General features: G+C 40.2%; 2 protein-coding genes and 1 long non-coding RNA gene across 4 annotated transcripts; 2 read left to right on the plus strand and 1 right to left on the minus strand.

Annotated features, from left to right (window-relative positions):
- Positions 1-16,803: 16,803 nt before the first annotated feature.
- On the plus strand, positions 16,804-23,948 carry LOC123645959. Of its 2 annotated transcripts, XR_006737745.1 has the most exons (4): positions 16,804-16,823; positions 19,407-19,551; positions 21,498-21,623; positions 23,763-23,948. It is a non-coding gene; the product is annotated as an uncharacterized LOC123645959 (long non-coding RNA). The 2 variants fall into 2 exon arrangements; XR_006737744.1 differs by lacking the exon at positions 16,804-16,823 and having other exon boundaries at positions 19,279-19,551.
- Positions 23,949-25,846: 1,898 nt separating this feature from the next.
- On the plus strand, positions 25,847-64,731 carry PUM3 (pumilio RNA binding family member 3). Its single transcript, XM_045562240.1, has 18 exons — positions 25,847-26,032; positions 31,212-31,303; positions 32,420-32,638; positions 35,247-35,382; positions 35,984-36,059; positions 37,899-37,992; positions 38,252-38,318; positions 39,322-39,496; positions 40,492-40,595; positions 41,798-41,876; positions 43,519-43,617; positions 44,345-44,398; positions 48,111-48,191; positions 55,168-55,310; positions 55,996-56,218; positions 58,819-58,906; positions 61,388-61,478; positions 64,426-64,731. Exons 2-18 carry the CDS (start codon positions 31,222-31,224, stop codon positions 64,556-64,558), a joined length of 1,944 nt encoding a protein of 647 aa, XP_045418196.1. The 5' UTR covers positions 25,847-26,032; positions 31,212-31,221; the 3' UTR covers positions 64,559-64,731.
- Positions 64,732-107,479: 42,748 nt separating this feature from the next.
- Positions 107,480-118,379, minus strand: KCNV2 (potassium voltage-gated channel modifier subfamily V member 2). The gene is made up of 2 exons (XM_045562419.1): positions 116,843-118,379; positions 107,480-108,085 (listed from the first exon to the last, which is right to left on the minus strand). The coding sequence occupies exons 1-2, from the start codon at positions 118,217-118,219 to the stop codon at positions 107,804-107,806; spliced, it is 1,659 nt and encodes a 552-aa protein (XP_045418375.1). The 5' UTR covers positions 118,220-118,379; the 3' UTR covers positions 107,480-107,803.
- Positions 118,380-144,179: the final 25,800 nt, after the last annotated feature.

The following is a 144,179-nucleotide window of genomic DNA, read 5'->3' on the forward strand; positions in this document are numbered from 1 at the left end:
GTCTTGCCTGGACTCAGCTACACACATTGGGCTTTGTGGGGTGGCTGCTATATGCAATGGGTGGCAGGAGGAAGACAGGCTGAATGTGTGCATTCGTGAGTATTACATATGTTAAAATGCAAATACAAAAGTGCTTCACTTGCATGAGGCAAATTAACAGAAAGAACCCACCCAACTATAGAAAAAATCTTGTCAGAGGTTATAAAACAGCAACATTAATTTTTTCACAGCTCCAAAAACATAGCAAATTTTAAAACTTTTTTTGAGTTAAAAAACCCTACGGATTTAAAAGTTTGTTGACAGGGCCTATGAGATTCTTTTCTGATCTGACATCTCCCTCTACTGACAGTACCTTCTCTCACTTTTCTCTTGCAACACAGCAGGGAAGTCCTTTGAAAGTGGCATTGCTATGAAATGCCTTTGAGTTCGGGCTCACAGACTGGAGATGGATCAGGTTTTGTGATGGAAGATCATAGGCTCCTTTTGGGTCTTGGGGAATTGGAGCCATCCGAGTTCAATCAGCATAGCATTCACGTGTGTGGAGCTCAGAAGTGAGACCTCAGACAAAGATGTGACAGAGTGGTCAGTAGGAGTGGATGAAAGAAAAGAGGAGGAGGAGGAAGATGCCCTGACCTTGTCAGTCTTTATACATAAGGGTCAGGTAGACGGTTAGCAGCAAAACAACATAAATTCAGACATTTGTTCCTCTCAATGCCTTTTTGCAGCATTTTCTACTGGGGGCCATCCATCTTTGACTTACAAGATCCCAGTGTTGGGAAACTCACTCCTTCATTGTTGTTTGACAATGCTTATTGTTAGAAGGCTATTAATTATGATGAAACTGGAATCTGCTTCCCCATAATTTCATCCTTTTATCTCATTTTGCTGTTCAGTGTGATAAAGATAGAATCTGTCAGCTCACCCAACAAATGCTTCCCCATGAGAACGCCATGAGACGAATATGGGTAAATTGCCCATTTCAAGACCTACCCCCTACTTGCCCCTACCCCATTATGAGCCCTTGAGAGCAAAGATTCTGTCTTATTCCCCTTTCTTCCCAGCCTCCAGGCTATCAAACACTTTAGGGAGGCTTTCTATGTAATGAGTGCTTCTTGAACATAATCTATTTAGACATCGCATCAGTTGAATGAGTGAGAAGCTATTATTATCCCCATTTACAGGTGAGAAAACTGACCTTCAGAGAGATATGTAACTTGCACCAGGCCACATAGCAACTGTGTAGCAGAGCCTGGCTTGGAAACCATGTCTCTCTGATATCAAAGCCTGGGCAGTGAAATTAAGGGGATTTTACCCCTTTTGTCCCCAGATACCATCAGGCACAGAAAAGGCCCACAGTAGTGTTCATGGGACTGAACCAAACTGTGATAATTCCATCTGGAAATTTGATAAATTGGGGTCAAGAGTTTATGGTAAAACAAGTAAGACTGTCTCTAGACCCCAGCTTCTCCCCAGTGATGCTGCTAATTCTGCCGTTTGAGCATCAGCTTCCGTAAAGCAACCTCCCCCCAGCTTGCTCCATCAGCCTGGCAGTTCTACCTGAGACTCTTCTCCCTGACTCCGTCTGTGGCACAGCCCCTCCAGCCCTCTGCACCAGGCACTCCATCCGCACAGGACTCCCGTTGTCCGAGGGGTTCTGGTTAGTACTTTCCAGCTCCCGCTATTCTAGATTCCCCCAGTGGACAACCAATTCCTACTGGTCATATTGTCCATGTGATTGACTCCCCAGTAACTAGCTCTGTAACCTCAGGTAAGTTATCATATTTAACGCCTTTGAGCCTTGAGTTTCTTGCCTTTAAATTGGGAATGAGAACTAGAACTTGATGGTATGGTGTGGATGTAACTGAAAATGTCAGTTAAATGCCCAACACAGTGCCTACCCCACTCCATATCTACTCAAAAGCAGTGGCCATGATCAGTGTGTTGATGGAAATTGCAAAATCTGTGAGTGTTTTTTCCACCTGGAGAAGATGTACAATTAGAGGAAATAGTGACAGCAAAGGGAGAAAGAGGTTACAGGAGTGAGAGCAAATGAAATGTCTTATCATGGAAGCCATAGACGGAATGTGATCCTTTGTTCCTATTTCCCAGTGAAGGGTCAAGAATCTGTCTCTTGCACTTGGCAAAGAGACACAAGGGACACTCAAGGCTTATTTCTGGAGGGAAGTGGGGATAGAGAGAGATGTCAGAGAAATAAAGACAGCATGGTCTTTATTCCTTTATTCTTAAGGAAATGAAGGCAGTTATTGACGACTATGTGTAAATTTTGGCAGGAAAAGAAAGCAGAGGGGAGGGGCAGCAATGTGAGGGCAGTGGGTTTATGTCAAGTAGGTGATCAATAAATGCTCACGGAATCAACGGCTGAGGGAGTAGCTGAGTGAGTAGATGAAGATACTTGGGGTTTGATTAAACGATTTTGATAATGTTGACATTGTTGGGTTTGTGGCATCTACTAGCCTTTTTGGTAATAATAGTGGGATAAAAATTGAGAATATTATATAATGTTTTCAGCCCCCCAAAAAGCACATCTGAGGGCCAAGAGCATAAGGTAAAAACTCTTTCATCTGCTACCATCTGTTGCTTTCTAAACTGCCAAACTTTTTCTGAGTGCCTTCTGATTGTATGAGACCAAAAATAAGGTGTTAGAGAACACCCAGGAAGACCAGCTTTGTGTTGGATCATCAGAGATTTGGAGATTTACAGTGGGTGAGTCTGAGTATTTAAATCCATTCACTAGTGTCTCCTGATATTGTTACCCACGAGTTGACTGAAGGTGGGATGAAAATCCATTTGTGTTTCCCGCAGCCTACTCCCTGCGTCCGGGCCTGCACTGCCAGGGCTACCAGGTAGGCAGAAGCGGCCTGGGCTCTGCAGGGATGGGAGGGGAAGTACCGGACTGGTCATTTAAGACAGATCAGGGCTTGTTACATTTTAACGTGCATGAGAATTGTCTGGGGATCTTGCCCAGATGCAGACTGTCCCTGACATCATCTGGGATGGGGCCTGCATGCAGTCTCCGTTTCTAGCAGGCTCCCAGGTGCTGCTGACTCTGAGACTGCCGCGTGAGTCTGACGGACCACACCTGAGTCACAGGCTGTAGCATATCTAGCCCTGTTGTGCCCACACCTCCCAGAGTCACATCTGGTGAGTACATGAGACGCTCGGCGGCAGTTCAGCTTTAGGACTGATGTCCTCCCCTTCCCCCGACTGACCCCTGCCCAGGAAAATGCGATGGAAAAAAAGTTTGTAGTAGCAGTTGACTGGAATCCTGAATTCACAGCTGAAAGGTATTTTTTTCCCTGTTTCCTTTGGTGAAAAAAAATGGTGCTTTGTTTTGTTTTGTTTTTTTCTTTTTTGGGTCCTAGAAGACTTGGTTTTTGTTTTTTTGGTTTTTTTTTTCTTTTTGACCTTCAGGGTTTGGCACAAACTCACTTTTGTTGATTTGGCATTTCTTCTGTGGATAAACTTTCTGGCTTTGGAAAAAGCCTCCGCCTTTTATGAGGCACTTTGAACCTGCAGGATCTCCATTTAGCTTAATTGGCATATTTATGTATTGAGATGGGTGCCTAGAGGGCTCGGGCCACAGCATCTTTTGTACAAATCGAAAAAAATGAAATGAGCTGTTCTCACAGTTGTGTGCCCTTCAGTCGTGGAGTGCGCTAAAAGGCTCATCATTTACAGGCTGCGAAAGCTCAGGAAGATCAATAGGCATAATGCAACCAGGAGCCATTTAGAAAAGCAAAACTCGGGGTTTTCAAAGCCCAATGACTTCAGGAGCTTGGCCATTACTAATTCCCTGTTAAATCCTCCCTGGGCCTTCAGTCCCGCTCCGTGTGAAGGAACGGCCTGCTCAACTCCTGATGAATCATCCTCCCGGGGTTCAGCCAAGAGCCTTCTCCGGAGGGTCGGACAGTGTGTCAACACGGGGGAGCTGACTGCTCTTGGACAGCCCCTCTGATCACAGCCCGGCTGCAGACTGTCACTTTGCAGGTCACTTCTGAAGCCCAGCACAGTTTGAAGGCAAGTGTGGGAATTGATTCTTATTAGTTTAATATAGCTATGGTTAATGGCTTATAGATCTTTATGTAGTCTGGTCCTGCCAGGCATGTCTATTAAGTCTCTCTTAAGGGGAATTTGGCCCCTGAGCTCAGGAATGCATGTCTCACAAGAGGCAAAGGTAGTATATCAGGGTAGCACAAATGCCCCGCTGGGATGAGTTGATGAAAACAGATACAGGTGGACCAGCTGTCCTTGGAGTTTTCAGTTTGGGACAAAATGGCCATAGTGGGTTAAATGGTAGCCCCGAAAAAGATATGCCCACCCAGAAGCTGTAAAGGTGGATTTTATTTGTGAAAAGGGCCTTTGTGGGTGCAATTAAGTTAAGGGTCTCAAGGTGAGATCATCCTGGATTATCTGGGTGGGCCATAAATCCAATGACAAATGTCCTTATAAGAAAAGAAGACACAGACATGGGAGAAAAGGAAATATGAAGACAGAGGCAGAGATCCGGGCAATGCGTATGCAAGCCAAGGAGCACCAAGGATTGCCAGGAAACACTAGGAATTAGGAAAGAGGCATGGAATGGACTCTCCCTCAGAACCTGCAGAGGGAACCCATCCTGCCAACACCCTTATTTAGACTTCTGGTCTCTAAATCTGTGAGAGAATAAAATTCTGTTATTTTAAGCCAGCCAGTTTGTGGCAATTTGTGATAGCAGCTCTAGGAAAGTAAGACAATGACTAACTATCTAGGCTGCTGGCTCCTTCCTCCAGAATCAACCCTGGCGGAATCCTAGAACTAAGAGGAAACGTGAACTCCAGAAAGTAGTGATTTTCAGAAATGCGAGGGGCCCCTGAGGAGACAAGGTTGTCTTGTTTTGTGCTGGCACAGGTGAGTGGCTGTGTCTGAGAGGGAGGGTGAACCGCAGCAACAGTGAAAAGAGAAGTCGCAGGAAAGTTTATTAAATTCTGCACGTGCCTGTCCCTTAGGTTACATGGGGCAATCACCGACTGACTCTTCGCTGCAAAAACCCCTGCAATTGCCCAGACTTCCTCTGCCAGAGTCCACAGGGTGACGTGGACGCAGGCACCAAGCCTTGCAGGAGTGGGGCATTGAATGAAAGGAGATGCAGGGCTGCGTGGTCCTGGGGTACTCACTCCTCTCCTCCTCCAATCCCAGAGCCCTTGCTGACAACCTAGGGAGGAGTTCCAATTCCCTTTCTCCCTAAATTTTAAGAGTGCAACCCTGACAGAGGAGTTGCCTGGTGAGATAGCAGCATACCACAAAGATCAACCATGGTTTTGTGGGTACCAGGCCTCCACCCTGGGGCTCATCCCTCCCCACTTCTCCAACTCACCTGAACCCGCACGGATGAGCCTTTCCTATTCCATCTGAAGCAGGATTGTGAGAATAAGAATCTAAAATGAACATGAAAGATGCTTGTGATAAGGGAAGATGTTAGATACAGAAAACAAGACCAAGAGATCAAAAAAGAACCAACTGAAAACTATATTTTAAATAGAGAACACAATAGGTGGAAGAAATAATAGGATCAATATAGCTGAAGAATGAATCACTCACTGAGTTGGAAGGTCAGTGTGTAACGAATATGGTAGACAATGGGCCCAAATCTTTAACATGTAAAGAACCCATATACATGTATAAGTTGGAAAAAAGAATCCTAACACTCCAACTTTTAAATATGCAAAGAATATGAGCAAGAATACCCAGTAGAAATGCAAAAGGCCAATAAACATTTTTTAAATACAATTTATTAGTAATAAAGTAAATATAAAGCAAGGAAATATTGGTTTTAATTCCAAATTGGAAAAGATGTAAAGCAATTACAATGATCGATTTTGGTTGTTTCTGGTGATTGTTCAAATCCACATGCCACTGGGAGAGGTATGACCTTTATTAGTGATCATATTTTAATGTAATACCTGAAGCTGGGGCTGGGTAGGAAACTTGGACAGAAGACATGTGGCACTGGGTATGCAGAGAGATGAGGCCCAGCATCACCAGGGAGGGGCAGTGAGCTGGGCTTCGAATTTTAAATTTAAATTTTAAAAGATGAGTCAAGATCCTTTTGATCTTCCAGTAGTCCAGAAATCTATACAGAGGCATGCATAAGAATTTGTGGTATCTATTGACTTCCAACCTCTGCTCTTTCAGGGGAAATCTCAATTACCTCCTCTCCTTTCCTGTTGCCCTCAAAGGCAAAGTCTCTCTGTCCTCCCATCCTGGAACTCACAGTAACTGATCACTTCATTTAGGCTTTACTAGACTGCACAAAGAGCAGTTGTCTTCTGGATGGTGGGACAGAAAGAAGAAAGATGCTTGCATTCCTGATGGCAGCAGTCACCATGCAGGCCCTCTGGATTTTTTAATTTTAAAAAAATAGCCCTATATTTTTAAGCGACTCCTATCAGGTCTCTTGTTACCATCAGTCAAATGCAGTTCAAAGCTAAAGATTTTTAATAAAGGCTTTGAACTTAGTTCTATTCACTAGCTCAGTTGCCATAAATTCTTTTTTTTTTTTTTTTTTTTTTTGAGACAGAGTCTCACTCTCTTGCCCAGGCTAGAGTGCCGTGGCGTCAGCCTAGCTCACAGCAACCTCAGACTCCTGGGCTCAAGCAGTCCTACTGCCTCAGCCTCCCGAGTAGCTGGGACTACAGGCATGCACCACCATGCCTGGCTAATTTTTTCTATTTTTAGTTGTTTGGCTAATTTCTTTCTGTTTTTAGTAGAGACGGGGTCTTGCTGTTGCTCAGGCTGGTCTCGAACTCCTGACCTCCAGTGGTCCACCCGCCTCGGCCTCCCAGAGTGCTAGGATTACAGGCGTGAGCCACCACGCCTGGCCTAAATTCTTGAATTTAGAGTCTTACGTCCATTTCCTAAAACACTATGAAACACTCATTAATGACTGAGTAATTAATTTTTTAGTTAAATTTTTCAGATCTAGTTTTGTGACAACTCTGGAGCAGATGGTTGACAATGCATGGAGAGGTCTAGTCCAACTCATACACAATAGTGAGCAGATGTGGGCTTTAACAGTTTAGCTTGGAAAGAACATCTGCAAAACATATTTTCTCCAGTTTTCCATATGTAATTAGCCTCCCACTACTGACACTTGTTGTCCTCCAAACTTATGAGAAAGAACTGTTAAAGGATGGGCTACACCAACAACTTCTGTGTTGGGTGTGGCCAACACAGAAGAGGTAAGGCAAGAGAGCCCACAGAAGTAGGATCTCTGTGGTGTGGCTCCAACAATACCAGGAAGAATCTTGCTTCCTCTAGGAGCTGGTGCCTAGGCTTCCTTCCATGAATTTTTGTCACTTTACTTAGGTCCTTGTTGGGAAGGGGCTAAAAGGAAAAGCTTCCCATTGATAAGGATACACAGGGAGAATAAGTTCATTACTAGAACCCACCATGTAGGTCTGAGGAATTTAGAAAGGACTGTACTTCTAATCAAAAAGCAGCAGCTCTGAAACTCATGGATACAAGCCTTACATGTTGCTACTGACATCATCAATATCTCATCAACCAAATCTTCCCTTTATAGTCCTCCCCACTCCTACCTTCCTGTTGTTAGGAATATTTACAGGACCAAGTTCACTAACATAATTTCTATTTAAAGTTTCTTTACCAGTGGGTCTAGTGGGATTTCTTATATTTAAGAGATTCTTTTCTTTTGCAACATTGTTCAAGAGAATAAAATGCTTATTCTCCCTATTCTTTGTATCTGTCCAGATTTCCTTGAGAATGCTCGAGTTGTATATTGATGTGTAGCATTCTTATAGGTTGGCTCATAGAATAGCACAGACTCTTCTGCAAATTGTACCCCATTTTTCCTAATGCTAAGTTATGTCAATATTCTTATATAAGGCTGCATACAAATAATATTTAGAGCTTATACAATTCTGTTGAATGTCTTTGATGATTGTTTAAATATAAATATCATTGGAAGCATTGTGGGCTCTAACAGTGATGTGGATTTTTAGTGTAATAGCTGGAGTGGGGACTTGGTAGAAAACTTAGAAGAGAAGGAATGAGGGTACTGGGTACATAGAGAAAAGAAGCCAAACGTTACCAAATCGGGGAGGAGAGTTTGGAGGAGAAGGAAGAGTTATCTGGGACCAAAAAAGAGGCTGTGATAAAGATGAAGGCATGGTGGCATTATGGCACTGTGCTGTGTTATGTCATCTTGTTTAAATTCATATGAAATGTAAAGTTACTCTGAATGACCCGTTGAGTTCATTTGTAAATGAGATGCTAAGACATTATTAAGAGAGTTATTCTCCATTCTCTTTTCCACTCTATGAGATATGTAGAAAAATTATTTTTTACTGAAATAATAGGAGAGGGCAATTTTTTTCATAATTCAAATCTTTTGAGCCTAAAAGAAAGTAACAGGAATTATATAGGCAAGTGTGTTGTTGTAGAAGAGATTTGGATAAAAAAAAACTTCCTATGAGCAAACGGTTAGGGAGAAGAACAAGGAGAGAAAGAAATGAAACTGGATAAATCTATATTTTTGTTAGTAAAGATTTGGTACAAAAGCAAAGGGCAAAAATAGACAGGACACTCCCAAAGGGGAAGAACAAGATGTGCGAATTTGCTCTATTAGGTATCAAGATAAATTATAGAGCTATAGACATTAAGACAGGGAGGTATTGGTGCAAGGATAGATGTGTAGAGCAATGAAACAAGATAGAAAACCCAGACATAAATTCATACATAAATGATCACCTAATTTATAACTAAGGAACCACTGCAAAGTCATAGGGAAAATATAGTCTTTTAAAATAAATGGGGCTGTAACAACTGAATATCCCTAAGTGGGGGAAAAAAAAACGAAGGAGAAAAGGAAGGAAGGGTGGGTAGGTCTTGATTCCTACTTTGAACGCTAAACAAAGATCAATTCTAGGGGAGTAAAGATTTAAATGTAAAAAGCAAAACAACTAATCTTTCAGAATACAATGCGGTAGAATATCTTCATTATCTTGGGATATGAAAATATTAGAACACAAAGAGCATTAATAAAGGAACAGCTTCATAAATATGTTAAAATTAAAATTTTTGTTCTTCAAAGGACACCATTAAAGAATGAAAATGCAAACTATAGAGAAAAGATATCTGCAACACATGTAACTGACAAAGGATTTTTATCCAGAATATATGAAGAATTCGTATATATAATAAGAAAACAGCTTAGTAGAAAACATGAACAAAAGACTTAGGCACTTAACAAATGAAGAAATCCAAATAAAAAATGTGCTCACCTTCATTAATACAGGGTAAAATAAAAATAAAAGCCACAATGATATGTCACTGCTAGATTGGCTACATTTTAAAAGTCTGACAATGTCAAATGTCGAAAATGTGGAGCAATAAGAACTCATATGCATTGATGGTGTTTTGTATATCCACAATGAAAAGTATTTTTCTATTATCTAGCAAAGCTTTAGATATGCATCCCTTTGATCTGGCAGTCTTGCTCCCAGATATACACCTTAGAAAATGTCTGCATAGGCACACAAGGAGACAGGTAGAGGAATATCCAGTGCAGCATACTCATAATAGCAAAAGGGGAAAATGACCATGAAAGAAACACTAACAAGTTAAGTTGTAGAAAACATATACAATGGCATTCTACACACCAACAAAACTCAATGAACAACACCTGCCACAACAAAATGGATACATCTTTTTTTTAATGTTGGGCAAAGGAAGGTAGACACAAAATTGTTCCTTATGATTTCATTTTTATAGAGGTCAAAATGGCAAAAAACAAAAGTGTAGTGTTGAAGGATACATACTTACGTGGTAAAATGAAGAAAACCAAGAAAACGATGAGCATATAAAGTAGGTTGGGTGAGGGCCATGTGATCAGGTGGGGCCATGGGTTCTTTTAGGGTGCTGAAAATGTCATATTTCCTGACATGCGTAGTAGTTGCCAGATGGCCACTTTATACTAACCCATTAATCTGCATATTTATATTTTATGCATTTTTGTATATGTCTAGTTTTTTTTTCCAAATAAGAATTAAAAGAAAAAAAATCAACTGGATGTTAAGAAAAAAGGAGAGACCCAATTCAGGCAGATGCATCTAAAGCAGGGGGGGAAATCAGCAGATTGATAAATGACCCCTTCATACTTCAAACCACATACCTTTTGGATGTTTGTTTCCTGGTTTTGTTAATAGGTTGAAAAAATTTCTATTATGGATCCCTCCTGGGCAATAATGATTGGGTCAGTGATTGTGCATGGAGAGGATATTTGATTTTCACAAAGGTTGTATTTTATATAAAATACTCAACTCACATCAATTCTTCTCTACACTGCATGAGGGGACATGAATAAGAATGCTCAGAGAGCATTATTCAAAACAGCAAAAAGCTAAAAAAGGTGTTCATCAAAGTACAATTGATAAATTGTGCTATATTCTGGCTATATTCAGCCACAAAATCAAAGCTACATTCAACAATATGGATCAATCTTTTTATTTTAAGCATTGAACAAAAGAGAACAGACACAAAAGGACATATTTTCTATGATTCTATTTTTGTGAAGTCCAAATACATGCAAAATACAAACCATAGTGTTTAGGGGTGTGCCCTTATATGGTAAAAGTGTGAAGAAAAGCCAGGAATTGATGAGCATAGAATATATGGGCAAGGAAAGGGGAACCTAATGTGTGCCAGCACCAGTCTAGGCCAACTGGGAAGATAAATATAAGAGAATCTCATTCCTTAAGGATGCTGAATAATTTTTTTAAAGTCATAGCATCTCAGAATTGGAAGGAGCCTTAAAGATCACTAAGATAAGTAGTCCTTTAGTTTTTTTTAAATTTCACTTTTTATTATTTTAAGAAAAATTAGAGAGTTTAAGAGAGGATTGCCAAAGTTTTTTTTTTTTTTTGCCAGGTAAGGTATATTTTAAAACCAACTACAATCTGTCATCCACAATTATTTCATAAGAAGAAAAGGCTTGGTTTTGAAAGATTCCCCCCAAATAAGAAAAGGCACATAACCCTCACCAAGTAAGAATAAATTATATCAGAATAAATGATAGCCCTTGAAATTGAATAAATGTAGATTTATGAACCATGCTGCCTGTACCTTTCCAGAGACTTAGTAAACATTTCGCTAGACTAGTGTATGTAAACTTCTACCTGGTCTACGGCTCATCTAATACTTGAATCTTCTTCCTCAAATTTGTAAAAAGTGATACTAGGACCTGTCTGTGCTTGAACGCTTCTGGTGAATGAGAACTACCTCCTAATAAAATCTCTTTATCTTAGAACAACTGACTAAATATCTTTCTGTTGCTGAACCTATTTGCAAGCATTTCCTCTTCACTTATTGGTCCGAGGTGAGCGACTCTACATGCTGTCCAGACTGCCCAGTCTTCCTGTCAGCTTCAAGATTTGAGCAACACACTTTATCCCCCTCCCCACCATGAACCCTGCTCCTCCTCAAGTTGAAACATCTGAGGTCTTTTGCACGTATTTCCTATACACATCATAAGTTTTCAGCATCCTTGCCACTCTGTCTGAAGTAGTCCAGATTTGTATTTACTTTAAAAATGTGACTTTCCATACAGACTACAACTTTCCAGGTGGTCTGTCTCACCCAGAGGAGAGTAAACCCATCATCTTTTATTCTAGACATTATATTTCATTCAATGTAGCCTAGAATTGCCCAAATCAACCCTCCCATTCTTACTAACCCATCTGACGAAACAAGTTCATATGCCAGCAGAGTCCAGGAGACCGGTCGCTCCTAGAAAGAAGACACAGAGGATGGCATATCTTACAAGTTGATAAGATATGAGAATGGCCAGTTATTTATTTCTTTAAATGCTCTGAATTCACCTAACTCGTGCTTAGCCCTCATCTGTCCACTGATCAGAAAGTATACCATTAGCATGGTCCTCAAACACCTTTAGCAGGACTCATACTTGGTCTTAATATGCCAGTCCCGTCTAGTAAGCTCCAGAAACAAACGTGGAAGTGACTTTGCTGGGATTTGTCCTTGGAGACTGCTTGCTGGCGCCACCTACTGGCATCAGTGTCCCTTAACAGTTTCTCCTGGGTGGCACACTCAGGAACTGAGACTGAGCTCCCCAATCTGCAGTTTGTAGTTTGTAGAATTTATTTTCCTCCCTTCTTAGAAAACTAAAATGATGTGACTTTCCCACTTACAGTCTTCTGATAGCTGTGAGGTTACAATAGTCCTACCAGCAGCAGTTCAGTGATCTCATTTGCATGTTCTCTCAGTAAATTACACTTTGATTTGCCAGGGCCATAAGGCACCAAGGTAAAAGGATTAATATCCTTACCCATCTTGTGCATGATGAGAAAGTAACACAATTTACAAGGAAATTAAATTATTAATCATAAAAGTACTAACTTTCATTGGTACTGTTGAAAGTTAAAGTATCTATTTCTCTCCTCCATATATTTTTTATATATGTTGTTTACCCCAGCCTCCAGTATTTTGCCACATATATATACATTATATATATATATTCTATTTCATATGTAATAGAATTCACTCATGACCCACAAGAAGTATTTTGTAGAGAGAGAGCATAAAGCACAGAGGGTTTTTTAAATAATTCAAAAAAAGTTCTCTGTAATTAACTCATTTCTTCTTTAACTTGAGCCTGGCCAGCTTGAGTGAGGCTTTACTTCCTTCAGTTGGCAAAACCTGTGATGTGCTCATTAAAAAGGCATTGAGGATTATTAACCTAGGGTCTTCCAATATTCAAGAGGTCCATGGACAGAAATCAAGAGGTTCATGAATTGGAACAGTTTTTAAAAATCTTTTTTAAAGGAACAAAAGAAAGGCTGGGAGAAGGGAAAAGAAAATACACTTTCGTTCTCATTAACCTTTAACTAAAATTAAGCAGTTTATCAAATATAATTGTAGGCCACAGACATCACATTATAGTTGCTGCAGATATCTTGAAATATCACTTTTGTTCATTGCTCATTTCAAAATTACAATGGATGGGGGGCTGCCTCTGTATCTGATTATGTACTGCATGAATAAAGCAGCACATATATTACTATATTTCATATTTTCTTAAATATTCTGATAACTACATTTCAATGTAATTGGCTTCCTTTGCAATCCTATGCATTCTATTTTACGCACTTAAAAACACAATACTGAGAATGAGTTCGGAAGCCTCACCAGACTGCCACAAGGGCTAAAAGCACCTATATTAAGCTCTGTTGAGAGCTTGCCTGGGAAAATCAATCCTTCAAGTCATTCTGTGCCAGGGGAGCCTGAAAAATGGCCTCCAAACAGACACAACCACATTCACCCCTTGCCTCTGAGGTTCTAGGCACCTGACTTTAGAGGAGATCTTAATAATAATTACAACTCTCCTTTCTAGCCTGCCAAGAGTGCTGGGGAGCACCCCACCTGGGGTTCAGTAGCATCAGACATTTCAGGGGAAATAGTGCCATCTGGTGGCTGATGTTCCTCCTCCACTGCACACTTCTGTTTGTCTTGGCGTTAAGAACGTTCACATGAAGCAAATCACAGTGGCATTTAGAAGGATCAGTGCACAGCTCTTCCCCGTGTCTGTCCACTATGTGTGCTCAGTCTTGTCAATTCCCAGATCTCACAAATTTAGTGCATGACAATGGTCATCCAGGGTTCTGCAGAATCACATTTTTGTCTCCTTTTTAGACCGTGATTGGCAGTATTTAAATTCCAATTCTCACAAGGCTTCCACAATGGAGAAGGTCCCAATCCCCTCAAAATAGCATTTTTATTTGAGATAGTGCCTGGATCATTTCAAATACAGGGTGTACAAAAAGATTTTAGGGCTGCCGGGGGTGGAGGGAGCACCCATCTCTCTGTCTATCTGCAGGCTTCATGTAGTGTTGATCTTACTGGATTCTCAGGTTTGTGATGCACTGACCCTGGATTTTCTTTCACATTTTGGCCAACTTGCCCTTGATGCGGCACTTGTGATGCCAACTCTTCACTTGGGCCCCCCTGCTTCCCCCCTCCTCCTTGACCACTTTTCACAACTTCCACTGCTTGCTTCTTGGTCCAAGCCACCGGCCTCTCTTCCCAGATTGTTGCAACAGCCTCCTCTGGTCTCCCTTCCTCACCTTTCGCCCCCTCTGTTCATTCTCCACATGGCAGCCAGAATGATCTTGTAAAAAACACCAGTCAGATCATACCCATCCATTCCTCTGCTCACAATCCTTTTCCCTCAGAGAAAAAAATAGAAGTCTTTTTTCATGGTTTTCTTTTTTTTTTTTTTTTTTTCATTTCAGAATATTACAGGGATACAAACGCTTTGGCTGCATATATTGCCTTTGCACCACCCAAGTCAGAAGTACAAGCATGCCCATCCCCCAGACAATGTGCACCGCACCCATTAGGTGTGAATATACCCATCCCCTCCCCCACCACCTGCTCAACCCAATGAATGTTACGTCCATATGTGCACATAAATGTTGATCAATTAGTAGCAGTTTAATGGTGAGCACATGTGATGCTTGTCTTTTCATTCTTGGGATACTTCACTTAGAAGAATGGACTGCAGCTCCATCCAGGATAATACAAGAGGTGCTAGATCACCATTGTTTTTTATGGCTGAGTAGAACTCCATGGTATACATATACCACATTTTATTAATCCACTCATGTATTGATGGGCACTTGGGTTGTTTCCACATGTTTGCAATTGTGAATTGTGCTGCTATGAACCTTCAAGTGCCAATGTCTTTTTTATAGAATGTCTTTTTTTCCTTTGGGTAAATACCCAGTAGTGGGATTGCTGGATCAAATGGTAGTTCTACTTTTAATTCTCTGAGCTATCTCCATATTACTTTCCATAGACGTTGTACTAGTTTGCAGTCCCACCAGCAGTGTATGAGTGTTCCTATCTCTCCACATCCACACCAGCATTTGTTGTTTTGGGACTTTTTGATAAAAGCTATTCTCACTGGAGTTAAGTGATAGCTCATTGTGGTTTTGATTTGCATTTCCCTGATGATTAGAGATGTTGAGCTTTTTTTCATATGTTTGTTGGCCGTTTGTCTGTCTTCTTCTGAAAAGTTTCTGTTCATATGTCATAATATCCTACAAGACAGTGTAATCAGGCTTGCAGATAACTCTCTAATTCCATCTTGTACTACACTTACCCTCACCAGCAATACTGGCCTTCTTGTTGTTCTTCAAACAAACCAGGCATGCCTCTGCCTCAGGACATTTGCACTTGCTGTTCCCTCTGCTTAAAATACTGTTCCTTTAGGTACCAACAAGGCTCATCCTCTCACTTCTTTCACAGGCCCAGAGACTCTGTCGCCCTTCCATATTTTATTTTTCTCCACAGTACTTATCACCATCTAAAATTTTGTTTCACGTATTAATTTTTTGTCTTCTTCCCCTTGCTAGAACATAATCTCCATGAGTATAGAGATTGTTGTCTCTTCAGCTTAATATAGTATCCCTAGTGTCTAAAAACGTGCCAGTCATGGAGCAAACTATCAACTATTTGCTGAATGAAAGTCCCATATTTCCTGCTCTCATGAGTTCCTGATCTACTTGTTGGATGGAATTTATTTTACTGTGCCAGCAGTGAGACCTGTCCCAGCTGAATTCTCCTGGCCTCTGAGGGTCATTGGATGATTCTCAAGTATGTTCTGAGCTATGGCAAGTGTTCTGTTGCTACTCATTGCATCAAAGCAAGACCTCCAAAAAGAGTAGTGGCCCAAATCTATTTCTTATGTCAAATTTGAACCTCTTGGGACACAAGCATCAACAAATTGCTAATTTTTACTGTGATTATTTTGGGGAAAGAAATAATATACAAATTGACAATGTTTGTATAGAATCACTACACTTTAGTATCTCCTTGGAAGGTTTTTTAAAAATACCAATGCTTAGGCCCCTCTAATAAGGAATTCTGACCTCATTAGTCTGAGCTGGGGGCTAAGGCATCAGTATTCTTTAAAAGCTACCAGGTGGTTTTATGTACAGCCAGGGCTGAGAAGCACTAATTCAGTACTTTACAACTGACAAAGCACTTCCATGCATGACTGCATTTGCTTCTCACAGTTCTACGTGATGGGTAGATGACAGATATTTTTGTCCCTATTTTACAAGAGATCCAAGGGGATAACTGACTTGTTTGCCCAGGAAGGAAGTCTAAGAGCTGGGACTTGAATCTAGTTCTGGCCCTAAATCCAGGGCTCTTCCCAATCAGAGTATAATAAAAGTCATCTGTAAACATCCATACATAACAATCTCTATTTCTTCTTGATAACATATTTCTAGTTGCATTTTATCATCTGTTTTATCCCATTAGACCATTGATTGCAAAACGTAAGAGCAGAAACCAGGTTTCCTTATTCATTCAGAGCCTAGCACATTCTAGGCTCTTTACAAGTTATTTATTGAGAGAATGAAAATGAATGAATGAACTAAAAAGTGCAGCCATTGTATCGCTGGCCCATTTGCTCTCCTGTTCTCAGCAAATTTGTTGTCAGTTTGGTTGTTCTTGTCCAGCTCTGGTGACTGCACTATCCAATGAAAGTTACACTCAAATGCTGGTTTTTACATCTGGGTAAGGTGAGGTCACAATTTACCCAGGTCAGAGTGACTATCAGGAACAACCTTCTTTGCTTTCCTTTTTTCCAGAATATTTATGCAGCTGAAAGTTGACTGGAGCAGTGGAATGAAGAAATTAAATTTATGTTTGCTGAGAAGTTCCCAAAAAATCAGGCTTGTCATAAGTAGATCCCAATGGAATAACTCTCTTTCTCAGTAAGTCGAAGTGGCAAGGGAAGGGAAGAATGATCTTCATTAAGATATTTTCACCAATCAGTTTCTTTCCAGATGAATCTAATGGCTCCCCACAAACCAGAAAAGTCCCATCACCTACAGTCAGCAATGGTGTATTCACATTGCTTAGCCTGTGACTAGAGCTTGTGGACCAGGGTTTCTCAACCTTGTCACTATTGACATTGGGGTTAGATAATTCTTTGTTGATGGGGGCTCCCCTGTGCATTATAGGATTTTAGTGGCATCCCTGGCCTCTACCCCTTAGATGCCAGTAGCACTCACCCATCCTGTGATGGTTAATCGTATGTGTCAACTTGGCTGGGCCACATTGCTCAGATATGTGGTCAAACACTACTCTGGCTGTCTCTCTGAGTGTGCTTTTGGATGAGATTAGTGGACTTTGAGTAAAGCAGATTGCCCTCCATAAAGTAGGTAGACTTCATCTGATCAACTGAAGTCCTGGATAGAACAAAAGACTGACCTCCTCTGAGAAAGAGGGAATTCTGCCAGAAGGTGGCCTGTAGACTTGAACAGCAGCCTCAACTCTTCCAAGGTCTGCAGCCTGATGGCCTTCACACTTGAACCTCAGATTTTGGACTTGTCAGACTCCACGATCACAAGAGTCAGTTCCTTAAAATAAATCTTTCTCTCCCTCTCCCTCTCTCCCTCTCTCTCTCTCTCTCTCTCTGTCTCTCTCTCTCTCTCTCTCTGTCTCTCTCTCTCTCTCTCTCTCTCTATATATATATATATATATACACATATCTTTTATATATCTACATCTTATCAGTTCTGTTTCTCTGGAGAATCCTGACAGATACACCTCTGTAGTAACAACCTTAAATGTCTCCAGGCTTTGTCAAATGACTCAAGGGGGAATAAAAGCAGCCTCATTTGAAAACCACTACTGTGGACACATGAAGCTGGCATTGTCTCAGGCATAGTTCCCAGAGAGGCTGACCAGGGAATAGTCCAGAATCTAGTGGAAGTTAATATATCTCCTGGAAGATGTGCTCTATGTATAATTCATTGGAATTTATCACAAGTTTGACCTGACAGCAGGGTTATCAAGGAATCTACAGAATATTTTAGGGCTAATCAGCCCTAGCTTTGAGTCATAAAATTATCTCATTTAGAAAAATTGTATAATATATGCCTGAATTGTTCTTCAAAGAAAAAGCAAGGCATATCACCTTTAAGTCTTGTCCTTACAAAGCTCATTTATAGGGCGCGCTCGCTCGCTCTCTCTCTCTCAATTATTGTATGTTAAAAAATAAAGAATTGCTTGGACAAGAAGAGCATAAACTTGCTCAATCAGTGCTGATTTTGGATGCTGACAGAGGGCAACTGAGAGTATCAATTGACAGAAAAAGAGACAAAGACATATAATGCAGTTATTATTCCTGAGTTGTAAACTTTAATGTTTAAGTCCTGTCTGAAAACAGCATTGGGTGACTCAAAAAGTGGCTCTATTGACAACAAAGATACTTCCATCAAAAATGAGTATGCAGAGTTTATTAAACGAAATATGAAAATAAGGATAAGTAATATTTATAGATTCATATATTATTTTAAAAATGGTTTTAATTATGTACCTGTCACTAAATAAATATTATAAGGGGACATTTGGTTAGTTCACTTATATCTATAAAAGTTTATTTAACCAAGTTGGCCCAAAGGCACGCTGGGGGCTTCTCTCACTGACAGAAAGGAAGAACCCTGCGTATTCAAGCATATTTAGTATTTGGTTAAGCAAAAAGATTGGAGGTTTTACAAGCCTCTCTTCTTTCTCCCTCTTCCTCCTCTTCCTTTCTACTCTACCTTTTTCTCCACTTCCCTTCTCCATTCTTCCCCCCATCCTCCTCTTCTGCTTTCTCTGCTTGGTCTTTTTGCTTTGCTTCCTCTCCATCCTTTCTCCGTATTTTTTCAAATATGTACCTGGGAAAGACCTCTATTCTCTTTGGCCGTATGTACCCATTCTTGTTCACATATCAAATTCTGATGGAGAGAAAAGAATTTAGAAGAGGTGGAAAAAATCAATTCTTTTTAGGGTTAAATCTCAGGGACATATTGGGTCTGAGGGGGGAGAAGAGAGATTACACCCCAAGGGGCCTGCAAGAATTGCCCATAGCATGTCCTGTCAAGAGTGGAGGTAAATGCCAAAGTCATTAAAAGGCCAAAATCACTTGTTCTACATGACAAAGGTGCATAAGAACAATCCTCATGAATATTCCTTTATAAAAGCTTTGAAAATCTACCCAGGTGCTGGATTATGAGAGGGTTTGACCAAGGGCTGGAAGATAAAAATGAACAATCAAGAATACATGACTTGGGGTCACTTTTTCAGGACATAGGTTTTAGAATCCCAGAGAGGTCCCCAAGAGAAGGGACAAACACATTGCTATGTGGCTTTCCAAGGCCTGGGTAAAGCAGTGCCCAATTGCTGAGCAAAGGTGAAATGCCTGAGTTGCCATAGCAGATGGTAAAAGAGGATGGAAAAAAATAGATGGAAAATAGGATCAGAAACAGTTCACTTTCCTTGGAATGAACAACAATATTCATTTACAGTTTTGCACCAGGACTATGTTAGCTCGCCCACCCTCTGTCTTAATATAGTCCGAAGAGATCTGGACCATCTGGACAAGCTGCAGAATATCCCATTGATCCATTACATCAATATAATGAAGACGTGGCTGTTATGCTGGGGACCTGGGTAAGAAACATGTGCTCCAGAGGGCAGAAGATAAACCCTAGAAAGATTCAGGGACAGGCCACTTCAGTAAAGCTTCCAGAAGTCATATGAGAGTGGACACAAAGTATGAACATTTTCACATGCTAATACCCATCAAAAAGCATTCCACTATCCACTAAGGAAGAGACATGGAACAAGCAAGTAGACAAAGCGACTTAGCCAGATGACATTAGTCTTCAGCATTGGGCACAATATGCACATTAATGGAGTGACCACATGGCAGAGGTGGGACCACGCATACGCCCAACAGCATAAACTTTTACTTACCAAGGCCAGTCTCACTGCCTTGTGAGAGACTTCCAGCAACAAAAACCAATGTGGAGTCCCTGATATGGCCTTATTTCCCAAAAGGACCAACAGGTCACCTGGTGGCAAGTTAATGACATTGGGCTCCTTTTATTCTGGAAGGGTCAGCAGTTTCTCCTCACTGGGACAGAGTCTTATTCCAAGTATGGGTTTGCCTTTCCCACCCACAAAGACTAAGCCAGCATCAGTGTTCAGAAGCTTATGAAGCGCCTAATCCATAAGCATGTAATCCTACATAACATAGCATCCAAACAGGGGACACACCTCATAGCAAAGGAGGCACAGGAGTGGGCCCATGGTCACACAATCCACAGGTCATATCACATACCGCACCATCCAGAGGCAGCCAACCTGATAGAGCCTGTTGAAGGCACAGCTTACAGGTAACAGTCTACAAAAATCAGGTGCTATCCTCCAGAATGCAGAATAAATAAATCTAAATCAGAGAGTGCTATCCTCCAGAATGCAGAATAAATAAATCTAAATCAGAGAGCTCTCTATAGTGCTATGTCCCTAATAATAATACATGGGTCTAGGAACCAAGGGGTAGAAGCAAAAATCATCATTTTCACCATCATTCGCAATGGCCCTCTGGGGAAATTTGTGTTTCCTGTCCCCACAACTCTGGACTCTGCAGGGTTAGAAGTCCTTGTCCCCAAAGGGGACACACTCTTGCCAGGGGACAGAGCAAGAGTTTCATTGAACTGTGGACACCACCTGGACACTTTGGACTCACTGTGTCTGGGACCAACAGGTGAGGAGTCTCCATCCTGGCAAGTGTGATGAATTCTGCTCAGCAGGAGGAGGTAGGGCTGCTTTTATTCAGCAGGAACATGGAGGAATATATGTAGAAACCAGGTGATCCACCTGGGTGCCTCCTTAGCCCCCACTGTAACTGTAAATGGAGACGTATAGCAACCCTTGCCTTAGAAGGGTTCAGACCCCGCAGGAGTGATGGTTTAAATCACACCACCAGGTAAGCCGTCAAGACCTGCCAAGTTAACAGCTGAGGGTGAGGTGAAGTTGGAATGGATCATGATGGAGTGAGATGATGAGGACCTGCTGAAGCCCCCAGGAGACTAGAGCTTGTCCCACTGGTCTCCCTCTTCTTTCTCCTCAGGAGGAGAGGGCCACAGGGATGGTGGAGGAGCTGCTCCCCCAACATGGATGGAGACATAGATCTGTGCCATGTGAGGGGTGGACTCTGGCAGCCACGGAGTGAACTACCCCCATCTCCTTTCAAGAGAGAACCTGCTGTGAGGGGTATAATTAGCTGACGCCTCCAGCTGCTGCGGGTTAAGGACCCACCATGCCATTCATGCTGTGGCCATGCTGGCCTTGGCCTGCTCCCAGCCAGGGACTGAGCATGGCAGGGGCACTGGGACTGGGCCAGTCCTACTCAATTTGGGTATCCTTTAAGGAGAAATCTTTGCTGTGGAGTTCCATGTTGGTCTAGCCAAGACATTCTCAGAGCTTTACTTCAATCTGAAGACTTCCTGCCACACCCTCCTTCCTTCTGTCTCTCCACACGTGTCAGATCTGGATCAGGGTCCGAGGCTCTCCCCACTTACTCCTATTTCCTCTTCCCTCGTCCTTCGCAGGTTTTTCTCAAAATAAGTCTCTTGGCCTCCTAATTCTATCTTGGCATCTGCTCCCCGGAGAATTCAAACTGACATAATGGATTTGGGCAAGTCCACTAATTTTTTTCTTCATCTTCAAAGGAAGAGGTAGGTTGGGTAAGTAGGTAGAGCTAGATCATCATCTTAAGTCTCAATTTAAAATTTCTGTAGTTTTTAAAAGTAAAATGGGAGGGATAACTAGAAAATTATTGATTATTCTTTCTTCATATTTGAAACAAACAAGTTTCTTATTTGTTTACCTAATAAAATATATGCTTGGTTATCAAGTCTTTTTTGCTCATAAATTAAGCTCACAAGGTAAAACCAACTGCTACTTTCCAAAGGAAATACCTTTTATCAAGCCCGAAAGCAAAATTTAAACTAAAACTTAAACCACAAACATGTTAATTGTTCTCATCCTAGCCAAAAACTGGAGCTGGTACGTGTTGCTTGAGGAGTTTTGTTTTACAAAACCATAGTTCATTATAAATGCCCTGTGTGTAAGTGATAATTTTGGGACTTTAAGTAATATTAATCACTTTTTATTTTATTTCTCTGTCATGTACTGACACAATCTTTCATTAAGGTGAGACTTTATACTACAATCAGATTAAACTTTCATCTTGGTCATATAATTTTTCTGCTGCTCCAAAGCATGTCACTAAAGAAAGCAAATTAGGACAAGGTTAATCCCATGTTTACTAGACAGCAACCAGAACATTATGAATGCTCAATTGATGTTTAGATCATATTAATGCACTTTTTAGCAAATTTATGGTATTGAAAAAAATAATGCACCCTATTCAGAAGCAGTTCTTTTTTACTAAAGAAAAATGTGTTGGCAACTGCTTCGTTTCCATGGATTTATAATTCTAATAGGTCCTGAAAATAAACCCAATCTTTGCCAAAATCTCACTTATGCTTTATATCAGTAACATGCCCTTTATTCCTGCTTATGCATTTGGGAAATAGAAAAAACAGCCCAATTAGTTAAAAATCCACTAATTAGAACTCTAAAGAACTGATTTTGGGGAGGGGAGCTGTGTGGGGGCTGACACCTAACGTACTTTATTTTTATGAAATAGAGAAAATTTCATGAAATTATGTGAAATGGAAAAAAGAAGCATTTTCTAGAATATGTTTGGAAGTATATAGTTCAAATGTAAGCCATTTTGAATATCTAATGTTGTTAAATCACTATAGATCTCAATCCACAAGGAAGATACAATTATGTCCAAGACTTATTCTACCTAAAGAAACAAGTTTATTATACATTTAATTTTTTAATTCTGGTGAATGCAGTAAAAGGAGGGACCAGGAGATTTAACCTGCAGTTAACTAGAAAATCAAATCAACAACTTGAATCCCATTCCTTAAACAAGTGGGTTTTAACCTTAGCTGTATGTTCACATGACCTGGAGAGTTTTGCAAATTCTCATTGTCCAGGTCCTACTCCAGACCAATTAAATCAGAATTACTGGGTTTTTAGGTCTTTTTTTTTTTTATTAACTCCACAGGTGATTCTTATGTGCTGCCAAGACTGTGATCCACAGCCTTGGAAACTATAGTTATTTTAAGTTTTAAACCAGATTATGTTAAGTTGCAAATTAAGTCTCTACTGCTGGATGAAAGCATATTTGCTGAGTGACCTTTAATTTTACAAGAGTACTGGAAAAAGAATGAAATCCAAATGCCTGGCTAACATATTTGCTGTTCTTTCTATCCTGGGAGTGGCCATGTAACCCAATTCTAGGTACTGAAATAAAAGGAGACCCCCTGCTGGATCTTTTCCTTCTGGGATAAAAGAGCAGAGCCTGTTGGGGTGGAGGGAAAATGGATTTCATTCCTTTCTGTAATATAAATCCAAACTGTAATATAAATCCTGAAACTGAGTACATCTTGCAATCAGAAAACAAGTGTAAGAATAAAAAGTCAACAAGTTGAGGATGGCAGTGGAATGTAGAAACAGAAAGAGCTTGGGTCTTTGTTGACATGGTTGAGTCATTGGACTACAGCCACCAACTACCTTCAGAATTTTTGTTGTGTAAAGAAAAGTATTGGTTAAGCCACTATTAGCTGAAATTTCCATTACTTGCAGCCAAAAATATTTCTAATGAATACACCTTGATTCCCTCTCAAGCTATGAATCAGTCAACATTTACTATTGGCTAAGAACTTTATAGATATTATCACTTTTGAGCCATACAGCAATACCCCAAAATAAGTGTTGTTATTTCCATTTTACAGGTGCAGAAACTGAGGCCCATACAAGTCAACTACCTTGTCCATGGCCATACAGAACTTAGATTTTAAGCCAGATTCATTTGATTCTAATGCCAATGCTCTTAATTGCATTGCTATAGTGCTGTTGTTAACCTCTTGGATATGTGCTTATCAAGCTTCTCTGATTAAATTGTATGATATGTCATGCAAAAAGAGTATCTTATGCTTCTAGGAGTACATATAGTGGTCTACATTTAGATCATTATATATTTAAAGGATTAATGGCCCTACTTGGTTAAAAGCAAAATTACAGCATAAAATTTTAGGGGCTGTTCTGCAAAACTTCTAGATACTTTCAACACACTCCAAAAAAAAAAAAAAAAAAAAAAAAACCACTCAATCCACTTTCACAGGAGACTTCATAAAAATATTATTAATAATAATCCAGGGCTTTGGTACATGATAATATTTTCCTTCTCCCTGGTGAAAAGGCAAATGAATTGTAGGATTTTGTTGTATGGGTTTAAGGCAACTACCTGGATATGTCTTCAAGGATATTTAACGCTATTGTGGAGCTGGAAACACAAATGTATCCCTTCCCAGGACTGTGTGGTAGGGTGTTTGTGACTTTGTTTCCTTTGGGGCCAGTCTTTACTTGTCAGGTGTTTCAAGGTGTCTAATATCCCCACTACGATACTATTTGCCCAGAAAGCATTGCTGATGGGCCTCCTACAATTCTTGTTCCATATTCTCTTCTCTTAGCATTTACTGGAGAATGAATGGATTCGAGAAGGCAGTACAGGGACAGCCATGTTGAGTCTAGAGTCAGGCTCACTGGACCAGAGCTACAGTATTTTCCCCCTTTCTCCATAAAATGGGGAGAAAAGACTTACTTCAAAACTGTTCTTATGGGACTTAAATGAACTGAAATTTAAACATACTTGTAACAGTTAAGGCAGGCAAGTATTTATCAAATATCTATCTGCTGAGTAGTGAGATAGGTACCTGGAAAGTACTGATGGATCCTGTTCTCAACAAGTATACTAGTAAATTGCTAGTCTCAAGCCTAAGGCCTTTAAAGGGCAGAAAACAGAGTAAGTTGGAAGATAGTAAAAAAAAAAAAAAAAAAAAAAAAATCTGAAGTTTGACACACCTGAAATCAAGTCCTAATTCCTCAACTTTCCAGCTGTAGTAGGTTTGAATGGTCTGCAAAAGATATGTCCACGTCCTAACTCCCAGAACCTGTGAAAGTGACCTTATTTGAAAAAGGTGTCTTTGCAGATGTAACTAAGGACCTCCATCTGAGATGATTTGGGATTACCCTAGTGGGCCCTAAATCCAATATTAAGCATCCCTAAAACAGACAAAAGACACAGACACAGAAGAAAATGACGTTAGAAGGCAGAGGCAGAGATTGGAGTTGTGCAACCAGAAGCTGGAAGCAGCAAAGGGGTCTCCCCTAGAGCCTTCAGAAGGTAGGCGGCTCTACCAATAGCTTGACGTTGGCGTTCTATCCCGTCAGAGAATAAAGTTCTGTTATTTGACAGGATCAAATTTGTGGTGTTTCTTCATTTGTAAATTGGGGATAATATCCTAACCACAGTTTTATTTCCTGAAGTGGGAAATGGGATACTTGCGATACCCAGGAACAGGCAAACATTAAAAATGACATTTATTGGGAGCTTTTCATGATCATTCCACTGTGCTAAGTGCTTTGCATGTGTTACTTAACTATTTCTATGTTATGGATCAGGAAACCAAAGCTCAGAGAAGCTTAGTAATTTGCCCAGAGCCACACAGCTAGCTCCCGAGATATCCTTTTTATCCTTCATGCTAGCTTGCTTGGAAAGGATGCAAATTAGCACACTCTAAAACTTTAGCTATTTTAATATTAGTTCAGACTACAGGATTAACCGCCTCTCGTTAACCGCACCAGCCAGGTCACTCCTTCAGCAACCCATCGACCCTCGCGAGAAGCCTCAGTTACTCCCTTGGCACGGAAGCGACAGAGTTAATGACATTACTTCCGGGAGCCGCTGACGTAATCGCGGCCCGACGGATCCTTGCAAGGGCCAAAACTCGCGTGAGGCGCAGCCCCGGCGCCTCTAGATGAAGTAAACAGCAGCGGACCAATAGAAACGCCGAACTTCCGAGTTTGGGGTCAGCTCCACCCCTTGGCCCCAGCTCTGCCGCGGTAGATTGGAAAAATTGGACCCGGGGGCGGAGCAAGGCGAGGAAGCGGAAGCGGCTTTCCGGGATCTGCTCCCCGACCTGGCTTGGGCCCCACGTGTGCGGTGAGTGTGGCGGGCTCAGCGATCGCTCCTGGGAGGGCTTCACACTCTGCCGCAGGCTAGTCAGGAGGGTCTCTCGGGTTCGTTGCCTACTGGCAGTCCACTGGGGCATTTTTTTAGGCTGGGAGTTTGGGGATTGACGCGAGCCCGGCTAGGAGGGCGGGGCTACGACCCCTCTTCCCACCGGGTCGCCTGCGTGCTGGGTTAGACAGAGCTAGCTTCCCTCTCCAGCCCCGGCCCCTGCTAGTTCTGATCAGCCCATCCGTCCTGTTTTGACAGCCATTCACGCCGCGTCTAGGTGCTGCGTTTACGGCCCGACTGTACTGTTGCAGGTTGTCCTGAATGTCAAGTTGCAGGTTGTAAGCGCTAGACAGGAAACCAACTGGTTGCTAAGATAGAAGATGGGAGGTCAAAAGAAGTGATCAAATTTTATGGGAAATCTAAAGCACGCCGGGAGGCAACCCTGAGATCTGGACTGCTTTAAGCAGAGGCAATAACGGGCTAAGTCCTGAGGTGGGGGCTGAGAGTACCGTGATAAAAGATAGAGGGATGGAGTGAGGCAAGGTTCTGTAGGGCCTTGAAGGCCATGGTGGGGAATTTTTTTATTTCTATGCAGTGGGAAAACATTACCATGCCTTCATAAACACTGAAGGTTTATAAGTGAGGGAGAAACATAAGCCTTGGTTCTCTTTATAAAATGCATTTAATTTGGAAGTCTAGTGAGAAGACTATTGATGGTTTGCATTAGGGTGGTGGTAGTAGAGATAGAAGGTGGATGGTTAGAGGCATTAATAAGGGGAATTCAAGAAATTTAATGTTACAGACAAGAGATAAAAATGTCAAGGGTAATTCTCAGGTTTCTTGCTTGAGCGGTAGAGTAGATGATGTGTCATTGGCCGAAATGGGGAACGATAGGGCAGAGAAAAATAGATGGGATATTGTTTGGGGGTGGTTTGCAGTGGAAATATAGAGAACTATATTTTGGACATATTAAATGTAAGGTGCCTGTTAGACACATAATCAGAGATGTCAGGTAAGCTGTTAGATACACAGGTCTGGAGCCCAAGGAGAAATTCATAATGGTAAAATAATTTGGGCATACTCAGCATAGAAGAAATCCAGGAGGTTGAATGACATCACCTAGGGAGAAGTGTGGTGAGAGAAGGGAAGTTCACTAGGACAAAGACTTGAGGAATGTCAGCATTTAGAGATTGAGTATTGAATATTTACTGCTTTCATAGCACAATGCTAAGCTTGCTGAGGGAGATAAAGAAGGCTCAATCACATGTCCCTCCACCTCTGGTAAATCTTTGATATTTCCCTCCATAAGGGAGAATTCGGCTCTCAGCTACTGGCTCCCTTAACATTTTGTATAAACTTCTAACACTTAATTACGTTGTGTTTTAATTTTCCGCTTGCCTGTCTCTATTAGAGCACACCTTTATTTTTTTTCCATATTTTTCAACCCATTAGCTTTCTAGCACATAGTTTGTAGATATTAAATAAATTTCTGTAGGAGAGAGGTGGAGCCATCATGAATAACTTTAATATAAATCCCAAAGTGTTATATTTTAAGAAGGATATAAAAATGTGTCATTAGAATAAAGAGAATCATTTGGGAAAGAACAGAAGACATATGGGGGAGAAATTGTAAGAAAATTTCACTTAAGCTGGAGTTGAAGGATGTGTAGGAATTATGTTGCTAGAATGGCTTTAAAGTTTGGAGCGTGAAAAAGAATTTTAAGAAAGTAAAATTGGCTCCTCTGTGGTGTGTTTGAGAGGGCTGATTAGGGCCAAATTTTGAACAGCTATGAATGCCAATCTGAGTTTGAACCTTTCCTGTAGTGGGAAAGTTTTGAAACTATTGGAGCATGGAAATGGCATGAAATAGGTGTGGTAGTGGAAGGTTAACCAGGCCACAGAGTGTGGATTGCAGCAGATTGGATCTAAAGGCAAAACAATCTGAGCAAGGGGTAACAAGAGCATGAATGGGATAATAGAGGGAAGGGGAAAAAATGGGAACAATTCTGAAAGACACTTTGGAATGTAATGATTGGCTATGAAGGGACAGGCGTGGTCCCCAAGCAAAGTGCATTTTGCTTAGTGAAAAAGAAGCAAGACCCAAAAGGTTATATATTGTGTGATTCCATTTATATGATCTTCTGGAAAAGGCAAAACCAGAATGAAAAACAAATCAGTGCCAACCAGGGAAAGGGGGGAGGGGTTGATTTACAGAGGGGTTGCACAGAGGACATTTTAGAGTTATGAAACTTTTCTGTAAGATACTGTGGCAGTGGACACATGACCCTATCCATTTGTCAAAATCCATAGAAGTGTACACCAAAAAGAGGGAACTTGACTATATGCAGGTTTAACAAATCAACCAGCATCTCTGCGGATAGAATGCAGACTGACAAATGAATCAAACTGTACTGTAAACGTAGAACTCCACTGAAGAGGGTATGGGAGTGGGGGAGAAAGGAGTTGACCTAAGTAACTTTGGAAAACAGTGTTTTGAATGTATACTGTGAGGCTAAATAAAAAGGACTGTACAGAAACACTACTATAATTGGTAAATTTTTTTCTCAGGGGTGAATAGTAGGGTTGAACAAATATATAAATAAATTGTAGATAGTGGGAAGAGTTTCTCACTGTCAGAGAAAAAAGTTACAAATGAGCAAGAGGGATGACTAGAACAAAACCTGTGGTGCTTGATTAGAGTTAGAGACATTAATATGAACTTAATGTTATTTTAATAGCTATAGAAGTAAATATAGGTGTGAGTGTGTGCATGGGTTAATATACTTACGTGTATTACCTAGATCTGTCTGCTGAAAGGACCTAGAAACAGTGACACCTCAGTGACAACAAGCACACCTAGCATTTAGATCTTGGTTTTTAAATGCCATTCTCAATTAAAGGAATCAGTGTTCCTTGGAGAAAATTCAAGAGGAACCTGGAGCAAGTGCCAGGAAATAAAAAGGAAGGTGCGGGTCATGTCAAGAGGACACAGAAGCAACCTGAAAAACTTCCTACTGTCCAAAGCTAGAACTATTTGAACAACAAAATAAAGATGGTATTAGGTTATAACCCAAGGAGTAAAATAAATATTTGAGACCATACTGATACAAATAAATAAATAGTTGGAAAAGATGGAACAAATCTTCCCTACAGAAAAATTCAGAATAATAAAGGTAAAAGTAATATGGGAAATAGAAAATCACCAAACACCACAGTAATTGCTACATGCAAGATCCACTGAAGAATGCTAGAATTAGCTGGCTAAACTTTAGGAAGGCACAGGTTATTTGCAGTCTCAAAATATCTTGTCTAAAATGTTTCTTAATTGCTGTGATCTGAATGCTTTGGTACTACTCCCTCTGGAAAGTGGAGCTTAATTTTCCTCTTTTTGGGTTTGGGCTGGACTTAGTGCTTGCTTCTAATAGAATATGAAAAGTGAAAATGGTAACTTTACAGTGGAGAAACCTGGCAAACACTGCTTTGACCAAGTGATCAAGGTAAACATCACCAGTAATAAATCATGTTGATGTCCTGTACCTCCTGAAATGATGCTATGAGAAGAGTACTTCACCTCTGGTACTCTTCCAAAAACATCTCATAACCCCAGTCTAATCATGAGAAAACATCAGGCAAACCCCAAATGAGGCATATTTTACAAAATGCAGCAGAGACATGATCGCTGAATTCAGTATATCCTCAAATAGAAAGAGGACATTAGTGGAAAAACTGGCAAAATACAAATAAACCCTGTAACTTAGTTAATAGTATTGTATGTTAACATTAGGGGAAGCTGGGCAAAGGGTATATGGGAACTCACTGCATATCTTTTCAACTCTTCTGTAAAACTATTTCAAAATAAAAATTGAAACAAATATATATAGAAAACATGTAAATGAATGAATTTTTAGAAAACTACATGCAGTAGGAGAACTAAAGCGATGGTGATAGGGTTATGGTGGCTATAACCAAGTGATAAAGTGACCCTACAGTCAGTCCTGAATACTCTGAGGAAGCTGAGTGATTCAGAGCCCATTCCTTTTTTTCAGGATCATATTAGTAAAGTCTGAATTAGAACAGCATTTTCCAGAATGTTTCTTGGAACTCCACCGTTCCCTTGAGATGTTTCAGGAAAAAGTGGCTCAACTAAGGTTGGAAAATCCTGCATACTTTCGCCTTTGCTTGGCAATTGATAGTTGTATTAGCAAATCAAAGAATTCAAAAAAATCTTTCCTTATAGGCTGATTTAACTTACTGTTTCCCAAATACATTTTATCACAGAACCCTTCTTTTATATCTATTAATATCCTGGCAAATTAGTTTGAATGGAAAATTCTAATCTAGAAGTATCTGCTAGTGTCTAGGGATCCCTAACATCTACTCTTTAGAGTCAACTTTAGAAATAAATTGACCGTACAATTTTGGAAAGTGGAAAAATGAGCCAAATGACTTTGCTCTTTATCTGCTTCTTTCACAGGGGCCTTGGGAAGTTGAGGGGTTATCTCTTGTTTGTCCTCTGCACTATGGGATCTCAGTACCCTAGGAGTGACCTGTTGGGCAGATTGTATAAATGGAATATTAAATATTTCAACATAATCTTGTTTTAGCATTTACTGCAAGCTACTTGGCTGCCTATAAAACAATCACAAGTTAAACATTGGATAGTAATGTTTGTTTTAGCTGTGTTGAGTTACATGGGGATCTTTCAGATAATCCTTTATTTTCTTTCATTAAATTTGAATATGTGGTAAGTACAGCCTATTGTTTGTTCCTAGTTTTTAAGGATAGAGACCAATCAATCAAATAGTGATATTGTCAGTTACTCATCACCAAGTCTTTCCACTTTACAAAATGGAAACACTGATGCTTATACTTAATGTCAATAATGGTCTATTTTTAACCATTGCTGAAGTGCTGCCTCCAGAAATATTAGGGACTAGCCAGCATGTGTGCATATTCTTAGGTTTTGTATTGGTATCTTGTTCATTTTCAGTTTTAAAATCTTAGGGACAGTGATTGTATAATTGCTGGACTTGTGTGGGTACTGTACCCAGGTAGTTTGTGCTCCATCTATGAACTCAAGGACTAAATGTGACAATGACTACTTAATGACTCTTACTTGATGAGCAATTCATTCTCTTTGGTTTGGATTTTTGTTTTCCAGAGTTGCTGCAATGGAAGTCAAAGGGAAAAAAAAATTCACAGAAAAGAGTGCAAAGGCATCACAAGAAAAAAACAGATTTCATAAAAACAATGGTAAGATAGCCATGCCAAAACATGTTTGCCATGTGGTTGGTTGGCCATTGTCCTTGGGGGGTAGGAGGGTATGTAGCATATTTTAATCTGTATTCATGAGCTACGATTAGGATTAAAATAGTAGGAAGAAATAGGTGTTATTGTGTATGAGTTAATGTGGTCCTCATGAAATTTAGACATTTAAGATATTGCCAGAATAATTGAGGAATGCTTTACTCATGAAAGGCCCTTTATTTCAGCCATTGATGCTGTTGCCTCATTTATTTACACTAATTCACCATACGTTTTAATGCTTAATAAATTGGGGCTGGTTAATACATACGGCTGATAAACCAAATACTTACAGCTTCAGCATTTATAATGGTGACGTCTTTATTACTCCATCAGGTGTCAGTATTGCAAAATAAAAAAGTCAGGTACTATATAAATTACTAAATGTTTTCGTAAGCAACCTTTTTTTTTTTTCTGTCAGTAGTCTTACGACATAGCTGTTGCTGTTTTCATCTCATTGTTAGTTTGCAAGCTTTGTTGACCAAAGAAGGTTTTTATCAAAGAATTTTATTATAGGCTTTAAAAAATTTTTTCTCAAAACTAGAAACTTTGAAAGTAAACATTTTTAGTTTTTCTTTATGATATACTTTCTAAATTTCAGAAGTGTTCAATTTATTGTTAGACTTCTATTATGTTAAAGAACCATTGAAGATTATGTATAAGGACTAATGATATGGAATCATTAAAGCAGAATAGAAAGGTATATAATAAGTAATCTCTCATCTCTACTATATGCTTACAACTAGAGAAATATACCAAACCAACAGCAGTGGTTATCTCTAGGTGGTAGAATTGTGGAAAGATTCTATTATACATTTCTCCAGTTTCTAGGTTTTGTATCATGAATGTTTATTAAAGTTTTACAATCAGGGAAAGAGTTTTTAAATTTTGTTTTGAGTGTTTAAATCCTACTCTATTCAAAAGGATAAATGTTGCATATTTGAGAATAAAACAAAGTATGTCTCATTAAAAGTATCTAATTTTCTGTAATGAATGTAATCCAGTGGATAAAAGAGATCTGGGTCCAAAATCAATGAAGCTACAATTATTTATTTTTGTCACTAGCTTCTGGTTCTTCAAAGCCATTCCCAAGAAAAGTTGCTAAGGAGGGTGGATCTAAAATTACATCTAAGAACTTTGAGAAAAGTACCACAAAACCTGGGAAAAAGGGTGTGAAGCAGTTCAAGAATAAGCAACAGGGAGACAAAGCACCGAAGAACAAATTCCAGCAGGCAAATAAATTCAACAAGAAGAGAAAATTCCAGCCAGATGGTAAAAGTGCTGGTAAGTTCTGATTTCTTGAGCATAGTCTCTGCAGAGGCCTTGCCCTGCCTGAGCTAGTCCCTATACCATTGTGCACAGGGACTCTGGAAATGAATTAGAGACCTCCCATTCTTGTTCTTTGACAGGGAACATTTTGGGACAAGAGGAGGGAAAGGCATATTATTAATAGATAGGCTTAAATAAACAACATAGTATCTTTCCTGGTCAAAATCTCCCTCTAGTGTTTAGAGTTCCTTATTTCTTAGACCCTTTCTGAATTACCATAGCCATGGAGTTAAGCTAAATTGTAACGCTTCATACAGGGGAGCATCAATAAAACGTTCCTTTTTGTAGGCTAAAATTAATTTATTAATTCATTGTTCAGCAAAGATTTGAGTTTTCTATGCATTTTCCTCAAGATGGGGGGAAAAAATAGTAATCACTAAGGATATAGGCCCCAATTAATCATCACAGAAGCCAACCTTAAAAGAGCCATTGTGTCCCAGGTAGGTGTCAACCTTGGCTAAGGATATCTTAATAAATAAGAGTCTTATTTAGACCCTGCCCTCGCAGAGCTTAGGCCAGTCTAATATAATCAACCCACAGAGCACTCAGATCCAGTAGCAGTTCCAGAGAAGGTATAGTGCACACATGGCAGATTTGATTTTAATTGGTTCAGGACAAGTTGCTCCCTGCTTGGCAGTGTTGTCAAGGTTCCTTTTGTCTATTGAAACAAACTGCTGATCTCTTCACCACGATGTTTGATGGGTCATTTCTCACCCAGAGCTCTGCTGTGTGTTGTGCAGCACGCCCCTGTTACGCATTGTTCCACACTGGGCTCAACCAAGCCATTTCCAGGTGCCATGTACTGACATACATTTACCTTCTCTGCAACATCCTGAGAATTTCTCTGGTTCTTTCATTCTCCTTTTCTCCAACACAGCATGTCCTAATACTACTCCTTGCTGCCAACAGTCCACTGCCATGGGGCCTTCTCAGTCCCATCCCCTAGTCCTGGTTCTTGCTCCTCACTCTGCCTGAGGGCTCACTAGAGGGGCAGCAGCCTTAGGACAGGGAGATGGGGAGAGAGGAAGGATCTCTTTAGGCCTGCAGGACCCTTTCATGCTCCAGTCCCCATCTTTTCTCTTAATTTTCTTTTCCTCCCTCATCTCCCCACCCCATAGTTTCTCTTCCAGCTTTTCTTTCCTACTCTCTCTAATAGATACCAAATCTTGCTTTCCCTACTAGAGTTCTTGACCACTGCATTTTAAACACATATACATTCATTCTCACATTCAGATCCTGTCATGCGATAGCCCTGATATTTTTTGCTATGGAAGATGTATTCTTAATATTTTGCTATGGGAGATACTTCCCTAACATTTCAAAATGGAACTCTTGATTTTATTTTCTCTCTCTCTCTCTTCTGTATAGTAGAGGATGCCCTAATATTAATGGTAAATATGTCCTCCATTGCCTATAATCCTCTGTATTACCAGGCAGAGACTAAGCAAGGAAACAATAAGAGGAATAATTAAATGCGTTGTAGTAGTGTAGTATATGTTGTATATTTTGTAGCCATTAAAAATTATGTTCTTAAAGAACATTTAATTTCATGAGCAAACAAAATATAATGTTAAGATACAGATCCTGAATTTTTAAAGATGCAGGGGGAAAGGGCAAGAATTAAATAATCAGTGATTATGGCTAGGTTTTGATTTTATAGGAGAAATTTTTTCTTTTCTTTTTTTGCATTTTTTCCAAGTTTTTATAATCAGAGAAAGGGAGATATTTAGAAATAACTAATTTGCCAAAATGTTTCCTGCAGGATACTCATGTAAATAAAATCCATTTTATTAAGTTTATTCTTTGTTTGGCCTCATTGGCTTAATTGGTAAATTACTTGGATTTTGAGGACAAAAAAATAGTAATAGAAAGATACTTGATTTTTGTAGTTTCACTCTGCAGAAAACTTGGAAATTTTGGTTGTGCACTGTCCTGAGTAAGAGACGGCAAAGGGTCATTTCTAGATTTGAATCTTAAATCCTGGCTCTACCACAACTGGTAGTGTGGACTCGGACAAAGACTTAACTGCTTGGTGCCTTTGTTTCCCCAGTGCGAAAGGGGAGATGATAATAGGATCCACTTCATAGGGTTGTTGTAAGAATTAAATGACTTAATACACAGCAGCACTCAGAACAGTGAACTTTTGAAATTGTTTTTCTTGTTTTAATTTGGACTAATTTTTTTTCATTGAAAACTGATTATACCTAAAATTCAATAATCTTAATGTTCTAAAGTAGAATTTTATTTTACAATTCAAAAAAATACTTAAAGTGTTTCAGTAGCTTTTATAATCCTTTTAATGTCCTTAATTTCTTGATAGGTATTCTGCTAAGACTTAATAACGAGCAGTTAAATGAATGATTAGTTTTAACCAAATTTGAAACGTACAAACTGCTCAGAAAATGAAGTAAAATGGAAGTCTATAGGGAATGATATTGTCTTCCTGCTAACTTCCACAATGAGTATTGATGCTGGTTGGTGATTGCCTTTGGTATCTAATTTGTATTTGTTTATGGCACTCAGAATGTTAAATGTAATTGAAAATAATTTCTGTAATAACTAGAATCAGCAGCCAAGAAACCCAAGTGGGATGACTTCAAAAAGAAGAAGAAGGAACTGAAGCAGAGCAGGCAGCTGAGTGATAAAACCAACTATGATGTCGTTGTTCGAGCAAAACAGATTTGGGAGATTTTAAGAAGGTAATACTACCTAATAATGTTTTTATTAGTCCCTTTGGGACAATGGAAAAGTAACAGTGTACCTTGTAAGTAGTGAAATGTCCTAAAATAAATGACATAGCACTTGGGTTATTTAGGTAGTACTCATAACACCCTGGTATGGGCATCAGTACTTGGATATCTGCCCATTGCAGAAATGTGTGGAATCATTAGGATGGCGTCAGATAGGCTTATGAAAATGTATGAGGTTAAAGTACATTTGACATTCTTCCTGAGAGATTTCTGAGAAAATGAAGGGCAATTTCTTATCAGCTAGGTTTTGAGATACTTAAGTATTTGGTATCTTAGACTTGTTTTATTATTTTCTTTACTTCTGAAGTTTCTGGCTGTTAAGCTTTGGATTGATGCATAAAATTATACCTTGTGAGATGAGTTTCTGCCTTTGAGAAAATTACTTTTGTCTGGCTGCTCTGGAATAGTAATTTTAATGGCAGGGGTTTACTGCCTTCAAAAAGAAAATCATGCCGAACCAGGTGAACATATACTGGTAGGGTTTTTAGTTCTGTGTGTTTAAAATAACTTCTTCAACTGTGTTGTTGCCTCCCTCCTTTCTCATTTGTAGAAAAGACTGTGACAAAGAGAAAAGAGTAAAGTTAATGAGTGACTTGCAGAAGTTGATTCAAGGGAAAATTAAAACCGTAAGTAGGGCACACTCATTGTTGCAACTTTAAACAATTCGAAATTGCCTCACTCTCAGGGAAGGGTAGGTGACCATTCATGACAGGTGAACTTGTTATTGTTTCCAGTGTATTTGGCCAAAAACTTCAAAAAATCTTTCATAACACTAACTAAATAGACATTTAATAGTGAGGGGCCTTATTGCTGTGCAAAGACTATCGGTTAGCTGTGTCATTTTTTAATAATTTACTTCAAATAAGTAAGTCAGTATTCTCTTAAGGTTATCTTGGAGAATTTATTAGTTCAGTAGTATCTGTTTAATGTCTTGCTCTGAACTCCACATGATTTACTATGTTCTAAATTGCCAGTAACAGATTCCAGTTTCAGGGCCCCTGCAGGGCAGCCTTTGCCAAAGCATATGCATAGGATGAACCAGATGCTCTGTTACAGTTTGAAGGAATGTCTTGAAATAGCAAGTCCTCAACTGTTTCTTTCTTATAAATTCAGTAAGATCTTTTTGGGCTAGAATTGCCCTTTTGGGCTAGAACTGCTATCAGCTCTGTTTTTAATTTGTAAATGTTTCACACTCAAGAGTCTTCCCTGACTAGCCTTAAGTCACTGCATACCCATGGACTTGGGAATTAGTTTGATGTTCACATTCTGAATCTGCACCTTAAAATATTTGTGCTTTTTGACAATGACAATAACCTATTTGTTGATTATTTATTGTGTGTTTGGAATTGTGCTAACCGATGCATATGTTGTCTGATTTAACTGATGTCATCATCCCTATTGTACATTTGATGTATCTGGGGCTTGGAGAAGTTAAGTTTTTCCTCAGTGTCTCAGGGGTAGCTAGTTGCTTCTCATAACCTTACTTTTCTCATCTGAAAGTAGGAATAATAACAGCTCATTCTTATGGTCGCTTTGAGTTCTAAATAAGAAAAATATATTTAAAGCATGTATATTGGTTATGTAGTAGGTACTCAGTATATGCACAAAAACAGCCTTATTTTTTAAAAAGGTTTATCAAACCTGTCTTAAAGTCTCCCTTAAATTCTTCTGAAATCCACGACTTTGATGGAGGCGTACTGTCACCTTCTGATTTGTTGGAATTAAACAATTTTAAAGACACTAAGCAATGAATAATCGCTCTTGAAGTAGACTGGTAATAAAAATAATTTTGCATGACAGGATTTGTGGGTGTTGCTCTAGAAAATTGATCGGTGGGTCCTTCCAGTAGTGAGGGAGATGGGTTGGAAGATCAGATTTGAAATACAACAGCTCTTCCAGAAATATAACTGGATATATGTACAGGGGTTATAATGAAAATATTAGAAATGGATGATTGCCACTGTGTATGTATATAGTTATATTTGTGTAGCAAGACTTTTAGATCTCGTATCTATACCTTTAGTTACCAAAGCCAAATATTCTTAGATCACTTATATAAAAATCATAGAGTAATAGACTTTTTAAACTAGAATACTTCTCTTTTAGGAAAGGTAACTTCTAGAGAAATGAGAAGTATGGTCCATATGTTCATTAGATGGTTTTGGATTGGTTTGGCTTTAATTACAAAGATAGGAATCTTGCAAAATAGTTAAATCTGTCCCTGCCTCAATGTCATTATTAATTGTACCTATCAAATATGGTAGGCAGTAAAACCAAAGAGTGATGTTCTGTACAATTAAAACAAGTATTTCTACTCTCAAGTAGTCTAGGTTTGATTTTATTCGTGAAGAGTCTACCATTTTTCTAATGAGGAATTCTAAAAGAGGTTGCAATGAAACATAAATAATAAGAAGCATGACTCTTCAGAAGAGAATTAGTCTCACGGCTCACACTTTTTCCTTTAGATTGCATTTGCACATGATTCAACTCGTGTGATCCAGTGTTACATTCAGTACGGTAACGAAGAACAGAAAAAACAGGCTTTTGAAGAATTGCGAGGTATCTGTTATATATCGAAGATTAATTGTTATTTGTAGTAAATCACTTATTTTCTCGTTACCCAAGACTGTCCTAGAAAATTTAGTTGAGATGTGTCTTCTGCAGGATGTTTTTTGTTTTTATTTGTTCTTTACCTGGGACAAATAAAGAGTTAATTTGTGTTTCTAGAATTGTGCCTTTGTTTAGTTCTTTCTTCCCTTTGTTTCCAGAGAACTGACATGAGGATATTAAATCATTGTACTATGTTTTCGTTTTTCAGATGATTTGGTCGAATTAAGTAAAGCCAAATATTCCAGAAATATTGTTAAGAAATTTCTCATGTATGGGTAAGTTGTTTTATTTATATTATGAAATACATTTTTTCTTCCTTTTTTGAAGGCATAGATTCTGACTGTGCTCAAAAATCTGTGGTCCTAGTAATAGCCCTCAGCAGATGTTTGTGATGTTTCTGGGGAAGTAGCACCTTAAAAACAATTTATTGAAATTAGTGTAAAATTATGGTACTGCCTTCACCATTCTTATGGCCATATTTTTATATCTTGAAGCTCTGGTAGAAGAGAAAGGGAATAATTAACGTGTAATTAGTTACCACTATTTAAAGGGTAGAGGGTTAGGAGGGGCAAGTAAGTAGACTGAGGTAGGGTCAACATGGAATGATTTCCTAAATGAGGTAGAATTGGTTCTTGACCAATCTTTTAGAGTATAATAATGTGCCTGAATATGATAACCAGCAACAAAAAAGAGTAACATGCAGTTGATCAATTTTTTTTTAATATATTCCTGGCTATACTTATCAGCTGCTTGATTATTTTAGAATATAGTATAAATACTTTTGAGTAAGTCCTGTTTTCGAAGAGAATCCTAGAATATAATTTCTTATTTGCCTGCATCTTTTCTTTTCTTTTCTCTTTTCTCCTACCCTACCTTTTTTCAAGCTGAACAGTTTAATAGGAATGGAAATTTGGGGGGCACCTACTATTTGCTGGTCACAGTTCTTGGTGCATCTTAGCTCATTCAGTCCTCACATCAACCTTGGTTTTATTTTATAAATGAAGAAGCTAGGCACAGAGATTAAGTAAATTGCTCACGGTCTTTTCAGCGTGTAAGCAGAGCCAAGTTTTGAACATGGGCAGGCTGGCTTCTGAGTCACTGAAAGCTTGAGGTAGAAACACAAGGCAATTCGATTTTCCTACTCATAAGCATTTCTCTGTGAGAACCACCCCCCCAAACATATTGATGAGTTGGCCTTAGGAGAAGTAAGTTATTTTTTATCGTCACCCAGCTTTCTCTCTCCATCATTTATTTTTTCCATGACCTTGTTGGATTTAGGAGTAAACCACAGATTGCGGAGATAATCGGAAGTTTTAAAGGCCACGTGAGGAAGTTGCTGCGGCATTCAGAAGCCTCAGCCATCGTGGAGTACGCATACAATGACAAAGCCATTTTAGAGCAGAGGAACCTGCTGACAGAGGAGCTCTACGGGAACACATTTCAGCTGTACAAGGTGACATTTCCGGAAGTTTTTTTCTGTATGCTTTTCCTTAACTTCCAGCGTCCTGTTTTTAGAATGTTTACTTTGGCTTTTAAGACCATCTTACACCCTTTATTCTCTCAGATGATTTTGTCTCTGATGTAGTGAGCAAGTGGTCATACTTATGTTCCTCATTCTCACAGAGCATGGGTTTAAATCCCATTCAAATTGAACTACTTTTGCTACTCCCTCCCACTTTCTCTGTGTGTAATGTTTCAGTACTTCTATTTCTACAATCAGGCTGAGGGAGAAGACTCCTGGTAGTTAGCAAAGCTTTGTCGCCACCCCCTAGCTAGCTCTGGATGAAGTGCATTGTGCTTTCTGTTGCTACTTTCTCCTGTATTTCTTCGTGTGTGTGTGTGTGTGTGTGTGTGTGTGTGTGTGTGTGTGTCCCTTCTCCAGATTGCATCCAAAGAGGAAGGAGGGTAGAGAGACCTAGCCTTGGATAGAATACAGGGATTGAATCTGAAAGGGCCAGTAATGGAATGAGGACAGTTAAAGGATTTATTTCAAATCCTGGGGCATAAGTGCACACATTTGTCTGAGGGTATATGGATTGATTCCTGGGTTGCCTCCATTTGTCAGGTTCAATTCCTGAGTTGAACTTGTTGCTGTACTTCTTTTGTTAACAGTTCACCATAGAAATATCCAGTTAATTACAAAACACATGGTAGCAAGAATTTCTGAACTTGATCTTATGGTTAGACGCATGCTAGGTACTTGGCAAGTACCTTTTGGCTGGTTGACTTGGTTGTTGTTTAGCCTGGCTCTTTAGATACATCGGTAAATGTATAGGCTGAGAATCAGATAATTAAGAATTATTTCATGAGTGCATAGACAGTGGGCTTTGTTATGTAAATATGGGAAATCTTAAATTCGTTGAAGCTTGTTGAAAATGGCTATGATTGCTTTTCTTCTGACGTGAAGAGATTGATTAAATTTAGAGGGGTTTGATTTTTCTTTTGCAGACAGCAGATCACCCAACTCTGGACAAAGTGTTAGAGGTGCAGCCAGAAAAATTGGAGCTTATTATGGATGAAATGAAACAGATTTTAACTCCAATGGCCCAAAAGTAAGAAAGAAGTTTTTGTTTTTTCTTAACAAATGGCATTTGAAGGAGGAAAGTTTTACATAACCCTTGCCTAGAAAAGATGGTTATTTTCACCTTACTGTTACTAATCTGTTCTAACTAAGAGTGTAAAATTTTTTACTTGAAACCATTCTTGGTGCCAAAGGATCTCTTGTTTCTAATGTTGTATCCTGTAAAGTGATAACATACAGTAGTGGTTTACAAACTTTTTATAAGCAATGAAACATTCTTTCCCCAAATAAAATGTTGTGTTGAATCCATGTATATTAAATGGTTTCACCAATATAATCTGTTATTTAAATTGGAGTGTAAGACTTAGAAGTCTGTGCATGTGGCCTTCTTGGCATTTGTACCATAGGGAAATGGTTGGGACCAGAATGGCTGGGTGTGACTCCTTGTGCCTCTTTCTCAGTTACTTACTGTGTAACCTTTGACAGCTTAACCTCTCTGTGCTGCAGTTTCCATGTCTATAAAATTGGGTTAATAATGGTACAAACTTTATAAGGTTTTATGAAGATTAAATGGGTTAATAGTTCCAAAACACTCAGGACAGTGCTTTGCCCATAAATTTTGCCCATTAGTTTTGACTGTCTACTTGGATACCCCATGTGAACTGTAGTTCTTTGATGCCTGACCGTCAGCTCGCACTGTACACCTGGGTTCACCAAGTTCCTCTAGGCACTAGAGAGCTTAGATTAAGTTGGTATCATTGCAATTGCTGACACTGTTTTGGTCCATCCAGATTTTAATTCTGCTAAAATTATTCTATGAATGTGATGTATTGTGAAGGGTGCTTGACAGAAGGAAAAGAGCTATACAAAGAACAGGTCCACATGTGGATTTCCAATCATGTGTTCAGTGCTGGAGAAAAAAAATATAGATGTCCTTATTTAAGAGAGAGGAGCACATTTTGAATGATAACTTCATCTTTGCTGGTTAGATACTAGAAATTAGTATTCTGGTCTTGGTTGTAGATGGCACTAAATCACTTTTATAGCCTAATTTTTTTTTTAAATCTTAGTATTGCTGAAAGATACAATCTATCTTATGACAAATGATATTCAGTAGAACTGTTTCACTTGTTTAGATTATTTTAGAACCTCTGAGATTACCTGTCACTGTATGACTATAGTGCCAGATCTGATGTGATTTTTTTGTTGTTGTTTTTGTTGTTTGTTTTTCAGGGAAGCTGTGATTAAGCACTCATTGGTGCATAAAGTATTCTTGGACTTTTTTACCTATGCACCCCCTAAACTCAGATCAGTAAGTTCTTGGTTTTTGTTTTTAAACCAAAACATGGAGGAAAAGCAGTGTAGAAATTTAAAACAACTGCTTTGTACATTGTCTTTCGGAAATTTTAAAGAGTTGCTTTCTTATTTAGAAAGGTAATTCACTGAACTTCCTTTGAACAAGTCTGGTAATCTCACTTAGGTTTTTTCCAGAAAATAATAGAATTGACCCTAGTTTTACTGATTACAGTTTTTAATATATTTTAATTATAATCCAGAGAGTATCCTCTAGCTAACCTAATCTGAAAGTTAACTAACATGCAGGAATATGCATGTGACTTTAAATTTAACCATGCCAATACAAAAAAAAAAAATTGCTGGCGTTAAAGGATTAGGAGAGGATACTTATGTAAAATTAAATGGACCATGAAAACCTGGACTTCATGTGATAGAAGGAGAAGGAACAGAGACTGAAGGTAAATTGCACTGCCCTTCAAGTCAATGATAGGAATACAAATGAGCACTCATCGTTTAGTTCCCTGAACTTTGCTTGTCTCATGATACAATGAGCTCATTGGCGTTTGTTCTCATTGTCTAATAGCAAGGGATAACTAAAGTAATGAGACTGCCTTCTTTGAATAAATATGCTAGATTATACATTCATTGGAATTTTGACCCTCTTAAAATTGGCGTACAATATAATATCCCAGGAGTAGCCACCCACCTAAACTTAGGGTTCGGTGACCATAACAGTATCTTCTCTTATGGGGATTTCTCTCTCTATTTCCCGCAAAACACAGTACCCCCACAGTTCTGGATTTAACTGAGGCAGGACTATATGTTCAGAAGTGATAAAATGATCATTTGAATATATTCAGTGGTAGAAAGTATCTTTTTAGTGTTGAATGTTTTAGTAACAGCAAAAAATCATTTGGAACTTAGTGTGAATGTAAAGTAATGAGACATTATCTTTTCTGGCACTGGGGGCGTTTTCAAAAGAGAGACTTAAGAAAAACCTTTGGGGATAATGAAAGCATAATGGGAATATCTGCATAACTCTCCAACTGGATAGCTTTGAAGGGATTCGTAAATTCAGGGATGTTGGTTGCAAGCTGTGTTCTTCAGATTCAGCTTGGGAAAGGATTGTCCGATACTTGAGGGTGATGTTGCTTGTGCCTTATTAATGAAATTGGCACCTAAGCGGCACCTGCCTTTTTTCCTGGTATGGGGCTTCTTTGCATTTATTTATTTAATATAAATTTTTGAATTGGGAATAGACTAAAATGGGGCCCTGCAGCTGTTTGCTTCCAGAACTCATTTATATCCTATGTACATAGGCTTTGAAAATGTAAATAAGAAATTATATACATTGAAAATGAACACTAAAGGTTAAATTAATCTAAACTACCTTGTAATAAATTAAATTATTTTTTACTAAAAGTCAGATATTGTGTTTAATAGAAATTGCCTGCCAGCAGTACTTACTGCTCTTGATGGAAAAGAATGTTTCTAGAAAGAGGTTGTGTATCTGTTTGTCTACAAAATTAAAAATTAAATTGTTTGCTACCTGCCCTCTCTTCTTTGATTCTCTGTGTATAACTCCCCGCCTGTAGACAGACAGATATAATAGCAGCAGAAGAAAATAAAGCAAAACCCTGACAGCATTTGTTCCCTAGGAAATGATTGAAGCCATCCGGGAAGCGGTGGTGTACCTGGCACACACACACGATGGCGCCAGAGTGGCCATGCACTGCCTGTGGCATGGCACGCCCAAGGTAAGTGTGGCAGCCCTGGCCCGTAAATGCTGCCATTCTGCCATTGGGGCCACGCCTTATTTGCAGGCTTGACTGCCTGTTCTTAGACCTTTAGTCTTCTTTGGTCTTTGCCCTATTGTGCATAAACAACATTATCTTCTCAAAGTTGTGCCTCAGGGCCTCACAGGAATTAGCCATCTTCTAAAGGCCTAGTGTATATTTGCTCCTGTGGGTGTTAAGTACTTTGAGGAAAAGAGTAAAGAACCATATTAATCACAGAGGTCAGCAGAAATGATCATTTCCTTGATCAGCATAATTCTGCCTTCAAAAGGTGGTTGTATTATATCTACTTTTTGATTAATGCAAATTGTATTGAACAAATACATATGCATAGTCACTGTATGGTTGACTCTATGCATTTTGAAGACAGTTCAGACCTTGGAAGAAGGATCCCTCAGATCTCGTTGTATAAGGTGGTTTCTCTGGATTTGCCTTCTGACCTACAATTTTATGGCTCCATATTTATGTTTGAGTGGACTGTCACATACAAGTCTAAGATTGTAATAGCTCTGAGAGGACTTCTCATGAGTATATTGCAGTTTTTTTTAATTCTGCCTGCATAATTATTATTTTCACTAATGAAAAGTATACCACTCAAATGAAAAATTAATATTATATAAAACTTTTAACTATGAAATACCCTTAATCTATAATTTAAAGTTCATTGAGACACATTTTTCTTTTTTAGGACAGGAAAGTGATCGTGAAAACAATGAAGACTTATGTTGAAAAAATAGCTAATGTAAGTATAATAAAACTACATTATTTCTTTTAATTACTTTTAATATTAAAATGAATTTGTGTCCATTATGGAAATTTTGGAAAATTCAGACAGTTACCAGGAAGAAAATTTATTGTTTTATTATAATCTTTTTCTAGGCATATGTCATGTATATTTTTATATATTATTTACACAAAATGGGTGACATACCACATGTATTCTTTTCTCCTTTTTAAATTTAATATTGTACTGTGGCAGTTCTCCATTTTTATTAGATATTCTTTGAAGACCTGATATTTACTAGCTTCCTTAATGAATTTGTCCAGTCATGTTAATTAAATGTGGGAGTTACTGCCTGGTTAAGGTATATACATATTTTAGGCTATAGGTAAGTAATGCCAGATTATACTTCAGAGACTTGATACCAGTTTTCACTACCACCAAAACCGTAGCAGAAACTGAAATGTATCTCCCTTTTTCTTAGCATAAATTTACAGTGTGGTCATAGAAAATTCAAGTTGTTAAATTTTATAGTTCTTTGGAATCCTTTGGCAATGCAAAAAGCTTTCCTAATGAAATTAGTGGATACAAGAAGTTTTTTCTGTGGGATTAATTGCCACCAAAATAGTGTTTGTATGTATTTAGATACTAAATAGTTTTCCATAGTATTATTATGAAATACTATAACTAGAATATACATAGTAATAAATATAATTTTAATTTTTTTTACCCCAACCCCCCTATAATTTTAATTTTTTAATTATATCTTATATTCGACTGATAGGTCGTCAGTAAATTTCCAATTTATTGATAAATTAAAATTATTTAGTGATGAACTACTTTGTCCTCTGAAAAATCCAATGAGAACTACTAGCGTCTAGTGAATACTTATAGGAAATGTTAATTCAAACAAAGATAAAATTGATGCTATGTGATTGTATATTTACCTCTTGTCTTCCATAGGACTGAGATTAGAAGAGTTAATATAAAACTTCAGAAGGTAGCTAACTTTCCTGTAACAGTGAAATATGGGATTCTCTAATGAGTTGTTTCCAGAGCATGAGATTATTTTATGATTCATAATTCATCATTAAGTACATTTTTATGCATGACATTTTAATTTGAATACTTTACTTAGAAACAGTCTCCACTCTGTTGCCCAGGCTACAGTGCCATGCCATCAGCCTAGCTCACAGCAACCTCAAACTGCTGGGCTCAAGATATCCTCCTGCCTCAGCCTCCAGGGTAGCTGGGACTACTGCACTCGCCACCATGCTTGGGGCTAATTTTTCTATTTTTAGTAGAGATGGGAGGGGGGTGGGTCTCACTTTTGCTCAGGCTGGTCTCGAACTCCTGACCTCACGCGACTCTCCCTCCTTGGCCTCCCAGAGTGCTAGGATTACAGGCGTGAGGCACTGCGCCCGGCCTTGAATACTTCAAATTAAAAATGAGTAAAAATAGAATGTTAATAGAAAATTTGAAAATATATTAATAGTAAAACATTTTTAAATAATAAAATTAGATTGTTTTAATTTTGCAGTTTAGTTATTTCAAGTAATTCAACAGTAAGTTTTTTGAGACCCTAATCCCGGCATGGCATTGTGATGGTAACAGAAATTAACAATACAATATCCTTTTTAATCTCTAAGAGTTACCTCTAAAGGGGGGAGATAAACTTAGCCCATGGATTTGATCCATAGATTATTTAGAAGTGTTGTTTAATTTCCAAATATTGAGAGTTTCTTGATATACTCTGCATAATTTCAGTCTTTTTAAATTTACTGAGACTTGTTTTAAGGCCCAACATGTGGTCTATCTTAGTATCTTGAAAAGAATATATTGTGAAGTTGTTAGGTGTGTTATTCTATTAAATATAAATGTCAGTTAGATCAAAGTGGTTGATAGTGTTGCTCAGATCTTCAATGTTTTTACTGATTTACTTATTATTTTCTAGTTCTATCAGTTGCTGAGAGAAACATGTTAAAATTTCCAACTACACTTGTGGAATTGTCTATTTGTTGCTTAAATTCAGTTCTGTATCAGCTTCTGTTTAATTCATCCAGAGATGTTTTGCACTTGATTATGCTTGTGTATGACTTAAGAGAACTGAAACCAATGGTTTTGTACGGTGCACGTTGTTCTCTATTTTGTTCCCTTCACTTAATTCATCTTACGGGTCATTTTATTTCAATATATATACACCTGTCTACCTCACTCTCCTTAATGACTTCAGAATATTTCATTGTATGACGGTACCAAAATTCACTTAACCAGTCCCTACTGTTGGACACTTCGGTAGTTTCTAGGTTTTTTTTATTACAATTAGTACTTCACTGGATATCCTTATGCTTAAGTCTTTGTGCTTATTTGAAAGCATGTTTGTGGGATAAATCTCTAGAACTAGAGTTGCTGGATCAGATCATACATGCATTTTAAATTTTTATAGATGTTGTCAATTGCTCTTCAAAGAAGTTGAATGACTTTACAGTCTCGCCTACATAAAAGTGTGCCTGCTTTTCCGTCTATTGTCAAAGGCTTTCACCATTGCCTATAGGATAGGTGGAAAATGGTATTTTTTTGTTTTAATTATTGTCTCTAATTATTTCATACAGAATTATTTCATGCATTTAAAGCCATTTATATTCTCTTTTCTGTGAACTGACTTTTCATGTTCTTTGCCTATTTTAGTTGATTTTTCTTCTTTATAAAATAAGGATGTTAGGCCTTTGTTGTTTTTCTTCAGTTTATCTTTTTGACCTTAAATTAGCATTTATTACTTGTTGTATTTATCAGACCTGACTCTGAATGAGTCTGGGCTGTTAGCAAATATCAAACTCCCTTCAAAACTTAAAAACAAGCATTTACATCATCATCTAGGATACTAAAAAAAAATGCCACAAGCTCTGAAAGCAAGTTTTTGTTTTTAACATAAAGTAGGGGTTCTTTAACTGTTTGTAATAGTATCAGCATCATGGGAATAATTTTATTATTTCAAGGGGTGACTGCTGTGAAAACCACATTGTGTATTTGTAAGATCTTGTGTTGCCATGCTCTTTTAAAACAATGGTTATCTTATTCTCATACTCAGTTTACAATTATACTCTTCTAGTTTATTTTTGGGGGATTTGTATTCTAATTATGTAGGATCATCTTAAAGAAATTGAGCAATTACAAAAGAAAATGAAAAATCATTCGTAATCCTTTAACCCAGAGATGACTATTACAGTGTTTTGCCTTCCAGGATTTTCTATATATATGTATTTTGTATATGTATTGTGTGTGTGTGTGTGTGTGTGTGTGTTTATAAAATTGTATCTGAGTTTATATATTTTCTTCTTCATGATTGGAATTTTTATATATGAATATATATATAAAAAATATGTATGGGGGGTTTCCATTTAATCCTATCACTTCAACTTTCTTGCTATTCATTAATAGAATATCTGTTTAAACAGGTATTATTTCCTGGTTAGTCTTGGGCTATTTGGTAGTGAAGAATGTGCTTTTCTGTTTCTTTCCTCTTTTTTTTTTAAATCAACCTTACCGCTAGAATATAATTAACTAGGTCCTGATAAGAGAGGAAGTTCGTTTGAATAGCTTTCATTCATCTTGTTTATATTATGTTGGACAAGTTGTCAGTGTTGGTAACTTCTGTAAAGGGACAGCGTGGGTGAAATAAGAGTGAAAGTCTATGCATTTTTTTTTAACCTTTACTGGCTTCCAATTCTTGCAGGGCCAATACTCCCACTTGGTTTTACTGGCAGCATTTGATTGCATTGATGATACTAAGCTCGTGAAGCAGATAATCATATCAGTAAGTAATTCTGATGGTCTTGAATTTAAGTCACATTGATAGACCAATTGTGTGCTTTCACACATGTATGTGTAAAGACTTTCATCTGTGCTTTCTACCAATATTTTCTGTTATTTTTTAGTTATCAGTTAAGTGTTATTTTGGAGGTTTGCTTATTTCCTATATAAATCATAACCTTGTAACTTGATACTAATGCTGTTTTAATTATTTAAAAAACTGTGGTTAAATTAAGACAATACTTTCATTTTGGATTAGGGTAAAGTGGCTGTTTAGACCATATATAATTCTAAAATACAAAATATTAGCAAAGTAATATTTAGATATGATCAGAAATTAGTTTACATAGTAATTCCTCAGTTATTCCAGAACTCAGGTATAGGCAGAGGGTATCCATGACATTTTTAACTCTTTCTCCATATGGAAAAACCACCTCTGTACAATTACCCAGTTTATCAATATATCTGTGCTGAGTTGAGCTGATGGAGAAGAAAAACTCATAAAACTGACTTGTGATGCTTCTTAGAGCTTTTGTAGAGTCAGATTCAAAGTTACTATAATACTTAAATTAAAATACTAGCTTCCTTTTTACATTTCAGGCTACAGTTCCCTCAAGCCCAGTGGTAATATTTAAATAGTCTATTTATTCTTAAACTTGCCTTCAGAAAAACTGAGCTGTCCTCTTAGGGAAACTACTCCGTAGCAAAAATTACATTGTAAAGTATTTATTTTTTCTACCTTCTGCAATGACAGCCTGTTCTGATTCTGTGGTCCTTTTCTCTTCCCTTCCTTTATTTTTAGTGTGCAGGGGGTAGAGGTTACAGGAATGGGGATAAGAAAATGCAACATTGGTAGCAGTGACCATACTTGGAAATGTTTTAAAAACCACATAATCTGGTAGACCTAAGTTATTCATCTGAAAATTACACAGACCTTTCTGTTTGACACACATGGGGCCCTTGGAGAAATCTTAGTGACAAATGGTACCTTCATGCCACGCCAGGGAGGAAGGATGTGGATGATTCAAAAAGTAATTTACCTGTTGTCAGGTGGTGGTGCTGTAGCCTCTCTGGACCAGTAGAGCTGGGTGTTAATAGAAATAGCGTATCAGCTCGTGGAGGGGAAGATTTGTTTTCTTAGATGCCAGCTGTAGGTCCCACTGTATGAATTTCTCATGCCCTTGCTGTCATTTTCCAACTTTACCCTTGACTATTTTAAGATTGTGATGACTTTCTTTGGGATAGGATTGTGGGAAGAAACAAGTTGGCAGGACTTTCATGTCACAAACTGAGTATGTTGACATGTTCCTTGTGACTTTATTACCCTTTTGACTCCAATCAATAATGATTGTTTTTCATTCCTGTGACAGAGATGTGAGGCCATAGAATTGGCTAATGAATAAAATTGTTTCACTAAAATGGAAACAGGCTGGGATATTGAAAGTTTGCTTTTGTTTAATATTTTCATGACAACTAACATTTGCATAACTGTTCCAAATAGATTTCAAGAGAAACCAAACTGCCTTCAGGATTTGCCAGAATTGTCTATTAGATTAATTTTTTTCCAAAAATTTATCCCACTTAGTGTTGCTGTTGAAACAGTTTTAATTCCTTGTGCTTATCAGCTTGATTCCCACAACTATTTAACCCACATTCCTAATGACTTTCTTGTACTCAGGGCAGCTTTCTCTGAAAGGCCTGATTAGCTGATCTCCTGCCTCTAACTGACAAATGCTCTACAGGTTCTGTGTATCATTAAACTATGTATTAATAGCTAGTGATAAAATTCTGGAATGCTAATTGCTCTTGCGTTTTTCCCACCCATCCACCACAAAACCTGTTGCGGTATGCATGTTTTTTAAAAATAACCAAGAAAGCTTAGTGTTGCTAAGTATCCTGTTCAGGGCACCCAGACTTCCCGAAATGTCAGGTTGAAATTACAGTGTGATCAGCTGAGCCCTTCACCTTTCAAAATGGATACAAACTCTCTCACCTACTTTACTTTCCAAAATAAACATCCTTATAAAATCTGATCCGGTTTACCTTAAAGTCATCGGTATGGTGCAGCTGGTTTGACAGCGGTGTTCATGGGAAAGGAAATAAGTACACTAGCCAATTGCTGTTTGAGGGTGAATAAATATTGATGCATGTTTTTATATGTATTTAAAATATATAGGGAAGTATAAATAATTACAGTGAACACTCAGCCTCCCACCATCTGATAAAAAGGATTAAAACTCGACCAATGCAGTTCAAGTTTAAGCCCTTTGTGTACTCATCCCTACCCTCTACCTACTATGATGAATTTGCTGTTATTCATATGTATTTCCTATCCTTTCACTATATGTAGTTGTATATCACTTTATTTTACATTTATAAATTCTCCATATGCGGTGTCTTGTGTGTATTCTTTAGCAACTTGCTGTTTTCTTTTGTCATTGAGTCCATGGGGGTCAGCAAGCCTTTTTTGTAAGGGACCAGAAAGTAATTACTCAGCCTTCGAAGGCCATATATGTTCTCTGCCACATATTCTTGTTTGTTTTGTTTTGTTTTTTAGCAACCTTTGAGATGTAAAAGCCATTCACAGCTTGTAGGATGTACAAAAACAGGCTACAGGCTGGATTTGATGCATGGGCCATAGTTTGCCCACCCTGTTCTTCTGAATCATTTATTTTTCAATGCCAAATAGCATTCTACTACATGTGAATACACTGCAATTTATTTTTCCATTTTCCTGGTGGTAGATATTTAGGTTGTTTATAATTTTAAAAACTATTTTTAATTCTTATTAATTTTTGCTATTTCACATAATTCCATGAACATTCTCGTATATGTCTCTTTGGACACACATTAAGTTTCTCTAATGTAGCAGAATTTAGTTTCAATTACGTAGTAGAATTGCTGGGTTGTCAAATATGCTGCACATATGTTTATATAGAGTCATGTGACCATATTTCCCACCCAGCCACTACAAAACCTATTGCATTATACGGTGCTTTTAAAAATAGCCAGGAAAGCTTAGTGTTGCTAAGCATTCTGTTCAGAGTAACTGGATTTCCTGAAATGTCAAGTTGAAATCATAGCCTGATAATTACTCCTCTTGCTTTAAAATCAGATAGTGTTCTCTGATCTCCCAGCCAGATCTGGTCTCCCTGTGCTTTCAACTACTATAGTGTTTGTCTTTCCTTTAGCAGTTAATTATGATCTGCCCCAGGGCTCACAAACTTACAAACCTTCATTGACCAGACAGGTAAATGAGTGACCAGGCCAGGTGAGACCAGGAGGTTTAGTGGGGACTATGGGGACTAGAGAGAGACACACCCTGTCCAGGGTGGTGGCCACCTGTGGGCTCCAGCCTACGGCAGTGTCATCTCCAGGGCGGTAGACCTTCCAATTTTTGTCTTTTTAATTGGACTATAAAATACACATAATTTACCATCTTAACCATTTTTAGATATACAGTTAAGTAGTATTAAGTGTATTCATTGTTGTGCAAATAATCTCCAGGACTTTATTATCTTGCATATCTGAAACACTATACCCATTAAACTTGACCTTTGCATTTTCTGAGTGCAGCCAAAAAGGTAGACTTTTGTATAAAATCACCCTATTTTCAGAATAGAACTCTCAAGAGGCCACCTGGTAATCTAACCTTCCCTCTACACTTCTGTTACTCATTATTATTTTTGTTTTTAACTTTTCGTTAATTCTGCTGCCTCTTCCACTAGATTTTAGTTCCTATAGTTAAAGCAGTCTGCATTTCTTTTTTTTCCCCACAACAGACTACCAAAGAGTGTGTTCACCATAGGCTCAGTTCTTAGTAACGTGTTGATTTTTGCATTTCTATCCTGCACCAAAAATGCACTTCCTGTGTGCACCCTTTATTTTGACCTTTACCCCTCCTCTTTGGGTTGGCAAAAACGAGAGTACCAAGGAATCTGGCAGGAGTTCAACGTGAGGTCAGAACTAGCCAAACATGTCTTCAGAAGGGAGGTCTTTTGTTCCTATGTTTTCTTCTGTTCACATGCCTACTTTAGAGCTTAAGAAGAAAAAATGACAACAAATGGGCTTTATGATTTTCTCTGAGTTAATTCTTGCAAGGGGTATGCTAAGCCAAAACCTTTATTGCTGATCATTGTTGATATTTTTGCTCTTTTGAGGATGGAAACTCATGACCCTACCAGCTTTATTTAATCTCCATAATTAAGGATGCTGTATATTGAGAGGTGTTTTTTATATGAAATAATTACTGTTTAGAGATTTTCAGTTTGACTGTCTGATTTGCTCCTGGTAATAGCCCATGAGTTGGGCTGGTATATTGTTTCCTTTTACAGATAATGCAGAGAGGTTTTTAAAAGATTTTCCCAAAGCTGTCTATACAGCTTGAACTCAAGACCCCAGAGACTAAATTCTGCACAATATCCACTATGCTATAGCTGTCTCTTACCTATATATACATGCTACTGGAATTGTTAGTACTCTCCAGGCAATAAGCTAGAATTTTCTCCCATGTTTCTGTATAACCCAAGCTAAAGAGAAATGGATTAGTACCCATAATATAGGAGCGCTTATATACTGTTTCCCTTTATTTTTTCAAAGATGTATGTCTTTTGGCAATAGGAGAAAGTTGGAATAAGGGTGAGATGGGGAAGAATTAAATATTACATTTTTAAGTAAACAATTTTTAGTTTCATAACATTGTTAGTTTATAAGCATTACACTCTTTTAAAAGCCTTAATTAAACATGAATTCAGATTCTAAATTCTTTCTTTACAAACCGAAAGGAAGTAAAGTTCAGTGCATTTGGGAACTAATCCTTTGAGTGGTATTTATGCCCAGATTTTACGTGTATCTTGAAGTCTCACTTTCTTGTGTTATAAAACCATTTCTGCCCAAGCCATAAGTGTTAGATTAGGCCTTAAGCATGGAACCCATGGAGAAAGTTCAGTTCATTGAGGAATACATTGCCGGCTTCATGCCTCCGTCTTTCCTCTATATCAAGAAAAAAAATGTTGGTTAAAAGTAAAGAGTAGCCATTATAGTTGTTCACTGCATACTCCCCAATTTTTTTTCTCATAAAAACAGGTGTTTTAAAAGTATTATTCCAGTCATTTTTTTTAAAGACAACAAAGGTTTGTTGGTTTTGTTTTTGTAAGACTATGGAAACTGGCCCAGATTATTCAAAAACGTAAGGCACGTTTGTCCTCTTTTATGAGTTGGTTAAAGCAGATACCTAAAGGTACACTGCAGGCACACTAAAGGTACTCCATATTGGGGTCACCAAACACTTCATTATCAAAAACACGTATTGATTCCACTTCGGAGCTTGTTGACCTTGACAAAAATTCTTCCTACTCTGATAAGTTCTGTACATTTTTTCTATGTGTGTTACCTTTTATTACTGAAATTTTAAGTTTCCCTGGGTGATTGAGATTATGTATCCATTTTGAGGTGGTTATATTCTCTGAAAACATGTTTTGTGTGGAAATCTTTATACTGTGACTTTAAACTTCTTCAGAATTAGTTAGGAGAGCACAGTGCGGATTGGAGTCATAGAATCAGGACATGGAGGTTTGAAGATTATTTGGGATGATAGATGTGCAGCTCTCAGCAGTATCTGACTCCTAGGAAGCACTTAAGAAGTATTAGCTACTGTTACTAATTATCAGAAGCACAGTATACTTTTGTGCAGAAGATGAGGGAAGCTTAGAATTTTAAAAAGAAAAGTGTGGTATGTAGAATGTGGAGTTGCTTCATCAACCGTGGGATGATGAATTTCGCTGTATCACAGTCCCATGGTTGATGACTGACTTAATTTTTAGGTTGATTCCTTGCACTAAAATTACTAATCTTTTTATAATAAATAGGCACTTTGAAGAAGAGCAGATCTAAATATATATCCGTGAGAATTCCTTTCCTTAAGAGGAGGTTGTACATTTTCTTTGAAAGTCACTTGATTTGGAGTCAGAGGACCAGGACTGAGCCAGCCCTGCCACTGCCACTGTCACTGTGTGTCCTCTGGCAGATCACTTCTCCCTTGCCTTGAGCCTGGCAAGTGGGACTGAATTCTTTCTGAGGCCCCAGCCAGTTCTAAAGAATCTGTAGTACTCAAACATGCATTTGAATATTTATAAAGTTTGTTACAAGAAATGGGAATGTTAGAGGGGGGAAGAAACAAACTGATGATTTTTTCCATTACATATCCTCCATTGAAAATAAAGGAATTTTTTAAACAGTGACTTTTCTCTCTTTGAAAACTTCAGCAAATTTACCCTGGAACTCAGGGTGGGGAGGACATTGCTTTTGTCACATAACTAGAAAAGGAGGTTACAGTTCTTGGGCGTGTTGATTGAAATGTCATACAGTGTAATTTGTAACTGCTCAGTGGAATCTTTCTGAATTTGTTTTTCCTTCCCCCTCTATTTTTGTTTTTCCTTACAATAGTTAAAAAGCTTTCATTTGCCATGAATAAGCAACCTAACTTTGAAAGTCTTTATCTACTTGTTCTATTTAACAGAGTTTTCTTTATCTCCTTTCACATACATCTCAGCAGGGAAATTCTAATAGGAATGTTCTTCCTCCTTGCTGATGCTACATTTAAGTGCAACTGCAAATTAACTGTGTCTACTCAGTGACCTCAGCAAGCAATGTCCCTTGTAATAGTGGCCTAAGAAATGTTGGTAGTAATGAATAAAGATAACTCTTTTAAATAGTTTTTAAGTCTTTGGGCTTGATTAGCTAATATAAATGGATTGTTCAGTAATGCTAGTCACAGTAGAGAATCGATCCTGTGTTCTAAGTGTAAATCTGTTCGTGCTTTAATGAGACAACTTCAGAACTAGCTCCACATTTCCCATTAAGTCTGCTGGAGAAAATAGTAGAGAAAATAGTTAAGTGCGTATTCTTCTTTACCATTCAAATCCCAATCATACTTTAAGAATGTAGGTATCAATTCACTGTTTTTGTTTATAATTTTATAGGAAATTATCAGTTCCTTGCCTAACATAGTAAATGATAAATATGGAAAGAAGGTCCTGTTGTATCTACTAAGCCCCAGAGATCCTGCACATACAGTACGAGAAATCATTGAAGTTCTGCAAAAAGGAGATGGAAATGCACACAGGTAAAAGCAAGTAGAATGGCTTTGCCTCCTTTTATTCCTCTGCTCTGAATGTTCACTACTAGCCAGTAGCACATGTTCCAGAAATGCACTCACACATCCGTGCCAAGTTTTTGAGAGCTAAAACTTCTCAAAAGGCAAATTCTGTTTTTAAGCCTATCTTTTGATAGATTCTTAAAGTTTTTATCTTGAAAAGGAAATATTTAATAAAAGAGTCAGGCCAAAAGAACACCTGAGCATCTGCCGTATAGTAGGCACTTAGGTATGGGGTTTAGTTTTTGTTTGTTTTATTTATTTTTAAACCTACTAGTACCATGTATTTGAGTACCCTAGAGAGTAGAGTCCATACAGAAGTATAAATGTGTTGTCTTGTGGGATATTTTTTTGCTTGGTTTTTGGATTGATGTGTTTCTTTGGTTTTGTTTCTTGTGTTGCATAAGCCAAGCTTCATTTGGTGAGTGCTTGTTCTGCACCAGGCACTATTCAGATCCTGGTGACTCAGAGATGAAAAACAGATCAAAGATACCTTCAAGTCACTCATTGTCTACATGCTCAACAGAAAGAGACAATTATAAGAGAGTGTGACACAGATTGTGATAAGCTCTTAGAGGTTTTTGTGATAATAAGGTCACCATATTTCCTTTGCTGTGTATCTTACCTTAACACCTTATTCAACATATTCCAACAGTAAGAAAGATACAGAGATCCGCAGACGCGAGCTCTTAGAATCCATTTCTCCAGCTTTGCTGAGCTACCTGCAAGGGCATGCCCAGGAGGTGGTGCTAGATAAGTCCGCGTGTGTGTTGGTTGCTGACATTCTGGGATCTGCAACCGGAGACGTTCAGCCTGCCATGAGTGCCATCGCCAGCTTGGCAGCAGCAGAACTGCATCCTGGTGGCAAGGATGGAGAGGTAATGTGCTGTTATAAGACAGACAGGAAAGCTGCAGAGGCAGCAAAAACTCCAGTAACTGTAAAGAGATTTAAATGATGATTATCTCAACTCATATACCAACAGTAGATTTGGAAATTGTGAATTCACCATGCAATGCCGTTACCACCCTTGTCTGTTTCAGAAACCTGCTCCATAGTACTTCCAGAGTAAAAGCAAAATCCTCTTACTGTGGCTCTCTGTTGTCCGTGGTTGGCCCCAGACTGCCTTTTCAGCATATTCTATGCTCATATTTTGATTTCAAGTATGCTGTGGGTGCTTCTTCCCCCAGCCTAGCATGCCATCCTATTTCTCTATTTCCCTGTGCCTTACTCATCCATGGTCCCCTGAACGCTTCTCCGTGAAGTCTTTCCTATTGCCCCTCATTAGAAAACACTTGCTCTTTCTGATAGTTCCTGCCTGTGTTGCCTTGCATCATCGGTTCACTGATTCACGCACCTCTGCTAGACAGTGGCCAACACTGCCCTCCCAAAGCGTACCACTCTGGGGAACACAATATTTAAATAAATACTTTCACAAGTAATTATTTCAGTATTGAGATTAGAGCTATGAAAGAAAACTACAAGTTTCATGGGAGTGTGTAAGAGCCAGCCTCCCCCCAGGAAGGCTTCCCGGTGGCAGTGAAAGCTCAGCTGAGACCTGAAGGGTGAGTAGCTCTGTGAAGATGGTAAAAGATTCTAGGAAGGAACAGGTTGTGCAGCAGCCCTAAGGAAGAAAGGACCTAGGCACATCTGGGAACAGAAGGGTCGAGGCAGGGATGGGGCAGGGGGTGGAAATCAGTGAGCAAAGGGAAGGGGAACACGAGAGGCCAGATCACACAGGGCCTTTGTCCTACACTGGTTTGTGAGCTCCTGACAAACAGACATTTGTGGGGAACTTGCTGTTTTCTGAAGCAGTGACCTCTGCTTTCACTTAATTCTCACAGCACCCTTTCATTATTGTCCTCAGTATTATAGTTTGAGGATATGTAGTAACTTATTCAAGTTCCATGCCTTTCATTCATTAATCAAAAATGCAATAAATCCATACTGAATGCTTACGGAGGCATTCAAAGATGAAATGACAGGGTCCCTGCCAAAGAGCTTGAGATCATTGTAGAGACACATACAAGCAAGGCCTTACAATACCTAGTAGCTGTAACAGTGACTTACGTTCAGGATGCAGTGGGAACTGAATGATAACATCTGAATTTAGTCCAAATCTAAGAACTTCTCACTAGTGCCATCAGTAGTTGTTTTGCTACAGATAATAGAATGCCTCACTCTAGCAGTTAGATGGTTAATTACCGTAGTAAGAAAAACAATGGTACACAGCTCCAGGTGTGGTACAGCAACCCAGCCATGTCACCTCCCAGGCTCACTGTCTTGCGGCTCTTGGTGCCTTATGGTCACAAGTTGGCTTTCACAGCCTCGGCCCATGTCCTCCTGTCAGGGTCCCGAGCAGGAAGGAAAAAGCAAGAAGGGTTGTCCTCCTGGCACTGGGAAGTAAACCTCCAAACAGGCTTCCCTGGCATTTTACTGGGGAGAACTAAGTCGCATATCCACTTCTGGATTGGATCACTAGGATGGGTTAAGACCAGGCAGAATGTGTCCCCTGAGATTGAGAAGGGACTTTTAGAAGATGTGGGTGGAGGTGGTGGGGTATCAGCAGGGAAGAAAGGTGGAGAGAGAGATGCCTGTTGAATGAACTACTAAGAGCCTTTTCCACAGCAGCAATTACATTGTATTCATCTTTAATTCTCTAACCATCTGGGTCAAAGCCTGGCACTTGGAAATGTTTTGTACAGACATGTATTTGGTCGTGAATGAAATTGATGGTAAGGTGCTTCTGACACATGGGATTGGGCCGTATGTCTGACACACTGAGAAGTAGGCCAGGGTGGGTCTTGGAGAGCCCCGGCCCCTGCCCTCATCGAGCAGATCATATTGACAAATGGGAGAAATGAAGGTGCCTATAGTGAAAGTTTTCTCCATAAGGAGATTGAGCCCTTTGTCTCCCATACTAGGTAAGGAGAGGCCCTAGGTACCGTGGGAGCAATTGGTGTGGCCCTTGAAAACGAGTAAGTTTGAGCTGCAGAGATTCTCTCTTGGCCTGCTCATTAGACAATTCCCCTCAAGTAGTCACCTGTATTTGAACATCATTCAGCATTGGGTCTCAGTGTTTCTGCTGTAGCGTTTTGTCCTGTAGATTTATTTGTACCTTAAGACTGCACATTACAATCTAAAATGCAGTTAACATGATTTTAAGGTGAGCACTGTGTCAGTGCTGTTCAGAGTGGAACTCACGAAGCTCCGTCGGAGCTGCTTTGCAGTGGCTGTGTGATCTGGCCTTGACCGGCTTCCTTTCAGTCTGGGCATTGGGGTAGATCTCAGTCCCTCCTTGTATGGTAGTCAGTCATTCTAGATAAAGACTTTTTAAGCCAGGTGGAACTTTAAACATGGCTGAATCCTTATCTGTGTGTGGTGGTTGGTATCCAATGAATTGTGTGTATTCGTTCAAATGTATTGTGTTTGCATGGATGAAAAAGCTTTTGAAATGAACGTGTTCTTGACCCTTCATAGCTTCACATTGCAGAACATCCCGCAGGACATCTAGTTCTGAAGTGGTTAATAGAGCAAGATAAAAAGATGAAGGAAAATGGAAGAGAAGGTAGGCTGTGAAACTTGACCTTTTCTTATATCTTATGTGGAATTCCAGTAATTCTTGGCATCCCTGAACTTTACACTGACCATTTAAATGCAAATGAACGTTTGTCAAGTGTTTAGAAATGATGTCTGTGAATAAGAAATGATTTAGTGGTTGCAAATAATGCTTTTTCCCCTAGAAATTTGTGTCCAAGAATCCTTTAATTTTCTTTCTCTTTCCCACCCATCCTCACTGTCTGTCTTCCCTCCTCTGCTACTTCAGACTTCTGCCCGGACTTGGTCAATGCCCAGAAATGCCATTCTATATCTAGAGGATGGTGAGAGGGAGGGGGTATGAGATCCCAATTGTGAGTATCATTACCCCAATTGAAAGGCATGACATTTATCTCTAGTTTTGAGGAAAGAGTAAGCAGAAGGAAATTATCCTCATAAGAGAATTTTGGGCGGGTGCCTATGAATTTGGCATTAAAATACATGTGACCAAAGAGCAAGTCCTTGGCACTTCTGGTTTTTCATAAGCCTTACAGCTGCTCTGGAGACTCAGCTCTCAAGAGGAGGACAGTATTAAAAGTTAACATGCCATTCCTCTCTTAGTCCTGTCTCTCACCGGACCTTCACTTACAAAATCCAAACTCCATCTGGTATTTAAGCCACTAAAGAGATTCCCACCCCCCGCTCCCACCCATCCCCACTGAGTTGAAACTGTTTGGGCTTTCTATTACAGTGTCTGAAAAAAGTGACAGACAGATCATGAATCTATGTCTTGAGGCCACTTGCAGTTCTGATGGCTGGTGAGACAATCGGTATAGCAGTAGAGCTGTCACTTCTCACTTTATCTTGAAGAATAGGGACTTAGGGCTATTTTTCACTGTAAATTTTTTTGTAAAAGAGCTTGTAATAATATTAAAGAAAAATAACATATTGAATCATCTTTTTCATTATTCAAAAAAGTTGATGTGTAACTGAGTTAAAGTTTATGCCAGAAAAGTTATCTGACTTACTCTTAAAGTCCAAGGAGTTTTCTAGTGGCTTTTCTCCCTCTTAATTAAAAGGCACTGGCAGCCCTAAAATATGCCTATTTGGGCCTGATATGTTTGTCATTTTTATGAAGCACCAAATGAGTGTGTCTCGCTTTGTGTCTGGCTGTTTTGATTATCTGTTGCTGTGTAATAAGCCACCTCAAAACTTAGTAGTTTTCAAGACAGTTATTTGATCAGGGTTCGGGGAAGCTTGGCTCTGCTCTGCTCAGAATCAGTATGGGGTTGGAGTGTCCACGTTTACAATAGCTCACTTACATGGCTGGCAGGTTAGTACTGTTAGTTGGTACATTGGTTTCTCTTCCTAGGCTGCTTGGGCTTCCTCACAAGATGATGGTTGATTTTTAAGAGTAAGCATCCCAAGAGAACAAAGTAAATGCATGGTACTTTCATGATTTATCCTCAGAATTAATTTAATGTCACTCCCACCATACTTTCTTGATCAAGTCAATCCCAGAGGCTAACCCAGATTCAAAAGGAGAAGACATGGATTCCACCTCTAGGTGATAGAATGGCAGTATTCTAGAAGAACACTATACAGGACAGGAGATGCTATTGTGGTTATCTTTGGAAAACACAGTTTGCCTCACTGGATGATCTCTGTCCCTCCTTAGCAGGTGCCATGAAAGGATCAATAACCATACGCCTCTTGGCTTTTAAAGAGTCCTTACATTTGGGTACCTTTGAATGAATACACAGCACATGCTACTTAACCAAGATGTTTGCCTTCAAGATAGGCCGTCCTTACCTCCATCTGCACCAAATCCTAGCCATCAGAATTTCTCCTTTGTCCAAGAATTAGTCGCACTTAAGTGGCACAGTGAATAAGATAATACCAAGACCTTGGGAATCAGAAGTATTAGAATAACATAAGATGAATGGTGTTTTTGATGTGTGGATATGTGGATATTTAAGCATTGTAGAGAGAAATTGCCAGGTGTAAACTAGAACAGTTTTTCTTCAACTATTATTGAAGAATGAACGTTCTTCAATTACTTTTGAACGCATGAGCATAGTGTTGTGTTCATGGCACCTTCTGGGTGAGCATTCCTCCGTAAGGGAAAACTTTCATTTCAACCAAACACCAGGTGCTACCATCAAACATTTACTTCCTGAATATCTTTCAGGTCAAAGTTAAATCATTACATATTACAAAGAAATGCAAACATAACCAAGTGAGCATTTTATAAGTGTTCATTGTTTTTCTTGAGTAATTACTGCTAAACATAGCTTAGGTTTTGGATCAGAGTTAAAAGAAATTGCTGTTTAAAAATGCATTGTATAAACCTGTGCAGAATTTTTAGTGTTAAGAGAGATTGGGTGAGAACTCTTTTTATTAGCTTTTTTATTAAAACATATTTGCAGGTTTAAGGGCAGTAGAGAAGGGGATTGGGACTTTAAATCTTGGTAGATGATGTTTGCTAAGTTTCAGTATATTTATGTTACAGGTTGTTTTGCAAAAACACTTGTAGAGCATGTTGGTATGAAGAATCTGAAGTCCTGGGCTAGTGTAAATCGAGGTGCCATTATTCTTTCTAGGTATGTGTAATGTGTGTGTTTCTTTTTGCAGGGCATGGTCATGCAAAAGTTATTTCCTTCACATTTATTTCTCGGTCCTAATATTTGTTCCCAGTAGTCTGATATTACTGTCACTCATGGTCTAGGCAACTATACCAAATATTATTTTAAAGAATAGAAAGCAAATGTAGCTCTTTTGGCCAGTTCTTAGAATTTTTTATTTTAACTGCTATCTTTTTGATGTCAAAGATTATAAAATTATGACATTGACAAGGTGTCATGATGGCTTCACCACATTTACGGTTTTGACCAAAATGTAATTGTATCTTTTTTAATGAATAAGTTGTGTCCTTGTGAAAACTGTGACATTTTTTAAGTTGTGCCTGACTTTATATGTAATTTTCTTTCATTGTTTTCAAAGATGCTAAAAGTATTAGAAAGACATTTGCTGCGGAAGTCTGTGGGCTAATTGTTTATTTCTAACTTAAAATGAGAGAAAATTGATGATGTATGAAACCATCTTATATAGATTTAGTTATGTTGAGTTTATAATTTACAGGTCATAGAAATTTCCATATATTCTATGCCCAGATGAAACTTTTCTGTTAAGAGCATTCATTTTAAAGAAGATTTATGTGTTGCTTTGAAATAATCACTGTTGATTTTTTTCCCTGCTGTGTTAGCAAGGTTTGAGAAAACAGATACCAAGCCTAGTTTGAATTTCCTACAATATTTCATTTGCAACAGGCTGTGCAATTTAATCTATATTGTTTGAAAATGTTATGTTAAATGTTTCCTCAGTATATACTTTGATCTAGTACAAATATACTTACAAACACACACGCAAGAGCATGCATTTTTTCAGGTATATCAGTATTTCCAAATACGTGGGTGTTACAGATCATTTTGTTCATTTGTCATTAAAATTAATTTTCCAGTTGATGTTAAACAGTCAGAATCCATTAGCTGAAACATGAACTTTTTTGTTATGAGTCTTTACCAGGCATTTGGAGTGTTAACACTGACACATTCTTTCATTAGACTCAATTAACTAGAAATTTCAGCAATGCCATGAAATTAATTTATAAAGGTTGCTCATCAATCAGAGCTCCTGTTGGGTGGATTTCAAACATTAGAAGAATAGTATAGGTATATTATGAATTCTTAGAATTGGAACAGGAACACATGAAATACTTGTGGTTCTAAATGGAAGTTGAACTTTATATACCTTAATAATTAATATAATAATCATTTTTGTTTGGTTTTCGAATATTGTAATGTGCTTGACTTGTTTGGCAAAATTCTCTTCTTGTTTATATTTTACTTAAAACTTTTGGAGTTTTTGTTTTTGTTTTTTAATTTTAATTTTTTGCTATACATGTTAGCACTAAGTGAAAAAGCATTTTGGGTGAAAAGAGAAAGTCGGCCTTGTACATCAGCTGAAGAATAACTCAGGGAAGCAGAATTCTCTAGCAGTTAAGAACATTGACTTTAGACAGACTGCCTGGGTTTCCAGTCCCAGCTTACTTACTGCGTAGCCTTGGGAAAATTATTCAGCTTTTCTGAGCCTTAATTTTCTTGGTTATAAAACACGATTAATAATAACCCTAAGGTTGTTAGGAAAACTAGATTGGACGGTGCATATAAAATGCCTAGCATTGTATCTAATATTTGGAATATGATCAATAAACATTAACTTGTATTACTATTATGCATTATGTGACTGTATTTAGCCAAGGTGTATAAAATAAAAACATCTAGTGAGTCACAGATCCATTAAAAGGGTACTTTACTTTTCAACTTTTTAAACTTTGCGGGTGGCAAGCTGTACTTGTTTCTTGTCTCCCACAAGCAGTAGAATGCTGCTCAGTGCTGATAGCTTATCCCCCTCTTTGTTGACATGATGGAAGTTCCTGGGGCCAGGGACTTTGGAAAATGCCAAGTAGTTTCTTTCTAGAATGTGTTTCAGAGGTCAGCATTTACACGTGGCCCTGAAGAAGTGAGAGGCAAACAGGAAGTCCAGGCCTGGTTCTCTGTGGTCAGTGCCGATCACCCAGCCCCTGTTTCTAGAGAAATGGGCCTACTGTTACCTGCCCCCAGGGCTCCCCTCACTCGTGGAGTTAGAGCACTCCGGCAAGGTTTCAGAAACTAGAGACCAGAGTTATTTTGTTTACCGACTAACATTTATTGAGTGCTTACTAGGTATCAGGCTCAGGAGAGGTACTTTAGATACGGGATAATTTAAGCCTCAAAAAACAGCCCTGTGAGGCAGAAAGTGGGTTCTATTTTTAATCCCATCCTATAGATCAGGAAACCGAGTCTTAGAGAATTGAAATAGCCTGATCTTGGTTGTATGGTTACTGAATGGCACAGGCAGGTTTCACGCTCAAGGGGTGAAGCTCCACAGGAAAGCTCTTCGCCCCTCCACGAAGTGCTGCAGAGTTCCAGGAGGAGGCCCAGTGACTCTGACCCCTCGTGCCTCCACCTGACCTCTCTGTGCTCCCATTCACACGTGTTATTTCAGCCACTTGGTGAGCATTTCTTGGCCATGTACTCTATGCAAGTAGTACCATGAGATAAAGAAATAAAACACACAAACTGTCCTCGTGAGCTGATAATCTAGATGGGGAAGGGAAGATAGAATACATGAATAATTTTTCAGGCAGGATGTAAGTAAGTCCTAAGATAACGTGAAGATAGGACCAACTCTGTATGGAATGTTGTCCTACAAATGTCTTTGCTTGAGTTAATCCACCAGTAAGATTCTAAAACATTTTTTTCTGTGGTTTTAGAACATGGGCTACTGGCTCCCATATCTGGTGAACGAAAAAAAAATGTGTATATAGTTATAAGATTTGTGTCATGGTTAATGAATTCTATTATACTGTGGGTATAGATAGTATTTGCAGATGATCTAGAGGTTTTTATGAAATTTAAATTTTATTAATTTTTTTTCCTCTGTCTTCAGCCTTCTCCAGAGTTCTGACCAAGAAGTTTCAAACAAAGTCAAAGCTGGACTAAAAAGCCTGATTCCCACATTGGAAAAAAACAAAAACATGAGCAAAGGAATAGAAACTCTACTTGAAAAGCTGAGCGCTTAGGTGGCAAGAGTTAAGCACAAGATGGAATACTTTTTCCCGTTCTCTGTTCTGCTTTCCCAGTGCAGAAGAGAAGGACTGGGGTTCACCTGGCTAGTAATTTGGGTGCTCTGTACATGTGTTTCTTCTTTTATAAGTATCTATTTATAAAATTGTTTCTAAAAATGGTCTTTTTTTTTTAATCCGAGCTATCTCCTTTGTCATATTAAGTAGTAAGTACATCAGAACATGAAGCGGTAATGTGGAAGGTTTAGCAATCATATATGGTGGGACCAATATATGTAAAGTGTAGTTGAGTGAGTTGATTCAGGGAGAAGACAGCTTCAGTGAACAGTAGTCTGAGAAGGCTTCCTGGAGGAGGTAGGACCTGAGAGGACTATCCTGCCAAAGGAAGGTAGGATGTAGAAAAGAGCCAACGGGAGTCTTTGGTGGGAGCAGCAAGGTGGAAATTAATGGTTTTGAACTGAACTTCAGGAAGCCTTAAGGCTTTGGTGGGTACAGGGAGGGGATACCCTGCAACCAGAGCATTCCTGACTGTCTTAGGGATTAACTTCCATGTTGGACTTTGTTTGAAAGCCACTCAGGAAAGTTAAGCTCCTGAGGGAAATGTGCTAAATGAATTAGGGATCACAGTGGATTGCAGTGTTAAGGTCAAGATCTGTCTCTTTTTGGACCTTCCAAGTAAATAGCTCCTTATGATGAGACTTTTCTTCTCGGGACTGTCCCTAAAATAGTCAAAGCCTACAGGGTTTGCGTAAGATGGAAGAAGGTGCAAATTTGTTATAGTGCAGAAGTTTGAATTTTAGTGCAGGTAGGATGTTTGAATTTTAAATCTGTGGTTGGCGTTTAGCAACAAAGCTTAGGAGGCTTGGTAGCTCAGTCAGGCTCATATAGCCATGCTTATGAATATCTGGCAGCTTTCAGTATAGAGCCTTGGTCCTTTCTCTAAATAGTCTGATGTAACAGGACACCCACTTAGGTCTGTCACTGCAGTTACACCCACTGGAGAATTGGCTGTGCCTTTCCTGTCCAGACTATGGAGTCCCAGGACTGCTCCCAACCTACCAGCTACCAGGACTCCCCCTGCCATGGTGTAGTGATCCCTTCCCCAAAGAACAAAAGAGCTGATGCCTGTAGTTGACTCTTTGAGCATGGATTCTCCTCCCCACTGTCACCCAACTGAGGGTAGAGTGTGGGTAGGACAGCTGGGGACCTGGGATGGGGTGAGAAGGTGGAATGGGGAAAAGGCAACACTAGTGCTTGCTTTTGTTTGACTAATAATTGTGATTTGTGTTCCCATATAAAGGGTCCATTCAGGGAGAGGGGAGTTGCTATTTGTTCCATCTTTGAAACTCAAACAATAAAATGACATTTACAGAATTTGGAGAGGACTTGTATAAAGCTTATAACAGAAGCAGCAGTCCTTCCTCTGCCCCACTCCTGCACCCCTGGCTCACTTCTCCAGAATTACTTCCATTTATTCTTAGCTGTGCTAAATTGCTAAATATACTATTTTTATAGTGTATTTTTTTAAAATCTACCAGTTTTAGGTATTGTCTTTTGACTTCCTATTACAGAAAGTACAGATTAAAAACTTCTGCCATCACTGTTCCCCTTTCTCTTCCCAGTAGAATTGTATCATTTTATTTTTTTTGGAATTAGTTGTTTCTTTGTTTATTTTCATTTGCTTAGTTTCTACATTTCTGTTGTTAATTTTTCCTAAACTTTTCATCAGAATTGCTTAAACTCTTCTCTCACAGGCACCATTAGTGACTACCCAACAGCCATTTTCCTCTTTCTTCAGTCTGCCGAGGCTCCTGTGTTATTCTGGTGTCTGCTCCTTCCCAGGTGGCTCAGATATCCTGGCTGGTATAATTAATTCACTGTTTCCCAACCAGTGTGTCTTTTTTTTTTTTTTGAGACAGAGTCTCGCTCTGTTCCCCGGGCTAGAGTGAGTGCCGTGGCATCAGTCTAGCTCACAGCAACCTCAGACTCCTGGGCTCAATCAACCTCCTGAATAGCTGGGACTACAGGCATGCACCACCATGCCCGGCTAATTTTTCTATATATATTTTTAGTTGTCCATATAATTTCTTTCTATTTTTAGTAGAGATGGGGTCTCACTCTTGCTCAGGCTGGTCTCGAACTCCTGAGCTCAAACGATCCACCCGCCTCGGCCTCCCAGAGTCCTAGAATTAGGCGTGAGCCATGGCACCTGGCCTCAATATTGTCTTTAGCCTGCAAAGTTGCAGTGGAAGTCCAATGCAATCTTTATTCTCAGTCTTTGTATGTGGCCCTTTGTGGGGGGGAGGGACTTTGCTGCAAATTGACAACATTTTTTTTTAATTCCTGGCCTCTCATATTTCAGGATCACCTGCACTGGTATGTGTCATCTATGTCTGCTTTTCACTCTTTGTGCTGAGAGTTGAGGAACCATTTTAGTCAGAAAAGCCAAGCCCTTCCATTCTGGGAGATGTTTTTGTACTTTTTCTCTGATTTTTTTTACAGACTCCTCCCTCCTATTTTCTCTATTCTTTTTGGAACTTCTGTTAGTCAGATTTTGAGTGCTAGTTTAATCCTCTAATCTTTCTCTTCTATTTCCATTTCTTTGGCTTTTTGCTTAGCTTTCTGGCTGAGACATTTTCTCCACTTTTTCTGCCAGGCTTTCCGTTGAAGTGTCCTTTTCTTATCTCTTAGATGCAATATCTCTTACGTCTCTGGGAATGTTGTATTTTATGCTTGGTTGTTCATTTTGTTTTACTTTGCTTTGTTTCTTCTTTGTCTGCTGTTTCTGTCTTTTCTGGTCTCTGTGTTTGAGGTCTCCTGGAGAGTCTTTGGTTCTCTTGTATATTTAAGGCACTTAAAAACCAATGAGAAAGGGGGCAGTCTTTTCCTGTCCCGTCTCGTTGACTCTGTTTAATGTATGGACCATTAGGCGTGGGTCCTGCTGTTTCTTGGGGTTCTCCAGATGTCAGTATCTGTAGGCCTTTCATCTAAGAAATCCACCTGTGGCCAGTGTTTGCTTACTCAACACACAGTGTGCATATTTTGATTAACCCACCTGCTCTCAGTACAGTGCCTCTCCTTCATGGCCCCTCTTATCTGGGGCCCCCTGGTCTTGAAAAATTGAACCAGCATAAGTCCACAAAATATATCCTCAGCCTCCTGCTGGGGTGGGGAGTAGTATAATCAAGCAGTTTGGGTCAGTCCCCTGTTTCCCATCCCAGGGCTTACCCCAGCCTTCCACAGTGACTGGCACTTCTAGTTGCAGGGATTTTCTGGTGTATCATGGTGAGAATTGACTTGCTTCTCTGCATGCGCTAGCTATTTAGCTTTCTCCATCTTGCTGCTCTCTCCACAGCTTCCTTTTCTTCCAGACATTTGTTGCTGTCACTACCCACTGATAGCTTCTCTCCTGTTTACATTGTTCCTGTGAGTTTACACCATTCTTATTCTTCTAGTTTGATATTCCTTTTTCTGGAAGGAATGGAGATAAACTCAACAGCATACCATTTTTTAAGCAGAGACCCACAAATGGCTTTAAAGAAACTTAAAATAACCTATTTGGCTTCATGGAGGGTTTACTTTCCCTGGAAGAGCCTACTGGATTTAAGAGAGTCCTAACTTTGGAAATTCAGCTTTATTGTAGTTTTCGGTTTGCGTCAACCCCATGCCTTTCCCAGGGATCAGATGTTGTCTAGAAGGAAGGAGAACTCCGTTTTCCTTGTAAGTCTGGTTTAATAAGCATTTGCATAATGGAATAAGGACCTTTTAGAGGAAATGGCTTCCTGCATGGCTGAGCTCAAAGGATTGGCTCTTTAAAATATGAGATGGCACTTCTGTTTCTATTTTCAGTGAGATTTTGAAAAGGTTAGATCTTAATTATAGCAGATTAATGACTTTTAAGAGAAGTCTTGGAAAGATTAGGATGTGTGTATTTAGAATACGCACAAAAGAACACAAGATCTCAACAGCAGCAGTTAATGTATATATTTCTAGACCAAAACTAATGAACTAAACAAACAAAAATTTGCCCCTTGAGCTCTTTTCTCACCTCTAATATTGCTTAACCTAAGGAAAGTACATTTATTATCATCTTTATCTCTTCTAAATTTAAAAACACCACTGCCGAAGTGCCCTAAATCCCCCTTTTCTCGGGTGAATTATTAAGATTTTTCAAATGAACAGCCTTAACCTGGAGATACAGTATGCTCTTTGAATTGTGTGTCTTTTATGAACAGTAACTAAATGACTGCTGTGCATTCCAGAGTGTGCAAACAGACACTTATTGCTGTGTATGTGCTTCTACTCAAAACAGAGCCTTGGAAGATAACTGTAGATGCTTTTACTCCCATCCCTATAATGGATGTTGTTTGGAATCTTGCACCAAAATGTTTTATCCAGTTTTTAAACATGGACTCATGCCCATTCCTGAATGTAAGTGGACAAATAAAGCAGCAAAAACATAGGAATGAGAAATTTTGCTCCATGCTCTCTTGTTCTTAGGGAGGTAATTGTATCTGGGGAGGAAATGATGAGCTCTTAGTTGTGCCTGATATGTAATGACTACTTGAAGGGAAGGTGAGGGGAGTCTGGTAAGGTCATGAGAATCATCTGACTTTGAGCCCCTGATAACTATAATTAAGCATAATGAGTAATTTAGATATTTTAAATGACTTCCAGATGTTTAAAAACAGACTTTCCTTTTAGATCGAAATCCTCTTGCATTTTAAACTTGTTCTTACTAATACACCTTCCAGTAAAGACGTCCTGACTTGGTGATACTACACTGAGCAGTAAGCAGTGATAGAAGCGTGGATCTTAAAAGCCCTGTGTAACAGCAGGAAAGCGCTTTCAAGGAAACAAGATGTAGGTTTTGTTTTCTCTTACTATGTCGACTATTTGACCCCATTTGTATTGTTCAATAGCTGTTCGATATCTAGGTCTAAATCTGTTGGAAATGATAACCTGGTGGATGTGCTTTTGGCCTGGCTGGCACCTCTCTGGGGCTGCCCCCGCCTTTCACAACTCACTGTCATCTCACTATGGTGGGTGCAATCCTCCTGATCTGCCTCAACCAGGGGTGCACAAATCCGTCTCCCAAATCACAATAAATTCCATTCCGTTGGCCATGGTGATTAGTTAATGGATGAAGTACTGATGCTCCTCAACTTACCATGGGGCTGGCTACATGACAGTGTTGTAGCCTCATGGTAAGTTGTGTGCTCAATGTGTATCGCTTTTGCATCGTCATTGCACCTTTCGCAACATGAAAATCCAAAGTCGAACCACGGTAAGTCAGAAAGTGTCTGTACTCTATTAGTAAGTAGCATCAAATCAGGATCTGGCATAAGATCAGAACTAGAACAATTAGAGTTCTGGTGCTTATGTGAGAAAAATCGTGAGAGATGTTCTCCCTTTCCTTGAGATCTCACACTATGTAGACCATAGCCTGGAGCTGCCTGCCTGGATGTTACTATATTTCATCATGTGCATTTTTTTCACATTTTAACAAGTCTTTCACTTTGTACCTTATCGTCGATGGCATATTAGCATGAATGCTGTTTAATAGGCAGGTTTTTTTTTTTTAGTGATAGATAAAATAATGGTAGGTCTTAGAGTCAAATGTATTACAGTTGGTAAAATGCAGTTCTTTCCCTGTCTTAAATGCTTCCCAGTCTCTACAAAAGCCTGGTTTGCTTCTCTATAGCAGCTTTTCCTCCCACTTAAAAGTTTTCTTTACTGCTGGGCCCTCCCTAGAGGTGAGCAGGGTTAGGATGAGATATCTTCTGCTACATATTTGCACCCAAATCACACCCCTTTGGAAAATGAAGACCGGAAACAATACAGGATAGTGGCTGGAAGCACAGGCCTGGAACCACGTTGTGATTTGAAGCCTGGCTCTGTAGCTGGATGATCTTGGGTAAGTTACATAACTTCTCTGCTTTAGTTTCCTCATTTATAAAATGAAGGTAATCACACTTCACTGGGTCTGGGTCTCTGTCAGGATTAAGTTTCCGTCCTTGAGATTTTTCCCATGGAACATTTCAGCCGCCTGTGCCCCTACACGCAGTTATAGTTGTACTTATAGACATTTATTGGCTAAGAAGTCACATAGAAACATCCATAAATTATATACCACTTTTAAATATATCATTTAAACATCAGCTATGTACGTTTGAAAAGTAGTCAAATAGGAGCCTTCATACCCTTGGCAGCTATAGGTATTTTAGCCTGGGCTAAGATTGGGTTTGCCAAAGGTGCAATCACTTCTGCCCACAGGTTAGTTAGGAAGCAAAAGGTGAAAGCACTTGAGCCAAAATGAGTGCCTTTTAAAATGTAAGTAACCCTGGTAGGAATAGCACCTTTAGCTGTTGCCTGTCATTAACACCTTCCTGTGAAGTCTGTCGACTTGCTTAGGTTAGATGGCTGAGAGCTAGACAGGGTAGCAAGGGAGTTTTTTTTTTTTTTCCTGGGGCAGGAGAAGGGTGAATTGAGCTCACTTATTGCCCTGATAGGCATAGGTACAGCAGAGAAGTGGGGGCTTCAAATGGTATAGTGGTCTTGGCATCCACAGTTGGAGGTTGGGTTGGTGCCAGGAGACCAAGTGGGCTAACTCCAGGTGAATGTTTGGTAGACAAAATGGCCTTGGACTTGTTTGGGGAACAAGTTGGACACTATCTGGGTTCTGCCACTTGCCAGACAGGTGATCTGGGTCCTCAGCGTCCACATCTATAAAACAAAGCCACCTGCCTCATGTTCCCTCAATTTACTAAAGGTTTTTTAAGCCACAAGATTCCTTACAATGTGAGGGGCTGTTGGAAGAAGCATCACAGTGCAAAACACCTGGAGTTTGTTTTCGGGAGAATCTGGCTTTGCAGGTAGGCCCTGGTTCTGACCAGGAATGTGGGCAAGTCACAATCTTTAGGAACCTCCATTTTCTTATTTATGAAAATAGGGACAGTACCTGAAAATCTCAGTGAGGTTGAGTCAGAATCAATAAGACTGTGTACGTGAAGGCGCCTGCACCGTAAAACTTTGTAGGTGTTTTTGATTCCCCAGATGGATCAGATATTTCTTGCATTGTTTGGTTCCCAAGTCACAGGGTTATTATAGTTTACAGATGGAAAAGAAAAAATAACACACACACCAAAAAAAAAAAAAAAAACCAACTTATAGTACTGTTAAGTAAAATTATCCAAAACCTAGAAATTAGACAAAAAGATTTGCCCCATTCAAAGAGACACTAAAGCATTGTCTGCGAAACCACAGGGCTATTTGTCTTTCTAGAGGGGCTATAACTATGTTTGATATACTATTCTATTAATCAAGGCCCACACTCTGGAAAGGTGGATAATGTGTGGAATATCAGAAAATTGCAGGTGATTTCTGTCTAATCATAGAGACAACTCCAAAGATTAGTTTTATTGCCCTATAGAATATTACCTGGTATTAATCTAACTTTGCAATCTTATTCCAGTAGTCTTTTCATTGAAAAAGTGTGTATATTTTTATGTGAATATCATTACATATCATCATTTACTATCCTGTTTTCCCATTAGTGAGTTACACAAATCTTTGACACATTGTATATTTCTATGAGAATCATGTTTTTAATGTTCTAAAAATAATAGTTTTGACTTTTTGTTGTTTCGATATTACTTTAGATGTAATTTATCTGCTATTTTGCAACCTATTAGAACAAAACCTAGGAGATTTAGTCACTCCTTCTAAAAGTTAACAGCCAGTCAATGCTTGTTTCCCAAATAGGAGAACCAAACTGTTTCCAGTTACCATTTGTTGTCAACTGCAGTCATCATGTGACTATTCTGTGGAAAGCTATTCTGTTAAATTAAGATTGCATTGTAGGTTTACATTTTTCTTAAAGAAAGCTGTAGAGATTTACAATTTTAGTTACTGAATAACTTTAAGGTTTCTTACCAGCTTGAGATTTTTAAGTGAAATTTTATAATTAAGGAAAGCAAGAGACTGATAGAACTTCTTTTTAATTACAAGACCTAAAATCAGGTAATTTTGCCTATACACACACAACTTGAGAATTGTTCAAATCAAGAAAAGCCGTGAAAGAAAAAGCAGATGACACGATGGGAAAGTTTATTAGAAGACTTAGGTAGGCAAAAAGTAAAGTGATACTAAAATGAAAATGAGCAAGTTAAAGTCTCTCTCTGGAGAAGTTTCTTCAGGCAAAGTTCTGCCAAGACCAGAAGCCTAGTCAGAAAAAGACTTGAAATTCCAGCAAGTGGGGAGGATTAAGTTTGCAGCACATATTTAAGTCAGCAATAAAAATTAAAGATAGAAAAGAAAATAGCTATGTACCTTCATGTAATATTTCTTTAAATCTGTTTTCTTTTTTTATACAATAAGATAGCTTCTCTCTGTACATAACTTTTAAATATATTTCATGACCCCAAGGAATCTTGCTCTTTTCCCTTCAAGGGTACAAATGCTGCCCACTGGTTCCAGTCTCTGCCTCTTTCCATCCCCTGGGTGTGCCCGGGACGTGGCCAGTGTGTGGACCAGCAGTTCAGGGAATGACCTCCAGTGACCTAAGGCGAGGAGCACACACCCCTTCTCTACCAGGTCTGCAGTAGGAAAGAGATTTTTTTACATTTTCCGTAGAAATGGGTAATATCTTGTGGTTTGATTCTGTCGTACTACAAATACTTTTGGAATAAGGTGAGAGACAGCTTGATAAAAGGCTTTTGAAGGCTGGCCTAGAAATGAAAGATTACGGTATAGTGAGAAGACCTGTGGATAGGTAAGGGTTGCAGGCCCCACCCTGCCAATAACCAGGTGGTCACCCAGGCTCAGCTATTTAACCTTGCTAAGTCTTTGTTCTCTCCTCCGTAAGAAGTGAGGCTTAGAATAGATCTGGTGGCTTTCAGATGGGTTCCCCAAAGCCCCAGAGTGCCTCAAGATGCCTCTGGAGCAGCACTGGGCAGGAGCAGGTGGGGCTATCGACCTACGGCCCAGCCTCCAACCAGAGCAGCCCCACGTACATCTGTTTAACATAACATACTCAGATTCCGAGTAAAATTTCCTTTTGTTTGTTTGCTGTTAAAACAGAGAAAGAAAACCAGTGATGAATGCCATCTCCAGGGTTCCTTCTAAACGAAACAGTTCGTGATTTTGTGATTTCAGGACCTGCATAGCGTCCTTGGTGCTGTGGACAGCTGTGTGAGGAAAGGAGGATTGGGCTGGAGGCAGATCTCCTGTGAGGCCAGTGAAGCTTGAGCATCAGGGCCGGCCCCTACCCTGCTGGATAGTCCAAAGTCCACTGCCTAATTTTGCATCTGTAATTTAATAATTTTTTTTCTTAAGGGGGATCCTAAATTGTAAAAGCGTCAGGCCCTACAAACCCTGGATTCTCCCCAGCATTAGCTCCATGGTTCTTAATGTGCAGATACCACCACGGACCTCCCCTAAGTGATCTGAAAATGCAATCTTGCAACAAATTGACCATTTGGAGTGGGGTGGGGTTGCTTTGCAAGCTCAACCTTATTAAGTGGTGGCAAAACCCAAGTTATATTATTCCTGTTAATGAGGAATGCATATAAAGTATCAATTATTACTCATCATTTTTCATTTTCTCCACCAATACTTTTATCAGAGCAGCATAACTTGGAGGCTAAAAATGCATGCTGTGCAGGTAAACTGTCTGCGTTGGAATTCTGCTCTAGCACTTCCCAGCTATGTGACATTGGGCACATTAACCAACCTCTTCAAGCCCTAGTTTTCTCATTTATAAAATGAGAACAATTCCCCATAGAATTGGAAAGGTTAAACAAGATACTATCGCACAATGAATCTAACACAGTGCCTGGACAGAGAAAACACTCATAAGTTTTAGTTCTCTTTATTTCCATTGTTGAATGACTTGTTAAGGCAGAAACAACTAGTTTACTATCTCAATACCTCAGAATCTTGATTTTTAGTTGCGTTGCTGTGTATCCAGCTAACACAATATTTTCCAGCTTTCTTCACAGAAAAGTTTTTGTTTTCAATGAGATGTGAGAAGATGTGTTGTGCTTAGATAGGAAATCATGTTAAAGGAGACTGAATGCCCTTCTCTGGGCTTTTCTCTGTCCTACTCCTTTGAACTTGGTTGTGATGGCTGGAGTTCCAGCAGCCATATTGGATCATGTAGACAATGTTCTCTAGGGGTGAAGGAGTGGTAAGCAAAGGGAAGTTCATGTCCCTGACAAATTCATGGAATTGCTGTACTAGTCTTGCACTGTCTAGCTGTCAAATTCGTTCATGGCAGTGGTTCTTGAATCTGGAGGGCTTGTTAAAACAGAGTTTTGTGCCACAATCCCAAAGTTTCTATTTTAGTAGGTCTGGTTTGGAGCCCAAGAGTTTACATTTCTAACAACTTCTTCTAACTATCGATGGTGCTGTTTCCAGGACCATATTTTGAATGCCAAAATTATATGTGTTAGAGAAATAAATTATCTTGTTTAAGCCACTACTATTTGGGGCTATTCTGTTATTGAAGATGAATCTAATACATTATTTACATTTTTTAACTCACTCTCCTTGTTCTGGTAAGTGATAAAGAGCAGCAAAATGGTTTAAATGCCTGTCACAATGAAGCAGAAAGAGAGGGTGAATTGCAAATTGAGTTGTTGGCCTCTGCACCATTCATTTATCAAGTGACTACGGAGCACCTAGTATGTGCTAGGAATATCCAAAAATAACCGAGACATGGACCATGGTTTAACAGCCGTTACCACCTAGCTGATAGATGGAATTCACCTGAGTCAGACTCATTATAATCAGTGTCTGCAAAGGAGGGGTGAAGTAAGCCATTGGTTTCCCACCACTCAGTTCATCTGGAAATGGGGAGGAGCACAGGGTCACAGGGCTGGAGGAATCCTTAGGGACCGTCCAATGCAGTAGTCACCAGTAACATCTGCACATTGAAATCACCTGAGGAGATTTGAAATACTCATGTCAGAACCCATCTCCAAGGATTCTTACCTAATTGGTCTGGGGTGGGGAATCCAAATTGTTACAAGTTCCCTTGGTGATTCTAATGTGCATCAAGGTTGAAAACCACTGATCTAACCCAACCCATAGAGGTGAGGTGACTGCCCCAAGGAACTGACAGAGAGGGTCAGAGGCAGGTCTGCTGTCCAGTCGAGTGCTCTTCAGATGCCTGGCTGGCTGGCAAAACCTGCCCGAGGCTGGGTGCGCTGCCAGGTTAATCCTCCCCACCCGTAATTGTCAACGGTGTAGGGTGTGTGGCGTAAACAGGCATCTGCTCCCAGCTGGGTAACAGAGCTCGCTGCACCTCATCAGTTTCCCTAACAAGATTTTCCTTGGTGACAGCAAAACAGATCATTTTAATTAGCATTAGATAATGAATTTAAATGGCATTGCAGTAGTTCTAAAATCTCCCTTAACTGCCCTAAATAACATCATGCCACTAGGTACTCTAGTGGGATTTATTGTTGAGACGTATCTGCGATAAAGAACACAGCTGAGAAGTCTCCTTATGTGAGATTATTTTCCTTGGTTTTTCTTTGAACCTACAGTCAGGTTAGGACCAGACTGTCAGAACTGCAGGGACCTGGATGTCATCTGGTGTCCTTATCCCTTAGCTTTGTGCATATCTGCTCATCCACTTATCCCCGGGATATGGCTGTGGCCCTCAGCTTAGACCCTGCTGTTAACAGAGTGTTTGTTCTCTATCTCCTGAGAAGCCTCCTCCACTCAGAAAGTCCTTCCTTACAGTCAGCTGAGAAGGTCCCCCTGTAACTTCCACCTTTGTTCCCAGTTCTGCTCTCCGGGAATTCCCTTCTGTGCCAAGGGAGCAGGGCAGCATCTCTGGGGGCATCATGAGGGATGTGAATAGATGTTGTGTTTGGGATGAATACTGCTGCTGTTAGGCCTCCGACTGAAGGGACTGGGAAAATAATGCATTGTCCTCCTGGCCCTGAAAGACCTTGCAAGTAGATTTCCCCTCCCCCTACATTTCTGTGAAATTGGCAGTGGGTATTTTTGATTCACATTTCTCTGAAAAAAAAAAAAAAAGAAAAGAAAAAGAAAAATCCTGGCAACCTTTAAGCCATTAGGCCGTAGGCATGCTCCTCTTGTTATTGTGCTGTTAGTGTCTCCCAGGCCGTACTCTGATTTAGAAAGAGGGACTTGGCCTTCGTTTGTAACTTTATGGGAACATGAAATTGCACGGGCTAAAGACTCCTGTGTTCCAGTTTTCTTGCGTCTTTTGAACATAAGTTTCATAAAGTGAGATAGTGAAAGAGACAATTGCCTAATAGCTTTTTTGTGGACCAAGATGAAAAAGTATTCATTTTGTTTGGTTCTTTGCTTTAAAAAAATAAGATTTTGGAGTTACAAGGCTCTTTGAAGGCATCGTACAGTCACTTCCTGTATTTCCTTAACTCGGGATGTGCTCGAACACTAACTGGTATGCTGCCAAACAATTTTTGTTGGTGTCAGACTCTGCAGGTTTTTTTGTTTGGTTTTGTTTTTGTGTTTTGAGGCAAGATCTTGCTCTGTTACCCAGGCTGGAATGCAGTGGTGTAATCATAGCTCAGTGCAGCCTCCAACTCCTGGGCTCAAGGGATCCTTCTGCCTCAGCCTCCCTAGTAGCTAGGATTATAGGTGCACACCACCATGCCTAGCTATGACTACACAGGTTAAGGGCATGGTCAACCATAAGGCTGCCCTTCAGATGCCGGCCACATTTCGGGGGCTCCAGGCCACTCATGCTTCTGACCAAGAGCTACAAATTTGAAGATTCTGACAATAACACCCACAAGTTTGATAATTCACTAGAACAACTCACAAAATTCAGGAAAGCACTATACTTAACAATTACAGTTTGTAAAGCATACAAATCAGAACCAGCCAAATAAAGAGATGCATTGGGAAAGATCTGGGAGGGTCCTGAGTCCAGAGCTTCCATACCCTCTTTCTGTAGAACCAGAATGCATTACCCTCTTTTTCATTGGTAGGTACACCAACCAGAGAGCTCCACTCAGCTTGATGTCCAGAGTTTTATTAAGGTTTCATTGTGCAGGCATGATTGAGTGAATCATTGACCGTGAGACTAAACTCAATATCCAGCCCCTCTACTCTTCCTGGAAATCAGGCTGGGCCGGGCCACAGAACTAGACTCTGTAGATGGCTACATTACCAGCAGTTATTTTGGTTAGTTCACTGATATCTTTTCCAGAATACCTAGTCATCAAGTTCCAATGTGTGGGGCACAAAGAGGCAGAAGGTCTCTGAAGGCTTCTTTTACCTGTTGAAAATAGACATTGCAATATTGAATTAGTGCTCTACAATATTGGGTCATGTCGGAGTTTACAAGAACTATGTGAACATGGGGTTCTATCATTAAAGGCATGGATCATGCAGTAACTATGTCATAAGGAGCCAATTTATGTTTTCCAAAAGATATAGATAACAAGAGCTAAAGGTAACACCTTAGGCTAAGGTAATCCTGTGATTTCAGTTAGTTTTGGCAATTTTGATTTTAGAATGCCTTTGGTGCATTCAATCTGCCTTGAAGATTGAGGATGATAGGAACAATGGTAATGCCATAATGTTTGAATAATCTTGTTTTATAATATATATAGTAAAGTGAATCCCTCCATTATTGGAAATTTTGTTTGTGATTCCTTCCCCAAAGTGGAAAAACATTTTCTAATCATTTTTTTGATTGACAACTAGATTTTATACAATTTTGAGCAAAGAACAAAACTGGAGGCACCATACTGGTTCTTTTGGTTTTTTGTTATTGTTGTTGTTTTTTTGCTTTACCACATTTTTATCAAATATTTAAGAAAGAAATAATACAAATACAAACGTCTTCAGAAAATAGAAGATGAGGAACACACCCCAAATCATTTTTTGAGGCCTGAATGACCCTGATCCCAATATTTGACAAGGATATTGCAAGAAAATAAAATTGTTAAATAATAACCCTCATGAATTTAGACCAAGAAAAAACTTGACAGAAGATTAGAAACTGAATTTAGCAATATATATTCAAAAGAGTAATTAGTCATGGCTAAGTAGGGTTAAATCAAGTAAGATTGGCTTAACATTCAAAAAGGCATCAGTGTATGACATCCCTGCCTGGAACTGCAAAAAAAAAAAAAATCAATCATATAAGCAAATAAAGGAGAAAAATTTTATGATCAAAATAAATGTGAAAAAAATTCTTGAAAAAAATTCAGTCTGGGTGCGGTGGCTCACGCCTGTAATCCTGGCACTCTGGGAGGCTGAGGCCGGTGGATCGTTTGAGCTCAGGAGTTCAAGACCAGCCTGAGCAAGAGCGAGACCCCGTCTCTACTAAAAATAGAAAGAAATTATCTGGACAACTAAAACTATATAGAAAAAATTAGCGCGGGCATGGTGGTGCATGCCTGTAATCCCAGCTACTTGGGAGGCTGAGGCAGAAGGATTGCTTGAGCCCAGGAGTTTGAGGTACTGTGAGCTAGGCTGACACCATGGCACTCTAGCCTGGGCAAAAAAGGAGACTCTGTCTCAAAAAAAAAAAAAAAAAAAAATACAGCATCCATGTATACTTTTCCAGGACTTATTTAGTTTTATTTTATCTGTTCTAGGACTTATTTAATTTTATTTATTTACTATTATTTTTATTTTTAATTAACAAAATAATAATTGTACATATTCATGGGGTATATGGTGATGTTTCAATACATATAATGTGTTGTGATCAGATCAGGATAATTAGCATATCCATCTTCTCAAACATTTATCATTCCTTTGCATTGGGAACATTCAAGCTCCTTCTTCTAGTTATTTGAAGCTATTCATTATCATTAACCATAGTCATCCTATAGTGGTATAGAACAAAAGAACTTATTCCTCCTATCTGGCTGAATTTTGTCTCCTTTAGCAAATCTTTCCCTATCCCTTCCTTCCCACTACCCTTTCCAGCCTCTAGTATCCTCTGTTCTATTTTTATGACATGAACTTTTTTTAGCTTCTACATATGATTGAGAACATGCGGTGTTTAACTTTCTGTGCCTGGCCATTTCACTTAACAAAATATCCCTCCAGTTCTATCAGTGTTGCCATGTATGACAGGATTTTATTCTTTTTTATGGCTGAATACTATTCCGGTGTGTATATACACCACATTTTCTTTGCCCTTTCATCTGTTCTTGGATACCTAGGTTGATTCCATATCTCAGCTATTGTGAATAATACTGCCATATATTGAAGATGCAGATATCTCTTCAGTAATGATTTCCTTTACTTTGGATAGATTCCAGGTAGTGGGATTGCTGGATCTTGTGGTAGTTCTGTTTGTACTTTTTTGAGGAACCTCCATATTGTTCTCCATAGTAGCTATACTAGTTTGCATTCCCACCAACCATGTATAAGAGTTCCCTTTTCTTTGCATCCTCACCAGCGTTTGTTATTTTTTGTCTTTTTAATAGCCATTCTAACTGATAAGACTAATAATTTTTTTTCACCTGGTTCTTAGTGTGCAGAGACTAATAATTTTTTGACAACAGTAATTTCTTCAACAGGAAAAAGCTTTAATTCATCCCCAAAACATAAATATTGTTACAAGCCCATATTGGTGACCCATGGAGATGAGTAATTTGGATGAAATTCATCTGTAAATGTTAAAATGGTCCTGATGGTTGGGGAGTTGTGACTGGGTCACTTGAATGGTCTTTCCAGGACTATGGGTGTGACGAGTCAAGCATTAATTATATACCTGTCTAGCCACCTTGAAGCAGTCTCTCCACCAATTTTTTTTTCAAAATTTGTGCGATCGTATCAATACTGTAATGAGTTGCTAAATGCCAGGTTTTCAGTAAAGAAAGTTTTAAAGACTCTGGAAGTACCTAGGAGCCATCTGGAACTTCCATGAGTCCCTGTTTTATATTAAATTTGTGTATTTTATTGTGCCAGTCTCACTCAGTTTCAGGAGGATACATTGCTTATTAAACAAATTGTCATAAATTTTGGTACTTGGATCAACCTTAGGAGTTCATTCAAGTTACAGAGTTTTGGTACGTTAGTTGTCCCCTGAGTTGAACATTGGCCATAGCATTTCCTTGATAGTCAGGGTTAGATTTGTGGATATGAGCTTCAATTTTTATGATAGTAACTTGTGAAAGTAGCAGTAATGCAGAAAGATCAGCAACTTGAGGCCTATTTTTCATAGGCACGCCACTTAGTGTCCAAAACTCCTTCTGTTTTCATAAGATGCCAAAATCATGGATAACTTTAAAGGCATACTTGCTGTCCATATGGAAATTTACAGTCTTATCTTTGGCTAATTCACAGGCTCAAGTGAGGGCAAGAAATTTTACAGGTTGGGCTTAATTTTTTTTGTTTGGTTGTTTTTTTGGGCCAAATTAAACTGAGGAAGTACTCTTCTTTCTATTATAATAATCCATGCTGGGTTGTAACAGCATATGCAGCTTGGTATTTTCCTTTAGGAGTCATCAATATAGAGTACCAATTCTGATTAGTCAATGGTGTTTCTTGTAAATCTAGGCTAAGAGTCAAATTTTGGGAAAACAATTTGACACAATTGTGAGTCTCCCCTTCATTAGGCAAAGGTAAGAGGGTAGCAGGGTTCAGAGAGTTACAGAAGAATATGTAGGTTTGAAGGAGATAGAAATGGAATCTCATAAAATATTTGTCAGCCAGGACCTGCAATTTCCTACAAGTCTGGGGAGTCGTCTGACTTGTCTTGTAGTCATCGGTTTAGGATAATTTGGGATAGTATTTATTTTTTTCTAGGGGTAGAAAAATTCCTTTTATGGATAAACTTCAATTTTCACAAGAAATAGTACATTAAATCTTGTGAAAATTGAAGTTTATATCAGGAAGCTTTATGGCCCTTTGCAAGCCAATTGTTGCAGTAATATATTGAATCAATGTCCGAGTCCTCCTTGGATGAAAAGCAAAAAAGCAAATCATCTACATATTGAATCAGGGTAGAATTTATGGGAAATTGCAGGGTTTTAAAATCCTGATGTAAAACTTACGAGAAGTATGAAGGAGCCTCAGTAAATCCCTAAGGCATTCCTGCCCAAGTATATTGCTGACCTTTCCAGGTAAAGGCAAATAATTATTGGCTCCCTTTGTCTACAGGATTGATAAAGAAAGCAGAGCGTAAGTCCACCACTGTGAACCATTTAGATTCAGTTGGTGTATTTTTCAATAGGGTGTTTGGGTTAGGTACTAAAGAAAATCTTAGAATAACAGTTTTATTTATAGCTCTAAGATCTTTTATAAATCTCCATTCTTGTCCAGGGTTTTTTTTGTTTTTTGTTTTTTTTGACAGGTAGGGTAGGAGTATTGCAAGAACTGATACAAGGAACAATAAGCTTCTGATTCATTAAGCCTTCTATTATAGGATTGAACTCTTATATGGTTTCAGGTTTTAAGGAGTACTGAGGCAATATAGGAGGTGGTTTTAAAGGATCAATCTGAATTTTAATAGGTTCAGCATTTTTAATGCTCTAGTGTTAGGGATTTCAGAGAGATCTATAATATCTATATCTTTATGGAATTTATTAGTCTCCTAAGGATAATCAGTTTGGACTTGGAGAACACATAATGCTTCAGTGTCTGATGAATTTGGAATTTCTATGATTATTTCTCCTGAGGAAAATTTTATTTGACTTTCTAGTTTGGAAAGGAGATTCACAGGGGCAGTATCACATAATAGAAAAGCATGACTTTCAGAGATAGGGTCATGGGTGACAGCTTTGGGTTTCAACAAAGGAACTCTTTGGGTTTCATTGAAAACTCCCACCACTGAGATATTTTCATAATACCAAAGATGGTCTTGATGTATCATAGTAGGGTTTAGAATAGAGAGAGTTGCTCTAGTATCTATCAACCCAGTAAACATTTCTGCATTTATTTTAACTTATTTCTTCTTGTTGATTTAAAGGAATTGTTGGAAGTAGTTTACCAGGAGATTCCTTGGAGCTCTGTCAACATTGACAATTATCACAAGAGGTAGGAGATTGAGGGTCTTCCTTTTGTGGCCTGTCAGATGGTCCAGATTCATAGTTAAATAAGGAACAATCCTTTTTCCATTTCCCTTTCTGTTAGCAATAATGACAAATGTCTTTATCAAAAAGAGTTACAGGATAAAGTTCTTTTAAAGTTAAGGGAGGGCTCTTGCAATTGTTGTGATTGCAAAGTCATTAATTTGCATGCCCAGTGGTTTCTTTTCTGTTCTAATGTTCTCTCAAGATGTTCTACAAAATGTTGTAACTCTGTCAAGGGAGGCACTTCCTTTTCTAGTTTATAGTTCTTCAATAAATTATTTATCAATGTGTGTAGCCCATTAACAAAATGGGCTGACAAGGCCACTTCATCATCTTAGCCATTAAGGCCAGAGTGCTGTTTAAATATTTCTTCTAAATAGATATGATAGCTCATAGCAGATTCATCTTTTTTTTTGTTTGCAAGATTGAATTAATGTGCAATCTTTTCTCATAAGAAAAACCTCAAGTATGGCTTCAAGAAATATTTGTGCTATTTTTCTAGCTCTTTTTACTCCATCCTTAGAGGCATGTTTGGTAGGACCTTCAAAATATTTAGTGGGATACTTTCAATCTAATTTTTGAAGCCATTTTTCACCACATCCAGGACCAACTACTATATAGACAAATTGATATAATTCAAGAAGTTCTGGATCATAAGCACCAAGAGAAATTTTAAATTCTTCTGTAAATTTAGTTTGGTCTTTTTTTAGGGTTTGGAAAATTCTTTACAATAGCCCATAGTTTGGCTTGATATCAAAGCTTAAATTCTGCTGAGGCTGGTACTCCAGGTTCATTAGAAGGTCTTATCTTAAAGAGCATCTCATGCTGAAGAGGTTCAGGAGGAAAGGGCAAGGGCACAGAAGGGTTAATGTATTCAGAATAATCAGACAATGGAGGGTGGGAGAAGCAGAGGCATTAACAAGTGGTTTTGTCCTGTCAGTCAAATCAGTCTGAATTTTAGCTTTAAATTTCTCATTAGTACACTATAAAGATTTTTTTGTAGAAAGTCTATTTTAGAGTCATTCTGTCTTTTAGAATCCTCTGCATACCAATCAAAAATGCATTCCATTGTTTCTAAGAGGTTTTATATCCTCTTTTCTCAAGGGCGCTTCTAAGATGAACTATTTTTATCTAAGTTAAATGTTCCTCAAAGTGGCCACTGAAATTCCAAATTATCTATAGTAAAGTTCACTTATTTTTCCAAAAAGGCACAGGATCCCAGTCCATAGTTTTTAAACAGCCAGAGTTCTAAGTGAAGAATTTCGAGATGCTCTGGACTTGGAAGAATCTATCCTTCAGTTTCCCTAAGACGCCAAGTAAGCTACGTGGAGTCTAGCCGAAGGAGCCACTAGTCTGGGACTCAGGGAAGCACAGATCCCTCCTCTCTTGATAAACAGAAAAGGGTAGCTTACCCGAACTCAGACAAACAGAAACCAACAGAATATCCTCTTTAAGTGTGCCAAACAGAGAGCTCAAATGCAAAGAGAGGAGAGTTTGGATCTGAGAGAGACTTACCCTAGAACTCCATGGTCAGCAAGAAAGCAGTAAGTTCAGTGGGCTGTGGGTACTGGTGTCTGGTTGCTCACTGGTTCTAGGGCTTGGGGGTTAGGGGGGGGTGGGATGGCTTCTTTGATCCCACTTCTGACACCAAAATGGTCAAAAATAAAACTGTATCAAGTTAGGAAAATTTAATGGTTTATTGTCGTACAATAAGAGAAAGTACAGATCAGAATCTAGGAGACTTCAAACTGAAAGTGGTAAAAAACTCAGCTCACAGCAGTTAGCACAGTTTATTAAGCATAAATAGGAAGTACTTTGTTCCCTGTCATGATTGGTTATTTGTAACTTACTTTCCTTTTCGGGCAGCAGTGCTGCATAAGCTTACTTGTTTGTAGCTGATTGGTTAGCAATTGTAAGATCATGCAGACCTTGGAAAGCTTGAGTTCATTTATGATTTCCAGGAAATCAGAACAGTTTTAATTTTTGATTATGTGGCTGTGGATGTTTGTTCTAGGGGTACATTCAAACTGTAGCTTCTAAAAAGTTTGTCTTTAGCATGGTACTTGAAGCAACAAATTACTGGGTTTTTTATTTGTTTGCTTAATGAATTTTATATTGAGTCAAGATTCCTAACATACCTGTTTTCTATGTAATGATGTGGTGGTAAATGTGTTTAACAGTAAGTTCTTGTTGGGAGGAGAAAGAAAAGGCCTTGATTTGTCATGCTTGCTAATTTCTGTAGTCTAAATACTCCCACCACGACCAATTACAAGCTAATGAAATTTGAAAATATAACAATCAGTTTCACAAACCAACTGTAGCTCACCATGTCTTCTGGGTCTTTGCTCAAGTTTTTAATCAAGTTTTGATCAAGACTGGGCCTAGAACCAAGGCCAGAGGCACCAACTAGAGAACTCTCCTCTGTTGTCAAGTTGACATGGACACATCAATCACTACTCTTTGGGCAAGTCCAACAAGCTACTAATTTAACTCTTTATTATTAATATTCATCCATGTTTTACTTTGTCCAATACTACGAGAGAATGTCAGAAATGTTTCTGATGGCAAGTCCTCTGCATCCTTTGCTCTGTCAATCCAGTCATCATGTCTGGAGAAATGAGGTTACTTTGTCATGTCTTGCTCTTAGGACCCCATGGTGGCTTCTGAAGATCACTGCTTTCCATTCTAAATGGAAAACTACCCACTAAATACTCCAGACTAGAATTTTTATTGCATAGCAATAGTTTATTGTTTCTAGAATGTATCTTTCACCCTTCTCTGGAACATTTAACATTGCCTGTATCTAGTCTTCTCTTTCACAGGTTATTTTGCGTATTTTCCATGGGAGTAATCAGAAATAATTGGAGTTGAAATTTTATCTAACCTTTGTCATTTTCATTTTTATAATTTTGCCGATATCTGTTTTCCCTCTAACAGATCTGCATTTCTTATGGGTCTAGAAGTTTACCTTATTAAAAAAAGAAACTTGAGCTCTTTTCTGATCTGTTCTTCAATATTGAGATTTATGCCTCTCTTAATAATGATGTTTGCTGTACCCTTTTTGGTAAGAAGTGTACTCCACAGATAGAATTTCTGTTTCTCTCTCCTTTTGCTTCACCCCAATGCTCTTCCCTGTGAACCTATTTCAATCCATGAACTTCCAGCTAAGATTACACCTTTTAATGTTTCATATGACTCTCCTTTCTCTTCTATTAAATATTTCTCTTGAATGATTCTGCTTTCCTTTGGGTCATATTTTAGGTGAGAGCCTCAACCTCCACAAAGTCTCATTGATATCTGTAAGACTGTATAGTTCCCTCCTTGGATCAAAATTCCATGTTTACTATGATCATTTCTACTCTTTGTGCGTAAATGTAGAGACCTCTGAGATCATAAGTACTATAGCTGAACCCATTCTCGATGAATTCCCAGTGGAAATTATTGTCATTCTTCTTTCTTGCTTTCATGTTTTAGTTTAAGAAGCTCTTTCTCAGATTAGAAATCATGAGCTGGCAAAGGCATTCTTCTTGATCCCCGGTGTTGTATCTGTATCCTGGAATGGGATTTAACATTCTGGTAGCTTTGCCTAATAGTCAAAATCCTGTTCTTGGACATCATATACACAGCTGGCTCTTCACTTCCCCAATCTTCCTTTTCCCAGCTGTCCTTTGGGACAGGGACATGAAAATAAGACCTATGCAACAACATCCCTGAGTTGCCAAACCAGGAAGCAGCACGGTATAATGGCTGTCACATTCAAAGGGGAGTCATTATTCTTAAATTCTAGCCTCTCCTTGGCTACTTGCTAACTCTGTGACCTGAGACAAACCACCTTAATCCTCTGGGCTTTGCTTTTCTCATGTGACAGGCAGAATAGCAATGCCTTTCCTGCCCATATCTCAGAATTATGTTCAGAATGAGATGAGATGGTGTACAGGAAAGTGTTTGTGAACTGATCGTTACATAAAGGTGAGATATTTTTAGTAACATTAACATTACCAAGGCTTCCTGTGAAATGTCAGATGTGAAATTGAACCAGATTTGTGGAATCTCAATATATCATCATCCACTCATGATCAGAATTACTTCACTGATTCAACATCACAATGAAAGGAGAAGGAAGACTAATCAATTTGCTGAATTCATTAATCTTCATTTGATCTTTAGTTGACATCTCTACTAGTAAAGGCACTCAACTAAACACAGAGCAAAGGAGCTTTAGGACTAGTGGAATTGTTTTCTTCGACAAGCCTAAGTGAAGCAGGGCCCACTGATAAGCACTGTAATTAACCGCCTTGCTATCACTTTAAACAAACCTTTCTCTCCATTTTTGTTCCTGGGAGAGAGGAGAAGGAGGGGGAGAGATAAAAAATATTGGCTTGTTTTTCCTGTTGGTAATTTTATGTTGGTAATTTACAACTGATAAAATTAATTGCTGCCCTTATCAGTGGGTTGTTTAGAAGGTTTGTTTAGAATCCACAGGTTACTCATAAAGTCTCAAAGAAGGGAGAGCTGCCAGAATTGGGCCTGGCCTATGCCATAATTCCTCCCCAATTTGAAATAAAGACTGTCAGAAATAGGGTTTTACACAGAATTTACAAGTTAAAACAGAGTATTTGAAAGTCATTGATTACATGTGAATATCATTATTTAAGTAAGTCAGGAAGACAAATGATTATAAGGAAATCATAGCATGTGTGTGTGTCTGTGTGTGTATTACACACACCTTCCCTCCACCCCCAGCCAAGGGCACTTTAGAGCCTCTGACCTCATTGACCATGAATTTGTCAACAAGATCAGACCTTCACTACTCTCTGGTTTGTCCTGTAATTCAGAAGGAGATTTGGGGTCTCACTCCCCAGATGGACACACACACAGACATACACACACATATAATTTGACATAAAGATATAAGTGAGATTATATCATGCTTTCATTTTTAAAAGATGCGTCTGTTTTTGTTTGTTTGCTTTCCTCCTCTCTCGTATACCTCCCTTTGGTGGTTATTATTTGCCTTAGCAAAATGGGTTATAATATGTTCTCCCTCATCTTGCTTTGTTCATTCAACAACACCTCACTAAAATCTTTCCAGCCAGCTGCTATAACTCAACCATCTCCCTGTTGGGCTGGGTTTTTTTTTGTTTGTTTGTTTTGTTTTTTGAGACAAAGTCTCACTCTGTTGCCCGGGCTAGAGTGCCGTGGCATCAGCCTAGCTCACAGCAACCTTAAACTCCTGGCTCGAGCAATCCTCCTGCCTCAGCCTCCCAAGTAGCTGGGACTACAGGCATGCACCACCAAGCCCGACTAATTTTTTCTATATAGTTTTAGTTGTCCAGCTAATTTCTAATTTTTTTTTTAGTAGAGACAGTGTCTTGCTCTTGCTCAGGCTGGTCTCAAACTCCTGAGCTCAAACAATCCACCCGCCTCGGCCTCCCAGAGTGCTAGGATTACAAGCGTGAGCCACAGCGCCTGGCCTGGGCTGGGTTTTTATCTTCTCTCTTTCATCTCTCTGTCTCTGTCTCTCTCTCTCTCTCTCTCTTTCCCTCCTCTCTCTCTCTCCTATGAATAACACAATTGATTTTCTACAGCAGCAAGGGTAATCCTGTAAAACATAAATTAGATCATGCCACTCTTCTGCTCAAAACCCTGCAGTGACTCCTTGTTTTATCCCCAAATAAAAGCCAAAGTCCTTACAGTGGCCTCCTAGGTCCAGCGTGTTACATACCACCCCTGCCCCATCCCATTTCCTCTCTGGCTCCATCCTGCTCTCCCGCTTGTGCACTCTGCTCCATGCGCACTACGCTAGTCTCACTGATGCTCCTTCAACATGCTGGGCAGGCTGTTGCCTTGGTGAATTGCACTGGTTGCACCTCTCTCTTTACCCAGATATCCCTCACTTCCTTCAAGCACTGGCTCAACTACCTTCTCAGTGCGACCTACTGCTATGAGCTGAATGTCTGTATCCCCCACAAAGTGTGTACGTTGAAACCTTAATTCCCAAAGTGATGGTATTTGGAGGTTGGTCATGAGATGGAACCCAAGTGATGGAATTAATGCCCTTCTAAGAAGAGGCAGGAGAGAACTTGCTTCCTATCTCTGCCCATCATAAGAGGACACGCTGTGACAGCCTTTTGCAAATCAGGAAGTAGGCATTCATCAGGACCTGAACCGGCTGGCCCCTTGATCTTGCACTACTCGGACCCCAGAACTGGGAGAAATGAACATTTGCTGTCTAAGCCGCCCAGTATGTAGTAACTCGTTACAGTGCCCTTGCAGACCAGCCTTCAGAACTGTGAAAATATATTTTCTGTAGAGTAAACCACACAGTCTGTGGTATCTTGTTACAGCAACCTGAGCAGGCTAATACAACAACAAAAGCAACCACTAATCTAATTATAAAAGCCTTGAAAAAGGTAACAGATTTTCTGTAGATTTTCATGAGGGAGTAGCAGAGGGAGGATAATATGGCATAACAAATCTCTAAAATTCTTTCCCATGATTATTCCATCTTCCAAAATTCTCAGACCTCCAGGCAGTTCCCCAAACCTCTCTCCCACCTTTCTAAACTGCACTATTCAATACAGTGGACTAGCCATACATGGCTATTGAACACAACATGTAGTAAGGTTGAGAAGCTGATTTTTAAATTTTACTAAATTTTAATTAATTTAAATTTAAAAATCAAAGCAGTGTAAAGGATTTTCCCATGAAACACAAATGTATTGTCTTAATAGGACTAAATTTCACTTTCATTATTACATCACTTAATATATTGTCGTTGCATTGTAGTTGTGGGCTGAGTGCTTTTGTTTTTCTGGTGTTATACATGAACATGACCCTGATCTAGTTTTAGTTGGGTATGACCAGAATGATCCAATCCATATGATCAAGTTTCATACTATCTAACTATCCTCTCCCAAACACACATACCTGGCAATGCTTACACACACACAAAAAAAAAATGCATTCCATTCATTCCTCTCGAAGACAGAAAGCCTAGCCCTGAGCTTTGCAACCAGACAGGCACAGCCCAGAGAGCTGCGTGCCTATAACACAGTGTTTGGCCCCTGGAGAACTGTGTCTACTAACTTGTACCCTCCGCCCACGCCTAAGGAAACCATAAGCAGCAAATCCACCAAACTGAAATTATGTGACCTGTAGGCATGTCTAGGGCCAACATGCACACTTGGGTCCAGCTGCCACTCCCTCAACCCTCCCTGCCCTTGAAAGACTTTAAATGCAAGCAAAAGGCTCCCAGCCCTCTCTCTGTATGTTCCCACACAGGGAGGGGAATATTCTCCTCCATTCCTTCCGTCTTTTCCTGGAGTTCCTGGGAATCGGAATCTCTGAGGATGGGGCCCCAGCATCAGCATTTTCAAAGCTCCCAGATGATGGAACTTGCATTGAAGGCTGAACAGTGCTGCATTTAGACTGCAGAACTTCTCTGACAACAAATGTTTGTTTTAAATATTTTTGCAACCCTCAAGCAGGACACATATCCTATGAAAGTTAGAAAAATGTGATTTGATAATGGGAGCGTCATGGAATATTAGAGTTAAGGGGAATTTGTGGCCCAGAAAGGAGAAGGAACTTGTCCAAAGTGAGTCATCCACTTAGTGGCAGAAGCAGGAATACAACCCCATGTGGTAGGTGGAATTTTAAGATGGCCCTTGTGACCTTCACCCACTGGGGACACTTCTGGGATTATATTATATTATACATGACAAAAATTCTCTTCTCGACCAAACTGTATTCGGGCTCCTCTGAGCCCAATTAGGCGCCATCCCTGGGCATGTCTTTCGAGCACCCAATTTTAGCAAGAATCCTGCCTAGTCAGTTTAGCCAGAATCCCCCACTTTCTCTATCTGATCAAATTCCACAACCCCCGTCATCCCCAGATGATGTCTGGTCACCCTGGCCTATCTTCAGCAAGAATCCTGTTAGATCGGTTTAGCCAGAATCTCCCTCACCACTGATGTTGCCTTGTAGCAATTTTCCATCCACTGCTCCTTGCTATAAATTCCCACTTTTCCTTGTCCACAGAGTTGAGCTCAGTCTCTCTTCCCTACTGCAAAATCCCATTGCAGTAGTCTATATACCAGTCTTGATAGTCCCTTTTTGAATAAAATCTTTGTTACTATTTTCAACAAGTGTTATGGAATAATTTTTTCTTTTTCTTTTTTTTTTTTTTTTGAGAAAGAGTCTCGCTCTTTTGCCCAGGCTAGAGTGCCATGGCGTCAGCCTAGCTCATAGCAACCTCAAACTCCTGGGCTTAAGCAATCCTTCTGCCTCAGCCTCCCGAGTAGCTGGGACTACAGGCATGTGCCACCATGCCTGGCTAGTTTTTTTCTATGTATATTTTTGGCTGTCCAAATCATTTCTTTCTATTTTTAGTGGAGATGGGGTCTCGCTCTTGCTCAGGCTGGTCTTGAACTCCTGACCTCGAGCAATCCTCCCACCTCGGCCTCCCAGAGTGTTAGGATTACAGGCATGAGCCACCTTGCCCGGCCTGGAATAATTTTTTCTTTAACACTTGCTACAGGGAGATTACCCAGGTGGGCTCAATCTAATCCCATGAGCGAGCCCTTTAAGAGCAGGGAGTTTTCTCCAGCTAGTGGCAGAAAAAGTCAGAACGCTTCACAGCGCAAGGGAGATTTGACGTGACAGTGGCCCTCTGTTGCCCAAATGGAGGGAGCCAAGTGGAAGATCTGAAAGTGGCCCTGAGGAACTGAGAGTAATTCCTGGCCCACAGCCAGCAAGAAGACAGGAACCTTAGTCCTACAACCGCCAGGAACTGAATGTGGACAGCAAGCTGGGTGAGCTAGGAAGGAGCTGATTCACAGCCTCCAGCTAAGAACCCAGTCCAGCCTCCCTGGGCTTCTGATCTACAGAACTGTGAGGTAATGAATGGGTGGTGTCCTGAGCCACTACCTTTGTGGTGATTTGTCACAAAGCAATAGAAATCTAATGCACGTGAGTCTTGGAGCCTTTTTCTTCACAGAAGTTGGTATCCTCAAGGGCTGGCAGAAGTTGGTCCTTCTGTTTCCCTTGTCGGGGGTGGAGAGGTTTAAGGGGCAAAAGAATTTGAATTAAACTGCTATCTCTGCTGATGATAACCCACTGCCATTGTTGAGTGGCTAATAGGAGCTGGCATCGTAACTGGATACTTTGCGTTTGTTACTTTGATCCTCAGTGACTATGTGTAAGGTATATAGGAGTTTACCATTTGACAGACATAGAACCTGAGGCCCACGAAGGCAAGTGAGTGGCCCCAAGACATGCTGCTAGTAAGTGGCAGTGCAGAGGTTCAAATCAGTCTGTCTGACTTTGTGGTTTTGTGCTGGTGACATCAGATGACCTTGTTTCATTTGCTAGGGTTGCTGTAACAAAGATCATAAACTAGGTGGCTTAAACAACAGAAGTTGGTCTCCCAGTTCTGGAGGCAGGAAGTCCAAAATCACTGTGTAGGCAGGGATGGTTCCTCTGAAGGGTGGTGAGGGAAGGATGCCTTCCAGGCCTCTCCTAGCTCCTGGTAGTTTGCGGGCGATCATTACTGTTCCTTGACTTGCATATGCATCACCCTGATCTCTGCTGTCAATCTGACACAGCATTCTCCCTGTGTGTGTCTATCTCTGAATCCAAATTTCCCATTTTATAGGAAAACAGTCTTATTGGTTTAGGCCCCACCCTAATGACCTCATTGTAACTTGATCACCTGCTAAGACCTTTTTTCCAAGCAAGGGCTCATTTTGGGAGGGTGGGCAGGGGGGAGGGTGGAGCATGGGTGGGGTAAGAAGTTCAACATCTCTGAGGGTGGGAAATACATTTCAACCCATTACAGACCTCAACATCTAATTCTTACATTAACAGGCCTACTAAGCGCACCTGTTTGCAGATGTGTATTGTCTTGCCCCATTGAATCCTAGAGTTAGAGACTGATATCAGTACCCAGGCCGTAGCCAGAGGGACAAAAGGTGCCTTTGTGTTTCTCTTCCTGCCCTTCCAGTCTTCCTATCTCTTATCACTCCATCCTATGCCTTAGGCTGTCTCAGCCTCCTCAGATCCTAGAGAGAGGAAGTTGTCAAATCCTCCTGGATCTGTTGCCCTCTGTCCCTGCTTTGTGGTCCAAATCCTGCCTGTACTCAGCAGAGCTGCAGAGAGGCCTCTAGTTGGGGGGTGGGAATAGGGCGTGGGGGGTAGCGGTGGGCTTCAGGGCATGAATGGCGCTGCTTAGGAGAAAAGTCGCATCCGCATAGCCCAGCAGTCAGAAAGCCCCTGCTGCCCTCTCTTCACTTGCTTCTTTCTCACTTTACTGGCAGCGAGCCTGTCAATAGAATAAACCCTGCCATTTGTTAACCTCATCCTGCCAGCCAGGCCCTGTTCAAGGGACTTTATATATAAGATCTCACTTTATTTTCATTATAGTAATTAACATTTGCACAGTGCTTTACAGTTTGCAAAGCATTTTTTTTCATCTGAACTTTGCTGCATCCCTTGGAGAGAGCAGTTCCATTTTCATTCCATTCTGTGGATGAGCGAGTGACTTGCTTGATGCTGCACTGCATGGGATGTGGGTGCTCCCTGCTAGGTTCACAGGAGTGGCCAGGCTTCTCCATGGGAGCAGCTAAAGGCCCTTCTCCAGAGGAAGTGCTTTATTTCCACCTATTGTTGGGGATCTTTTAGAACTGGCCTCCTTCTACGGCCCATGCGGAAGGCAGCCATGTCTCAGAACACTACCCCAGCCTGAAATGTATATGTGTGTCTTTCTCTCACACACTCATCTGTGCAGGCACACACACGAGCCGCTTGATCTCACTTTTGGAAAGAAAACACGGCTTTATTTTGATAAGCTCTCTGGAGGGTGGGAAATAAAATCCTAAGTCCCTCAACCAACTGAACAGGACCCCCTCTTGGCCTGGGGCACCCCAGAGAAACCTTAAAACTGAGTTCCTGGCCATGATGGGATGGGAGGTTGGACACCTCATTATGCCCCCTCCTTCCTCAACTGCCATCAGACTTTCTTTCCTAATGGTTAAACAGAAACCAGTCCCTTGGAAAGACTTGCCCCACCGAGATTTCAACTAGCCTGTGACTGCCCCTCCCTTTTACAACGTACACACAACTGACCAGGACTCCTTCCTGATAAGAGACCACTGACCACGGAGTGGTTCTGGCCAGTCTATGGAGGCTGTGCACAGAGGGCCTTTGTGTCCTCTGCTTCACATTTTGACATCAGGTGGGCTAAAACTCCACCCTTACCTGCAACCCACGACAAGACAAAAACTCAATTGCACATGTGCATGTTTCTCCTTTTGAAAATACTCAAGACTCCTCCTATAGCCTTTTAAATATGTATATTTGACCACCCCATCAGCATAAATTTCTGTTTCCTTTACCCTTCCCTGGAAGTGCTTGCTCTCGGCTTCTGCCTGAGGCTCTGCTTCCCAGCCTGCACAATGGTTACCTGCAGGCTGCATCCCCTTATGAGAAATTAAGCTCTCCTTTCCAAATTTATGAACCTCATCATTCTTCAGTTGATGAGGGTTTAGTGTGTACCACCCTGTGGCTCCCAAGAAACCAATGCAGTCATCATCCTACCTAGAGTTTCTGCCTTAAGTCTTTGCTACCTATTCTCCTTTGGGAAGCACAGGGCTGGGCACACAGTAGGTGCTCTGTGAGGAATGATGACAATCTATGCTTACCTATTAGTGATCTATTGCTTCATAACAAACCCAAACTCAGTAGCTTAAAACAACATACATGTATTATCTCACAGTTTCCGTGGGGCAGGAATCCAGACAAGATTTAACTGGGTGGTTCTGGCTCTGAATATTTCATGAAGTTGCCATCAAGCTGTCAGCTGGGCTTGTGGTCATCTGGGGCTGCAGGATCTGCTTCCAAGTTCATTCATGGGGTGGAGTGGTTAGCAGGACTCAGCTCCCCTGTGGCCATTGACTGGATATTTTAGCAGGTGGGCCTCTCTCTAGGCTCCCTGAATGTCCTCATGGCATAACAGCTGGCCTCATCTAGAGCCTGTGATTTGAGAGACAGCCCAAGACAGCAGCTAGCAGCTGCAGTCTTTTATTGCCTAGTCTCCGAGGTGACAGACTGTCACTTCTGCCATCTTCTGTTGGTCACACAGACCAGCCCTGGTGCAATGTGGCAGGACACCATACAAGGGTGTGAATACGAAGGCGGAGTCACAGTCTTGCAGGCTGGTTTCTGAAGGAAACCAAAGTATTTCACCCCAAAATAGATTTCTTTGACGTAGTTTGAGATGGCTGTTCAGAGAGCCAGCAATCAGAAGTAGCCCTGCAGAGCTGTCTTTTGTGGGGGAGATTTGCATCTAGAGGAATTCTCCATGGATACAGCCAGGCTTTCTCTGAGGGCCTTCCCTTGTCCGTATTTAGTGAAGATTAACTGAGAATCTAGAGTCAGACGCCTTAAAAGCTCTAGAAGAAACATTTAGCATCTATCCTCTCTGAGGGCTGCTACCTGTGAGGTTTCATCTACATAACGAGACCACCTTTGCTAGCCAGGCCTCCTCTTCTCTCCCTCCCGTAACCTCTCCTGCTGCTACAACCTGATTCACCACCATAACCTGTTTTTGGCCATGCTCTGAGCCCCATTCTTTCTATAACCTCAAGATGGTATATAAGCTTCTGAAACCCATTGGAGGTATCATCCAAAAGGCCTCCAGGATGGCTAAATAGTAGCAAGAACTTTGTGGCTATATCGGTTTGCAAGCTAGGAATGGACAGTCTCTGGGGTGGACTGGAGGTGCTCTCTCTCTTTGAAGAGGGGAAGGACAATTTGGAATTTATATCTCACAGGGCTGGTATCATACATATTCAGCAGGTTTGGGGGCAAAGCTATACATATTTATGAGGGAAGCCAAGTATGTGTGCAATGGATTAACATGTATGTAACATACATCCCATGTTGACTTTGGGTGGGGTTTTAACATAAAAATGAAGTGGAATCTGGCTCTTAATGTCAAAAGGTGAACTATGGGACACAAAGACAGTTTGTGTACGGTCTCTATGCGCTGGCTGAAACTGGCATAAGGTCTGCAACAGCTTATCACAAAATAATGTGTGTAAGGCCCATCCTCTGTCTAATCAGAGCTGTAGTGGTCTGGGTTGTAAATCAGTCTTCTAGCTCCTATTGTTAGGGAATTTAGCAAGGATGTGGTTTTTCCTCAAGTTGTAGGAATTTAGAAATTTGCGTTGCCAGCTGAGCCCTGAATCCTGGACCCATAAGTAACTTTTCGTTCCTTAACCTTTGGGTTGTCTTAGTTGATAAACTGATGTCTGTTTTGGTCTCTCAGACCACAGGGGGCAATCACATAATCTGCTTTTTGTCTGTCGATTTTTCAGCAAACCTTCAAAGGGTGAAGGGGAAGTTTTCTGTGGGGCCCTACCATACCATAATTTGTCTCTACAAATATTTTACATTTTTTCAGAGAACTTGTCAAACATTATCTCATTTTTACAACTTTTTGTTGCATGAATTTATCTTGTTTTCCCAATAAATCAAAAAGCCTTTCAAGAGAAGAGAATGTCACATTTCTAGATTCTTTGCTCCTCCTCCACAATCCTCCCAAACCATACCAGTAAATAAAACAAAACAAAATAACAATAATAATAAAAATAATAATAAACAACCAAGCTTTTGTGGATTTGGCAACAGCATTCACTGCACTAATTATGTAGGCTGCTTTACCTCCTTGGCCTCAGTTTTTCCCTCTGCAAAATGGGATGTAGAGGAGAAAGGGTTGGACCAGTTGTTCTCAAAGGGCCCTTCCAGCTGCAAGCTTTATTTTTCCCTCTAAAGTGGATGGGACTATCCCCATTTGACATATGCCGAAACAAAGGCAGAGGGTTGAGGGGTGAACCCAGCGTTACCAGGGCAGTCTGCGGCAAGGCTGCGAGCAGAACTGCGTTTTCAGGACTGTGGGGCCAGTGTGCCTTTTCCTATTTCCTCTGCCTACCCAGGGATTGATTAAAGCTGGGCCAGCCTCTGGGCAGTGTCTGTTGTCTTGGTAGTATCTCTATTACTACTAGTTCTATTATCACCACCACCTCTGACATTCATTTAGCACCTACTAATTGCCACACCCATTTAAAGGGTTTATGTTATGCATATGAGTCACAACCATCCTACTCCATAGATGTTATTTTCACTTAACAGAAGAAAAGACCTTATCAAGTTTTACCTGAATGATTGGCTCCAAGCAGTGAGTAGAAAGCCAAAAGTTTAAAATTGGAGGCTGGGTTGAGGCTGGGTTGAGGGCAAACGAAAGCAGAAGGCGCCAGATGCAATGTGACTTCATCCCAGCCCCCTGCCATGTCTGGCAAGGCGGCTGCACTACAAGCAGTTGCCAGTACCCTGTTCTGAAAGTGAGAGGCAACCTCCAGGGATACCTGTGTGTGTAGAGGGTAACCCAGACTCAGTAGCTATCTGCCTGCATCTTGAGCAGGTGGCCTGCTACACTCTGAGCCAAGAACAAGGTGGGAAAAAAATGCAACCTGCTTGCTCTACATGCGCTGTGGTGCCCTTGACCTCCAGGCTGCAGAAACAGCCACGAATGTGGCAGAGCCTGAAGAGGGGTGAAGACTTTGAATGCACTATCCAGGTAGCATCCCTGCACGTTTCTAAATCTGCCTTCGGTTGCCAGATCTCTCTCTGCCACTTCCTTGCAGATCCCAAGCCTTCTTTATCCTCCACCTGTCTTTTTCTAGGTTTGGGCTACCCATCGTCCAGTGTCAACTCCAAATTCTAGTCTCTGTTGCCTTCCAGTTCAGCATGATCTCACCGTACCCATTAATGTACTTCAGGCCTGAGGAGCAGCCCTGAAACCTTCTCAAAGAAGCTCCTTAGTATCCCTGGGACAAGAAAGCACAGAATACAGAGGTTTGCTGATTCACTTTAAAAATTGCTAGGGGTAGGGAGGCAAAAACTACTTTTTTATGGTTTGGAGTCTCTTCTAGCAAAAAAAAGGTGAAAGGTTAATATCTCATTACATTATCCTTACATTTATTCCTTTACAGAGCCTCATCTACCTAGTATTATTCTTCCAGTCTTTTATACAAGAAAAATGAGGCTCAGAGAAGTTAAATAACTAGCCCTAGGTTACACAGTTAGTAACAGGCAGGGTCAGAATTTGAACTCAGACATGTGTCACCTGAGCCCTAGGCTGCGTGCCTGACAGTGGTGAGTACCCATCACCTGCTGGACTGTATCTTCTAGATGCTTTCTGGATGTTCTCTAGTTTTAAGCCTCGCCACAATCCTGTGAGATGGGTCTCATTGAGCCGCTTTATGGATTATGAAACTGGCTCAGCAAGGTTAAGTAACTTGCCCAAGGACACAGAGCTTAGATATGGCAGGAGTCAAGAGGAGTTCAGAGGGCCCTTGTAAGGCCATCCTCCCTCCAGTCTCCAGGGCCAAGAGGGAGCCCTGCTCCCTAACTGCTCCTCGCTAAGTTTGAATCGCAAGTCACAGACCCCCCCCTCCCCACCACCATCCCAGCCAGCTACTGACCTCCTGATTCTCCCTCCCATTCCTTGCAGGGTAGGACCTGGCTCCTTGTCACCCTTTCCAACACTACTCCTCTCTCATTCTTGGGGATCTTTTTTTTTTTTTATAATAGTTAATATTTATTGAGTGCTTACATCATGCCAGCCACTGCTTAAACATCTTAAATATACCAACTCATTTAGGCCACCCAAGAACCCTTGGAGGTAGACACTATTCTTTGCTATTTTTATCATTACCATTTCATGAATAAAGAAGTGCAGAAAAGCCAGGTAACTTCTCAGAGGTCACATAGTTAATATAGAGAGTCAGGATTTGAACCCAAGTGGTCTGGATGCAGAATCCATATTCTTAAGCTTACACCTTCACATCTATTCTTGGGGATCTTAACACCTACCTAGATGATACGCCCAATACCCTCCGCCTCCTCACTTTCGATGGTTTTGTCTTCTGCCCTACTTCAGACCCTCACTCCCATGGCCTTACTCTAGGTCATTGCATAAAGTCAAATTCAAACATCCTTCTTTTGATCATCACTTTCTTTCTTTCTAGTTCACTCCCTCTAATGTCTGAACTTGAGCAAATCTTTGAAAGCACCAGGACCTATAATCTACTGATCCTTCTACCACTTTACTCTTCCTCATCCGCTCAGTGGGCTCCTCACTCTTCCTGGACACACACTGGGGGTTGTGCTCTCACTCCAGGGCGTTTGCACTTGGTGTTTGCTCCTTCCCCAGATACCTGCGGGTTCATTCTTCACCTGCAAGGCTTTGCTCCAGGGTCATCCTGCACAGTGAGGCCCACCCTGACCATTTTATTTAAAGCTGTGCCTCATCTCAATCTTGTTAGTCCTTTTCCTCCTCCTGCCTTTTATTTTCTGCCATTGTACTTATCACTAAAATACTACATAGTTCCCTTTTATTTATTCCTTTAAAATGGAAGTTTTATGAAGGCAAGGACTTTTGTGCACTGTAACTCAGCGCCTAGAACAGTGCTTGGCACATTTGTGGTTATCAGTAAGTATTTGTTGAATGAAAATAATGTGCTAGGACTGCATTTTGAACCCAGGTCAGTTTTATTAGAAAGTCTCTCTTTCCCCCACCCCCATGTCATTGCAAGATGAACCATGGGTATTAATATAAACTAAACTTACAGGAACCATTGAGTTGGAGGCTTTTCTAGGGGTGTGAGTGGGAGGGCAAAAAACTCTATAAAACACCCGAAATGTGTATGATTGGCAATATAGTACCAAGTAAAACTTTAAAAAGAGAAATTCAAATGAATTGCTGATGTAAAGAAGACAAAGAACTAGCCTCATTATTACTCTGTTCTTGCTTTCTCTTCTCTTTCTTCCCTATCTTACTCTCCCTCTCTTCCCTTCTATATATTTTTCTATTTTCTCTCTCTCCTTCTCTCCCTCTCATGTTCTTACCTTTCACTCCTTTGACCCCTTTTCTCCACTCCTCAGCTTTCTCAAAGAACAAAGCAAATTATTTTTTTGGAAAGAATGTTAATTTCCAAGGTGTAGGAAAAATGAAATTGTCCCCTTTCCCGAGGCTCCCTTGAGCATCCTGTGCTTTAATGAAATAAATGGCCTGGAGGCAGATGTGGTGAGAGGAGGTGGGCTGGCAGGTCTGTCTGTGCTTGAGTTCCCTCTCCCTCCCCGTTTGGACTCTGCAGCTCTAGGGGGACGAGCAGGGCAAACTTGTCACTGGCCCCTTGTCCCGTGCTACTGATGAAACAGAAATAAATGACAGACAAGCTAGAGATTTTGAAGAAAATAAAGGAGGGAGGGAAAAACCCATCTTGGTATTGAATCTGGAAGCTGGTAGAAAAACATAAACCTCTTCTGAATGCTAAGTTTTAATTTAATTTCCATGAAAGAGTTGGCCTGGGGAATCCAGTTTCCCTCCCCCTTCAATGAATTAGTCTACAACAAGTGCAAGTGGTAGAACCAGGGGACAGTTCTGATGTTGGGGTACCTCCCCAACCAGTGGGAAACAGAGTTGTCTCAGAAAAGCGTATCGCACAGCTTTTGGCAATCTTCCCTGGGCGGTGTGTGGAGCCTGGAAAGGATAAGGGCTTCGGTCCGGGCATACTTAGGTGCAAATCCTTGCTGTGTTATGTTCTGCCTCTGAAACCTTGAGCATATTACTTAACCACCTTGTGCCTCAGTTTCCTCTTCCATCAAATGAAGATAATAACAGTCCCTACTTCATTGGGTTGTCACAAGTCCTGCAGATGATGCATAATAATGGTGACAATGATGATAATGACTAGCATGAATATGAACATTTACTATATGCCAGACATGGTGCTCAATGTACACATTAGCATGAATAAAGTGTCCAGAAAAAAGCTTAGCATAGAATGGGCATCTGACACACTCTAAGCAGCATTATTATCCAGCACTATGTAGGAGAGTGAGAAAATTACTTTGGGAGACCTGAATATTGAAGACACATGAATGTTTCAGGTCACCTCTCTGTTGTGAGACAGAGAAGTTTCAGCTTCCCTGGCAACTTGGTGCAAAAAGAAGCAGCCTTCAAGGTGGATTAGGAACAACTCCCAAATCTCAGTGGCTTTACCCAGCAGAGGCAAATTCCTCACTTACACTACATGTCCCATAGGGGTCAGCATGGGGTTCTGCTCATCGTTGTCACTCAGAGACTTTGGCTGCTGGATGCTATATTCATCTTGATATCTGTTTCCACAATTACAAAAAGATAGAAAAAGAGGACTGGAGGAGAAAAGAAGTAATTAAATGCTTCTACTCAGAACTAACATTTCTCTTGCTCATATTCGTTTACCCAAAGCAAGCCACTTGGCCACATGGAACTTGAATGAGATGGAGAAATTCAATCTACCATGCACATATTCTAGGAGAACTAAAATACTGTGAACAGCCTGATGACTGTGGATCCTGATGACACCACAGAAGGGCACACTTTGGACGGTGGACATCATTGACATTCTGTTTATAAAGAATGAATAATAAGAGCTACCATGAACTGGGCATCTACTATATGATAGATATTGTGCCAGGTACTTTGCATCTGTATGTCTGTTAACCCTCCCAATAAGGAAATCTTAATGATCTCCATAGTATAATGTGGAAATTGAGGCTTAGGGAAGTTCACTTATTAAAACTTACTAGAAAACTTACTAGGTATTAAGGATAGCATGAGCATAGTCCACACAGGTTTTTTGAATTTACAGGGAAATTCCTCAAAAAGAACAGTGGAAGGCCAGGCACAGTGGCTCACGCCTGTAATCCTAGCACTCTGGGAGGCCAAGGCAGGTGGATTGCTTGAGGTCAGGAGTTTGAGACCAGCCTGAGCAAGAGCGAGACCTCGTCTCTACTAAAAATAGAAAGAAATTATCTGGCCAACTAAAATATATGTATAGAAAAAATTAGCCGGGCATGGTGGCGCATGCCTGTAGTCCCAGCTACTCGGGAGGCTGAGGCAGTAGGATCGCTTAACCCAGAAGTTTGAGGTTGCTGTGAGCTAGGCTGACGCCACGGCACTCACTCTAGCCAGGGCAACAAAGTGACACTCTGTCTCAAAAAAAAAAAGAACAGTGGACTAGCAGATTATAGAGGATTATAGAGAGTGACTTCTAGTCCTTTTTTTTTTTTTCTTTTTTTTTAAGATATGGAGTCTTGCTCTGTCATCCAGGCTGGAGAGCAGTGGTATGATGATTGCCCACTGCAGCCTCGAACTTCCGGGCTCAAGCGATCTTCCTTTCTTCCTTCCTCAGCCTCCCAAGTAGCTAGGACTATAAGCTCACACCACCATGCCCAGCTAATTTTTCTAGTTTTTTGTAGAGACAAGGTCTTCCTATGTTGCCCAGACTGGTCTTGAACTCCTAGACTCAAGTGATCCTCCTGCCTCAGCCTCCTGAAGTTCTGGGATTACAGGCGTGAGCCACTGTACCTGACATCCTTCTCTCTAATTTTTAAAGTTTGAGCACATGGCAGGATGGCAAATAGGTCTTGAGTGTCCACTCTGACAGATTTTTGTCAGTTGCTAGAGAGCTGTGATGAAAAGGGAATGAGTAATATGATTGATCAACAGTGTCTGCTATGGACACAGGAATGGGGAACAGATTCATCTCTGGGTATTCTCTTAATGTCTCTGGGTTTCAGTTTTATCACCTGGGAAACAAGGTAAATAAACCTCACCTGACTCAAGATAGGAGCCGGACCAAGATGAAATTTTGATGTCCTCAGAGGACATCAAAACTTCTGTTCCTAGGTGCACATATTCCAGCTGATTTTATGCACGCTGTTCCATCCTACAGTCACAAACATCCATTTGTATACGTGGAATGGGTTGGGTAAGGGAACTCAACAGATTGAGTCATTGAAAACTGCTCCTGAGCAAGGCGGAGCTGGAAGCCTTTGACAGGAAGGATGAATCATTTACTGACACTTAGGGTTGTCAATCGTCACTGCCCCACCAATCATCTGTGAGTGGATATGCCTCTTTGTTTATGAATCCGAGGACTGTGTTTCCATGTCTGGGGTGATATGTCTGGGAGGCATGATTGTCAGATAAACGTGCCTTATCTTTTTGGTGGCTATTTGGGGAATATGAACAATGTATTTTTCTTAAAATACACAGGGTGTATTAATCCCAGCAGGAAATAGATGGCATACTCAAGGAGTTTAATTAAAGAAATTTTAATAACGATTCTATTTATGGAGGTGTGGTCAGGTTGAAGGGAACCACGAAGGGTGGGGGAGATACTCAGGGACTAGCAGGAGTGGGAAGCCATTACCACGCCTAGGCCCAAAGGGACAACAGGAGGGAAAGGTGTTTCTGGGACCTGTGAACGCTGTGGTCAGACAAGAGGGCTACTTAACTGAGCCATGGCTGTAGGAACTCTGCCTGGACAGAGAGACAGGGGGAAGTAAACTCCTGGAATGTTCTCTGCTTGCACCTGCTGATATCCCACCAGAAGGCTGGGAGCTTGTGAGGTACAGACATGGGAGATCCCTTAGGTCATCCCGCAGGGCAGAGAAGGGTAAACAGTGGCTGTGAGCGGACAGATGGAGAAGGCCCCAGCACACAAGGATAGACATAGAAAGCAGAATACAAAATTCACAGGCATTTTAAAGGTGTCATATGAGAGGAGAACAGGAAAGGAAGGGAACACTGGGTTGTAGGGGCCACATTCATCTTGATTTGAGGGGCCAGGTATCAGCCTGGGAGAAGGGAATTTGGGGCTCAAAAAAACTTAAACCACTGTCCTGAACCTGGAATCTTTGGAAACATGGTTTTCTTTTTCTTTTTTTGTGGTGATGACCTAATGCTTTCCCTTAATTGAAGAAGAGTTTTTTGTGAATATGTTCACTTACTTCCTTGAAGCTAAGATAAAACGAGGGAAACGTTTTTGACCCAGCTTGGGTTGGGAGCTTAAGAAGATGACGTGTATGGCCCAGAGCCAGCAGAAGTGAGGGAGCCCAGATGTCCCTCAGGGTGAAGACTGGGACCCGCTTGAATGATGGAGTTGGTCCTTTCTGGCTTTTTTTGTTGTTTCTCACACTTTGGAAGATTTTATTAATATCTTCTTTTCTCTTTACCAAAGGAGGCCATTCCAGCCTACCGATCAGATCAACAATGTCTATTTCCCATGCTGTACATGTTGTCCTAAAAACCTATCCTAGCTTCTGGCCCAAAGGAGGGGACTGTCATGTTTTCTTTTTTTCCTTCTTGGTTCTATTTCTCCACAAAAAGCCAAACGCTCCTCCTAAGATGGCACCACGAGGGCAGAAGAAGAAAGGCCTACAGCTACACTGTCTAATATGGCAGCCTCTAGCCACATGTGACCATTTAAATTTAAAATGAATTAATTAAAATTAAATAAAATTAAAAAATTTAGTTCCTGAGTCACACTAGCTGCATTTCAAGTGCTCAATAGTCACACATAGCTGGTGGCTACTGTATCAGACAGTGCATAATAACATTTCCATCATTGCAGAAAGTTCTACTGGGTAGACTGGTCTAGATCGTTATGCATAGGGGGATGGAGGCTGGCAGTAGGATTCAGAAGCTGTCTTCCCCCATCTTCACAGACTCTCCTCCTCCATGACAAGTGACTTTATCTGGGTTTGTACAGTTTTCCTGTGCAGCCAGCAAAATAGTGATGATAATGATAATAATAGTTACTCACATTTATTAAGTACTTAACATGTGCCAGCTAGTGTGCTAAGGGTTTAAATATGTATTATATCATTTAACTACCACCACAATCCTGGGAGAGATAGTATTATCATCTCTATTTGAATAATGCAGAAACCGACTCTCAGAGAAATTGTGATCACACAACTATTAGGTTACACCATATGAAATTGCCAATATTCAGCCATTTTTTATGCACGTGGCACCTTCATCTGGTTTAACCTCATAATAAATGGCAGAGCCAGGTCTCAAATTCAGACCCAAAGACCATGTCAAGTTCAATGTGGCTAAGCCTTTGTTAGTGTCTACCTTAAAACCCATGTCATAGGACTTTTGAAGGATTCAGTGAAATAATGTTGGTTTTGTGCCTGGCATGCAGTGAGGCTCATGAAATGTTCTTTTTGTTTGAACTCCCTTCCATCCGTCAGTCTTACTTGGGAGGCAGTGCACAGCTGTCTGAGCAGATGTGGCCAGTGAAATCGGGACAAAGGCACCCACTCTCATTTCCTAAATCCCCTCCCAGGGACCTGGGAAAGTCCATCTTTGTCATTATGACCTCTCCCAACCCTTCCCCCATCTGCCTCTACTTTCTCTCAGGGATTCTCCCCTGCTGGCCAGCTCTGGGCCTTGAGCAGAGGGAGGGGTGATGGACATTGGCCCCTCCTATTCCCCACAGCCCTTTATAGCCCAGCAGATGCGCTTCATCAACAAACATCTCCCCTCATAGACCACAGAAGGAGCAGGAAGACTGGAGGGGGACAAAAAGAGGCAGCTGTTGAATTGAGCAAGTCAGGTGGTTATGTAAGCTGTGATCCTGCCCTCTTGCAAGTTGCAACTTTGTTTGCTTAATTGTATCTGGCAAGAAGACCTATTCAAAATTTCTCTTTTTTATTTGGCAAGAGGGGAGAGAAGTCTCCCTTGGCTGAGGGGCCTGGCTGTTTGGTTTTAGGACTTATGAGTAATTTCTATTCATATGAAGAAATTTTGTCTCCCAAAAGCAATAGTATAGGATTGCCGGGTTTAGTAAATGAAAATATGGAACACTCGGTGAAGTCTGAATTTTAGATAAACAACAGTTTTGTAGCAGAAGTATGTACCATGCAATATTTGGAACACGCTTGTACTAAAAGTTATTTGTTGTTTATCTTGAAATTCAAATTTATCTGGTACTATGGTTTCGAATGGGGCCCCTTCAAAATTCAGGTGTTGCCAATATCATAGAGGTGGGGCCTTTAAGAGGTGATTGGGCTATAAGAGCTCCTCCCTTCTGAATGGGATCAAGGCCCTTTTAAAAGAAGCTTCATGTAGCGTCTGGAGAGCTTGCCTTTCTGCCACGTGTTCTCCTCTGGAGGAACCAGCAAATGGGCACCATTTTGGAAGCGGAGAGCAGCTCTCACCAGGCAACCAAACCTGCAGGAGCCTTGATCTTGGAAGTCTCAGACTCCAGAATCGTAAGCAATAAATGTCTGTTCTTTATACATTACCCAGTAGTCTGTAATAGCCTGTTATAGCATCACAGACAAACGAAGAGACACTGGCATCCTGTATTTTATCTGGCAACCATAAAACAGGCTTACAACAGGGCTTCTGTCTACCCTTCAGGTGCCAGGTCATTGCTGCTGATGTGAAGAACGCTTGGGAGTAAGGGGGAGGGAGACGTAGATCTAGTTTGCCTGCTTCAGCCTGGTTTCATAATCACAGCTCCTCACGGGAGGGCAGAGTGAAGTGATTTAGACCTGTCACTTGCAAAATCTGTTCCCTGGGACCAGCAGCATCCGTATCACCTGGAACTTGTTAGAAATACAAATCCTTGAGCTCCATCCCAGACCTCCTGACTCATGCCCTGGGGTTGGGGCCCAGCACACTCTGCTTTAACAAGCCCTCCAGGTGACGCTGATGCAGTTTGAGAACCACAAATTTAGACTTTAAGCAAGAGCATTGGGGATCAGATGGCCTTGGGCTTGGAGCCCAGTTCCACCATTTACTGGCTGTGTGAACATGGCTGAGTTATTTCACTTGTCTAAATCTCCATTTCTTCCTAAATTAAAAAGGAATATAATACCTTATTTGGGGATGTATTAAAGAGTAAATGAAGTTATATACTATATATATAACCCAAGGTGCCTGTCATTGTAAGACACACAAATTCTCATTTTTAATGACACAGTGTAGGTCCAGTCATGCCCTGAGACAAATTTGGCAATCTGCCTGGCAAGCTCCACTTTGGGGGTAATCTCTGTGTGCTCAGTTCAAATGAACCTTTAATTTTCAAGACTTTAATTTCCAGTAGTCTCATGGAGGGGGAAAGGAACTAAGAGGAAAAGGTTGCAAGGAGAGAAAGGACTGATTTCTTGTGGGCACTGGTTTTATAACCCACAGACAGCCAGGGTGGAGGGCCACACTGATGTAATTCCCTTTGTTCAGTTCTTAGCCCAAAGCAATTTTCCAAAAGGCAGGGTATGCTTTTTTCCTTTCCTGGAAAGGAGAGGGAAATAGAGGCCTGAGGTGGTGAGGACAGTGTAAGGGAGGGCTCCTTTCGGGGGTGGGGGAGGGAGATAGGATTTATACATTTAGTCATGTTTCACAGGTCAAGTGTAGGGGCTACCATATTAAGTCTGGATCAGGGCTTCTCAAGTTGGGCACTATTGGCATTTTGGGCAGAGAATTCTTTATTCTGGGGGGCTGTTCTATGCATTGCAGGATATTTAACAGCATCCCCAGCCTCTACTTTCCAGATGCCAGAAGCCTCCTATATCCTCCCTCACAGTAGTGACATTCAAAGGCATCTCTAGACATGGCCAAATGTTCCCTGGGGAGCAAAATTGCTTTTGTTTGAGAACCACCAGTCTAGAGAATTTTAGAAAATTCCCACTCAATTTGTTATCATTTATTGAGCATTTACAAATATTATCTCCAGTCCCCACACGCATATTACAAGGTAGGTATTATTTACCTACATTTTAGGATTGAAGAAACTGAGGATCAGATGGTTAAAATCAATTCCCCAATACCGTACAGCTGGTAGGCCTGGGATTCTGGTTGAGATTGATCTAACTCTAAAGCTTGTATAGTTCCTGCTGTAACACTCTCTCTCTTTGGAAAATCAAGACTATTTTTCTCTAAGGAAATTCTTCTCAAGTCAATTCAAGTCCAAAAATATTTATTGAGCTAGATGCCACGAGAAGCTACAAGAGAAATCTAAGCTGCTGCTCCTGTCAAGTTTTCAACATCAGTGTCATTGGGAAGGTCAGACCCTCAAGTGCCACAGTTATAGAGAAATATGAGGCATTCCTTGGGGCCAAAGTGAGCATTTCTAGAGGTAGAACTTTGTGAACGGAATGCCCTTTGTGTATATCTGTTTCACGTGCGTTTTTTTGCTCCAATCATGATGATTAAAAGAAAGCAGGGTGGCTAATAAATGAATCCTTGGAGTTCATGGAATCTACCAGCCACCTGTCCTACAACATACTAATTCTCTTGCCGGGGGGTGGGCTGCGAGTTGCTTCCGGCCAAACACTCGGCCATCTTCTTTCTGGCTCTCTGCATGAAGTTCACCTGTCCCCTCTCCCTGCGTATGGCAGTATACTCGTAAGCCTTGAGCTTGCTGTAGTAATCTGAGAACTTGTTGTAGAGGATGGAAATGGGCATCCCGTTGAGAATGATCCCAAAAGCGATGCAGAGGAAGGCAAAAAGCCTGCCCAGGTGCGTCTCTGGGTACATGTCTCCGTAGCCCACGGTGGAGATGCTCACCTGTGTAGGAGCAAAAGAAGGAAGGAATCGTTAGCACCATGAGAGAGAAGAAAGGGAGAGAAGCAGGCAGGCAGGTGTCTTTTGTCTCCCTGCAGGTGCACGTGGGAAATGTAATGGCTGCCCACAGAGCCAGCTTTAGGAGGTACCAGAAAGTCTGTCTGTAGGACCTGTGTCCTGGAAAGAATACCAGCTGTGGAGCTGAAAGACTTCAGTTTAAATGCTGCCTATAACTTATGCATGTTCTTATATGCAACATGGGGGGAAATAATACCTATTTGAAAGAGTTGTAAGAAGCATTTAAAATAACATTATGTTAAGTTCCTGGTGTAGGACATGCTGAGTAAATGTTGGTCTTTGCCTTGCCCCCTTAGCTGGGGCCAGCTTCAGGACAGGGTGTCTCTGGGTTTGCCTACATGATGGATGTATTGGATAGAGCTTGGGCTTAGGACCAGTCAGGCCTGGGTTCGAGTCTGGACTCTAACCCTTTCTGGCTGAGTGACCGTGTGCAAAACATTGAGACTCTCTATAAATACCACCCAACTCTCAGGATTCTTGTGAAGACTAAATAAGAAAATGAACATAAAGCACTTATCCCAGTACCAGACACACAAAAGGCATTAAACTCCTCTACTGTCTTCCTCTCCACTTTAAAATGGAGGCAATTATACTTTTCAGAGTCGTTATGTAGTTCAAATGCGAGATTTTATATGAAGGTGCTTTAATTGCAAATGTCTGGAGAAACGCTCTCATTATTTTTCGAAGGGACTTTTGTAGACATCACTGACCAAAAATATGTTCACCCCTGCATGAAATACTTCCCATCACTCTTGTCACATTGATTTAAATCCCACTAATTGGAGACTTATTTAGGTTAACAAGCTTCTGTTTTAAAATGCAGATACCCGTGGGACTAGTTATCTGTTAGTGTAGCCAGAGAAAACCCTGGGAAAATCCCCTGGGTACTGTTTTTTTATGCTTCATGTACTCTCTTTGATCCCCAGGCTATTGGTTAAATTACTAGAAGAAGCCTTTTCAGCAGGGCCGTTACTTACAGTTGTAAAAAATTTTGCATTGCACAACTCTAGGGGGTGCTCTTTGCTTCATGGATTTGTGTAGTTGTTGCCACAGTTTTCCTGTAGATGGCAGTAAGGCGTACAAAGTCGCCCTGTTGACCCATGCTGAGGTGGCCCTTAACTTAGGAGTGTAAATGGTTTTTTTTGATGATGTAAGGGTTAGTTTGAACGTAGTGTGGTTGGTTAGAATGAAATGAGTGAGCCAGCTGGGCTAGTTTGGGGGGCTGATGCGAACCACGGCTCCATCTTGCCCGTGGAAAGGGAAAGGATGTGCTTCCTCTTAGGGGGAGCAGATGACGCACCAGCTCTCGCTGCTCCGTCTTGGCTAAGAGAGCTCCTGAGAGGTGTGCTGCCATTTGTTGCAGTGGTGGAATACAAGCATCAAAGAGGCTGGATGGTGTAGATGAGGTGACGGAAACAGGGAGCACACTAGACTTAGTGGGTCTACATCCACTTTCCAGCTGAGTGAGTTGGGCAGGACATCTAAATTCTCTCTGCCTTAGTTTTTACTTTTGACGTGTGTGAAGTATCTATGTCACAGGAGTTGAAGGGGTGCCTGGCACAGGGTGCGTGAGCAATAGTGTTAGTGCATATATCATGTAGGCAAACTCACGGGTGTCCTGTCCTACAGCTGGCCCTGGCTGAGGAGAGGCAAAGACCAATATTTATTGAGTACATTCTACACTAGGAACTTCACCTGTGTCAGGCTTATTAGGCCCACGGGCTGTAGAAACAGGCTCCTCCCTGACTCCTGCTGAATGCCGTGTTAGGGATACTGAGTGTGGTGCCCTCTGGCTCTAGTATAGCATCTCCTTTTCCCACCTTCTGGACCAAAGGGGTGTGTGAAGCAGTGATATAGTGAGATCGTGGGTTAATCTTCAAGTCCAGTTGCACATGCATATCTTGTCTTTGGTCACACCAGAAGTAAAAGAACTTGAGTCTGATCTCGATCCAGGTGTGTGCACTGAACAATAGCTTTCATCTGTCACTAACATCAGTCACACCTCTGCATGAACATTTAATTCAGCTCAATTTTTCCCTAGAAGAGGCCTAAAGGAAGTTTGGATGTAAGAGTGAGTGGCAGGATGGCATAGTTGTAAAACATGAAACATCAACGAGAGTCCAATGCACAGGCCTTGGAGGAAACCAGTCACTCAAGGGTCCAGGATATGGGGTGGGAGAGGGCGGAAGGACACAGGGGAAGGAAAATAACTGAGACAAAGTGCTGATTTTAAACTTTTGATCAATCAATCCCCACACTGGCTTTGCTTCACCCTCAACTTCATTATTTATTTATTTATTTTTGGCTGAACTTTGAGTAAAAAGTCAAAAGCAAAGAGAATTGGCTTAAGGAAGAATAAATATTTGATGTGCATAATATGGTCCAAATATTTTTGTATGTCTTGGATCTCTATTTTTGGAGAAAAGATCTCTTCTGCTAGAAGGCTGTGTGTGACTGGTCCTCAAGAATTCGTTCAAAATGTACAGTTAATTTATGTGTTGTCTGTTTTGTGGACAATTTGATACAAGGAGTGATCTGTTTCTTCCCCATTTGCTCAGGGAGGAACTCAGGATTCCTTGGCTTTAGGGAACTTTTTCTCCATCTTCCACAGGCCAAACCATTTCTCCCTAGATAGGCATTAAAAACTGAAGGCCCCAGATTGACCCAAGTGACCTCACAGTGAGTTCTCACATTAGCAGCAGTTGGGTTTGGAAATGTGACCAAAATTTCTGCAATCCGTCTTAATATCCTGAAAAAAACTGGCTAGCTCAGCAACTCTGTAAACTGGAAACTTACCATTCTGCTGAAGACTTACATATTTTCCTTAGCCTTGTGTCCCAAAGCCAGAATGTGACCTTTCCCTAGCAGCTCACTCACTAATCAGCAAATCCTGATCTGCCAAACATTGAGATCAAGGATCAAATTTTCCTCCAAAACTTCAGAATACTTGGATTTCTCATGTAACAAGAAATCCTTGTTTTTCTCATAACAAACTAGGTATAGGTTAAATCTTGGCACCCAGTAGTCTATGCATCTAGGAATTATGATCCTAAGGAATAAAAATGATTTATCAAAATAATACCCCTTCTAGTTTTCCTAAAGGATTGGAGGTAGTGAGGATGAACGCTTCTTGGCTGAATTTATTACAAACCTCAGTGAGTCCTGTCCTTGAAAGGATTCAGAGTCAAAGGCTATACTTATCCATGCCATTGTTGCAACAAGTATATTTGGAATTCCTCTCTTGGATTATAATCTGCACAGAAAATTCAGTGGCAAGACCTTGATACAAGTGGCCATATCTACCTTGATGGTTAACTCTAGGTGCCAATCTTAAACTCAAGTGTCTTCACTATTTTAAAATATTGAATCTAGCCTCAAAAAGGTAATGATTTAGCACCATTACAAAGAAGTAAATGGACATGTCACAGGCTCTCAAGGTAATTCCTCAGTGGAATTCAAAGAATGTTTTGATTAGTGGAAGCACTGTTAGAATGAGGTCATGGGTGACCATCTTGAAGAGAGCAACAACCCTCATCTGTGTATTACAATTCTGACACGTATGTAAATGGTATGATAAGGAAGAGGTGTGCACAAGCTAAAACAAAGCCATGAATGCAAGTCTGAGATCTATTCATCCATCCACAGAAAGGTACACAATAATGATCCTTCCACATCCTCGGCTTACTTGGTACTTCTCCCTGCTCTCTATAATTCTGTCATGTTTCACCCAAGTCATTGGTGACCAGGAGAAGCATACTTCAAAGACACAAAAGGGTATCACTCTACAATCAGGAATTTACAAGATCAAAAGTTCTAACAGTGTCTAAGAGCCTTTGCTCCATTTATAGCTCCTGTGCTATTTCTGAAGGAGCCAGGAGAACTCGAACACCTTTTGTGTCCGCTATTTACCTGTTGTATCTCAGTCCCAAGCCTGATTTTCTTCCGTACTCTTTCGTGTAATTCTGTGACTGAGTATGCAAACCTCATTTCTCAGATTCCCTTGCCTGCTGTCTTCTGGTTATGCTCTGCCAACGAGAGACACTCGACGGGAGACTGGAAGGTGGGATCAAGATGTGAGGGTCTCTCTTGCTGCCTCTGGTTTCTGCCATCATTTCTGCAATAGCAGCTGATAGCTATGGCACAGGCATTGTTTTGGCACTCCTGAAAGCAACCTCAGGGTGCCAACTTAGGAGTCCTTACAACAGCTGCACAGAGGCAGCTGCTCTGTATGCTTATGTTGTGGTAGCACTACCTTCTCCCATTTATTCTCCCCATTTTAAAGCCAGTAGCTATTCTCTGCAGTTATCAATCTCTGGATTATCTCAGTTTCCACTTTTTGCGCTTCCAGTCTTCTAATACTCATCTATTTCCCTGTATCAAATTCTCTGTTTGAAATATCACTGTGGTGTCCATTTTCTTGACTGTAACCCAACTAATTTACCATCCAAATGGATCTCCTCCAAACACTCAATCAACAAGAATACATTTCAGTGATCTTGTATCCCCTATTTGCCAGGAAATGATAACATACTTTAGGAAAACAAAGATGGGACCAACGTCTCTGGGACACAATTATCTGGTGCCTTAGCTAGAGATAAATTTTCTGAGAAGTTTTTGTTAGTTTTTGAAGCAATGAGTTCATGCCAACATTTCCTGTTTGGTTTCTACAGTTTTAACTTGCTCTGGATAGCTCAGAAGGAAATGGTTTGTGTACCACACAGGGAGCCATGCCATGCATTTCCCACCCCCAGGCAGCCCAGAGAGCCCCAGAATGACTGGAGCTGCTCCATGCGTGGGCCTGTTTGCACACTCAGCAGCTCTCCCATGATGGAACAGCTGACCCTTCTGCATTTTTCACGGTTTCTCTCTCTTCCCCTGGAGAGAAGGAATCATTTCTGTTTTATTTCCCCCCAGAATGAATCTGGAAGCAAAGGTTATTGCTTCCATGTGATAGAGACTATCAACTAGTCATATATAGTAGCTTCTACTTATTGCAGACTTACTACAGGCTAGCATTTTACATATGTTTCCTATTACATTAGTACACACAAATAACCTCCATTTGACAGACAAATAAGACGGGTCTATCTTATACCCTAATGCATGAGCCTTTGCAAACATAAGTGTCCATGAGGGATTTGTTTTGCAGCTGTAGGAAAATTCACAATGCAAAATACTGTATTCCTCTTAAAACCCTTAGTTGAATTATAGAGGAAGGTTGTAGGATCCTTGGCATAGAAAGAGGAAAGATTTTTAAAAGTAAGTCAGACTTGGGGTTGTCTGAAAGTACTAAAAATACATAGAAGAATGGATTAGAGAATGTCTCTAATCTGGGGTGAATATTCCACAAGGGGCAAAATTCTGGAGTGGCAGAAGAAAATATCATATTTTTCTTTACCTCATCTTTAAATTTTCAATTTGTGAGTATACGTTTTCCAATGTTTATAATATATCTGAGTAGTAGTATATTACTACAGTAGAACAATAGTAGTATCAGACCTAATTCTTTCTGTCTTCCTGTATCCAAGCTCCTTGCCAGATAACTTTGCAGTGTTTCCTAACCTGCCCCACCCCTTGACCAAGTTTGACCACGTGACTTGCTTTGGCCAATGGGTTGAGCAAATGACTTGAACAGAAGCTTACATAGTGTTTGTGTGACTGGGTTTGCACTCTCCCTCTTCCCCTTTGCTCAAGCCATGGATACATGGTTGCTGCGGCATTGGGGATGTGTGGCTTAGTTACTCCCTTCATGCCAGCTGACCAGTAGGCATGTGAATGAGTGACAATAGTTTCACGAATGAGAAGAGCCTTCTAGTTGAAACTAGACTAAATGCTGACTTTTAAATTCGTAAGCTAAGGGAATGCTTGATGTTTTAAGCCATTGAGTTTTGGGAGTTTGTGATACATCATTATTGTGGCAATAACATCTAATTCATTTATAAATAACCACATTTTTCATGAATATGTGCTCAAAAAATTTAAAAATTGTGAGATGTATGATCAATAAAATACTTGGAGACCACTGGATCAGAGTTACTTTCAGGAATCCTCTTCTCAGATTTTTTTTAAGTTTTTTTTGTTGTTGTTGTTGTTTTGGTTTTTTTTTTTTTTTTGAGACAGTCTCAGGCTGTTGCCCGGACTAGAGTGCTGTGGCGTCAGCTTAGCTCACAGCAGCCTCAAACTCCTGGGCTCAAGGGATCCTCCTACCTCAGCCTCCCCAGTAGCTGGGACTATAGGTGTGCGCCACCACATCTGGCTAATTTTTTCTATTTTTAGTAGAGATGGGGTCTCACTTTTGCTCAGGCTGGTCTCGAACTCCTGACTTTAAACGATCCTCCTGCCTCAGCTTCCCAGAGTGCTAGGATTACAGGCATGAGCCACTGTGCCCAGCCCGTTCACATTATTTTGACAGTGTTCTTTTCTTTGTTCTACTGAGAATGTGGACCCTTAGTACATGTTATGCTGTATAATTAGAAGCATAGAGAAGAATTGGATTAATAACATCAGTCTTGGGGAATAGACTAATTCTAGAATATTTGAGAGGAGTTGTTTCTATTGTTTTCATAGATTAGTTTAGAAATAAATACAAGTTATCAGTCTTATTTGTAATGAATTTTACTGGTCTAAATCTGAGAATAAGATGGACAGAGGCCATTAGTAAAGGGTAAGGTGGGTAAATAAAAGGTTAGAATGTGTAAAATTTGTCCCATGAAAATAGTGCCTAGTAGAGATAATAGTTACAAAAGAAAACTCACCTTGTTAAAAGCAATAATTGGTAAACTTTGTTATTGATAAAAACCTGGTAATTCAATTTTTGTAAAACCTTATGGAAAACATTAATCTTGAGTAAATTAATTTCAGCTAACATAAGAGGGATAATCTGAAAATTTCAAACTTCATTGTACATTAAACAAAGCAGAAAATGGGACAAATTGGTATTCAGAAAAATTTTAAAACTAAAAATCCAATATTAGTAACATAATTCTTATCAAAATATTTAAATTAATATACAAAAGGTTAAAATAACTTTCGTGGGTTAAAGCTGTAGTACCAATGCGTCCACTAGGTCCAGTGCCTGTGTATGCCAGCCTTTTAAGATATTTGGATGAATGGAAATTTGACTCTAAAACTTTGTATTATATCATCAGCATGTGGATTTGCTCTTTTGCCTTCCTGCTTTAGTCACCTCCAAAGTAAATGTCATTTGCTGGGGACAAATCACCCTTCACGAGCTTCATCTGTACACATGGTTTATCTACTATGGGGATGACCTTTCATCACTTGGAATATGATCAGAGGAGCAGCATTTGGCTGGCGCATTCGGAAGAGCCTAACGTCGTCCTGTCACTGCAGAAAGCTCACAAATCCTGGTGTACATATAAGCTTTCTGATTTCAAAGGACGGAAGATTCATTGAACTATGGACCTCTACAGGTCCAACCTCCTCTTTTAGAAATGAGAAACCTGAGAACAGGGAGTGAGGCTTTACAGTTAAGTATTCAGGGTCATACTTAATTATTGGCAGAACTGGCACGAGAATCAGGTTCTCTAAATCTTCCATCAGGCTACACTGATAGTAGCCCTGGGTTGGTTTGTCTCAGAAGTTTACAACAGACTGCTAGTTCTGACAGATGCACAGTTAATGTTGAAAGTATCTACTTTCTAACATGGGAAAACTGGTCATAATTGCTTAATGCTTTAAAGGCATTACAAACAATCTCCTTAAAAGAAAAATAAGGAAATGATACATCTAATTCTTTCCTAGGTATATATGCCAACTTAATCGTTGATATGAGAAGACCCATTTTGCATGTATTTCCAGGGATTCGTCTAGCATACTAGAAATAGATATTTGAGTAAATGGCACAAATTATTATAAAAAGGCAAAGATAAAAATACTAAGAAAACTATGATAAAAATAACTAATACACCCACTGCATGAATTAAGCAAGGCATGCAAAAGAACGAAAACTTGAAAGAGACAGTGCCTCGGTGTGGAAAGGGCATGGATTTTGGAACTGGACAGGTTTGAGTTTCCTGGCTCTGCCACCTCTACCTGTGTGTCTACACTCAAACTCTCTGTACCTCAACTTCCTCTACTGGAAAATGGGGCAATAATATTGTGTCCTGAAAGAACTTTAGTGAAGTTGGAGCAAGTTACACTTCTAGATGCTTCTTTCCACACTCAGATTGGACTGGAACCAGAGGCCATGGAATTTCAGTTAGGGTCGACATTGTTCAGCCAGGTCTCACTTCATTTTCTGTGTAAATCTGTAGTTTCCTTCAAAAATAGAAGCCGTCTCTACTTTTCCTCTTAAAAAAATGATACTCATAACCATTTCACAGGGTTGTGATGCTGAAATGAGATAAGCTTTATGAACCATTTAGTACACTGGGTGTTCAATAAATGGTGAATAACAACAGTAATGATGATGAACCCTCCTTTAAAATCTGCCTGTCAGTGGTTTAAGACTAAATCTACATTTGGAGATTCTTAAGGCCACGTCAAACTCAGTTACAGAGATTGTCTCCAGGACTTTGACGTCCACTGCCATTTTGTGAGCTGCACGCAGCCACTGGGGGGATGGTCAGAGGCCAGAGCTGTGATAACCAAGGCAAGGGAGGAGCAGCTTTCTGCCGGGACGGGGAAGAGGAAGGGAAAGCCCAGGGTCCTGGGACTCACCGCTGCCCACCACCAGGAATGGGGGATGCTGGTGAAGTTGGTGCCGGGCATATCGTGTTCCACGGAGTAGACGGCCGCGGAGAAGGTGAAGATGCCCATGGCGATGAAGAGCATGAGGCAGCCCACCTGCTGGTAGCACTGGCGCAGCGTGAAGCCGAAGGCGCGCAGGCCGGTGGAGTGGCGCGCCAACTTGAGGATGCGGAAGATGCGCATGAGGCGCATGATGCGCAGCACCTGGCCCACCTTGCCCACCCGGCCCATCGTCTGGCCGTGCTGCTGCTGGTCCTCGCCCGTGAAGCACTCGAGCAGCAGCTGCAGGTAGAGCGGCAGGATGGCCACCAGGTCCACCAGGTTGAGGGCGCTGCGCACGAAGCGCCGCAGGTCGGGCGTGGAGGCCAGGCGCAGCAAGTACTCGAGCGTGAAGAAGCCGATGCACAGCATCTCCACGTGCTCCAGGATGGGCCGCAGGTCCGAGTCGCCCGCGTCCTCCTCTGTCTGGTGCTGCTCCTCCTCCACGGTGTTGAGCGCCAGCGCCACCACGGAGATGAGCACGAAGAGGCTGGAGGCCACTCCGATGGCCTTGGCGGCCACTGACGAGAAGGGCTTCTCCATGAGGTTCCAGAGGCGGCGGCGCTGCGGGCCGTAGAAGCGCATGTCGCCGAAGAGCTCCTCGGCCTCCTCGGCCTGCGCCTGGGCGCGCAGCTCGCGCTGGATCTTGAGCTGCTCGCTCAGCTCGTCGCGCCGCTCCTCGAAGCAGATGCGGCAGCAGCGCGGCGTGTACTTGAGCCGCACGCCCCAGTAGCCCAGCTCCTCCAGGAAGCTGCGCGGGCACAGCCCATCCAGCACCAGCAGCACCCCGGAGATGTAGAAGTTGTAGACCAGCTGGAAGACCGCCGGGTCCCGGTCGAAGAAGTACTCGTCCGTCTGCGCCTCGTAGTCGTCGCACAGGCTCAGCTGGCGACCGCGGCTGGTGGAGGTGGCCAGGCGGCCCAGGCGCGTCTTGGGGTGGCCGACCAGCTCGCAGTAGTCCAGCTGGTAGCTCTGGCCGCCCACGTTCACGTTCAGCGTGGACAACTGGGCCGGAGGGTCGGTGAGGTCGTCACCCTGGGCGGTGGTGACTTCCTCTGGCTTCTGGTCGTCCTTGGCAACGTCATCCTTCCACTCATCCTCCTCCGCCCCATCCTCGTCCTCCTCGATGTAGTAGTTATAATTGCCCTCCGTCCACGGTGGGATGCTGGCCTGGGAGCCCGAACGGCCCCCAAAGGAGCAAATGCTCCTGCGGTGTTGGCTGACCCCTTCTTGGGGCGCGTCCTCACTCTCCGTGCTGTTCCAGGGCCTGTAGCCCCAAGACCTCCTCCTCTCGCTGTTCTTCAGCATAGCTGAGGGAGGTGGACCCCTTGCTGTTCTCTGCTGGCTGTCGTAGGGTCCCTGGCCTGCTCACGGCCTCTAGGAAGATGGATCACGTGGCCTGCACGACCTCGGAGAGGACAACCTGGACCGGCATTCTTAGGGTCCTAGGCATTGCCGCAGAGCTGCCAGACAGCACGCAAGGTCTGAGCACAGTCGCAGAGGGCTGGTGGCTGCTCTAATCTTGCTGATGGGGAAGATGCAAGTGTTAGGAGGGATTTAGAGCCTCTTAGCCCATTTTCTCGCCCTCCCCTCTGTGACGTAGAGGATGATTATGTGGTCTTAAATCTCTAGATAATCAGAAGGCAGTGGAGATTATTGCTAATAAAAATGTTGGTCAACCTTGCTCTTAGGAAGTGCTCAGAGTCTGTGTGCTGAGATGAAATCAACTGAATTAGCTATGGAATATGGAGACTTAATTATTGAGATTGCAGATTGATTCTGTTTATTAGCCTTTTATTGGATGTATAGCTTGATAATTTCTCCCATCCTGTAGGTTATCTGTTTGCTCTGTTGATCATTTCCTTAGCTGTGCAGAAGCTTTTTAATTTAATCAAGTCCCATTTATTTATTTTTGTTGTTGCTGAGATTGCCATTGGGGTTGTCTTCATAAATTCTTTGCCTAGGCTGATAGCTAGAAGAGTTTTCCAGCATTTTCTTCGAGAATTTTTATGGTTTCATGCTTTACATTTAAGTCTTTATCCATCTTGAATTAATTTTTATGAGTGGTGAGAGATGGATCCTGTTTCAGTCTTCTACATGTGGCTATCCAATTTTCCCAGCACCATGCATTGAATAGGGCTTCTTTTCCCCAGTGTATATTGTTGTCTGCTTTGTCAAAGATCATTTGGCTGTATGTGGATGATTTTATATTTGGGTTCTCTATTCTGTTCCATTGGTCTGCGTCTCTCTTTTTGTGCCAATACCATGCTGTTTTGTTTACTATAGCCTTGTATTACAGTTTGAAGTCCTAATGGGATGCCTCCAGACTTTTTCCTTTTGCTTAAGATTGCTTTGGCTATTCAGGCTTTTTTTCTGGTTCCAAACAAAGCATAGAGTTATTTTTTCTAGATCAGTGAAATGTGATGCTGGCATTTTGCTGGAGATTACATTGAATCTCTAAATCACTTTGGGTGGTACAGACATTTTAACAAAGTTGATTCTACCTATCCATGAGCATGATATGTTTTTCCATTTGTGCCCTCTGCAATTTTTTTCCTCAGTGATTCATAGTTCTTGTTGTAGAAATCTTTCTCCTCCTTGGTTAAATATATCCCTAGGTATTTTATTTTCTTTGTAGCTATTGCGAATGGTATTGAGTCTTTGATTTGACTCTCAGCCTGACTGTTAGTGGTGTATAGGAGTGCTACTGATTTGTATACATTGATTTTGTAAACTGAGACTTTGCTGAATTTATTTATCAATTCCAGGAGTCTCTTGCTGGATTCTTTGGGGTTTTCTAGATATAAGATCATATCATCAGCAGAACTGGTTTTTTGATTCAACTTATCTTGAATAGCTAATAGATGTTCATAATTTTAAAAATTCCAAAGGTACAAAGGCACATTACAGTAGAAAGTTTCTCTCCCAACCCTAACTTTCAGCCTCCAAGGAAGCAACCCCTATGACTGTTTTTTGGCTATACTTCCAGAAATATTCTAAACATACACAAGCAAAAACCTACCCATCTTTGTCATTTCAACAGCTCTCCATAATTAATATAAATCATAGAATGCTGTATACTTTGTTTTTTCCAGTTAACCATATATGTCAGATGTTTTCATATCTGAACATAAATATCTGTATCATTTTGAAAATAGCCACTTAGCAGTTTGATAGTGATAGACATACAGATTTTTTTCTGTCTTTGCTCTCATAAACAATGGTATAACACATAACTTTAACATATATTACTTTATACATGTTCAATATATATAAAGGATATATTGTTAGAAGTGAAATTATTAGGTCAAAGACTGCACATTTGTGATTTTGATAGTGCCAAATTTCCCACCATAAAATTTTTACCAATTTACAACTTGCCATCAATGGATGAGAATGTATTATCACACTTTTTGAACTCTGCCAATTTTATAGGTGAAAATGATATGTGGGTTAATTTAATTTGTATTTCTCTTATGAATATGATTGAGCATTTTTTCATGTGATTAAGAGATATTATGTTTCTTTTTCTGGGAACTGTCTGTTTATCTACTTTGACTATATTTTCCGTTGAATTATTGGTATTTTCTTGATTTGTGGGTGAGCTTAATACATCATGAAAACAGGCCGTTTGCCTGTGATATGGATCGCAAATATTTTTTTCTCAGTATCCTTTAGTGAAATTTTTCCTATGCAAAATTTTTAGTTTATGACTGGTAGGCATTGTGTGATATTAGAAGTCTTCACCACTCTGTAATTCTTAAAACATTTTCTTTTTCCATTTAAGAATTTGGACCATCAGGAATTAATTTTCATGGAAAGAGTGATGTAGGGGCCCAATTTATTTTTCGAGTTTTTATCCAGATGTCTCAACATATTAGTTGAGTAATCCAGCCTTTCCTCACTGATATATGTAGGGCTATCTTATCACATAGCTTAGTTTTAACTATGCTTCAAAATTGTTGAGACAGGTAATAGTAGCTACAGGGTCTGCACCTGCTAGTATAATATTCGTTGATGTTATTTAGCTTTCAGTAGGCCTCAGACCTACAAGCTTATGTTAAAGCTTCTTACCAGGCTTAGGCTTTAAGTTCCTAGATGTATTTCTAGTTCTCCCCTATTGGCATACGATATTGATGTTGTTTCTCTAGCCACACACTTAACTGTTTCCTATTCTATCTTTTCTTTACATTGTGCTGAGTACTGTCATAATAGTTCTCACATGTTACATAAGTTCACCTTTTCTCTTCAGAACCAATTACAGTATTATAAAAAGTACAAGTCTCACCATTTTCATATTTTTAGTTTTCCCCTCTTTCCACTGAAATTATATACTACTACTTACCTGAACTTTCAACACTCAAGGTTTTTGCTTGTAAAAAATTAGAGTTACTAATGTTTGTATTGCATCACAAAGCTAAGCACAAAACACCACAACCATGCAGTATAGTCAGGAGTATTACCTCAATAGACTACATTTACGTGACTGTTATGTCCCAAATACATCTGCTGGTTTGGGCATGTTGCTTGGATTTTGCTCAAATGTGTATCTATGTCGGTACAATAATAGTAGGTGAGTATCCATAGATGGAACCACTTTATCATAAATACAACTGTCCAACAATGGAATGGGTTGGCTCAGAAAGTGGGAGGCACCCTCTCTCGGAATGCACTTAAGAATCTGTAGAGCAGGCTGTAAGGAGACCTGCACAGGGTGGAAGGTAGGACTGGGTGATCTTCAGGCCCCCTTCTGCCTTTATTATTAAGATTCTAAGTCTTTGCTTGATGTTTCACTTGTCTTGAATTCCCTTCTATCCTCCTTCTTCCTAAATCCTTGCTCCAAAAGTCAGCTCAGCCATTGGCCTTCTCTTTCAGTGATTCATCTCTGACATCTGTGTTTCTGATGGGATTAGCTCAGTGTCCTCCTTTAAGATAGTATTAATTCGTACCCTTGCTTTAAAAATGAGACACTTATTTTAACTAAGGGCAATTAAAATTTTTTCTCAGTTTTTTCTCATCTCTCAAGTTACATAAGTGCATTATAGAAAAATTTAAACATAGAGAATAAAATATTGATAATTGATGCAATATTAATAGTAACTAGAATGCCCAGATACTGTGTTATGTTAATGTTCACACTAGTCCTGTAGCAAAGGTGCCATTATTACTCCCATTTTACAGACTGGAAAACTGAGGCACAGAAGTGTCTGTTTCACAGAAGCTCAGCTAGAATGTCATTATTATAATGTTACTTGTTAATTGATAGGTGAAAATAGCATTTTTGCTTTAAAACCAACTGCATATCAATGATTTATTTATATGTCCCCCACTTTAGACTTCAAAGTCCTTAAGAGTAAGGACAAACTTGTCTCTGTGTCCCTAGCACTAAGTAGGGGGCCTAGTATGTAACAGATTAAAAAATTTTATTTAAAGGGATATACAATCTCTCTATTATTTCTTACAACTGCCTTTGAATCTACATAGTATCTCAAAGTTTAAAAACATAATTGCTCTGTATTGACATACCTCTAGGTTCCACTTGGAAGGAAAGAAAACTAGTAAGCTTTGAGGAACAGTGACTGGAAGTCCTACCTGCTCTTCCTTGGTGACAGATTTATGGCAGCATGGCCCAGTAGAAAGAACACTGGAATGCAGACAGACTCGATTTTGCATTCTGGCTTTAAAACTTTGGGCACATTACTTATCCCCTTTTAGTCTGTTTTCTCATCTGTAAAATGGGCTACTGAAACATCTCCTGCTAATATAACAACAGAATGCTCCTCTACTTTATCCTCACTTGGCCTGTCCCAAGATCCTGGCATAAAATAGGTGCTCATCGAAAAGATAATCATCTCTCGCTCATGAAGCCACCTCCCACCCCAATTCCTGATTTTACACTTACAGCACATAAATAAGTTCATCTCTAGCACTTGTAGAGCTTCTCAGCACAGAAATAATGATCACATTCTCAGTCCACCATTAACATTAGTTCCTGAACTTTCTGTGTGGATAGAAATATTGTTACGGTTTAAAATGACAATTGTCATGAGGAATGAAATTTTAAAGATTATTTAATTTTAATTAATTTGTATTTAAATTTAAATAGCCACATGTAGCTAGTGGCTGCCATATTGAACAGGGCAGTGTTAAGGTATTATGTGTCTAAATCGGTCTCTTTTAAATATGCAGGGCTCCCAGACCTCTTAGTCAAAGGAGTTTGCCAGCATAAACTGGCCTATCACTTCTCAGGGAGAAAGGAATTATGATAAGGCAATGAATGGGGTGATGGGACAGGATTGAGAAGCCTGAATAGGTCTTGGGCAGGCTTGGGGATGGGGGCATTTCAGAATGGATTTAGGATGGTTTGGGGAGAATAGTATCAAAAGGGACAAACTAAGGCAAACAGTAGGAACATCAAGGGTGCTGAGAATATTAATAAATACCTTTGCAAATTTACCCAGACCTAGTTCTGAAACAGAGAGAGAGGAAGAGAGAAGGGAGAGAGGGGGATAGAAGTGGGAAAAGAAGGGTAGGAAGAGGGGAGACAGAAGAGAACTTTGGCATTTACTTGGGAAGCTGTGTTTCCTTTAAAGCCTTTGAAAGTAAATGACTAAGATTGTAATTGTAAAGCGGGAAGTTGAGACAAACATCTGTATAATTAATATAATACTTAAAAACAAAGTAGTTATAAAAAAAACTCTCCAACTTTCATAAGAAGAAAAAGTAGGTTGTTTGTTTTCTCCCAAAGCCTCTGTCAAGCCCGGTAAATTTCTTCTACTAATTGAACTATTTGTTCACCGTCTCTTTAAATTTGCCTGTCTTACCATAGGTGGAACGTGGAATGAACGGGAGCAGCAATTGATTGCAAAGTGTCCTAGTCAGTTGAAATTCTTGCTGACTGAATTAAAGATGTCTGTGAGTTTAGAAAAAGGAAGAGTAAATGATGGGGAGAAGAGAAGGCTGTAACTGAACATCCTTTTTATTTATGTAGTCAGGCTTAAATCTGGAGGTTCACCTACTCTCCCAGAGCACATCCATCCACTTTAATTCCCTTTTTCACAGATGAAGAATCTGGGACTTAGAGATGTGGGTTTCCAGCCTGATTTCACTCGGTGAGTGGCTTGCAGAGCTGGATCTGGGATCTGGGACTCATCCACCTGCCCCTCTGGGCACCGTCCTCTTCTCCAGACTGCAGCGACTGAGTGTGCAGCCCCTTACTTAGACAGCCTTGATTTGGTTTCTCATCTTCATTTATTATTCCTCCTAAACATACATGGACTGTCTTTCAATGTGGTTCTTTTTGCCCTAGCTGATAGCTGCTGCGACAGATCTCGCCATCTTGGAGGTCCACCTTGTCTCAATCTTGACAATTCAACAGAGCGAGGATACCCACTGCCTGCCAGGCACTGTGCTGTTTTCAAGGAGGGAGTGACCCAGAGGTCATCTAGTTCCACTGCTCACTTTAGGAATAAGGACACTGAGGTTGTAAGATAGGGTAGGTGATTAGCCCAGGGTCCCACGGATAGGTGAGTTAGTAGCCCCTAATGCACCTGATTCGAACCCTTTTCTAACTCCTGGCCAGTGCCCTTTCCTTAACTTCATATTGCTTCCGCCTCATTGTGTATACTTTTTATTCTGAGGTTGTACCCACACAGAACAAGCAAGTTGTACATGTGGAGGGAATGTTTTGAGTAATTTAGATATCAGCTTGGCATTTAAAATAGAGCTGGAATCAGTTATCCAAACTAACTGCCCTTCACTAATACAATTTCGTGGAAGGCTTCTCTCCTCCATTTTATACGGCATAGGTAGTCACAATTGTGTGCCACAGACCTGGCCAAAGCAGTGTCTTCTCTTCCACCCAAACCAGAGCCTTGCTTACTCTCCATTGAGAAGCAGCCCAGGTGACCTTTCAAAAGTTGTGTCATATAATTTGACACCGCTTTGCATCTAACCTCTTTTGGTTTGCCTGTGCTCTCCTGGTCTCTGTTCCCTCTAATCCGAGCAGTGAGGCTGTCTCTTCTCAAGCCTCCAGAAGAGCAGAAATCAGGTGACTGAGCACTGCATTCAACTCAAGAAGCATTTGTGGAAAATGCTTTCACCCTAAGGGTTTTTTTTTTTTTTTTTTTATCTCAAAATTTGCATTCAAGAACTCTACTAAGGAAGGGAAATATGCCAGAGATTACGGAACATCTGCTCTGACAGGGGCATTGCTGCAGTGAGAGGGCTCCCTGGAGCGGGATGACGGGAGCCAGATGATGCTCCTGAGGAGATCTGCTGATTTAAAAAGTGGCATCTGTGAAAACCTAGTAAGAATATAAGGAATGTGCTCGAACAGATGGTATGTGAAGAACGCTGGAATAGAACCATTCTCTGAAAATCTTTTAAGGATTAATAAATGTGGTGAAGGGAAAGGACTGCAAATGATTAATGATGAATCAATTATACAAATCTCCTATGCAGTTTTACTCCAAAAGCTATTTTTTTTTTTTGTAGAGGTCAACAGCTATCAGTCACAGCAAAATTCTGTGGTGTAGATAAATACTTTGCATTCTGCTTTCTAAAATATCATTTTCTGCATTGCAGGGGCTATTCATAAAGGCAGCAGAGAAGAGTTGGACCTTAGGTGATGAATGTGTATGAGAGTTACACACAATGAAAAGCATAAATAATAAATGTAAATGAATATATTTGTGGCTATATTCTTATGTTGATTCGGATTAAATTTTAAAACAGTGCAGCTGATTTCAGAGAATGCCATGAGAAAAGTCAGTATTCTGGACTGAAGATCAAGGTGGGTTAGCAATGCATTGCCAACAATTGTTTATGGAATAAATAAAAATTAGTATAATTTATACATAGCAACTATTTGTATGTAACCCAGCCTGGGTGCTGCTAAGAAGCTTGTGATTGATAAATAGCCTAGTCTTTCATTAAAAGGTAATGATTTTCCTTGCCCCCATAATTTCACTCTTGATTTATTCTAAAATTAATTTGGCAGAAGTCAATTTTAGCTCCTGTCTGTCCAAGAACATCACAAACTATGACTTAGTAAAGTCAATTTAAGGAGGTTTTATTGCATACATCTTTTAGGATTATGTTTGGCTGTATGTAACTGAAAGAAAGATAAATATGGGCTTCTACATGTAGGCATCATTTTCCTTCTGGGATGAGATGCCCCAAATTGGCAGTCCCTGGCTGGTAGAGGGGCTAAGGATGTCACCAAGGATCCAGGATCCTTCCATCTTTCTGCTTCACCATCTTGAGTATATAACTTTTTTTCCTTGTGATTGAAAAGGACTTTTGTACCTGCAGGAGTTAAGTCTATATTCCAGGACATTAGAAGATGGAAAGACTAAGAAAAAAGGACAAAAGAGACAAGGGACCTTTTTTGAAAAGAATATTCTGGGAGGAAGCCCCACCCAGCAAATTCCACTTACTTCTGATTGGTTAGATCTAAGTCACAGGGAAGTTTGGGAAGGTGATTGGTGTCCTTCCCGGTATTTACAGTATGGTTGGGGCTCTAGATGTTTGGGACTGGGTGTTGATGTGTCAACTTAAAGTATCTGTCACCTTGTGTAAATATATACTTTGAATCTCTTATATTATTGTAGTGGACACTTAGATAGAGATGAATCCCAGATTATTTGTAAACTTTAGAAAGGTGCATTATTTGGTCCTAAATACAGATTCTTTCCATTGTTCCTTTTTCTGAATGAGTAGGTCCTGCTGTGTCCCTACCCATGTTCTAATATGAGCATTTGTTTTAACTCATTGGTATCATACTTGTGATACCTGGGGTTATTCAGGACAGCCTATCTTTTAAATTTCATTGCTTTCATAAAGACACCTGATTAATATTTTAAAAAATCAACAACAGAAATTTACAAAGAAGAAAATAAAATCCACTTCAAATATTACAATGCAAAATAACTATGTATTGTTAACATCATGGTAAACATCCAGAAATCTGTGTTGTTATCTTTCTATCTATATATCTATATACATATGTATATACACATATAATTTTAATATGCCCAATTTCACACACATTTATACATATAGTTTTACATCTATGGGATAATGATAAATGTGACATTCTAAAACCTTTATTGACTCAATGATATGTAATAATCATTTTTCCATGTGTAGATCTATGTCAAGATTTACATCATCTTTTTAACAGCTGTTTGGTATTCTCCAGAAAGCTATTAAAGTGAACCTTATTTGTTGTCTAACAAAGTATTAATAGAGTATGAGCACCATGACAGTGCCTAGGTTTCCCTCAAGTCTAATGCCTCTAATCAAGTGTCATAACTGTATTGTAAAATCTCTGTAAGTACTAGATTAGACAAAACTGAGGAATATAGTCTAAACTCTTTGGGCTACAATCACAGAGGCAGAACGATATATGGGGGAAGTCAAGGGAACTGAGTTGTAGTCCCTGTTTGGCTACTAACTGTGCAAACTTCAATAAGTCACCTCTCTGGGCCTCAGTTTCCACATCTGACAAATAAAGGCATGGGTACAGGTGACATTCAAAGTCTCTTCTACTAACACTCATGTTTTTTGATTTTATGAAACCTTGTCTTCCATTACTACTGAATAATTATCAGCTTCTTAAGACTAGAACCAGGTCCGGATGATTATTCATGTGTAGTCCGGAGCCTGGAATTTAGTAAGTGATTAATAAATATTTGCTGAATAGCTGAATGTGAATGTCAGCTCACCTGCATACTGAATTATTCTCCAAATATACCAAGCCCATCCTCGCTTCTTAATTTTATCCAAATATGAATATAGAAGAACTTTCCAGAATATTTTTTTTTTTACATTTGGTCAGATCTTGTCTTGTGACTTTTGGCAAGATTTTTTAAAGATTTATTTATAAAAGTCCTAAGCCTGCTTTGTTAAATTTCTCCTGAAATACTTTTCACACTTTATTTGCCTTTGTAAATGAAATATCTCCCATTTCCATTTCCAAGTACTTACTGTTAGTATAAAGAAAAGTTAGTTATCATTGTATATTTATCTTATCAAATTATCTTCTAGAAATTTCTTTTTTTAACTAGAATTTCTAGAGTTTCTGGAAATAAAATCATCATCAATAAATATAGTTTTAGCTCTACTTTTAATGTTTATACATATTATTTTATTTACCAGTCTTTTGAATTTGCTCGTAGCTCTAGGATTATTATTATTTTTCTTTTTTTGGAGACAGTCTTGCTCTGTCACCTCAGAGTGCAGTGGCATCATCATAGCTCAGTACAACCTCAAACTCCTGTGCTCAAGTGATCCTCCTGCCTCAGCCTCCTGAGCAGATGGGGCTACAGGTGCCGAGCTCATTTTTCTATTTTTTGTAGAGATGGGGTCTCACTCTTGCTCATGCTGCTCTTGAATTCCTGACCTCAAGTGATCCTCAAGCCTCGGCCTCCCAGAGTGCTAGGATTACAGGTGTGAGCTACCATGCCTGGTCTCTAGGACAATGTTGAGTAGTATGTAGTTAAATTTATCAATCTTTTTTTATGGCCAGCACTTTTTATGTCTGCTTAAGCAGCCCTTCCATATCATAAGTTTATGAAGATATTCTCATATCTTCTTTGGTTACTTTTATAATTTGCCTTTACATTTAAGTTTAAAATTTATCTAGATCCCATTGATTTGGAGAGATAGTTTGAGGAAGATATGGATACAATTTTCCTTTTTACCTCTGTGGATAGCCAGTTGTCCCAGTACTACTTAGTAAATAACATATTCTTGCCCAAGTTATTTGCAGTGTTACCTCTGGCACATGTCGAGTTTCTATAGCTGTATAGGTCTGTATCTGGGCTCTCTGTTCCATGCCATTGCTCAGTTTGTCTATTTCTGAGACAATCCCACAGTGTTTTCATTGCCATTAATATCAGGTGTTGTAAGAAGTCTTGACATATGTGGGGCATGTTTTTCAATGTTGTACTATTTCTCCAAGAGTTTTTCTATTCTTGGACCTTTGAATTATTTCCATATGTGCTTCAGAATCTACTTTTCAAGTTTCAAAAAAAATTAAAAAAATTTGTTGGAGCCTTAAATTAGAATTGAATTATTATATCAATTTGGAAGAATTGCTCTTAAGACTACCTATCATATGTTTCTACATTTATTTAGGTCTCCTTTAAGATCTTCCACTAAAGTTTTAAAATTTTCTCTTTAAGGTTTTAAACATCTTTCATGAGGTTTATTTCGAAGTAACTTTTCTGCTACTGTGACATCTCTGGTTTTAATATATTCACACGTTATTTGAAATGCCTCTCTTTAAAAAGTGGGGCTTAATTCCCCTCCAGTTAGGTGTGGGATGAACTTAGTGACTCACTGCCAAGGAATAAAATAAAGCAGAACTAATTAAAAAACTACATCATAAAAGGCACTGTGGCTTTCTCCTTGCTCTTTCTCAGATGAACCTCTGGGTGGGGGGGAGGCAGTGCCATGTCAGGATAGTCAAGCAGCCCTACGGAGAGGCCCACATGGAAAGAACTGGGGCTTGCTCATGTCCAGGAAGGATTGAGGCCTGCAGCCGCCAGCCACATGAGTGGGCCGTGTTGGAAGTGGATCCTCTAGCCCCAGCTAAGGATTCAGACCACAGCCTCACCAACATGTGACTGCAATCTCTCACGAGAGACCCTGACCCAGAACCATCCAGCTGAGCCACTCTGGGATTCTTAACCCTGAGAAACGCTGAGATAATAAATGTTTGTTTTAAGCCATTAACTTTGAGGGATAATTTGTTACAGAATAACACATAACTCATAACATCTTTTTAAAAATCGTGTTTTCTGTTTGTTTCTTGTATATAAAAATGAAGTTAATATTTTTTTACATTCTTAATAGAATCTATAGAAATTTATTATTGCAATTAAGTTTTATGTAGATATCATCTTATATGTACTCAATGGCAACTTTGATTCTTTCTTTTGAATCCTTATTTGTTTTTCTTTAATGCAAATGGCTTAGTCTTTAGTATAATATTGACTAGAAACAATGGTAGCAGCTATCCTTGTTCTGTTCCTGACTTTAAGGGGATTTTCCAATATTTTTCCACTTTAAAAATATTTCCTAGGTATTTAATAGATGTCCTTATTAAGTTAAGGGAGTTCTTTCTTATCCCTGGTTGTTTCCCTTGACACCCGTGTGTGTGCACACACACATGTGCAATATTATAGTTCATATTGTTTGCATGAAACTGATGAATCAGAAGGCACAAATGTTTAAAACTTTGTTAGATCCCAAACCACTCTTGAAAAAGTTGCACCAATATAAATTCCACCAGCCTGGGAAACATAGTGAGACTGTCTCTACAAAAAAAATAAGAAAAATTAGCTGAGTGTGGTGGCGCATGCCTGTAGCCTTAGTTACTCAGGGGGCTGAGTCAGGAGGATCACTTGAGCCCAGGAGTTTGAGGCTATCGTGAGCTATGATTGCACCACTGCACTGTAGCCTGGGTGACAGAGCGAGACCTTGTCTCAAAAAAAAAATTATATGTGTGTGTGTGTGTGTGTATAAAATCCAGCAATAGTACATGTTTCAGGCTTTATTAGCCCATTTAATTCTCACAGCCACCCTTTGAGGTAGATACTGTTGTTATTCCCATTTACAGCTGAACAACTGTGGCATAGAAAAATAACTTGTCCAAGGTCTCACAATTAGTAAGTGACATAGTCAGGATTTGAACATAGACAATCCGGCTCTCAAGTTCATGCTCTAACACTATACTGAACTGCCTCTTATAGCTAATAACTGTTGGGTGCTTACTATAGGTGAGAGCTATTGTAACACAATTAACAATCACAACCACCTTCTAAGGTAAGTACCATCATCCAGTACTTTGCATATTATAGCACAAGACATGCTTTTGTTGCTGAGTAAAAGTGGTAGTTGATCTTCCTGTGCCTTTTGATTTCCCAAGAAGTGGTTCCTACAGGTCATCAGGATTTGCCCCTGGGGTTAGAGCTAGGTTATGATATATTGCATGGTTTTGGGGGAAGGCATGTAGTTGTTTGAATTTAGCAAGGACCATGTTCATATTCATATTGAACAAGAAACAGTTTGCAAGAGCAAGGGCTCATGAAAGATAAAGGCTTGGATTTAATCTTCCCTTCACCACTTACCAGCTAGGGTTTATTTAAATCTGAGCCTCAGATTTTCTCATCTGTAAAATGGAGATAATAATAGCTACTTGGTGGTGGTTTTATGAGAAGTAAGATGGTGTGAAGTATCTGGCCTGGTGCCTGGCATGTGGTACTCGCTCTGCAAATGTGAGTTCCCTTCTCTTTTCCCAAGGGCAGTGAACTCTCAGGGTAACAGATCTCTATGAAGGGTACAAAACTAGCCCCAACTAAAACCTAAACCTAGTGAATACTCCACACGTAGACAATTGAGAGTTGATTATATGTGAGCAAATGTTTTCATTCATGTAAAATAAATGTATGACTGTGTGCCAAGTACAATTCTAAATACATCAAATATACTTAATTTTTAAAATCTTCAACCAACTCTAAATTACAAGCATATCTATTATTACTTCTGTTTTGCGGACAAAGAAACTGAGGCACAAAGAAGTTAAAGAACTTGGTTGCAGGGCTAGTAAGTAGCAGACCTGGGATTCAAACTCAGGCTATTTGGCCCCAGAGTCTTAATCACCATGTTGTACTTCCTGTGTGATGGCTCAGACCAATTCTTGACAAATGTCTTACTGTGAAAAGACCAACCAGAAAACTCACACTTTGGGTTTCGGTTTGGCAGTCCATTTCCAATGGCTTTTTATTTAGGTATTGACGTCTTCCTGGATTATATCCAGTAGTGAATATTAAAGTTAATTTGAATTTTTTACCATTGTTTTCATAAAAGATCATCTTTCCACCCATCCATCCATCATTTCATTTATTCATTCAACAACATTTGTTTGGCCTTTTATAAAGGCAGGACGATTACATTTGAAGACTTGAAGTTAAAAGGCCTGGTTCTAAATTGTGTCTTTTCTGCTTTCTAGGTGTGTGACCTTGAGTAGGTCATTTAACTTGTCTGAGCACCAGCCTCTTGACATTAAATGAAGGAAGTAATACCTACTTGTCCGGGTTATTCTGGTGATTAGATGAAATAATAATGCAAGAAAAAGTAATATGGAAAATAAAGCCGTATGTAAACATTATTTGATATAACTATTTCACAAAGAGGAGCCAGCCAGAAGCCTTTGCTTACTTAAGCAGCAACTTAGCTTTGGGAATAGGAAATGAATTCAATTGCTCACTGTCCTTCTCTTACCAATGATCTTGGCCAGGGTTTGAGCCTCAGCTGTGCACCTGCATGTGAATAAAAGACAGAAGCTTTGAGGGAAGCTGGCTCAGGGACCTCCCCTTCTCTTTGTATAAATGTCTTCATGGGAAGGTGACAGGTTTGTCTGGCAGCAGAGTATTGCCTCCTCTGTGGTCCAGAATGCAAATTGAAATATTAGGCTACAAAATGAATAGCATTTCCTTGCACAGAAAAAATGTTAAAGATAAGCAAGTGGTCATGGGACTTGGTAGAGGAAGTGAGGTGTATCAAGGAGTGCGTGCTGCCACCCTGCAGAAGATGAACCCTCAGACCTCCCAGAAACATTTTAGACAGCAAGGAATTCTGATTTAAATTACAGAGGACTTTTTCCCCCATTCCAGTAAATTTTCTTGTGTGCCAATGTTTCATTAAGACAGCTGGTTCCTGGAGTGACTGGCTGCATTAAAATCAACTAATAAGTGAAAGTCAAACATACACCAATTCCTAGTCCCAGTCTGCAAGGATTCTTATTCTTTGGATCTGACTTGAGGCCTGAGAATCTGCATTTTTACAAGCTCCTGGGAGGATGCTAAGTCACTGCTGGGTATGGGACCCGTGGCTTGAAGATGGGGATGTACAGAAGCATATGGCAACGGGACTGATGAGTCTTGAGTACTAAGCAGGTTTTTTGGATGCATCTGTCCCAGCTCCTGTGGATTCTCATCTTCCATTACCTTCTCTCCTTTTTCAGGAAAACCTGTTTTTAGAATAGTTTGTCAGATAATTGTAGCATGCCAGTGTTAAATCACTTAATGTCATTCTTTGTCAACCATTTCATGAGAGCAGAGGTGAATGATTTTAGGAGGTTATTTGCCTTTTACTTTCAACTCATGCCCCCCAGGCAGTTATGTGATTGATGTTCGATAACACTGTTTCTGTGATAAAATCTCAATGCTCGGTTCTCTCTTTCTCTGCTTTTTTGTGCTATGGGTGGCAAGTACCACTGTGTCAGGCTGTGCCTGAGGAGTGAAGTCCCTGCTCAGTGCCAAGAAAGAGAATAGCAAAACCTTTGATGTGCTCTAACTTTGGAGGTATTGAGACATAAGGAAAGTTGTTAATCGAGGTTTGGAAGTCATTCTGTTTCCTAAGCTGATGAAAGATGGGGAACACAGGCACACCTGTGCCTTAGCGATGCAAGTAGGTTTTTGGCTGGGTGGCTGGGTTAAACATAAAAAATGTCTCTGTACTCTCATTGTGACAAATCACTTTGTAATTAATGAAACTCGTACATTTGAATTCTGGCTTTTGACACTAACTGTATGACCAAGTATAAGGATCTAATAATACCCAAATTGCATGCTTGTTTTGAAGTTATGATAAGACAAGGTCTGTGAGTGTCTGGTACATAATAAAAGATAGTTTCTGTCCAGTCTGGAGCCAGCTTCTTTCTTCTCAGTTTGTACTGGAGTGTTAAGTAGCAGCTGCTGCAAGATGAGTCAGTCCTGATTGGAGAATCTATTTAGTTGAGCTGATGTGTGTCAATGCCCCTCTGTTTAAAAAAAAAAAAAAACAAAGTGCTAGGCTACATATTGGTGAATGTAACCTCATAAAGTACTATGTAACAATGCATGAAGTAGCAGCTTGGTGATCTATACAGAAGGTAACAAAGTGGTTGTTGAAATGTGCTTATCAAAATGGCTATGAGGGTCAGAGCATGGGCCCTAGGCCCAAAGCCTGAGAACCTTCCATTTCCCTTTTTGACCAAATGTGAATCTTATGGCTCATACTAGACTAGTGGGAGAGAGAGACACACACAGAAACCTGGAGAGCCCACAGACAGACTGATAATGAGGGGGTTCTTTGCAAAGGCCTTGCTACCACTTCTGATACTTGGGTGGAAGAGAGGTGAGCATGAACAGTATCAGCTGGCCAGAGGACCCCCAACAGTGAAGAGGGTCCTGGCCTTTCAGTGTGTAGGAAAGAGAGAGAGAGATGCACATTCCATCCTTGCCTACCACCCCTACTCCAACACACACTAGGAAATATGGCCCAATAAGTATTCTGGAGTCACTTCAACTCACAGCAACTTTTTCTCTTTTGGGAGAAATTAGGAAGGGGGTTGATAGAAGAGCAGACAGAGCCTTGAGACAAAATTTTTGTAGTATTCCCACAAACACCATCCTACATGTGCAGGTGCTAGAGCATGATGTGAAAGGTGAGCTAGTAGCAGTTAATGATGCCAGATAGGGAGATGAAAACCAGGTATGGAGCTCTACCAGATCCTGTTAAAAGAGCCTGAACTGTATCTGTCAGGTCATTGCTCCTCAGTGTTGTGGTCCAGGGAGATGCAAACTCTCTGGCCCTGTCCCAGACTATTTAGTCAGAATTTCAGTGTTGGGGCCCAGGCATCTGTGTTTTAATACCCTCCAGCTGACTCCTGCATAGACTAAAGTATGAGAATCACTGGTCTAGTTCATGGGAAGGGAACTGCTGAAGGTTTCAGGGAGGGATGGGACATGGTTGGCATTCTGGGGTGGTGACACAGTCTGGAGCCCCTTCATCCGATTACTCCCATCCCCTCACCTCACCAGCAGGGGTGTTTTCGGCTGCTGTGCTTTAATGTACCTGACATGACCTGCTTGACTGTAGGTGATTGGGCCATGGGAAGATACCTGTTCCAGGCTGGACCAAATGAAATTATGTCTCCCACATTCCCTGATTGGCAGGAAGTCCAGTCAGTCTCTCTCTCTCTCTTTCTCTCTCTCTTTCTATTTCTTTGACTCCTTCCCTTTAGCTGTTCAGACATTTCTAGATGTTTCCCAGAGCCCAGAGGGGCACTCGCTTGCTCCTGTCATGCAGCATGGGCCAGCTATTCTCTTGCTATCTGGCAGACTACCCCAACCTGTGGCCAGTCTTATTCTCAGTGACATGGCTGAGTGGGGCCCCTGGCCCTGCTGCTGGTACCCTGCCCAGGCAAGTGGCTCTTCTCCAGGGGTGGGAGACTTGGATCTGTGTCACACTCAGCTGAGAGCCCCAGCTGGCCCTGGGGGGGTGGCTGGGCGCAAGCCCTGTCTGTGTTCACCACTTGGAGTCACATTTCCTTTCTGATCTCTCCTTTCTCTCACCCCCATCCTAGAAGTTGCTTGTCTTCCTTCTCCCCAAATCATGCTGATTTAACCTCGAGGAACAGGAGATATTTTTTTTGTGAGAGAAAAAAACTCTTATACGTTTCCCCACTTGGGGCTTAAACTGCCTTGAGCAAGTTTCTGTTACTTGAGACAGAAGAAGCTTAAGCAGGGCAATGAGGTTTGCCGTTCAGAGATCGCTGCTGGCAGCAGAGAGGCTGGGGTAAGAGGGACTTGGTGGGCGGCAGTGTTCCTACCCAGGGGACAGAGGAGAATGGCCTGTGCCAGAGTCGTCATGCCAGTAGCAGGGTGGAGATAGAAATAAGTGAATAGATGCACAACTTACAGCAGGCGCTACAATCAGAATGTGGCAATAGTGACAAGGGACAGGGAGCTCTAGGATGTCCCCACATTCTTGCCTGGAGTGTCTGAATGAATGGTGGAGCCTTTCTCTGAGGACAGCAATTGTGGGACTATGAACATTATAGCCATCTGATGATATAGGAGGCAATGGTGGCATCAGGGTATGACAAAAGCAGTTGACTTTCACTTACCTCAGACCCCACTGAGAATTTGGTGTCATCCTTCTGTGTCTTTTATGTGCTTCTTTCTCTCTGTGTCTCTTCCTCCTGTGGGTTTCTTATCTTCCTTGGTCCTCTATCCGACCTTCCCGGTCTGCTTCCTCTCCTGTCTCCCTCTCACCTTGGTATTTCCTTTTCTGCTCTCATTCCATCCTGTTTTCTTCACTTAACCTAACAGAATATAAAACTATTGTATACGTCTAGAAGTATTTTTACTGTGTATTTGTGGAATAAAGGTTTGTTCCTTGTTCTGAATTTTAAAACAGTATACCTTAAATTGTATAATGATAATGGTCATTCCTATATAAACTCTATGCAACCTTAAAAGTAAAAGGTGGGTCCAATTAATGCCTGTTTTCATTTTTCAGATTTTAGTGTGCATTCCCTCAACTGGGGATTAAGTAATTTATGGCCTGTGAATCTACTTCTTGTACCAATTACTGCCATTTTCTTTATTATAGATGGTCCCCAAACACCAATTTCTCATTGGGTCCAGTTGTTCAAGATAGTAAAACTGCACATAAAAAAGCAGCTTTTAAAAAATAGTGGAAATCTGGAATGAAATCAAGTGAACCACAAACATAGTTGTCTCATCAACAACAAATATTATTTATATCTTCTATGAATTAAGAGTCCCCAATACCTGCATCAAGAACCATCTTGGAATAAAATACCCTCATCCTTCTCTGCTTTCCTTGTGGTTTATCCATTCAATCCAATTTAGTTGAACAAACATTCATTATGTACATATTAGGTGCTGGGGATTTGCAGGTAGTGTGCTACCACTTTTAAATAGAAGAAATGCTTCCCATTTAGCCCACACATTTCCCAAGTCTTCTACCTGAGCCCAAGGAGTATAAATGAATGCAGATGTGGTTGAGCATTCCTTATCTGAAATGCTTAGAATCAGAAGTGTTTTGTGTTTTGGATATTTTCATATTTTGGAATATTTATATTGTACTTACAGGTTGAGTAACCCAAATCTAAAATGATCCAATGAACATTTGAGTGTTGTGCCAGTACTCAAAAAATTTTGGATTTTGGTGCATTTTGGATTTTAGAGATTTGGATTTGGAATGCAATGTATTAGCACTGGGTAAAGGACATGGGATGAAGTAGGCTGAGCACCACAATGGGCCACACACTGGTAGCTTTCCATATGTTAGAGTTTTTAATTATCACAACAGTTTTCTAGGGTAGGTGTTATTGTTAGCATTTTACTGATGAGGAAACTGAGGCTTAGAAAAGTTAAATGAATTGCAACACAAGTAGTAATCACTTGTTTGATGTCTTACTGTGGTAAAATATGCATAACATAAACTACTATTTTGCCCATTTTAAGTGTACAATTCAGTGGCATTAAATATATTCATAATGTATAATCATCACCACTATCTATTAATATTTCCAGAAATTTTTCATCATCCCACACATGGAATGGAATCGTCCCATTCCCCCTCCCTCTAGTCCTGGTGACCTCCAATCTACTTTTTTTTCTTTTTCTTTTCCCCCCAGCCCCTTTAGGATGATCAATTCTGCTTTCTGATCACTATCGTTCTAATGATGCTTAGCTAGCATTAGTGGGGAGCAGCAGAACGTTGTGATTATGAGTGGGGGCTCTAACACCAGAAGCCTAAGTTCAAACCTTGGCTTCATTAGGGTTATTATTTATTTTTGTAAATCTAGGATGCTAACTGCAAAAATGTGAGGTTTTTTTTTTCCATCTCAAGCAAAGCAGGCAAGGTTTTGACTATATTTTGAAGGTCACAAAAACTAGGTAACTTTATAAGTAGGAAACGAATTGTTAGCTGCAGAATATGGAAGAACACAGAAGACATTTCTGATGGAAATTACAAGAACATATGTTAGTCATGCAAAGAAATGAGAGGCCAACAGGCCTTCTTACCTTAGGAGAGGATCCCAAAGTGTAGGTCATGATTCTGGTGCTGAAAAAGAAAAATCTTAAGCACACACATGGACACACACAGACACACACACATACACACACATGGACATGGATACAGACACAAAGGATTGTAATAATTATATATGCTATATTTCCATATCTATACTTACACTATGTCTATACTGTGATAGTTAATTTTATGTGTCAATTTGACTGCCCCAGGAGTGCCCAGATTAAACGTTATTTCTAGGTGTGCCTGTGAGAATGTTTTCAGACAGGATTTAGATGGGTGAACTCAGTAAATCGCCCTCCCCAATGTGGGTGGAGATCATCCAATCCATTGAGGGCCTGAACAGGACAAAAAGATAGAGGAAGGAGGAATTTGTCCCCTTTTCTGCCTGCCTGCTTGAGCTGGGATGCAGGTCTTCTCCTGCCTGTGGACTGGGATTTACACCATCAGTTCCCCTGCTTCTCAGGCCTTTGAACTCAACTAGAATCACTACTGGTTTTGCTGGGTCTCTAGCTTGCACCCAGCAGATCATGAGGCTTAGTCTCTAAAACCATGAGAGCCAATCCCTCATAATAAATCGCTACACACACACACACACAATTGGTTCTGTTTCTCTGGAGAACCCTGACTAATACCACCATCCACCTAGCAATCAAAGGGGAGATGCACAGCGTAGGGTATTGGTAACAATTCTACCCTGATCCAAGGGGAAGGAACTTTGAGTTCTAAACAAAACAACTTTGACGGTTGGATTTTACTTGTCACAGTGTAAGGAGAGCTGAACCTAATGCAAATGCACATCCAGTTCCCTTTGAGGTGCAGCTGAATATGTGCAATGACCTAGAATATCTCCAAAGTAATGACATTGTGGGACCAGCCAGTTAACAGCAAGGTCATCCAAGTCTGAGGAAATAATAATAATGTTCTTTGAAAAATGCCCTGGCCTGGGCCATTGAAACATGGCTAAACCTGTCATCTGCTAGAAGAAGCCTTGGAGAAAAACAGATCTGGGGGTGACAGCTGGAACCAGCCTTTGCTAACCAGGTGACCTTGGGCTAATTGTTGCATCTCTCTGAACCAGGAAAGCATAATAACATCTAGTGCATAAAGCAGATATGGGGATTAAATGTTGTAATTTATGTCAACAGTGCTTGCCCATTGCCTGGCACAAAGAATATGGTCAAGAAATATTATTTCTCAATGACAGTAATTGCAGTTGTTTTTAAAAGCATTTCCTATGTTGAAATTGTCAAACATTTTCTTCTTTACAACCTGTAGAGGAAGCATTCTTATCCTGGTTTTTGCAGACGAGGAAACTGAGTCTCAGAAGTTAAATAGTGGCCAGAGTCACAGCTGGAAAGTAATGGGTCTAGGATTTGGACACAGGTGGTATGATACTCCTCAGCCTGCCTGCCAGCCTCCCTTTGTCTTTCTATACTCTCAGTGCCAGATCTGATCTTGCACAGTGGGCCCTAAAAAATATGGTCTTCTCAGAAGGCAGATAGCTATTTCTTAGTAAGGGATGAAGGCAGAAGGTAGGGGAAAATTACTCTAGTATGTGTCCTGGCTTTACCTGCTCTTCTCTGGATAAGGCAAGGTTATTGACTTTTACTTCTTCAGACTTTTGGCAGTTGTTTATTTCCACCAACAAGGGCAATATCTCTAAATCAGTGCCACCAAGTCAGCAGAGGGAGCCAGGTGGTGATACTGAGCAGTTCCAATGACAGCATAAATCACAGTCATTCACCCCATCAGTATCAAAATAGGGACAGGCTAGTTCACAGATGTTTGGAGGCAAATAGCTTCTGTTAGAAATATCTTATCCTTATGACCTGGCTAGGGTATTTTTTTTTCTTTATTCTAACATGTATACGTCTAATTTACTGGTGTATTCTGATGTTCCTCTAGCCAGGAGGATGTGGAGTCTTGGACCAAAGACTTTGCAACACTGACTTCACCTTTGAAGTCTGAGTCCTCACCTAAAATTAAAGCAGTTTGGGCTGTAACATAGTAAAAAGTTTCCTAACTGAAAACCTTGGTTACATCATCTTTTCCTGATGGCTTTTGTCCTATCCTTTGGGCTGGCCTATTTTTTTTTTTCCTCCTTTGACTATGGCCATTTTCTAAAATTCCTTGTTCCTGCAGTCCTTTATTTTCTCATAGCTTTAGGGAGTTCAAGAACCTGAACTGTCACTTCCAGTTCAGGTGGCTGCGCCTGCCACCTAGATTATTCTCAGTCCTTTCCCAGGCTCATCTGCCTTGAATGCCACAACCAGAACTTTCTGTCAGTCTTTTACTCGGCGGTTTCCAATTATTCTCTATTTCTCAGCTTTAAGGCTTTTCAAGTTGGGTCTGGCACCCACTTGAATCCATATAATGTTTTTATCTTAGGAAAAATATCTGTTTAAAATAACAATTGAGGGCAATCTCAAGCAACTTAATTTATAATGGGTATAACTTTCAGGGGTGGCAGTCAACTCATGAAATATATGGATGGAGGGTGGCACAGAAAGGCAAAAACCACCTAGAAAGGATTATAATAAAGCTAAGAAGAGAATTTACCTGCTAATCCAACAAGCCCAGTACTGAAGTGACCAAATTATAACATCAAGAGTTATTGTTGGAAAAGGGATATTTAATAGGTAGTGCAGAAAATGTCATGGGCTCTGTGTTTCTTCCTAATGACCCACAACAAGAGGTAATTCATCCTGTTGGAAAGGATGTAACATTTCCTTCCCATTCACATAGCAGGCTGGAGTTCAGTGATTTTTTTTTTTTTTCCAGAAAATGTCTTGTTTCTATGGAAAGAATGCTGTTTCTATGAAGCACACACTGCTCCTAAAACCAACCTGACGCTAAGGTTAGAGAGGAAGACAGGCTCAGACTCCCACAGGCTAGCACAAGCCGCAGCCAGGATCTTTTTGCAGAGAGTATTGAGAAGAAGCAAAGCCTATTTTCACAGAACTCAACTGATGCACTCTTAATGAAAAGATACTGAGATATGTTAGCAAAATCTATGAACCTCCTCTGACAAGTAATTAGAACAGAGGAGAAAATTGGACATCTTGTCTGGATTGTGTGGTGTCTACGGAAGAGGGTGTAGGTAAGACCAGAAAATGATTATTCCAAGTCACACTGTATCATGTTCTTACCACCAGCTTAGTGATGAGACAATCAATGCAGCTATCATGAGTCACCATATGTCCTTTATCACTCATTATGTTTAGGAATAAATCAGAAATTGTTCAGTTATAATAATTGTCAGTAAAATTGTCATGTTCACTACACTCAAATTTTGCCCTTCACTCTTGATGTTGTTGATTAGAGGTATTTAGAAAAGATGAGCCCTACCTGATTTTCTGGGGGCCAAGGCAGGTGGACAGCGCTTCTTCAAAATGCTCACTTAACCCCACCTTCCTTCCATCAGGAACGGCTGCATCTCACAGGGACAAATTGCATTTTCCATGTGCACCCTGGCTGGATACTAGCTGCCACCTGCTTTGTGTTTTCTCCAGAAGCTACCATAGGTACCCTGTCATGGGCTGAATTGTGTCCCTCCAAACTTCATGTGCTAAAGTCCTAACCTGCAATCCCTCAGATTGTGACTGTATTTAGAGACAGAGTCTTTACAGAGGTAATTAAGGTAAAATGTGGCCATCAGTGTGGACCCAAATCCAAGATGACAGATATCCTTATAAAAGAGGAGATTAAGACAGACACACAGACAGGAAGACCATATGCAGACACAGAGAAGATGGCCATCTACAAACCAAGGAGAGAGAGGGACCTGAGAAGAAATCAACCCTTGCTGACACCTTGATTTTGGACTTCTAGCCTGCAGAACTGTGAAACGAATACATTTCTGTGGTGTAAGCCACCCAGTCTGTGGTATTTTGTTATGACAGCCCTAGCAAACTAATACAGTACCTTTCAGCCACCTCCACTACTGACTGCCTAGTGTGGGGACAAAAGGGCAATGGCGGGTGTTAGACACACACAAAGGACAGATGGAAACTCCATCAAGCCTAGACTCCTGCGCCTTGTTTTCTAAGTGCTCTTCCATCCTCCCCTCCCATTCTGCGTTCCAAGGCTTATCTCTCTGGCACGAACGTTACATGAGAGACAAGTTTCTTGCTGTCTTGTTCGCCATGCCTCCCATATACACTCCGCTAAGCTCTGCTGTAAGCGGAAGTATCCTGCTTCTCCAACTCAGAATGTCTTTGTGTTCCTCTACCTGTCCACCCCCAGGGCTCAGTCCTGACTGTGCCTCTACTGCTCTCCCCTTCTTCTAGATGCCTCCCCTGCTTTATAATTTGCACCACACCATTGTAGGCTGGATTTTTCTTTCTCGCTTTCTACATAGCCTTCCCAATTAAAAAAAAAAAGATAGTATTTCAGGCAGCTTACATAGGTATGTGGCAAGATAACTTAAATTTGGCAAAGGGGATAAAGGAAAACAACAGCAAAGATATAAAAGAGAGCCAGGAATGAGACAAACATCAGATAGCAGACTAGTCTTGTTACAGATTTGGCTCACTTTTCTAGAAACCAACTTTAAAAATGGAAACTTTGCAGTTATACAATTCACACTGTATATAAAATGGAAACAAACTGATTGCTCAGAAGAAGTAAAACTGTTCCTGATTATATTAAAAGAAATACGTGTCTCCTGAGAGTTCTACAACTGCTTTAGGTAATGAAGGATGTTTTTAATATCTTCAGCAGTGGCAAGTGATGAGGTTTTATGAAAGCTCTCACAGCATCATACGGAAGTTTAGTTCAGTAAGGGTTCAGTAGGTCCTCACTTGAGGTGGTCAACAGGTTCTTGGAAACTGCAACTTTAATTGAAACAACATATAAGGAAACCAATTCTTCCATAGGCTAATTGATACAAAGGAGTTACATTCCTATAGTATGTTTCTGGCCACAAAAACATCACCAAACTTCTAAATAAGGGCCAAAACATTTCCAATTATTAAACATTGAAATAAATGTGATCTATACATACATTTAAAAAGGATTAATAAAAACAAGTAATAATTATTTACCCACTAATTCCAGTTTAGGGCAGCAGGTAGCGAGAGCCTATCTTGGCAGCTCAGGGCTAAGGCGGGTACCAGCCCTGGACAGACCGCCAGCCCATGGCAGGGCACACTCGCACACATTGGGACCTTGGAGACACACTGATCCACCTAACATGCTCAGTTTTGGGATGTGGGAAGACACTGGAGCACCGAGAGAAAACACACACAGACATAGAGGCAATGTGCAGACTCCACGCAGATGGTGGTCCCTCCTGGGAATCAATTTTTTTTTTCCTTATCAACATTGTAACAAAACAATATTATTTGAGGATGCTGCTATAGTTCTGCAGATTCTGAACTGTAGGATTTGGGTAGAGTTCTTTGCTGGTTTCCTTGAATGTGGGTTTAGATGTTCAAGGTCTTCCTGGAAGAGTGTGATTGCATATGCTTGAGGAAGCTCATCATATTGTTTCTCTTGACTGATCTTTGACAAACACTGGATATAACAGTGAGCAATGAACTCGGCAATAGCAAGAACCAACAAGCTATTCTGGGGCTGCCCACTAAAGTTTGATTGCTTGTCCTAAGGTGGCGAAAACCAGGAATAAAGATGCGATTCCATTTGTCAGCGCTCTAAAGCCAAAGACTACCAGGAATGCACCTGGAATCAAATGGCTTGTCGTGCCGAGGGGGGCTGCATATCAAGGTAATGCACATATGGAAAGCTCAGAAAGGAGGTGTTGGAGGTTTATGTTACAGGATTTGAGCTTGTGTTAGGTGATTTGGGGGAGTTCGAGGAAGCAGGAGTTGGTTCTGGATTGGGTGCTATCAGGAGTTTGAGACAGTTCTGATTGGGTGTCTGAATTTTTATCTAGAAGCCAGGATGAACGAAATGTGGTGAAAGCTGCGATTGGTAAGAAGCTTTAGTCTCTTATGAGCTGAGAGAAATATTTGGTTATATTGATGGTTTTCACAGTGGCTTTATTTTTGAGCTCAAACATGACTATGGAGTGGACATATTTCTGTCTCACCTTATCACAGTAATAGAATGACATTGTGTGACATTGCCTTTTGTCAACACCAAGACCCAACTGCTAGGCCAGTTCCAGACTGTCAGGGGCTGCTTTTCCTTCTCCCACTTTATAGATTGAGGAGCCTAATTAGGTTGGGGACCCCATTGGATGAGGAGGAAGAAATGCTTTCAAAGAAGAATAAGATTTTACCCTAAAACTTTGGTTTGAATCTGCATGGACACACACACAAATAACGGAATTGAGGCAGCTTTTATGCCATATAACAACTCCCCAAAATTTTAGGGGAAACCCCTGCCCCAGGCA

This window comes from Lemur catta, chromosome 10 (genome assembly GCF_020740605.2).
Source record: "Lemur catta isolate mLemCat1 chromosome 10, mLemCat1.pri, whole genome shotgun sequence".
Lineage (NCBI taxonomy): Eukaryota > Metazoa > Chordata > Mammalia > Primates > Lemuridae > Lemur > Lemur catta.

Coding starts and splice junctions, on each gene's coding strand:
- PUM3 (XM_045562240.1), top strand. CDS start 31,222: ATGGAAGTCAAAGGGAAAAAAAAATTCACAGAAAAGAGTGCAAAGGCA. Junction 37,993..38,251: donor GGCTTTTGAAGAATTGCGAG/GTATCTGTTATA, acceptor TTCGTTTTTCAG/ATGATTTGGTCGAATTAAGT. Junction 44,399..48,110: donor ATGTTGAAAAAATAGCTAAT/GTAAGTATAATA, acceptor CAATTCTTGCAG/GGCCAATACTCCCACTTGGT.
- KCNV2 (XM_045562419.1), bottom strand. CDS start 118,219: ATGCTGAAGAACAGCGAGAGGAGGAGGTCTTGGGGCTACAGGCCCTGG. Junction 108,086..116,842: donor ATTCCTGGTGGTGGGCAGCG/GTGAGTCCCAGG, acceptor GCTCCTACACAG/GTGAGCATCTCCACCGTGGG.